Source organism: Trichechus manatus, unplaced genomic scaffold, assembly GCF_000243295.1.
Source record: "Trichechus manatus latirostris isolate Lorelei unplaced genomic scaffold, TriManLat1.0 scaffold00054, whole genome shotgun sequence".
NCBI lineage: Eukaryota > Metazoa > Chordata > Mammalia > Sirenia > Trichechidae > Trichechus > Trichechus manatus.
This window is the reverse complement of record NW_004443990.1, coordinates 120,747-226,777: the sequence shown is the minus strand read 5'-3', so window position 1 is coordinate 226,777 and position 106,031 is coordinate 120,747. Positions and strand designations below refer to the sequence as shown.

The window sequence follows — 106,031 nt, the reverse complement described above, 5'->3', positions numbered from 1 at the left end:
TAATTAATAAATTAAATTTCTCTTTAATATAGTAAATTTATCCTTTACAGTATTATACTTTATAGGTCTTACCTAGGAAATCATGTCTTATCCCAAAGGCACAAAAATGTTCTCCAGTATTTTCTCCTACAAGCTTTAAAATTTTGCTTTTCACACTAAGGCCTTTAACCTATCTGGAATTGTTTTTGTGTATAGTGTGAAGTAATCTAACTTTATTTCACTTTCCCATATAGATAATCAATTGTTCTAGCACCATTTATTGAATTGTCCACCCTTCTCCCAGTGTTCTATGTTGTCATCTCTGTAATATACCAAGTTCTCACATTCATGGGTCTGTTTCTGAGTTCTCTACTCCATTCCATTGGGGTATTTATATTTGTGTTAATACCACACTGTTTTTAATTACAATAGCTTTATTGTAAGTTTTCACATCTGGCTAGGCAAATGCCTCCTCCTTATTCTTCTTCAAAATTGTCTTAGCTATTCTTGGCTCTTTACTATTTTATATTTTAATATTAGCTTGTACATTTCCTATACACAGATACAACCAAGTTGGGGTTTTTATTGGAATTGCATTGAGTTTATAGATTAATTTGGAGAGGATTAGCTGTTTTATAATATTGGGTCTTTCCATCCATAAACATAGTATATTGCTCCATGTATTTAGGTCTTCTTTTATGTCTTCTAGGGGCCCTGGTGGTGCAGTCGTTAAAGCACTCAGTTGCTAACCAGAAGGTCAGCAGTTTGAACCCACCAGCCACTCTGAGGGAGAAAAATGTGGCAGTCTGCTTCTGTAAAGATTTATACCCTTGGAAACACTAGAGCGGTTCTACTCTGTCTGATAGGGTCACTTTGAGTTGGAATTGACTCAATGGCAGTGGGTTTGGTTTGGTTTTGATTATGTCTTTCAATAGTTTTACAATTTTCTCCATTTGGGTTGTATACTTGTTTTATTAGATTCATTGCTAATATTTTTTAGTTTTTGTGGATACGGTGATAGGGATTTGTAAAGATTACATTTTCTAATTAGGAATGATTTCAATTTTTTTGTATGTTGATACTACATTCAGCAACCTTGCATACTTCTTTTAATAGTTCTGATAGTCTATAAATTCTCTTGGATTCTCTATATAGACAATCATATTGTCAGTAAGTAGCAACAACTTTGTTATTTCCTTTTCAATCTTTATACCTTTTATTTATTTTCTTGCTTTATTGCATTGGCTGATATAGCCAGTAAAATGCTGAATGAAAGCAATAATAGCCGATAGCTGTTAGTTAAAAGAACTCCTGCCTTACCTGTATCACCAGAACTATTTTCTATGGAGCTATGCTGTGCCTGTTAAGTCTGTAACAGCAAAACGTATATGTCTTTGGTGTTTAAGAACAGATTTTTTGGTTTCATATAATAGTTTAAGAAACAGAAACTCAAAAGAGGTAACTTGCTCAAGATAACACAGTTAATACGTGGGAGATTCAACCCAAAATCTTCTGATTCCCAGTCTAATGCTATTTCCATGATTCCACACTTCCCTCCAGCTAGTTACCTGATAAATCTATCTGTACTAATGTGTTACCCTTCCCAGATAACATATTTGCATTTTAAAAGAGGTACTTGGGAACAAACAATACCTTTACCTAATTAAATGACTCTAATAATGGGAATTTTAGACAGGTGTCCTCTTTGGCCTAAACAGAAGGCTCTGTCTATTTATATTTTATCGATTCAGAGACTCTTAGAGTTGGATGAGTTCTTATCTTATCTAACCCCTATTTAATGTAGGTGTCCCCTGTACTGAATCCCTGAGAGATCATCGTCAAGCCTTTACCAGCTGCCAGGAATGGGTTCACCCCACTATCAAGCAGTTGAATAATTCTCATGTGGATCCACAACCTGCCCACTGGGCCAGACACCAGGGTGTTTTCTCCTCCACATAGCATCTCTTCACATATTTGTCCTTCTTATATCTTCCCTCCTGAGACTACCCCTGAACAATATTAAGCTATCGTTTTCAGACTTTTCACTCTTCTGGTCATTCTCCTCTCAATGCTTTCTAGTTAGTCAATGTCCCTCTTGAAAAAGTGATGCCCAGACTTTAAGGTGTGCATTGATAATAAACAAAATGGGACTCCTGTGTCACACAACATCTGGGCACAATTATGATGTAGTCTAGATTTTTAGCAGCTTTTGCACATTGCTCACTTGTGTTTAGGGTTAACTAAGCCCTCCATAGAGTGCTGGTGGTGTAGTGGTTAAGAGCTACAGCTACTAACCAAAAAGTCAGCAGTGCAAATCCACTAGCCACTCCTTGGAAGCCCTATGGGACAGTTCTACTCTGTCCTATAGGGTTACTATGAATCGGAACTGACTCGATGGCACCTAACAACAATAACAACAACAAGCCCTCCATATATTTTTTGCTTGAACCATATTGCTGAAAATGTAATACTTGTATGTTAAAAAGAGAAGAAAACCCTGAAGGCTGGACTAAATTTAATCATTTGTGTTCCCAGCTTGTAATCTGCCTTCTATGATAAAGCATGCCTCTGCGTAGTATCTCCTCGGGGAATGCAAGGAGAGGTTGCCCGGCCTTGCCTAATCATTCAGGCCAGAAGCCATGTTGGCATATTTAACTTTTTCTTCTCTTCCATCCCCTATACCTTTCCCTGCAGCACTTTGGAGCTCTCCAGATCAGAACAAGGTCTGTGGGGAGGCAACCAGGACAGAAATCTACTGTTCTGGAGACAAACCACGCAGCATTTGCAGTTTGGCAGCTGCTGTCAGGAAACACCTTCTGGGGTCAGAGGTAGGTGAAGTCATGAGGACTGCTGTCCCAGGACAGAATAAAACTTTCCTCAAATTTCACAGCATTGATATTTGGAGATATTTACTGTAGAGTTAAAGTAAAATTTCTTACATGAAACCAGAAATCTCATGATTTTTTAAAAAATCTCTGAAGAGATGATGGAAGAACTACAGGAGTCTGATATCCTGGAGGGAGGGAGATAGTAGGAATCAGAATGCTCGGCTCAGTGTTACACCCCCTGTTTAGCAGAGTTATCATCCACACTTCTATTCAGCTAGCACAATTTCAGGGTATGTCTTTAAGACTAAAACTCTAGTTACCATTTCTCCCCTGGCCCTGCCCTGCTCATAAATCCATACTTGCAAATTAATAAGACATTGCCCAACCCCAACACACGTTCTTCATCTTTACCAAATACTTGTAATTCTGCCTGGGCAGTATTTACAAGGATAGTGTTGTGTGTACCTAGTATTGATCATGGAATAATAAAAATTGCAAACATTTATATAGCACTTACTGTGTGCCACCCATTGTTCTAAGCCCTTTATATATGTTAACTCATTTCATCCTCACAATAGTCTTATGTGGTAGATATGATTATTATCTTTATTTTATGGATGGGGAAACTGAGGCACAGAGATAAGTACTTGCCCAAGGTCACACAGCTACTAAGTGGTAGGGTGGGATTAGATCCCAGGCACTCCAGCTCCAAAGTCTGGACTCTTAACCACTCTGCTATGTTACCTCTCACCATGAAAGGAGCTGCAGTGGCTATCATACATGTGGGGTCTACAGCCCCAGACCTGAGTTTCACCCATAAGCTACTCTTTGCCAAATGATGTCATCTTATTACAATCACCAAGAATATTACTTAGTGTAGAATCTTCCAGTAGGTTTTAGCCCCTTTACAGTTGAAAGAAATGAGGCTCGGAGTGTTATAAGTAATGTGCTTGGCATCACGCAGGGAGTAAGTCACAGAGTCAGGATGCGAACCCAGCTCTGGGTGACTTTGGTGTCCACACACTTCCCCCTACACTACATGACCCCTGTCATGGTCCCGTATCTTCAAAAAGAGCCTGGACACTCTCACTACTCTTTTGCATTGGATAGAAAATGTACAGGGCTGTTCTTCAGGGAAAAACCATTAGCATGACCATTACCAAAAAAACCTTACCTGGGTGCTGGATGCTATGATCTGGGATTGCTCTTCAAGCTTCAAAGTGAGGGGCCCTGAAAGTATGAGTGCTTCATCATCAGCTTGGCAGAAGTAAGCTGAAGGCTATACAAGGTTCCTGCCCTATCACAGAATTCTTCATCTCCTGAGCTGACTGGCTGAATGAAGTCACTGCTTCTATACTCCATTCTTGAGCCCTTGCTTTTAGATCAAACACAGAAATTTATTTGTTTTCAGGATGTGAGTCAAAGTCATAGTTCCTAGAGAGTTGTGTGATGCTATCTGGAATCCCTGGGATGTACACATATACCTTGCACAGACCAGCACACACTACCACATTCATGATGAGAAGTCTCTGGAAATAAGGGCAGCCTCAGGACATCAGCAAGTGCATCTTGGTGTCATCTCTATTCCCAGGTGTATTGAAGTGGCCAATCATGCCCTGCTGGGTAGGGTGGATTCTGCCTTCTCTGCCCTGGTCCCACCGGGGGCATCCTTTCCAGGAGTATATCCAGCAGCCTGGGGACACAGTTCCCATCAGGCCTGCCCAACACATTTCCCTGGTCTTAACCAGCAGGTTGAGCTGGCAAGAATGCCCACCTCACAGCCCCTGATCAGGGTTCCGTGCTCTTGGTCAGCCCTCTGGCCAGCAGCCCTCCAGCAGTGATGCCAGGGATGCTTTCTTAGGTCAAAAGGGAAAGCATTGTTGCTGCCCTGTGGTCAAGCAAACAAACTGCTGGCTTTGAAGTTCTAGACAGGATTTGCTCAGGCTGGAGTTAGAAGACTGAAGGAGAGGCCTGCAAGCCTCCCCCAAACCTATGTTTGTTAACTCCACCCGCCAGCCAGAGGCCTGGCATGTTTGATGTCTGGGCAGAAGCAGGAGGAGGGAGGTGCACTCCAGGGGTCCTCCACAGGACATCTTTCCATTCCTGCTGAGCCTGCAGTCCACCTACGAGCAGAGTGCAGGGCAGGCCCAAGGCTAGAAGAGCCCCTGACAGCCTGTGAAGGAAGGAAATGCCCAGTTCTCTCAACTTCAAGATGCTGTTGAGGTGTAGTCCAAGGCAAATTGCAGAAAGTACCACTGCCCTTGGGTACTGTTTTTATTCAGGTGGTGTCGGGTAAAAATAAACAGAAAGGGAAGCCTTGAAGGGGGAACATTGGTACGTGTCAGAGGCCACAGGCAGGTATATTCACTTTGCCTGGAGGTTTGACCCCACTCACAGAGTTTCTTCCTTCCCTTCTCAACCTCTAATGGATTGCTCCCATGAGTCTCCCCGCACTGTGCTTCACCCCTTCTCCCCTCCACCACCAAAGCAGCTTCTGGGGGCAATTTGTCTGTCCCCAGGGACAGCTGTGCTTACTGTAGTCCTGACTCAGAAGCTATGGGTATGACCAGAGCTACTCATTCCCCTTCTGCCAGTAAATAAAATGTACCGGAGGTAGGGGAGACACTTTGAGAGAGTAGAAGCCTGGGCAAGACACTGCACTCACAGAGCTGGCTCTCTAGGCTTGCCTAGGATTTCACTGTGCTCCAAGGCATGATCAATACCTTTCAGGCGGGGACCACAGGGAGTGGGATGAATAATAAAGCATTATTATTAACCAGTTCAATATTCCCATACAATAGTGGCCATGAACAGTCCTGCTTCTATCTCTTTCTCCCTTCCTCCTTCCTTCTTTCTCTCTCTCTCTCCCCTAAGCTCCCCATCTGCCTCCTCCATTGCACATTGCTACTAGATTCTCACCCCTACCCCCAACACCACTCTCCACTCCATCCCTCCCTGCTGACTCCCCCAACTCCTGACATGTTGCGATTGAGAAAGAGCTTGTTTACGATAAGACCTTGAAATCTGGAGTTATAAATCCTGCCCAGAATGGGCTGCCCTATCTCTGTGCTAATGCTTGTGGTGCCGAAAGGAGGCTCACCTGGTTGTGACCCATCCCCTAGAGTTCCCTGCTCCTCCTCTGCAAACATGGGACAATGGGCAAATGGGAGTTACCTGTCTCAACAGGTGTTAGCTGGGCCTCACTTTCCTACAGGGTAATGAGGAGGTCACCCTCCAGCCCACCCACTCTGGACATTCCTGTGATTGTGAAAGCCCACCTTCAAATGTAACCCTCTCCTTGCCCCTCGATGACTTCAGCTACAGAAGGCCGAGCCCACCTCAGTGGCCTTAGAAGTCCTCACTTTAGCTACTGAGTCAACTGGCAGGAATCAGGCAGTACCACTATGGGAGTGCCCTGATACCGGCTCTTTATTTTGTACATGCCTCTGTCATGGTACTTAGACTGTATTGCAATGGGTATTTTCTGTGTCAGCCTTCCCTTCTAAGCTGTGAGCTCCTTGAGGGAAGAGACTGTTTGTTATTCATCATTGAACCCTACTGCCCAGTGGACTGTACAGCACAGAAATATTTGTTAAGTGACTAGGCGAATGCTGTCATACTCATTCCCAGCAAGTATTTATTGAGGGTATCTTATGTACAGTGACTCCGGTGGGCAGCAGGGGTATAACAATTAGACACCATTCTCACTTTCAGGGGCTTAACCTGGTGTCAGGAAGACCAACTGAAGCCTCACTTGCTAGGTCAGAGGAGGGAGCTGGAGCTGGGGCCCCCAGGAAATCTGCATTGGCAACTGAAGGCCTGGAGTCTTGGGAAAGTTGGCCCTACAGACCCAGACACCTATTCACCTTCAATTTCAGTCTATTCTAGAGTGGAGCCGTTAACTCACCAACTATCTCTATGTCTAGCTTTTCCCTATGTGATTTCAGTGTCCTCCTTTAAAAAATGTTAATAGAATTTTCAATGTCTCTACTTGGAAAGAATTTCTCAGCTCTTTAACCCTGAGAACAAAGGAAGCAAAACTTGCTCCCACTGGGCCCAACTGGAGCCACACTTGTTAGCTGTTCCCCCGTGGTGTTTGGTTTAGGTTCCCAATGGATTTGAGGCCAGAGCTGCCTCTGCCCTAAGGAGGAAGGAAGGAGGAGATGGAGAGTTCAGTTCATTCTAACACACATTTATGGAATGCCTCATTTGTGCTGAGTGCTGTGCTGGCCACTAGGAATAGAGAAAATAATAGCATAGGGGATGCCTCCTCTCAGACAGGGGCTTATATGTCTTAGAATTTTCAAGAAGAAGGACAACAAGTTGATCTCTTGGGGACAAAGGGCCAGCCCATATGATGTGAGGGGACTCTCAGGCCAATGCCATTGTCGCATTGAGGGGAGCTTCAAAGTATGGGGCGGGGGCCTAGCCGTATGTGTGGACTGTGTGAGGCACTGCCCGTGGGTGCTATTTTCTGTGTGGTTCTTTCAAGCCAGTGCTTCTTAAACTTTTCTATTGAAATACCATTAATGGAAGAGAAGAGTGAATTCATACTTCTCAAAGGGCTTGGGCTTTTAGATCACCCAGGCCATTTTAAGCCCTAAGTTTTATCTTAAAAATGTATTTTTGCCTAATCTACCAATTTGCTTTTATATGAAAATACAATTAAAATTACTTATCTCTGAATAAAATTGATGCTCCAGGAAGATGAGCTGTTTTTCTTGTGGCTTCTTGTACCCTCTGGCTCACTGCCCTATACCCGAGTTTGAGAAATATGACTTTTAAGATATCAAGCGCATGTGCATGTACCACATTCAGGGGCACCACCCCAAAGTGGGCCTCTAACACCCTTGCATGGCTCACGCCCTCGATCCTGAAATACTCATCTGGATGTGTTCTCATCTAGCATTCTGTGCTGCCCCAGCTACACACTCCTCCCAGCCTGATCCCACCCCAACCCCAGGATCCTCTCTCCTTCTCTGGGCTTACCCCTGTCCCTCTAGCAGGACTAGAAGATCAGGTGGCCAGTAATACTATTCCCTAAATGTCTAGGGGCTGTGACTGTAAACCTTTTTACAGTCTCCTTCACGGAGAATGAGCAGGGCAGGGGCAGCAGTAAGCATAGGATCCTGAGGGAGCTTGAAAACAACTTAATGTGGATACTTAATGAACTAATTAACTAAAGGGTCCTGGGCTAGGGACTGTCCTTGCAACTGCCTTGGTAGGCTTTATCACCATACCCCACCTCACTTTCCCTGACACAGCTGCTCCATCTGTACAGTAAAACTAGGGGTCAAGACTCCTGCTTATCTGATGATATAGAGATTAGGTGATTCAAGGTCTATAGTGGGTTTGTTAGGGATTCACTATACAGTTAGCAATGGTTTTCACATTTTCAAAGAAGTACAACCGCCTTATGTATTCACTCAGGCATTAAGGCATTCATGCATTTGTTTATTCATTCAACAAGTCTCTATAGAGAATACTATGTACCAGGCACCGTATGAGGTACTGGAGAAATAGTAATGAGCAAGACTAACATGACCTCGGCCTCCTTAGAGCTTGCAATCTAGTGTGGGAGACAAAATTAAACAAATAGTCTCCAGGGAAACAAATGAAACAAGTTCAGAGGGGGCAAATCCAGGGCCTTCTGCTACTGACTGCTCCTGGCCCTGGATGTGTGGTGACCACTCTACCCAATAGCATAAGTAAACACACAGTAGGTCTTGGACTAAGTGGATTGTCAGTGGTAATGGTGAGTTGTCTATAATTCCTTGTATGAAAATTAAAGAAAATATAGAATGAAATTTTTCTCTAAAGTACCCTACCTTCCCAACTGCCGCAGAGACAAAGCACCAAACTGTAAATGTGGAAACATGCTTGAGAATGACAAAATTCATTATTTCATTTAATCCTCACATTAGATTTGCACAGTTAAGTGGAATGGTTCTCTCCCATTTCAGACATAGAACCTGAGACCTTAGGAAGGTGAAGCAGCCTGTTGAAGCTCACCTGGCCGGGACAGGACCAAGATGGGGCTTACCAACGAGGTGGGGAGAAGCAGGGCCCAGGGTGTGACTCTTGATTCTGCTGAACAGTACTGGGACTGGAGGCCTCCAATAACTCACCTGACAGACTCCTGCAGGTCTGGAGACTCTGGCCACTTGCCCCTTATCTTCCCTCCCAGGGCTCCCAATGGCCTGTGCAGTTTCTATGGCTCTAGGTGTAAAAAACCCTGGACTCTAGAACTCAGCCAAGAAATAGCAGACCTGGTAAAACAATGGAAACGTGGGCTTTGGAACTTATCCATACAACCCACAGCACTGTCCCCTCCTCCCCAAAGATTGACCAATGACCCCTAAACCAGGGGATGGAATTGTTCCTATGAAATCTGGCAGGGCTTTGGCAACTGCCTAACAAAAGACTGTCCCTGTTTCCCACTCTTCACCTTTGGAGTATCTTAATCTAACCTAGTAGTGCCATTTAAAGGAAAATACAACCAAATTTGGAGTGAGTTAGGTTGTACAGCTAATAATGTTTAGTCACCTTCCTATGACATTAAGGCCTCCAGGAGAGTCACTGAAAAGTTTGTGAGGTCTGCTAATTCCATTGCGAGTGAGGAATGTGTTTATTCTTCCAAGGGGCAAAGATTCCCCACTCAAAGTGACGCTGCCACATTGTGTAACCAGGAACACAGGCTGTTGCTGATGTAAACAAATGCCAAGGGCAGACCTGCCAGGAGCCTGGGTCTCCTTTTCCCAAAGGTGTTTCTTATGAATGGTTGTACCCAGTGAAGCAATTTCCTGCTTTGTAAACTTCTGCCCACCAAACCACATCTCCTATCTACCGCTGCCTGGCTCTGGGTCATAAAACAATTCCGCAGAAACCAATCAGAGCCTGATCAGGAGTCCTTGAGTAACAAGAAAATTACCCTCCACCTGCAGACGTAATGACACTTAGCAAGCTAGAGGCTTTGCAGTTTCTGAACGTAAACATCACATGCCCTGCCCCATGCCTCAGCTCTGCTCATCTGGGATGTGGGGCCCACATATTTGATTCTCAGGCCCTGGTTCATTTTGCTGAGATACCAGCTGGCTAGTGACCCACTGCCTTGACCTAAGGACGCTGCAGCTTGGAGAACACATTTCGCTGTGTCAGATCATGATTTACACAGCCAGGGCAAGAGAATTTCGGGCAAGTGTCCCAGGCGTGCAGAGGATGGGTTGGGGGCATTTACAAGGACAGAAGAAGACTTGGGTTGAAAACAACACCGGGAACTCATTGATTTAGACACTCACTTTGCATTTTGTGGTCCTTCAGACTGGAATGTCTCCTATAACTCCCATCCACTCAGTGAACTGTCACTCTTTCTTCATGATACAGTTCAAGTGTCTTCCAAGGAACCTTCTCTGATTTAAACCCAAGCAGAATTTCCTCTGTTGTCCTACCACTATACCTTCTAACACCTACACACTGGATTACAATCACTTATTAATTTGTCTGTCTCCCCAGCCAGGCTGTGAACTCCTTTAGGGCATCTTGGCATCCCCAGTGCCCACCACAATGCCTGGCCCAAAGTCAGTGTTCAAAAGAAGTTTGTTGGGTGAACGAGTAATTGAGCACCTACTGTGTGTCTCTCCACCACACTTAGAATATGGTCAAAGGAATGCAAATCCTGAGTTAGCCCCGTAGTAGGTAATGGGAGGAATAAGGTAAGGTCTCTTTCCTTAAGAAGTTTGCAATCTGGTCATCTTTCTGTGAATAGTAGGAATGTTTGCAGTGGGCAGTAAGATCAGACCAGTGGGTAGGTGGAAGTTTTTCTTCCCCCTCTTTGAGTGCCAGTTCAGAAGCTAGAATGGGTTTGAGAGGTAGCCTGCTTTTTCTTTAACTCCCAAATTTTTTAACTTTCACTTTTAGAATTGCACTACACTAGCCACGATTCTAACTAGTCATGGTACTAGACTAGCCATAAGGCATACTCAGGACTGCCATTTTTCTCTCTTTCCTTTCTCTTTATCCCTATCTATAAAAGTAATACCAATGACTTCCTCCTTCCTTTGAATCTTGGGAGGCATTAGAGAGTGGTAGTTATGGTGGTGGTGGTAGGTGTACATTTGGGTCATTTTCCAGACATCACACTAGTTAACTTTATGACATACATACACATAATCAATCATTCCTTCATTCAAAAAATACTAAATGCCTGATACATGCCAGCTACCAGATGCTGGGGAAAAAACAGTGAAAAAAACACAAAGTCCCTGCCCTCGTAAAGCTTAAATTTGAAGGGGAAGGGGAGATAGTCTCGTGATGGGACCTATCATGTTCTTCCATATTGCATTCCCAGCAGGGCTGGATGCTAGTAACTAACATTTATTGAGCACTTTCTTATGTGCCAGAGCCCTGGTGTTACAGCGGTTAAAAGCTACTGCTGCTAACCAAAAGTTCGGCAGTTCAAATCCACCAGCCTTGGAAACCCTGTGAGGCAATTCTACTCCATCCTATAGGGTCACTATGAGTCAGAATTGACTCGATGGCAGCGGGTTTCTTATGTGCCAGGCAAAGGGTTTTATGTACTTTGTGTCTTGTTTAATCCTTATGAGAACCCTATTTTCAGGTAAGGAAACAGACTCAGAGAGGTTAAATAATCCACCTGGGATCACATGGTTAGTAAGTTGTAGAGCCAGGATTAGAACCCAGATTTGTTTAACTCCCCAGCCGGAGCTCATAACCACAACTGTGTATGCCGATAGTAAATATTTACTAGATGAATAAATGGGTGGATGAACGGTTAACCCTACCTACAGTGCAACCTTTTGTTTTGCCTCCATGATACAAACATGAGTAACATGTTTAAGTTTTTCATTTACTTATTGATTCAAACTTCCCCAAAGTGTGGCCTCTGTCAAAAGTAGATTTTATGAAGATTAAGAAACAAGTATTTTTCTTGTTACCATCCATGTTTCCTTGGAAAGGAAATTCCTTGGAATGTATTTCATAAAAAATAATGATGAATTATAATTGAAAAAGTTGATTTAGGTTTTGTACAAAAGAAACTATAACCTTAAGTTCTCTTCTCTGGATTTGTGATAAAGTCTCTTAACGGCCCTGAAGGCATCAGGTCCTAATCTTTGGAACCTATAATTGTCACCTTTAAAGGAAACAGGTCTTTGCAGATATGATAACTAAGGAAGATTATCCTAGATAATCCTAGTCAATCATATGTATCCTTATAAGAGGGAAGAAAAGGAGATTTGACACTGACACACAGAAGGGGAGTAGGCAACGTAGGAAATTGGAGTGATACAGCCACAAGCCAAGGAATGCCGCAGCCACCAAAAGGTGAAAGGGGCAAGGAATCAATTCTCCTCTAGAGCCTCCTGAAGAATTACATCCTACTGACACCTTGATTTGGGACCAACAATACTGATTTTGGACTTCTAGCCTCAGAACTGTGAGAGAATAAATATCTGCTGTTTTAAGCCCCAAATTTGTGGTAATTTGTTACAGCAGCCACAAGAAACAAATAGTCTCCTAGAGGAGGAGGCAGCTAGGGGAATAAGTCCTGAAGTCTTCAGCCACTAACACAGGTGATTCGGAAATACATACTCATGTATCTTTTTGGTCAGGATGCCCAAAAGCAGTCCTGACTTGGAAAACAAGGATAAAGAGATCCCCCTGCAAAAATGAATTGGCCTCCTTCCTCCCATCCCACCTCCCTCTCCCCCTTTCTGCTTTGTACATATCAACACCTGGCATGGGGTATATTTAGTTAGTTAGTTATTGTTGGCTCCCTCCCAGTTGAACGTAAACTCCATGAGAGAAGTGACGGTTTTAAAAATGCTTTTCTCCCCATGCCTAGAAGAGTATGTGGCACATAGTAAGCACTCAAATTTGTTAAATGAGTGAGTGAAAGTCATGTTACTACCACCTAAACAGCCTTGGGATATGATAATATCAGCCATCATAGCATGACATACTACCAAGATGCTTCCTGAAATAGCACTTTAAAAAATAACTGAGATAGATTTTAAGCTCAGATAAAACTTTTTTCTCTCACTTCTTACAATACCAATTTCTATATTCTACTTTGTTTAGGCCCTAAACCTTGGAATCATCTTTGATGTCTCTCTTTGTCACGCCCCACTACTAAACCATCAGCAAATCCCGGTGCTCAAACTTCAAGAATCTCTACCACCACCCCCTGGTCTAAGCCACCATCATCTCTTGCCTGGATTATGGCAATAGCCTTCTGCTGTCACTGTTGGTCCCTTACATCTCAGCAGCCAGAGGGATTCTTTTAAATCATAAATCAGATCTTGTTCCTGCTCTTCTCAAAACTCTTTGATGGCTCCCAGCTTGCACTCAGAGTAAAAGCCATACGAAGTCCTTATAGCACCTGGTGACGAGGCCCTACGTCATTTGTCATTTTGGCTGGGTATTCCACTTACTCTCTGACCCACCACTTTCCTCTTATTCAGCTCTGCTTTTCTGTTCCCGCCTCAGGTCTTTGCACTCACTATTCCCTCTGCCTGGAATGTTCTCCTCCCAGTTGTCCACAAGGCTTCCTCCCTGAGCAACCTCGGGGGTCTCAAATATCACTGTCTCAGTGAGGCCTTCTCTGCTACCCTATTTAAAATTGCTACCCTCATCTGACACACAGGTGCTTGCACACACACACACACACACACACTCACATATTTGTTTACTGTCTATCTCTGTGCATTAAAATATAAGCTCCATGAGGGGAGGGAATTTTGTCTGTTTTGTCCACTGATGTATCCCCAGTGGCTAGAACAAAAGTACCTGGCACACAGTCTAAAACCAAACCCGTTGCCATCGAGTCAATTCCAACTCATAGTGAACCTACAGGACAGAGTAGAACTGCCCCATAAGATTTCCAAGGAGTGGCTGGTGGATTCCAACTGCTGACTTTTTGTTAGCAGCTGAGCTTTTAACCACTGTGCCACCAGGGCACACAGTAGGTGACAGTAAATATTTCTGGAATAAATGAATAGGAAAAATTAGTTTGGACTAGATGATGTTTCCAAAAGCAGAGAAGTACACAGAAGGTCTTATAATGACTTAGAAAATTAGGCATACTTCTCTTATACTGGAATTTTTTTGGTCCATTAAAAAAATTGCCTTTCTTGTTTTATGTCTTTCATAATTGATTGAGAATAATGTAATAGAATCAGTTTTTAAGGCTGTCTGGAAAATAGGGCACAGGAAAGAAACCTGCCTTTTGGAATACAACACAGTATAGTATCAGGTGAGGAAATTAAATAATATGTGGAAATTGCAAATAGCTTGGGTTTGTGTTGTGAGGATCTGTTAGCATAAATGTACATATCCATACCACATGAAATCTGCTTTAATGATTCCTGCTTTTGAGGTTGTCCTCCTCATGTTTGTTTTGTTCTCTCTCCCTTAGAAAGTGTATATACATGCACGTATCACCTTACATACACCCGGGAAAAATAAATGTTCATCCAGGCGTGTGCAAAGTCTGCACATCCCAAAGAGTCATTTATAAAATACAGTCATGTTATAAATCTTGGCTGACAATCCAGTATTTGCTTAGCAGAAATGACCTCTGCATCTTTGAGAGAGAGAGAGAGAGGCCTTACAGGCATTTGGTTCAGCTGATTGTAATTTCTCATAAATAGTCAGCCTTTTTGATGTCGTTGGGATGTGTTCAAAGTATTAAAACATGAACGTGTCATACTCCACAGCACAGTCCAATATTGATAGTCTTATTTTCCTGGGCAGATTCTGATGGCATTTGTTTGAATTAATTCCTAATTCAAAGGGGAGACTTCAGCCTTGATTTTCCCTGGGCAGTTCTGGTTTCTTCTGGACGCACACCTTTCTTGGCTCCTGGACTTCTCCATGAGCCTCACCCCCTTTGCAAGCAAGCACAAAGCCAGTTTTAGTCCCAGCCTCTCAGCTCTCTGTGGCCCTTCTACTCACCGCAAGCTCATCACATTTTACCTTCTTTGTCTAAGGAAGGCAAAGTCTCTCCCCAGCCAAGCCTTTCCCCTCTCCTCAGACCTTCCCTTCCTGACTCATCCTTAGTTCACCTCTTGATCTGCCACATACATAGCAATGAACAAAATCATTTTACCAATTATTGGCAGTTTTCTTTACTAAGCAACAGATTTGTGATTAGGTTATCAGGAAATATCAAGCAAGCCTAAAGACTATATGAGAAGGGACCCTGGGATGACCTAATATCAATACTTACTAACACTTACATAGTGCTCACTAGGTACAAAGCACAGTTCTAAGCAGTTAAGACAGATTAACTCATTTATGCCTCAAATGACCTTGTAAAGTAGTATAAAGTAGTATCCCAATTTTGTAGGAGGACGCGGGGAACCAGAGGTGAAGTGGTGTAGCTGGAAAGTCTACATAATCAAGGCATTCTGGCTCCAGAAAGAATATCAAAGACCTGCCCCCAGCTGTGACCCAAGAGGTTAGATTCTTTGGCTGTCCTCATTGTATTCTTATCCACTTGAATTCAGTAGCTAACACTAGATTATCTATGCCTTCAGAGGGAATACTTCACAACTGTTTGGCATGGAAAAGTTCAACAGTTTTAAAGATGGGTTTTCATCCCTAGTTTCGATTCCGGGATGTTAAAATGAATCTGCCTTCCCCAGAGCTCAACCTTGACAATGACAGCAGATCATGGTAAAAAACAAAACCATCTGTTAGCCTGGGCTCAGGGTGTAAAAAGAGACCCCGGAAAATGTTGGTCCATAATGTGCTGGCAAGAAGATATCTAGGGGGTTTTAGTTGCAAATGAATCTTCAAAGTGGATGTTTTGCATCTGGGCCCACACATAGTGGGGCCCCTTGTCCCTCTTACAGCCAGTGGAGGTAGGTCCCTGTTTGATTTAAAAGAAGGGAGGTGCTAACCCCTCTGGGGCTGTCAGTTGCCAGGGTCAGGAAATGTTCCTAGAGACTGATGCTGGTTGTTCCCCAGCCCACCCACCTTCCCTCCTTTTCACCTGCATCTCTGCCCAGATAACCTCTTTTATCAATATGACCTTCCAGTTTCTCAGGGTTGTTGCAACAATACGAGATCTAAAATCTACCAAACGCAGATACTTGCTGTTCCAGAGACAACATAGGTCCAGATATAGGGCTCCAATTGAGGCTGGAGTTTAAGGCCTCTATTTCCTTCCTCTTCCTGGAACTCATAGGTCCCATGAGCATCTGGAGACATCCATCAGGACATCCTGACTAGTGAAAGGGGATCTTGGCTTCTCTAACACTGTGGTGATTCGCCTTGTCCCCAGCCCTTCTCAACCATGAGCTTTGACCACTTCAGCCTAAATTACATTGTCCTGGGGATCCAGGAACAAATGGAAGTCAGCATTTCCATATCCATCCATCCCTGCCCTGGGCACTTAGTAGATACTCAGCAAATCTGCCCAGCTCACGGAGACTCACATCTTCTCCCACAGACAGCATACTGACAAAGCCTGTTGCTCAGGCCTGGTCAGCAGGGTTCCCTTGATTACACTTTCCCTGGGAAGTTCTCTGTCCAAAAGTGAAAAACCATAGACCTGAGGGTCTTTGTTATGCAAAAGAGGAGACAGCAAAGAAGACAGGTCCATCCTCTTTACTCCTGGAGTCAACACTGAATTATCTGTGGCTAAATCCCTGCTGAGGGATTCTCCAGGCCTTTGGCTTTTCACCTTGAGGATTATTTGTATTCATTAGCAACCCCACCAGAGAGGCAACACCCACAAGAGTCCCTTCTATTGACCAATAGCCCTACAGAAGGAAGGGAGGGTGGGACGAAAAGCTAGAATTAATGTTTAAAATGAGGTTGAAAAGTTATCCACAGGGTTTCCATTCTTCCTGCTTTTTATTTGTTCCTGTGACCACAAGTCACCAAGAATTGGCTCCATCACTTTACTCCTGTGAGTTGTAGCGAAGAAAAGGGTGTTGGCTCCTGCTCTGACCTGTGGAGTCTGACTGGGGAATAAACTCTTCCTTACCTTGATTAGCAGTAAGGCCACCATAAGACCTTGAACATGACAGCAAGTGAAAGTCATCCACCTCTCTACATTCCCAGACTTCGTGATCTTAGCAGAGCAAATGGAAAATTCCAAAGAGATGTGGGGCCAAGGGTTCTTGGTGGAACTGTGGCAGGGGAAGTATCAGAGACAGAAATATGAGACTCTGGGCAGTGATAAAATAAATTGTTTTAATGGGAGGCTTTCTGAAAGGGCAACTTTTTCTTTTGCTACCAGTTTTCCTACCCTGGGGTTTCTTGGGGGTGCCCTGGCTGGACCCCTAACCCCACAGGAAGCTAGGATGGTACTCTGACCCTATGTTCAGCCCCTCCACGCATCTGGAGGTGTGTCTTAACATCAGGAGATTGGAGTTAGCTGGCAGTCAGTCTGTGTGTCCAGGCCTGAGGGAGGGGGTAAAGGACCTCACTTCCAACTTAGGTTATTTCTCCATAGGGGAAGAGAGAGGGAGAAAATCACTTTTGAAAGTTCATCTCTGACCTTTACAAAGAAAACTAATAAACACTTTAGTATTATATACAGGGCAGAAGAGAGAGAAAGTAGAGGGGAAATTGCACTTAATTACAGTAGTTTATAATTTACACCCATTGGACAAATTTACTTCTTTAAAAGAAATCTCAAGATCATTTGGGGATGGGGCTGAGGGGAAGGAGTTTGCTGATATTTACAGTGTATTTGGCTCAGTTCAATAGCACATGTCCTCCTCTCCTCATTTCAGTAACAGATTCAAGTTTTCTCATGAGTTTGTTCGATGAAGGAGCAAAACGTAGACACTGCAGCTTTCTCTCTTACTCTTCCACGTTTTCTTGTCTCCCATGTCTACAACAGACAGGATTTTGGGAGAGGCATTGTGACAATACTGCATAGAAGGGAAGCTGGGCTTCAGGCTGGGCCTCCTAAGAGTGGATTGTGCAAGACGCCAGCAGGATGTCAGGTAAACTGGGACCTCTCGCAGATGTTTGTCAGGTCACTAGGCTTTTCCATGACAGCTTCCCAGAGGGTGATGGTGTGGAAAATAGGATCCTTGTTGCTACGCACAAAGTAAGTGATGTGTGGGCATCACCAGGCTTGGAGAGGACACTGCAGAGAGAGAAGGAGAGAGAGCTCAGTTGTGTGCATTTAGCAGGGACACGGGCCATTAGTTTGGCTTCTCCAAGGGAGCCAACACCCAAATCAACCAGCGAAGGGCTGAGGGTGGAGGACTGGGGACCTACTGCGTGCTTTGTTCTGCAATGTTAGTCCAAAAGCAGACTCCCTTTAGGAAAATGTGGGAGTCAGCTTTCTTGACCACTTCAGAAGGGAGAAGTGAATTGCTAGGGACCTTGAGATAGTTATAGCTTGCTGCCCTTTATACTGAAGTTGGGCTCCTCTTTCTGTGAGAGTGCTCAGTATGGTTCAAAAGACAGGTGCATGCGGAGCTCTTGCCTCTCATGGAAGTGTGGGTCTCTTCCTAAGACCTTTAAGAACAGGGATTCCCTAAACCACTGCTTCCCAAACTTTAATGCGCATACAAGTACCAGGGACCCTATTAAAATGTAGATTTTGATTTAGTAGGCCTGGAGTGGGGGCTCAGATTCTGTGTGTCTAGTAAGGTCCAGGTTGTGCTGGTGCTGCCGATCCATGGTCCATACTTTGAGCAGCAAGGCCATAAACAACATGAGGAAATTATCACTTATTCAAACTACCTATCAGGGAAGTAGGTTTGAGAGTGCAAAGTGCTTTCTGCAGGTTTGTTATTATTAGGAAGGGAGGACCTGGGGAAGGACCCAAGGACTGAAGGCCTCTGGTGCCGGTGCCATACTTCTCAAAGGCCAGGGCAGGAGACCCCAGAAAGTATAGAGAAGCCCCCTGAGAGGTGCCACATGACCCAGCCCAGGGAAGCCACCCCTTCCAGGGCTCTGGGCCTCATTCATTTTCTGCCATGCAACATCATTACTCTCCTTCTTTCTTCCAGCAAGTTCCTTTTTGCTTCCCTCTGCCTCCTCCTTTCCTTTTGCTTTCGTTGTCATCTCAAGGGAAGGTTCTGCCTTTTGTCTTTTGGCCTAGTGGCTTATTTTTTCAAGGCTTCCTCTCAAACACACACACACACACACACACACACACACACACACACACACCCTACTACTAAAGGCCTATTATTTCATTATTACCTCATTCCGTAAGGCTATATGAGGTTACCATTACCTCCATTTTATAGATTAGGAAAATAAGACTCAAAGAGAGTCAGTGAATTGTCCAAGAAGTAGGAGAGTGTGGAGCCAGAGATTCAAACCCAGTTCTGGGTGACCTCCAAACATGTTCTTACTACAGTGCTCTGAGGTTAAGAGCCCTCTACTAGCTTTGTGGTCTTGGTCAAGTTACTCCTTCCAAGCCTCAGTTTCTTGACCTGTAAAATGAGATAATAAGAGACCCTACCTCAGGGAGGTTGTTGTGAAGATTAAAGGAGTTTATACATGTGAAGTACTCAGAATGGTGCTTGGCATAATCGTTATTCTTAATACTGTATTGCACAGGGTTCCTCAGACCAAGATGCTCTTCTGAGTCCTCTTAAGAGTGAGATTGAGCTGCACATTCATTTGAGGAGACAGTTTTCTGACCCTTTTAAATTCTTAAGGCCTTGGCCAGGGTCCTCTGATACCCTTTGCCTCTTCTTCCTCCCTCTACCCACCCCCACTCTCAAGTCTCTTTACTTCCCACTATCAGCCTTTTTCCAATTTTCAGATTTCAGGTGGAGGAGAGAGAAAATGGCTTGTGACCTTGCAGGTTTCAATAGAAGAGCAAACAAGAAGGACAGATAAGGAGACGCCAGCAAGATTCTATGACCTGTCATTAGGGATGGGCTTCCCAGCTATCAAATGTTTGCTCACATAATAAAATGGTGGCAGAGCCCTAAATGTTGTCAGAGGAACTAGAGTTATTTGCCCCCTTCAGAGTCTAAACACAAACATCTGATAAGGGGTGCACTGTAGTCCCTCAGAAATGGAGGCCCAGCACACCCAGCACCATGGGGCCTTGACCAGAGGATCTCTGAATGACTATGAAGTCCTCCATATGAAAGGTGTGGTAGCTGTGGGGATTGTTAAGGACACCCTAATTCTATGAAGATTCCTTAGATAATGGTAATAGCTAACATACTGTGTGCCAGGTACCACACTAAGGACTTTCCACGCATCATAGCAATTAATTCTTACATCAGTCTTTGAGGTAGGTAGTTACTCATTCATTTAACATATTTTGGAGTGCTTACTATGCACTTAGCAGTTTTTTTAGACACTGGGGATACAAATGTGAAAAAGACACTGTCCGTGTCCTCATGGGGCTTATGTTCTAGCAGAGGCTTTGGAAAATGAACAAGTAAAGATATATACACACATACACACACACTATTATAATTTTAGGTGGAGATGAGTACTCTTGTAGAAAAATAAGCATGGTAAAAGGTTGGATGAGTTGAGGGAAAAGGGAATAATTTAGGGAGTGGGACCAGGAGAGGCCTCTTTGAGATGGTGACATCTGAGCTAAATGAAATGAAGGAGCAAGCATGTAAAGATACAAGTTTAGAGTGTTCTAGGCAGAAGATACCCTAAATGCAAAAGTCCTCAGGTGGGTATTAGCTTTGGTATGGCTGAAACAATGAGCCAGAGAGGAGAGGAAGGAGGTGAGAATGGGGACGTTGGCAACTGTCCAATCACATAAGGCCTTGTAAGCCTCTGAATTTTATTTTTGTTGTAATGGGAAGCTATTGGAAGGTTTTGAGCAAGGGAGTGATATGATTGATTTTTCTTTTTAACAAATCATTCTGGTGGCTGTATAGCAAACAGACCGTAGTGGGGCAAGAGTAGAAGCAGGAGACAGGGGACCACTTTAGGAGACCAGTAAGAGATAAGGTGACCTGGACTAGGACAGTACTGATGGAGGTGGTGAGACGTGGTCAGATTTGGGATGTATTTTGAAGGTAGCCTAGCAGAACTTATTGATGTACTGGATGTGGGATGTAGAGAGAAAAATCAAGGGTACTCTTAGGTTTTTCACCTGAGGACTGGTACTATTTGCTGAAATGGAGAAGCCCATGGAGGAAGCAGTTAGGGTAGACAGAAATTGGCGCAAAATGAAGAGTTCCTATTTTAGGCATGTTCTATTTGAGATGCTTATCACCTGTATAAGGAGCCCCGGTGGTGCAATGGTTAAATACTCAGTTGCTAACCAAAAGGTTGGCAGTTTGAACCCACCAGTGGCTCCGTAGGAGAAAGATCTGGCAATCTGCTTCCATAAAGATTACAACCTAGGAAACCCTATGGGTCAGTTGTACCCTGTTACATGGGGTCACTATGAGTCAAAATCGACTTGATAGTACCTAACAACAGCATCAGCTATATTAGGCACGCACATGCCCATGTCTGTGAATTTGTGAATAAGCACTCGGGAGAGAACTGTACTGGAGACAGAGTTTTAGGAGTCCTTACTGTGTATACGTGATCCAAAGCCATGGGATTAGAGGAGATCACCGATGAGAGTGTAGAAGAGGAGAGCCAAAGAATGAGCCCTGGGGCCCTCCAACACATATAGGTTGGGAAGATGAGGTGTCACCTAAGGAGACTGAGAAGGAGTGGCCAGTGCGGTAGGAGAACCAGGAATGCGTAGTGTCCTAAAATCCAAGTGAAAAAAGGAGGGAGTGATCGGCTGTGCCAAAGACAAAGACTAAAAAGCAGTCATTGGATTTGACAACATGGAGGTGTTAGGGAGCTGGACAAGAGAGGTTTCAGGGGAGTGGTGAGGACAAAAGCCAGTCTAGAGTGGTCTCAAGAGAGAATTGAGGGTGAAGAAGTGAAGATAGCGAATATAAATAACTCACTTCTATTTTTATTAACTTATGTTAGAGTGATTTTAGCTCTATTAATGAAAAATAACTATTATAATTACAATTTTACGGATAAGGAAACTGAGGCCTAGAAAGAGTATAAGTAACTTGCCCAGGGTCTCACAACTGCAAAATGTGTGCTCTGATCCACTTCACTTGTAAGATTGCTTCCTTCAGTCTTCTGAACGTGGCAACAGGGGGGAAATAAATGTCCTTTGTCATTTAAAAACCTCCTTTCAAAGCTCTAGAGACACTCATTGTTGCCAGGAGAGAAAGTCAAGTGTGCCCCAGCTTCCATGTACTAGATATTTCCTTTGGGCCAAGCACTGAGTTAAGGGTTTTACAATTCTTACTGCATTTGGTCCTTTCGACAATCCCATTATCCTCATTTTACAGGTAAGGAAACTGAGGCTCGGAGAGGCTAAGCCAGTTCCATGTGGTCATGCAGGTAGAAAGTGGTAGAATCTTGAGTCTGGGTCTGCCTAACTCTAAAGTCTGAGTTCCTACCCATCAGGCAATATTGCCTCACCATGCAGTGAAAAGGGTTGGCAGGGAGAGGAATTTATGACGAGGCTGCCCATCTCCTTCTTGTCGGCATCCTTGATTAGCGACTGCTCTAGGGGCCCTCTCTTGACCTCTTTATAAACTAGGAAGTGAAGCAGCAGCAGGTAGAGAAGTTGTGGAAACAGAAGTCGGCTCACAGCCTGCCCACACTTGTTCTAACCCAGGTCAGTGCTTGCTGCGGTCTGTGTTTCCAGACTGCAGGACATTGTTTTTCAGGAGCTTAGCACGGCCCACTCAGACAGTAACTCACTGGCGCCCAAGGGTTGAGAAGGAGGAGGTATATGCTCTGGAAAGGACAGATAGGAGTAGCTGCAGGAGGATTCTGGACAAGAAGGTCCCAGCGTGAGCTTCCTGAAAAGTGAGGAATGACTGCCTTGGGGCACATCTGTCTTGATAATAGGAAGTATTGAGATCAGGCAGATACAATTTCAAATCCTGACTTTAGCCTTATACCTGCATAACCTTGGGTCATTATTATGGGTGCTTAAAAATAGATAGGAAGAATTGTAAATGTGGAAGTTGTTGTGTTGGCACATATTTTAGTATATATATTTTCACCACCATTTAAAAAAAATGAATAGAAAGGCAAGTACTGTTAAAGGAATGAGCTTAGGATTTGGAGTCAGAAGACCCAAGTCTGGAGGCCCAGCTCCAGAACTTACCATCCATGTGACCTTGGCCAGATTCCTCCCTGTCTCTGAACCTCAGTTTCCTGCTCTGTAAATCAGGCATAAAAATATCTACCTTACAGGATGTATGGGAGGGTTGGCCAGGAAAGGTAAATTGGAAAAGCACCCAGAGCTTGGCAAATGGGAAGAATTTAAAATATGCTAGTTTTGAATGCATTCATTTATTCATATTTACTGCAATCTACTATAGCCTAGGCGTTTGGCTAAGCACAAATGTCTTGGTTACCTTGAGAGGCCCTTGAACTGTTTTTTTCCTTGGGGTGGGTGAGAGGGCACCCTTGTGTCAGCAGGAGAATGGGAAACAGTGATCTGGAGCCCAGGCCCAACAGGTGGAATGAGCTTGAGAGATGGTTCTAATCCTAAGATTTTAATGTCAGAACTTCCTTTAACCACATGTAGGTTGAGGATTAAGTTAAATGTTGAAGGAGTCGGTAGAAGGTAGAGGAGACAACCATCTTCTAAAAGATCACCAGAAAGGAGAAGGCACAGGGAGCTACCATTTTGAATACTTGACTCTGTACCAGATACTCTGTTAGGCACTTTGAATATTCTGTGAGGTCGGGGTAAAAACCAGTTGCTCTCTGAATGACTCTGACTCACGGCAACCCCATGTATGTCAGAGTAGAACTGTGCTTCATAGAGTTTTCAGTAGCTGATTTTTTGGAAGTAGATTGCCAGGCCATTCTTCTGAGGTGCCCCTGGGTAGACTTGAACCTCCAACCTTTTGGTTAGCAGCCAAGTATGTTTAACTGTTTGTACCACCCAGAGACTCTGAGATGGGGGTGGGAAGGGGGTGGTGGTGGTGGTCGAATTTTCTGAGTTTATGGATGAGGAAACTGCATCTCACAGTGGTTAATTAACTGCCCAAGGTCATGTACAGAGGCTCAATAGAGCTGGGATTAGCTCAGGTCTGTCTGTTTTTCCTACCACACTGGGGTGCCTCTAAAATAGCATTTCCATGGGTGCACCACATGGCCCTGTTCAATGCTCACATTACCACATGAAAGATTCTGAAAAGCCCTGCTAGGTGGTCCTTAACTTGTTTAATCTAGCAGTTTGCCCAACATATTTGACCAAGGAATCCTCTCCTCCCACCCCATATGCCCCTGATATCTAACAATGGTCTTGAAACCCCTTTTAGAAAATAACACTTTAAAACAAAGAGAAAAAGCAAAATTGCCACTTGGTCTCTTCAGGAGCTCACTTCTGACCCTCTGCCTTAGGACCAGTTTGTAAACTTCTCTGTCCTTGGATTCCTTTGCTGTCAGGAGGCAGTACCCTTACCCACATTTTACTTCATTCTGCCTTTCCCATTTCCTCCCTCTGCTTCAGTTTGTAGGAAGAGTTTCCCGATAAGAATACCGTATGTGGACTTAACTTTTACTCTTGTTCCTGATCATTAGTGGCCATAAAAAAACCTGTTGCCAGCTAGTTGATTCCAACTCATAGCGATCCTATAGGACAGAGTAGAACTGCCCCATAGGGTTTCCAAGGAGCGGCTGGTGGATTTGAACTGCCCACCTTTTGGTTAGCAGCTGAGCTCTTAACCACTGCACCACCGGAGCTCCTTAGTGACCATAAGAAAGGCAATTACCACGGGTATTTTAAAGATGAATATTGGAAGGCAAGTATTGTTTAGTGGGAAGAGTTCAAGCTCCTGAATTTATTATCTCTGTGACTCGGGCAGGTCACATTCCGCATCTCTGAGCCTCAGTTTAATTCTTTGTACTTCTTAGGAGGTTGTAATAAAGAGAAAATGATAAAATAATGTTCATGAGAAGTATAAATGGTAAAAGTGCTACACGAATACTTTTTATTCTTATTGAGTATAATCATCATCATCCCAGACATTCCTGTCATCAGACTCCTGAAAAGCATGGGGACATGCAGAAAGCTTCACGGTGGTTCTAGAGGGTTGCTCACGCAGCTTCAAGGTCAGCTGGCTACTCTGTCCAGTGGAGGTGGGAAGCCACTCAGGCGCTGGTGCAGCGTCTCAGGGAGCATCTTAAAGTATTTTGATTAAGACACCATTTCTTGAATTCAGAAGACTTGTTTCAACAAGCAACCATCAAAGTCAACTTGGGAAAGACGGGAATAATTAATCACAGGCCCGTCTAGGGCTGACCAAGCGGCAGATGGATTGATAAACCTTTCAAAGGGGAAGGTATTCCCAAGGAGGGCTGCTGCGCCTGGCTGCCCCCTTGATTGAGATTTGTGAGCACAGATAAATGTTTTCCCTGCTCACTACAAAGAGTGGGAAATCACACAGGAGTAGAAGGGCAGGGCAACGGGGTGTTGTTCTTTCATCTTCCATTGGGTGAGAGAAGAGTAGCAAGGCAGGTCCCACACACCTCTCCTTCTACCCCCAATTCCAGAGCCCAGCTGCCCAGGCTGTGTGCATGTTTCAGCACCCGAGATAGGCCAGACACTTAATCTACGTGGTCTCACTGAATCCTCAAAACAAGTAGATGTCACAACTCTCATTTTACAGTTTATAAAAGAGAGGCTCAGGGAAGTCAAGGCAACCAACAAGTGGCACAACCAGGAATAGAGCCACCTGCTCTGCTACACCACAAGGCTGGAGAAGCTCTGCACTGGCTGGAAGGAGATGGGGGTAAAGGAAAGAATAGAGATTCCCAGACCCGTGGAAGGACCTGCTCTGAAGCTCACAGCAGTGGATGAGGTGTGATTTGCAGTGCTCAGATGAAAAAAAGACCATCAGGAAGGTCAGACTCTATGGAGAGCCTCTGACATGAAGTTCAAGGTTGTTGCCTATTTATCTAGTAATCAATAAAGCCAAACAGTTCCCACACTGCACAGACCCCAGCTACTGAAAGGCTGTATTGTGTTATTCTGGAATTGTCATCAGTGTTCCGACATGTTGTCCTGTTTTCTAACTCTCTGTGTCCCATTGCAGTCCAGCTGTCCAGGCTGCAGCAGTGAGGTTGACTGTTGACTACCCCATCACTTCTATGTGGAGGTGGGAATTAGTCATCAACTGAAAGAGTGACTAAACCTCTGGATTCCCCACTCTCTGTGCAACAGGAAGTTGGTTCTAAGTTTCTTAATGAAATGAATGCAGCCCCCTAGAAAGCCCAGGTTGTCTACTGGGGGATCCCCATAGGTTGTAAGAATTGGATCATCCCTGAGTCCAACATGGGTCCTTGACTGGGGTAAACAGCCTCAAGATCCCTGCCTCACTTTCTCCATTGACTAACTGGGGTCAACTTGTGGAAAATCCTCAGGAATCCCTCTTGCAAAGCATGAAAGTCAGTAAGAAGGATCTGATTCCTGAACCCTCCTTGGAAATACCTTTTTCCATGGATCATCAAGCAATCCATCAGGGAACACTCAACTGAAATGCATAAAGGTTCTGTGTAATCCAGTCTCCGGTGACCTATCAAACTCGTCTTTATTTAGTGCTCTTGTTGGGGGAGCAGGGAGAGTAATAAGCCCCTTTAGCCTGGCATGTGGCCCATCTTCTTTGACCTGTTACCCCAGGGATTCCTTTAGCAAATAACAGAGCATCTCAGAAGGATCAAACTTAAAGCCACGTCCATGCTTGCCACACCCTCTGCACATCAGCAGCCTTAGTTACGGCCCCAGTCACCACCCTCCATCCTGCTGACATTACCTGTTTACTGGAAGACATATTGGTGAGTGTACTGATGCTGCTGGTATCTGTTACCACCATCGCAGATGGAAACCGGGAGGTGTGGGAATACTGGGGGGGTTCCTGCTTGTGTGCATACACTGGAGAGAGTGAAGACAAAATCAAATGGAGATGGCACAGGTACATAACACAGTTACAGATCCCCCATTCCACACCATAGCTCGCATTTCCCTGGGCAGATAAAAGGGGGTTGTGGTGGTGGTTATGTTTAGGAAGGCAGTGTGATGTGGTAAAAAGAATGGGCATGTGTTTCCATCCTGGATCCACAGCCAAGTTACTTAACCTCAGTTTCCTCATCGGTAAAATAGGAATGATATCTATTGCAGGATTAGAAGAGATCACATGTAAAGTACTTTTTACTAAATAAATAAACAGCCTTATACAGTGCCTAGCATGTAGTGGTATTTGGGGATCCTCCAGTTCCCCTCACTTTCAATAAAAATATTAGATGCCCGGATAGCAAACAAGTGATCCTTTGGCAAATGTGGCTTATCTGGGGTTTCAAGCCCAAGAAGCTCTAAGTGCTAGCAAACATGAAGGAGCTGGCCAGTGTATGCTTACCGTTTCTGCTGTGACTCGAACACGAGGTCTCATGCTAGCAGTTGTAGATTGATTAGTAATTGTAATTAGATACAGATGTAATTAATTGTATAATTCTGGGCTGTTTCAGTTTGCACTAAAATGGTATCATAGCCTTATGGAGACAAAAGGAGACTTTTGTTGTTGTTGTTAGGTGCTGTAGAGTTGATTCCGACTCATAGTGACCCAGGAACTGCCCTATTGGGTTTCCAAGGCTGTAATCTTTACGGGAGCAGATCACCAGGTCTTTCTCCCACAAAACTGCTGGGTGAGTTTGAACTGCTGGTTCGGTTAGCAGCCGAGCGCTTAACCATTGCACCACCAGGGCCCCTTGAAAGGACACTGGATTCAAATAAAACCTCCAGGAACATGTGACTTCCCCCCCACCCCCCGCCCCGGCATACTTGTTCACCAAGTCTGGAACCTTTTGACTCATGCTAGTTATCCATAAAATTCATGTAAATTCCAGGTCACATGACCAACTAATGAAAGCATGTGGGTGCTTGGTCATGAAGGAGGGACCGGCCTGCTTTCAGAACACAGAGCCTTCCAAGGAGTCCCCCAAGTAGGGAAAGGGAGTGAAGGTCACTGCCTGCCGCCTTGGCTTGCCCATCCTGTGCTGGGAGGCTGGTTATTTCCCGGCCAAGGGCCCTGTAGGGCACCCCTTTGTAACCAGCCAGGCCTGCTGGGCCTTGGTAGTTCACAGGCTGCTGGTGACCACTCTCTCCCTGTCCCACCCAGGCCTGATCACCAGGAAGCCTGGTCAGGTGAGGGGGTGGGTAGAAGTGGGGGAATATTTGGCCACGCTCTGAGGGGAAGAGAAGTGGGGCACACATGGTCCCAGACTCTGCTACAGGCTGTGGCAGATTTTTAGAAGCACAAAAATGTGATTGGAATGTGAGATGGTGCTCAGAAACCAGCTCCACAGGCCTGAGAAGGGTTTGAGCCCTGAGGACAGAAGAGGACTGAACTTGGCTGTTCTCCCTCAGACCCGCAGCTCTGCCTGAGGCAACCAGGGGAGACACCCAAATCCTCTTCCTCATCCCTGCCTTCTAGAAGTCCCTTAGTAAAAAGATCACTTGTGTTTCTATAACTTTATTCTGGCAAAATACGGTTTACATCTATTTTCATTTCATCATCATAATGGCCCTGAATGGATGTTTTATTTTATCTTTGTATGATTCTGTATGCACATTTTTTCCATTTTATGGATGAAGAAACAGGCTCAGAGCAGCAAACTAACTTGCCAATGACTACACAGCTGGTAAAGGAGCCCTGGAGGCACAGTGGTTAAGCACTAGGCTGCTAACTGAAAGGTCGGTAGTTGGAACCCAGCAGCAGCTCCACGGGAGAAAAGACCTGGTAATCCGTTTCCTAAAGAAACCCTATGGGGCAGTTCTACTCTGTCCTGTAGGGTCACTATGAGTAGGAATTGACTTGATGGCATACAACAACACATAGCTGGTAAGTGTCAGAGCCAGGATTTAAATTCAGGTCTGTCTGACTCTAGGACTAGCATTCTGTTCCAGAGACTTCTCTAGTGTTCTTCTGGTACTATGCCTGAGGCCGGGAAGCTATCCTTTCCACAGTGCCTCCCAAAACTCAGAGGCCAGGGCATATAGCCAGATCTAGCTAGAGGACTGGGCTCTGGGGACAGAGATACAGGGACTAGGGGTGGGTGGGGAAAATAATGGGTTGAAAGGTAGATTGAAGGCAGGGGTAGAAATTGGATATGGGAAACAGCCTAGGGGGTGGGGGACAGAAACTCTAATACTCCTTGTCCAGGATGACTCATGGGTGGTACTTTCCACCTATGTTCATGAGTTCTTGATTAAAGATGTTTAGGGTGTATAAGTTAGAGGGCATGGGGACGTTGGAAGATTCTTCTATTTCAGGCAAGGCAAACAGGTTTCAAATGACATGCCAACTCTGATCATTAGGTAATGGCTGCTTGGAATTTTGGATTGAAAGTCCACTCTACAGCACCTAACAACAACAACAAGCTGGGAAGGGTGCTGTGGTTGATTGGTGATGTCCTCCGAGGGTGCTGGAATGGGAAATTAGGGCAGAAAATCCACATACATGCTATCTCTGCTCTTTATCTCCAACTCCCCTTTACATATAGGCCTAAGGTGTCCCGTTCAACATTTCTCCTTGGGAATCTTGGTAATAAAGAATGAAACAAGAAACGGCACAGCAATACACAAGGATTATGCTTGAGAAATTGACTCGGTTGGTACTAGTTAAGGAAAAGTGACCAAACCAATAAGCTTCCAAGACAGTTCAGACCAAGAGAGGGAAGCAGGGTTGCAGAGGGCCCTTCGTGCTCCCCTCCCCTAACATGCCCGTGTTCTTACTGTGTGAGTTCTGCAGCTGAGTCACGGCGGCCATGAAGGGCTGCTGGGCCATGTGGCTGCCCGGACTCTGCTGCATGAGGGGCTGCTGGTGAGGGCTGTGCAGCTGCTGGGAGAACTGGACAGGCTGCAGGGCTGCCAGGCTGCCGGCCACACTGTTGATGACAGGGACACTCTGTGCTTGGGAGGTGTTGAGGCCTGTGGGAGCAAGAGGGAAAGATCAGAGATGGCTTCTTGAATAAGGAGAGGTGAAAGGATGGGAACAGTCATCAACTGAGCCCCTGCTATGTGCCAGGCTCTGGACTGAGCTTGTTATATAGGAGATTGCACAGGAATCAATTTTATAGACCCATCATACAGACAAAGAAACTGAGGCTTGGAGAGATTTAAGTGACTTGCTCAAATCCCACAGTGAATTGTGGATGGAAATAGATTTTAAACAGGTCTGAGACCTGACAGTCTCCCAAGTCATCCTGTAACCTACCAAACTTGGCTCCCTTGCAGTTACCAGAACCCTGGGAAAGCTGATTTTACTTGCCCAGTCCATGCCTGACTCTCTGAGAGTGGCTTGCCCACGTGCCCTCGGGGCAGAGTTAAAGGTGTCCACTCTACGAGATTTGTGGCCCAGATCTGTCTGTCCAGCAGAGGGCAGGAGTGTGCAGGGACGCACATTCTGATGAAAATCAGAGCAACCTTCAAAAAGTCCTAAAGCCTGTAGGAAGCCTGAAGACCCTCACTTAGTGGACTGCGCAAAAACCCTGAATTCAGATGCCTACTCAGTTCACTGTAGCAGAAAGAGGAAAAAAAAAAAAAAAATCACTGTACTCAGCCAATCTTTCTACTGATGAAGTGAGTATACTCTTATCTGGCAGCACAGGGCATGTAGCATCAGAAGCACCAGGTGTTGAAAGGAGGGAGCAGTGAGTTAAAGGTTAGCCCTTGTCAGTTATAGCAGGTCTAACCATCTTTCTTTTCTGAGGGAATCAAGGCCTATGTGGCTACTGTGTCTATATTCCGAGGCCTCTTCAGAACTGGGCCCAGCACTGTAAGGATTGGGTCCCTTGCTACCCATTCTCCATTTGCTCCCTGGGCAGGACGCTGGGGAAGAGAGATGAGGCAGAGTGTGAGTGGGGACAAGAGGATTAGGAGGGAAGATACCCCAACCTCTGTCCTGGAGTCAATGTTTCTTTGATCTTGCTTTCTGGGAGGCGAGGGGAAGAAAGGGGCGAAGAAGGAACTCGAGAAAAAGGTCTATTTTAGGTAAATGCAGCAGAGATACCTAGAGAGCTTTCCCGAACAGGAGAAGGTTTCAAAGTAGGTTTGTGGGAAATCCTTAATGGAGATAGCACAAAGCCCTCAACAATTGTCTACTCAGAACTTTAGCTGATATGGTTATCAGAAACCTAAAAGGCAAGACCCCTGAGTAGAAGTGAAGGGGAAATAATCCCCCTCCTGGCTCTCCTGGGTGGGGTGGGGGCCAGTATCCTCTAATCACCACGAGAATAACACTATCACCAACTCTCCAGGGAGCTCAGCTTCTCCCAAGCCAGGGTCTCACCTGATACCCTGATCTCTGCTTCCCCCATGGGTTTGTTCTTTTCCCAGGAGCCCATTGCCACTGCTCTTTTTGAGAACTCTCTGCTCAGGAAAGCAAGTTATCCTGGTTTAGAGTGGATGACATTCAAGGACACCAGTCTGAAACCTGCCTGTGCCTCAGAATCATCTGGGAGAGTTCTTTAAGAAATATACATTCCTGGTCCCCGCCCAAGACTTAATGAGTCCGAACCTTTAGAAGACATGCCCAGGACTTTTACTTTCAACATTCTGTGATCCCAGTGTTCCTCAGTTCCAGGATTGAGAACTACTGATGTCATTCTAGCTTCCACCGTGTATGACACTTGGTCTTTTTATCTGTTTTCTGGGCACTGTTGTTGTTGTTGTTAGTTGTCATCAAGTCAGCTCCGACTCTTAACAACCCCACGTACAACAGAACAAAATGTTGCCCAGTCCTGTGCCATCTTCACGATTGTTGGTATGCTCGAGTTCATTGTTGCAGCCACTGTGTATATTGAGTGCCTTCTAACCTAGGGGACTTATTTTCCAGCACTATATTGGACAGTATTCTGTTGTGATCCATAGGGTTTTCTTTGGTTAATTTTCAGACGTAGATCGCCAGGCCTTTCTTCCTAGTGTTAGCATGGAAACGCCAGTGAAACCTGCCCACCATGGGTGACCCTGCTGGTATTTGAAATACTGGTGGCATAGCTTCACGCATCATAGCAACACATAAACCACCACAGTACAACAAACTGACAGGGATGGGTGGTCTGGCACTGGTTCCTGCTTAATAAGTGTGCCATGAAGAAGCATGCTATCCATCCAGTAGATGAGTGGAGAATGGGGAACTGGTACTGTTAAGAAATGTGTTATATTTGCCAAGGACCTCTGAAGTCCTGAGGCAGAGACCATGTACCCCAACAGGTCCTGAGTCAGCTAACTGAGAATGTTTGCAACCAGAGCTTCATCCTGCCATTCCACAAGCTGGGATCACAGTGTCCTGGCAAAGTTTTCTGGTGATCTTCCCCATTCTTCATGCCCGCCCCATCCCAGATACACACGCGCGCACACACACACACACACACACACACCACATACACATTGTTCTAAGGTCAATGTACACTCTGGTATTGCCCATCTGCAGTAGGAGCTTAAGATCATTGAGAAGGTAGAGAAGTATGGGTGGAGAAAATTAAGATGAACAAAATTGAAAAAAAAGAAATAGCCCAGGGAAAATTTTAGTTCAGATAGTACCTTAAAACACATATAATTGCGTCTGCCAAGGCCTGAAGTGAGAATAAACAAGGTAGGTGGGATGGTTTATGTCTGATTTGGGTTGTAGAAATAAGGGGGTGGGATATGTTATCTATTAGTCTTTCAATCACATCTTCTAGAAGGCAAGCAAGCTGGTATCCTATCTAATTGTCAATCCAAACTCTGGTATTAGTATGATTATTATATTCCTGGAGAGGATCCAATGAAAAAGCAGTACTTTTTATGTTGTGAGTCCTCTAAGTATTTCTCCATTTCCATTTTCCCTCCGTAAAAATAAATTCAGAGTGTGTCAGTTTCCGAGCAGCTAAGGACAGAGTGAGAGCCATACATGCTCACTGAATAAATTTGTATTGTGTACCTTCTATGGGCCAAGCCCTGTTCAGAAGTGATCAGAGTTCCTAACCAGGCTAGAGCTGATTTAGAGAAAGAAGAGGGAAGGAAAGAAAAAGGCAGGAACAAAATAAAGAGGCAGTCAACATGGGCACTAGATACAAGGGAGGCCAATAGGACAACGAGACAATACAAGGTTGAAAGAAAGAGATGACCAGAGTGCCACACTTATATCTCCCTGACATGTCTCAGAAATACTTTCAAGGGTCACAACGATCATTCTGAGAAACAATGACTTGGCCTGAGCTGTCATGATGAAGCTGAAAATATGCTGAGTACTCATCAACATTAAAATTCTCCAAGAGATGCACAATCACAGCCTGCTTCACCGTTCCCACGCCCTGAAATGGCCCATCTGTGACAGGGCACAGGCTCGCTGCAGGATATGAGCTCCTGGAGCTGGAAGGACCCCATCCATTTCCCTGTCTTTAGGCATGTGTGCAAACAATCTATTTCTCCTTAAAGCTCTCAAGGCTCAGAGATGGTATGACAGAGTTCCCTCTCAATGTGCTTTCACCACTGGCCAAGGAGGTCTCCCTTATGACCATGCAGAATTCTCCATTTAGAAGGAAGCCCTCATGTCTTACTCCATCTTTAGCAACACAGACCTCCTGGAAAACCTGCAATATACTTGGGGATAGGAATGAACACTAGTCAGAAGTATAAGATGCAATATCATACATGCTTTATAGTTTTAGAAGCATGTCTATATATGCGGTCATTTTATTACCTCAATAACCCATGTTACAGAACCTCATAAAGTTAAATGATCTGATCAAGGATGCATAGCTGGTAAGCTGTGACCAGTGTTCAAATCCATTTCACAGTTCTCTTATTTTAGGCTAAACAATCCAAATATTGTTGAGAGAGACAAGACACTAAAGAAATTAAATCAAATCTACCAGTTGTGGGTGAGTTTGAAGGGAATCTTCTATAATCCTTTTTTTAAGCACGTTGACCTACTTCCCATTCCTCTTCTTCTTGCCCCTAAGGTTTCTGAACAAGAACAGAGCTTACTTTGTGCAATGGCCATGACTCCAGAGAGGGGGGTCATAATGAGGTTTTGAGATTGTTGGGTGTTGTGGTGGGACAGGCTGTGGATATTCGTCAAGGTGCTGACAGGGGGCAAACCTCCTCCTGAGACTGAGATCTGCTGGAGAGAAAAACAAGAGTAGCATGAGCAGAATTGAAACTGCAAAGGATAGTTTCCAAAATGACATGACTTCACAATTCCTTGGCACAGCTACTCAGAGAGCATTCACTGATTCATTCATTCGTTCATTCAGTCACTCAGTAACAATTATTAAACACCTACTGTGGAACAGGCACTGTTCTAGGTGCTGAGGTTATAGCAGTAAGTAAAATAGACACTAATCCCTGCCTTCATGGTACTTGTATTTGTTGACTATCATTGAGTTACTGGCTTGCTTCAGAAATTTTTCTACCCATGTATATCGTATGGTTATCACTTGCTCAAGTTGGATGTATCCTCTGTTCTGCTCTCTGCCTTTATATTATTAGTGCTAAAGATACATGATTGCTAAAGTAATAATTGAAGAAATGCCCTGGGAGTTTCCAAGTGATAGAAGATTAGGGACCAGGCATAGAAGCTCTCACTGAGTACCAGGTTCTACTATATACTACTTATATATTAATTCACAAACCTCACCACAATCCTACACCTCATAGGGGGATACTTCAGTCACCCCCATTTTACAGATGAGAAAATTGAGGCTCAAAGTAGATATGTGTCTTGTGTAAGACTCCAGAACTAGTAAATGGTACAACTGTAATTCAAACCCAGGTCTATCTGACTCCAGAACCCAAGTTCTTACCTGTTATAGGGAATTCTCCTTGCAATTATCCAGCTATTATTGGGTTTCTTTACTTGTTCCAAATCTTCACTATATATAAAAGAAATTTTTTTTTAAAGAGCTTACATTGCAATAATAAGCCTACTGAACATACCTTGGGCTCCAGTCACTCCCATTCTGTTTTACACTTGTGTTTTAATGACAGATTAGTATAGGAAAGCTACTGATTTTTGTAAATTTACTTCACACATGGCCACTTCATTGAATTCTTTTATTTATTCATAATAGTGTCTTCCTCATTGATTCTCTTCGTTTTTGTGAGTATATAATTGCATCATAAGCATATAATGCTAATAGGGTCTCTTCCTTGCTAGTACTAATATGTCTACATATCCTATTGCATTGATTAGAACTTTCTGAATAGTATTAAACAAAACAGCTATAATAGACATGCTTGTTTTGAGTCTAATGTTATCAAAAATGTTTTCAATGTTTCTCCATTAATCATAAGGGAGCTATAAATTCTACACACACACACAAAACACATACTTTTTTCATGATAAAGTAGTCTACTTTTCATAGCTTTTAGGTAATTAAAAACCATCATTAAAAAAGGACTGTCCCCCTCATTCTGAACTGACCTAGACACTCCTGATGGCATTAGGAACCCTAGGAGGTGCTTTAGGATTAGGATACATCAGATGTCTAAGACATTCAGCATCCCTTCTTCAATATTTATTACCCACAGCTCTGAAAATTAGAGATCTTCCACCAGCACCCAAGGAAGACACTATCTCCCACTGTGCCCTTCTGACCAACCCCAGAACTTTCAAGGTTAATTTGAAAAAGAAAGAAAGAAAAGCCAAACTGATTTGTTTGTGTTTTTAAAATTGAACATCAAGAAATGAGCTAGAGGTCACATGATGAAAAAGGAATTCCAACCACATCAAACAAGAGAGAACCAGCCTGTTTGCTGGACTTGTTTTTCAAAATGTCAGAGTCATAAAAAATAAAAAATAAAAAACAGTCAGTAACCTGCCCTCGGACTGAATCTCTTGGATAATGTGGTCCTGTGGAGAAAGTCCGGGAAGTGGCAGTAATCGCTCTGCCATTTCAATGTTTGGTTTTAATGGCAAAAGGTGAACGTGGATGCCAATGATAAAAACAACTGAAATGTGTAAGGCTTTAGAGTCTATAAGGTGCTTTCACTGACTGTGCTCCGCAGATAATGGCACAAATAGAGTGGGCATTACCATTGCCCCATGTTACAGATTAAGAAACTGATTCTCCCCTGAAACTGTGGACCCCAGATGCTCTGTTAACCCAGAACTGAAACCATTCCCGAAGACCACTTTTCAGACAAAGATTAGACAGGCCTATAAAACAAAAAATAATACACATGAGGAACGTGCTTCTTAGTTCAATCAAATATATGAGACCAAAGGGCAGCCCCTGTCCAAAGGCAGGATCAGACGGCAGGAAGGGACAGGAACTGGACAAACGGACACAGGGAACCTGGGGTGGAAAGGGGGAGTGTACTGTCACATTGTGGGAATTGCAACCAATGTCACAAAACAATATGTATATAAATTTTTGAATGAGAGATTAACTTGAGCTATAAACTTTCACCTAAGCACAATAAAAAAAAAAAGAAAAGAAACTGATACTCAGAAAAATTATGAGACTAACTCTTACTCGATTAGTGAGGAAGCCAGAATTCAAACCCAGGTCTGCTATGTTTGGGAGCCAAGTAACCTTGGTCAAGTTACTTCCCACTCTAAAATGCAGCCATTATTTTCTCTTCTCCTCAAGGACTGATGGAAGCCAGGGACTTGGAAAGGATAGCCATGATGATCCTCATGTGATAACTCAGAGAGCTTTACTGGTATTAATAGCTGCCAATTATAATAGGTCTTTTTACCATGCCAAGTGCTTTGGGTTCCTACAATCTATGAGGTTGGTATTAGTATCCTTATTTTGAAGACAAGAAAACTGAAATTTAGGGAAGATAAGAAATGTGCCCAAGTGGTAGAGGTGGCATCAAAAGTAAGCTCTCTCTCTTAAGGCCTAAGCTTTTCACCACTACGCTATACTATTTTGATACTGTAAAAGTATCCACTATGTACTTTTTATATTAAAAAAATTTTTTAGCAAGGTTCAACCAGCACAGACTACAATCCTAAACCTGACCAGCTTTTTGTCAATGCATACCATTTGAGCATGGGGATGGGGATCACACGGTATAACACAGAGTTCAAGTGAATCAGCATTATTTCCAAAACCAGTCCCTGGGGTAAGATTTCAAAAGCCTGTCCTACTGAAAGTCTGCACACAGAGATCATCATTCCTATTACAGTGCCTACCTAAAGAACAGCAGAACTACAGTCAGTCTTCACACCAGCTCTATGATGTAGGCATTGTTGTTGTTGCTAGGTGCCGTTGAGTCGGTTCCGACTCATAGTGACCCTATGTACAATAGAACAGAGCGCTGTCCGGTTCTGCGCCATCCTCACAAATAATGATAATAATGATAATGATATAGGCATTATTATCGCCCATTTTACAGATGGGGAAACTGAGGTTAAGCAATTTGTCCATCCTATCGCTGATAAATGACAGAGCCAAGACTTGAACACAGGACGGTGTCTGCAGTCTTTTTTTAACTATACCCTACTCTTGTCTTGGTGAACCAAGATCTGTGACGTACTTGTTATACAGTAATAGAATGGACTCTTGAATGTGAGCATCCAGTGATGGTGACACAACATAAGAACCAAGATGTTGGAGACAAGTGAAAATCTAGCCCTTGCAGATAAACTTTCAAGTGTTTGCTAATGTTGTGGTACGCTGTCTTGGTCAATTATCAGTCCAGTAATTTACTGCTCTGTTAGGGCACTGCTGAGCAGAACAGGAAGGAAAAAGCATGTCTCTGTGTTGAGTTTGGAACAGCGCTGGCCTGGGTGAGGCAGCTTGCCTATTAGAAGGAAGGGCGGGAGAACTCAAAGGGAAACCCCAAGGACCGTCAAAAAGAAGAGCGGAGACTTGGAGGATTTTATCCACTGAGAAACAAGACTTCTTCCACAAGGCCCCCTTCTCCAGGGAAGCCTGGGTAATCCTTAGCCCTAACTTATTTGGGTCTCAAAGTGACTGGAGAAATTGTAAGAACTTGTCTGTGACTCTCGCACGGTAACTGACACAATTGTTCTTCATAAAGAATAGCCTTCCTTAAGTGATGAGGGGAGAGCAATGGAGCTGCACAATGCCTCCTGTGGGAGGTCCTTTCACTTTTGTCTGCAGGGACCACTGCCAGGGAGATCAGCTCAGGTCCCCTGAAAACTAGAGTTGGCTGGGCCAGCTCTCTCCTCAGAAACTACACTTTGTTTTTCCTCTAGAGAGCCAGGGACTCGATCACCTGTGACTCACCATTCCTGTGTTGCCTACACAGCACACACGTCAAGGTCTAAAATGGTATCTGCTTCCCTGCCGCCCTCCCCCCACTCCAGCCCCCACCTGGCTCTGGGGCAGACACCTTGAGGGAATGTGTACAGCTCTACCTGCTGCATGGAAGCCAGGAAGCTGTGGCTCCTCCCACCCCTGAAACACAGAGCATGACCCAAAGGATAAAGTTTTCCATTTCCTACCCTGACAAGTGTTGTAATGCTTCTGTTCTCCCATTTGCTGCCCTCCCCTGTACGTACATGTGTTGTTTGAGGACTAGGACCTTGAAAACTGAAGATTCAAACTGTCTATTTCTCATCAAGTGTGCTAAACTTACATCTGGGTGTTGGGCTGTGGTTATAGATATAGAACACTTGATTTAAAGGGAATAACATTGACATTCACACAACAGCAAGACTGCCATTTATGGAATATTTACTGTACCAAACACTGTGCTGAGTATTGTTATCACATTTATTCCACCAACAACCCTATTGTTATTACCCCGTTTTATAGATGAAGAAAAGAGACCTCGGGTAGTTCAGTAACATGCCCAAGGCTACACAGCTATTAAGCGCTGGAGCTGGGATTTGAACTCAGGTCATTTAAACTTCAAAGGCGGTATTTCTCGCTCACTCTGTAAGCATTGCCCCACCCCATCTGCCATTTTGTGCTGTGATCTTCCCAGACATGGTATACAGTGTCCTTCAAAATCCCAGTTCAAGAAGCCTCTCCCTACCTCCTGCCATCCACTAAATCCTGACTTGTTATGACTCTCCTTGCCAGCACTGAGGGGGTGGTGAAGAGGGGGCTTGTTTCAAAGTGAGGCACTCTCTGGGTTAAAAAACTGGCTTTGGAGGCCTTGGGGTGGGGGGATGAATGAACATTTTATCAACACAAATGTCATTGGCAGCCCCAAAACAAATAGTGTCCCACCCGGCTTGCTCCTTTATGAGGCATTCAATCAATAAAATGAGAGCAGGGCTCTGTCAGATTTATTGGCTGGGTTCAAACCGAACACCTCTTCTACCCGCCAAAGGCTGGGTCACCAGCTCTACCTTTCCGTTCCAACTCTGGACAGCCCCCATTTTTCCCTGTGGGGCTACAATGGTTCATTGTTTGAGGCAGGCCTTGTGAGAAGTTGTGTTTGTTTTGCCTCTTATCTTATCAGCTCCAGAGCTACAATGGCCCAGGTGTACTCACCATTTTACCATCAGGTGAGAGGAGATTGTGGCCCGGGTCCAGGCTACCTGGGGAAACTTGCTGTAAAACTGACTGGCTGGTCACCATAGCGCTGTTGGCATGGTGACTGATTGTTGAGGAGGAAGTGACTTCATTGTTTCCCTGCTGGCTGTAGCGCACTCCTGCAAAACAACACAAACCCAATTGGCAACATTAATGCCACAACATTAATGGAACACTGACTTGGCCCCCCCTTGTATTCAAGGGTGGTTGACAAGAAAACAAAATTGTCTTCTCCTCCCCTGTCTGCCCACAAGATACATTGGCTATCTTTCTCTAGGGTAAAGGTGGCATGGTCTCTAAGTCTAGAATATAAGCTCCATGAGGATAGGACAATTTTTTATCTGTTTTGTTTTGTTCATTGCTATATTCCCAGTACCTTGGCACTTGGTAGTTACTCAATAAATATCTGTTGGATGAATGAATGAATGAATTGTGCTCGTTGTTGCTTCAGCATAGTTCTTTAAGGTTAGGGGCCGAGACTGGCCTTCTCTTTCTGGTTGGAGTAGTTCTTTTATTCTTCAAAGTGCCTCCTAGAAATTTTCCCCTGGCATCCCTTGGCTCTGTGGGGCTGCAAAGTATGAGTAGACCCACTTTTTCAAAGAATAGTAATTTGCCCAATGACTTCTGTAAAAGCCATAGCAATATGCATAAGTCTGTGTACCGCCTTTTTGGCAGAGCCCAAGAGGCCACGGGACACAAGTAGAGCAGGACAGGGATGGAGCTGCAGCTTGGAATCTTTGGCTCTGGAACTCACATTCCTTGATGGGGTCCCATTTGGCTGACTTCCAGGGCACAGGGGAAGGCTCGTCTGCTAGGAGGTGGGGCAGGCAGCACACACAGGCGGGATGTGGATGCTTAGTTAACCACTGCAATTTGGTCTGCAAGGGAGGGGAGAACCACAGTCTGTTTACAACCCCACTGCTCTGACCCTCCCTCTTGCTCAGGAACCAAAACGGAGGGCTGCTCTCAGGAAAGGGAAAGTGCTGGACAGAGACCAGACAAGTGAAGGAAGCTGAAGGAGGGCAAAGAACCCTAGGTCCAGTTTGCAGAAGCAAAGTCCTGCTTGATGTGCCCTTGAAATAGCCAAGGACAAGACTGGGAGAAGCTGGGGATGTCTCACCCTAAACTCAAAGCTAGAAAGACAATGTTCTCATTTCTTGCTCTGGATTTGACAAAAAGATTTTGGGGAACCTCGTCTCTACCTGCATAGGAGGGCACCCAGATGCTCTAGGTATGGAAGCATTTGGCGAAGTGGGCCAACCATTTGGTCTCACTTCTCTTTTTGCCCAATTTCCCAGGATGAACCATTACTATATACTGATTCTGTTGGTCTGTTTCCCCCTTGCCCTGCCTTCTGTCCTCACTAGAGCCCCACCTTCCAGAGGAGGCTACAAAGTCACCCGAGAGACCAGGTAAGCTGCCATAACCAGCGGCCTCCAATTCACTAAGATGAAGTTTGCCTAGAAGAGACTCAAACCAGTTTTTCTTGGATCCTCCTAAGCATATTACCCAAGGCTGATATGACCTAGAGCTTAAGAGGGCCGGGGGGAAAACAAACAAAACCTAAAGCAGGGTTCTAACTTTCAAGAGCAATTTGTTAGACTATGAAGTGGCTTGATGCTTGCTCTATGGGCTTTTTCTATTGGTTATTTTTCCCATCCTTTGATTCAAGGTGCTCCTGGTGAGAGTGTTGTTGGCCGTGGGAAAGTACTAGAATTCAATGGGTATTGGTTTTTCACATTTTTTTTTTTTTTTTTTGAGGGCTGGGGGGAGACAGGAGCCATGAAGTTAAAAGGAACAAAGGCTTCCACTTCTCCAAACCAATATCCCCTACCCAGTCCTATCTGCTTTCTTCTGCATGTCTGCAGCACTCTAGGTCTCCTATTTATCATCCTCTACAACATCCCATGAGTGATGGAACGGGTGGAATACACAGGAATAAAATTGACTACATCTGTGGAAAGAGATGATGGAGAAGCTTAATATCATCAGTCAAACAAGGCCAGGGACTGACGGCGGAATAGACAATCAATTGCTCATATGCAAGTTCAAGCTGAAGCTGATGAAAATTAAAACAAGTCCACAAGAGCCAAAGTACAACCTTGAGTATATCCCACCTGAATTTAGAGACCATCTCAAGAATAGATTTGATGCATTCAACACTAATGACTGAAGACCAGATGAATTGTGGAAGGACATCATCATGAAGAAAGCAAAGGTCATTAAAAAGAGGGAAAAGAAAGAAAAGACCAAAATGGATGTCAGAAGAGACTCTGAAACTTGCTCTTGAATGTAGAGTAGCTAAAGCAAATGGAAGAAATGATGAAGAGCTGAACAGAAGATTTCAAAGGGCGACTCGAGAAGACAAAGTAAAGTATTATAATGAAATGTGCAAAGACCTGGAGTTAGAAAGCCAAAAGAAACGCTCCACATTTCTCAAGCTGAAACAGGTGAAGAAAAAAAATTCAAGCCTCAAGTTGCAGTATTGAAGGATACTATGGGCAAAATACTGAACGATGCAGGAAGTATTAAAAGAAGATGGAAGGAATACACAGAGTCACTGTACCAAAAAGAACTGGTCAACGTTCACCCATTTCAGGAGGTAGCATATAATTGAACCAATGGTATTGAAGGAAGAAGTCTAAGCTGCACTGAAGGCATGGGGAAAAAACAATGTTCCAGGAATTGATGGAATACCAACTGAGATGTTTTCAACAAACAGATGCAATGCTGGAAGCGCTCACTCATTCATGCCAAGAAATTTGGAAGACAGCTACCTGGCCAACTGACTGGAAGAGATCCATGTCTGCGCCCATTCCAAAGACAAGTGATCCAAAAGAATGCAGAAATTATCAAACAATATCATTAATATCACACACAAGTAAATTTTGCTGAAGATCATTCCAAAACGGTTGCTGCAGTACATCAACAGGGAACTGCCAGAAATTCAAGCAAGATTCAGAAGACATGGAATGAGGGTTATCATTGGTGATGTCAGATGGATCTTGGCTGAAAGCAGAGAATACCAGAAAGATGTTTACCTGTGTTTTACTGACTACACAAAGGCATTCAACTGTGTGGATCATAACAAATTATAGATAATATTGCAAAGAATGGGAATTCCAGAACACTTAATTGTGCTCATGTGGAACCTGTATATAGACCAAGAGGCAGTTGTTTGAACATAACAAGGAGATACTGCGCGGTTTAAAATCAGGAAAGGTGTGCATCAGGGTTATAAACTTTCACCATACTTTTTCAATCTGTATGCTGAGCAAATAATCTGAGAAGCTGGACTATACGAAGAACACGGCATCACGATTGGAGGAAGACTCATTAACAACCTGCAACATGCAGATGACACAATCTTGCTTGCTCAAAGTGAAAAGAACTTGAAACACTTACTGATGAAGATCAAAGACTACAGCCTTTAGTATGGACTAACCAACCAAACAAACAAACCCATTGCTGTCGAGCTGATTCCGACTCATAGCGATCCTATAGGACAGAGTAGAACTGCCCCATAGGGTTTCCAAGGAGTGGCTGGTGGATTCGAACTGCCAACCTTTGGTTACCAGCTGAACTCTTAACCACTGCACCACCAGGGTTCTTTAGTATGGACCATACCTCAACATAAAGAAAAAAAAATCCTCACAACTGGACCAATAAGCAACATCACGATAAACAGAGAAAAGACTGAAGTCGTCAAGGATTTCATTCTACTTGGATCCACAGTCAACGCTCATGGAAGCAGCAGTCAAGAAATCAAATGACCTGCAGGAAGATTGGAACTCTTATGCACTGCTGTTGGGAATGCAAAATAATACAACCACTTCGGAAAATGATATGGTGCTTCCTTAAAAAGCTAGAAATGGAAATACCATACGATCCAGCAATCCCACTCCTAGGAATATATCCTAGCGAAATAAGAGCCATTACACAAATAGACATATGCACACCCATGTTCACTGCAGCATTGTTCACAATAGCAAAAAGGTGGAAACAACCTAAGTGCCCGTCAACAGATAAATGGATAAACAAATTATGGCACATACACACAATGGAATACTATGCAACGATAAAGAACAATGATGAATCTGCAAAACATCTCACAACATAGATGAATCTGGAGGGCATTATGCTGAGTGAAATAAGTCAATCACAAAAGGACAAAAATTGTATGAAACCACTACTGTAAAAACTCATGAAAAGGTTTACACACAAAAAGAAACAATCTTTGATGGCTATGAGGGAGGGAAGCGGTGGAGGGGGAAAAACACTAAATAGATAATAGATAAGTGGTAACTTTGGTGAAGGGTAAGACAGTACACAATACTGGGGAAGCTAGCACAGCTTGACCAAGGCAAGGTCATGGAAGCTTCATAGACACATCCAAACATCCCGAGGGACTGAATTACTGGGCTGAGGGCTGGAACCATGGTCTTAGGGGACATCTAGCTCTATCAGCATAACATAGTTTATAAAGAAAATGTTCTACATCCTACTTTGGTGAGTAGCATCTGGGGTCTTAAAAAGTCTTGTGAGCAACCATCTAAGATACTCCACTGGTCCCACCCTGTCTGAAGCAAGGGAGAATGAAGAAAACCAAAGACACAAGGGAAAGATTAGTTCAAAGGACTCATGGACCACAACTACCACAGCCTCCAGCAAACTGAGTCCAGTACAATTAGATGGTGTCCAGCTACCACCACCTACTGCTCTGACAGGGATCAAAATACAGAGTCCCAGACTGAGCTGGAGATAAAAGTAGAACAAAATTCTGACTCACAAGAAAAGACCAGACTGACTGTTCTGACAGAGACCGGAGAAACCCCGAGAGTATGGCCCCCAGACACCCTTTTAACTCAGTGCTGAAGTTACTCCTGAGGGTCACCCTTCAGCCAAAGATTAGACAGGCCCATAAAACAAAATCAGACTAAATGGGAACACCAGCCTAGGGGCAAGCATGAGAAGGCAGGAAGGGACAGGAAAGCTGGTAACCAGGAACCCCAAGTTCGAGAAGGGGAGAGTGTTGGCAAGTTGTGGGGTTGGCAACCAATGTCACAAAGCGATATGTGTATTAATTGTTTAATGAGAAACTAATTTGCTGTGTAAACCATCTAAAGCACAGTAAAAAAAAAAAGAAGGAAAAAACACAATAGATACATTAAAAAAAAAAAAGAATCAAATGACTCATTGCATTGGGCAAATCTGCTGCAAAAGACCTCTTTAAGGTGTTAAAAAGCAAAAACATCACTTTGAGGACTAAGGTATGCCTGACCAAAGCAGTGGTATTTTCAATCACCTCATATGCATTTGAAAGCTGGATAATGAATAAGGAAGAACAAAGAAAATTTGATGCCTTTGAATTATGGTGTTGGTGAAGAATATTAAATATACCATGGACTGTCAGAAGAACAAACATATCTGTCTTGGAAGAAGTACAGCCAGAATGCTCTTTAGAAACAAGGACGGCGAGTTTACTTCTCACATACTTTGGACATGTTATCAGGAGGGATCAGCCCTGGAGAAGGACATCATGCTTGGTAAAGTAGAGGGTCAGCAAAAAAGAGGGAGACCCTCAACGAGATGGACTGACACAGTGGCTGCAACAATGGGCTCAAACATAGCAACAAGTGTGAGGATGATGCAGGACCAGGCAGTGTTTCATTCTGTTGTACATAGGGTCACTATGAGTTAGAACCAACCAGACGGCACCTAACAAGAACAACAGCATCCCATTGAATTAAATTAGATCTTTTCTGCACTCACATTCACCACCAGGTTCCCAGCAGGCTGCTTCCAACAGCTCAAAGTGTTGTTATATAGAAGAAGAAAGAAATTTGAACCTTGTGAGCTCAGAAGGTGGAGCTAGGCCCAAAGGAAAAGAGGGAGGCTGATTTTGAGTCAATAAAAGGAGAAATTTTCTGATGATGATGGGCAGTGGGAAGATTGTGGGCTCTGGAGCTAGACAAACCCAGCTTCAAATCCTGACTTTGCACTTAATGGATGCATGCTCTTGGGAAAATTACTTTCACTTTCTGCACTTCAGTTTTGTCTTGTAAAATAAAGAGAATACTTCCCAAACAGGGCTATTTTTGGGTTAGACATAACATCTATAAAGCTCCTAGCATAACTATAGGTGGGGGTGCTGGGGGGAGGGAGCTGGGGTAGAGGTGAACTACAAGATATTTGCCCTAACATGCTAGAATTCTAGACAGCTTAGGGCACATTCAAAGTACTAAATGAAAATACCTTTCCATGAGAGAACAGTTCCAAAGGACCCTACTCTTGGCTGGGAGCAACTTGGGAGAGAGACCTGGCCACTGCCCTCTTGTTCTTTCTTTTTTGAGGACCTGGACTTCACCCTGTTTTTCTCCTGCTTTCTCTGACTCTCTGACCAGCTATTTACCTCCCCAAGATGCTCTGCTCCTGAGAGAGTGGTGATAACCTTGGGAGTCAGGAGTATTTTCACCTCCCAGCCTGTCCCCATCATCGATTCAGTCTCAAATCAAACAGTCTCTGGATTTAGCCTATTTAATTTGGCTGGAGGAAGAGGGCCAGCCCTCTGATGATCAAATATGGGTCACAGGGAAGCTTCTCCCCTACCACAGGCTACGTAATTATTTATTTAAAAATAATTAACCAAGGATATCCGCAGGAAACAAAAGCCTTCTTTACAAGTGAGCCTGGTAGGAGAGAGTCAAGAGCCATTTGTTAGAATCCAGGCAGCATAGCCTAAGGCTATGGTTTTCAAACTTTTTTTTTCTCCCCAAGCAGAACCTCATTATATAAGAAATGTAACGGTGGAGCTGCTCTGTTTCAAGACAGATGGGCCCCTCTGATAGGCCTAGACATTCCTGTAAAAATCTCTGGCTAAGGGGTAGAGTCCTATCTGGGAATCAGGGGATCCCTGTTTTGATCTCAGCTCTGCCATCAATTTACTAGGTGAGCTTCAGCTTCCTCATCTCTAAACCACAGGACTTCCATCAGCAGGGAGAGGGCTACCACCACCACGGGGCATGTGGGAGCTAGGCAAAGAGACTGCTCATCAGCTCCAGGTTCACCTGTAACCTTTTCCAGCGATGCTCCTCTCACTAGGAATTTGGCAATCGCCCTGGACCCTGAGAGAGTTGCTGTAATCCGCCAACACTCTTAAAGAGGAATGGGAAGGTGGAGGGTGCATCACAAGGTGTCTGCTGGCGATAGACCAGAAACAGATGTTCTTGCTAGAGGAAGGAGAGGCCCAGTCCTTGTGTATTTCACAAACTCAGAAGAGTGCTTGAAATGAGAATGAAAGTGGAGCGCAAAGTGGGTAGGCTCAGGTCAGGTGACCTGAGCTTAAATCCTGGCTCCACCATGTAATTGCTGTGTGACCTTGGGGAAGTTACTTAACCTCCCTGAACTTCAGTTTTCTTATCATTAATAATATCCACCCCTTAGGTCGTTATGCAGATTGAGTGAGTTTATGAATGTGAAAGCACCCAGCCCATGCTTGGCATATAACAGTTGCTCAAGACACATTAATTCCCCCTACTTTGTGACTGTCTTTGTCTAAAAGGTGTATTTAGGAAGGCTGAGTTCACAAAACTTTACTGAGCACCTACCATGTGCCAGACAATGTGCTAAGAAGCCTGTGTTAAGAAGTGGAATGGCATCTTCCCTTCTTCCTTCACCATTGCAAACTCTGGAAATGAATATACGACAAGGACTCTGGTTTAATAGTCACTGGGCAAAGGTGCCAGGTTGATAGCCACAGAGGACCCTGGGAGAAATGAAAATGCCAGAAGGTGGCCACACACCTTCTATCCACTTCCTGGCTTGAGCTACTAATTGGTCATATCCCCATCGCTGGCCCTATGAACCACAGTAAGTGTGTCCAGCAGCAGAAGACAGCCTAGCTGGAGTCTACAGGTCTTGGAGAGGAGCTCACCTACTTTCATCTGTTCCCAGGCCTCAGTAACATGGACCTAGGGTTACTTCTGAATTCCTGACAGCATATGGGACAGAGACAAATCATTTGCTTCTGATCCAATATAGACTGGTCAGAAGAGTCAAAAGCATGGAAGAAACTGAAGACTTACGGTTCCAAGAAACCAGCACCTCCATGCTTTGCCTTCCTGCACTCTTCACATTGCTGCCTAGATTTCTTTCTAATACAAAATCTCACAACATCACTGCCCTGCTTGGAAACCTCTGATGGCTTCCTGTGCCTTCTGGAAAAGCCCCAACACCTTATACTGGCAGAATAGGGCTTTCCTGACTCCAGCCTGCCTTATTTTCATCATTTCCCACCACATCCCACGCAGACATGCCAAAGCACCTGCCACTCCTCGAACAGGCTCTGCTGTCTCCTGCCTATGTGCCTTTGCTTATGCTGTTCCTTCTGCCTGGGAAGCTCTTCCTCTTCTTCTCTGTGTCACATTCTTTAAGAGAGCTAAATGTTACTTCTCTGAAGCTTCCCTTGATTCATCCTTGTAGTTAGCTGCTCCATCCTTTGTATTTTACACCTTGCATAAACTCTTACAGCAGGAGTCACCCTGCGCTATAATGCTCTGACGATATGTTTACTTCTTTCTTCCTCTCAAAGGAAGAGATGGCTTTTTATTCATTGCTGCATCCTCAGAGCCTAGCAGAGTGCCTGACACTGTCATTATTTATCAAATGAAGGCATGAGCCCTCAGCTGCTTTGAATACTCGTGCCCCAGAACAAGGAGTGTCAATTCTAGTAGAAAGAGAAAACACAGTCAGTTCTGCTGTAATGCTTGTTTTGAAAACATGAATCTGTTCTAATTATATTACTATACTAGGGAATGATTTGAGTATAATATGCAGATTTTGCATTTGCTTATGAGAGATTTCATCCTTGAGAAACATTAGGTGAATTCAGAAATCTGCTCCCAGCTGAGTGGAGCCACATAGGAATTCACTAAACTTGCATGTGTGTGCTTGTGCGTGCACACACACACACACACGTACACACACACACACACCTCAAACATCTACCAAACTCACTGCCATCAAGTTGACTCTGACTCATAGGGACCCTATAGGACAGAGTAGAACTGCCCCATAGGTTTTCAAAGCTGTAATTCTTTATGGAAGCAGACTGCCACATCTTTCTCCCGTGGAGCAGCCGGTGGGTTCGAATTGCTGACCTTTTGGTTAGCAGTCTAGCACTTTAACCACTGAGCCACCAGGGCTTCCCTCCAAGCATCTACCAGCTACCTCAATTTGCTGTGTGTGTTATAAGCTATATCCATCCACACCTGGAGTTAAAATGTTCCTTCTGATTTCAGATAACCCTCTGTCTGCCTCTTTACAATAACTCACAAGCTGTGACTCTTCTGATGCCCATTTCACAGGCAAACTTCAGGACGTTGTCAAGGTAAAGTGCCACATTTATTGTTGTACAACATTTGTGTATTTCCTAACCACTTAACAGGTGTAAAACTGTGCTGCTGTTTTTATTAGATTCTTCTTTTTAATGTGTTACTGAGGAAGTTTTTGAGTGTTGTGCCCTTAACCCCATTTTCCCCGTAAGGTTTTTATTGCATGATGTTGCATAGTGTGGTGATTTTTAAGATGTGCATGTTGGATTGTGGAAGAGCCCTGGTGGCACAGTGGTTAAAGTGCTTGGCTGCTAACTGAAAGGTCCATAGCTCGAACCCACCAGCCACTCCATGGGAGAAAAATGTGGCAGTCTGCTTCCATAAAGAATTACAGCTTTGAAAACCTATGGGGCAGCTCTGCTCTGTTCTGCAGGGTTGCTATGAGTTGGAACTGATTCAACAGCAATGGTTTTTGTTGTTGTTGGATTATAGCTGAACTGACTGTACACCTGTGTTCAAATCCAGGCACAACTGCCTTACAGGAGGACTCCAGAGAGGAGCTGTTCAAGGTGTAGTTAACTACAGAGACTTTTCAGAAACCCATGCTTCCGGGGCTTAGAGCTGTAGTGCATAGAGCCCTGGATAGCTAATCCCTCTCTAAAAGCTTCAAAAAATAGCCGAGACCTCAATCCCCCAAGTCCAGAGGTCAACAGGGTACCAGCCTCTATACATTTTAAACCCTCTCTCTCTTTGCTTTAACTCTACTGATTCTGGGCCAGTCAACTTCTGGGCCTTGGCATTTCTGTATATAAAATGGGCCTATAGATCTCCCTCAGAAGCCAGAATGTTGAATGAATAAAACAATGTTAGAGAAGCACTGAGTTCTCCTGGGAGACAAAATACTGGGTAAACATCAGGGCCATGTCAGCCAGGAAAGCATGACCAGAACTGCTCTTTTAGTAAGAAGGGGAGGTAGAAGTGGGGACTCTTGGGGCTGGGTGAGGTGACGCTCAGCTTGTCCCCATGTGACCTTTGACACTGAAGCCTTAGGGTCCGTTTCACTGGGGTCTGCAAGCTGCACCCAGAATCTGGTGGGATGCCTTTCACCCTTGACATTTCAAAGCCAATCTCCCATCCCTGATAATGCAGGAATGTTCCTCCAGCTGGTGGACCTTTGCCAGCGTGAGTGAGCGTCCCAGCCACGAACAGAGTAAACATTACTTAACTGGCCAGGGCTCTGTCACACACATTCTTCCCCTGTGTTCCTAACCTCATGCAGAGCACAGCCCAACCCTACTGGGTCTGAAAACTGGGAATTTAAACTCAGGCAGGAGGGAGCATTCGAAGGAGAAAGCTCTTCCCAAAGGAAACAACCACGCCTGTAAATTATGGTAGACAGAGCTGCTTTCCTATGAAGCCAAAACACAGTGCTGGGGAGGGGAATGAGAGAAATTAGGCCAGTCTCGATGAACCCAGTCCTGCATCCTTGTAACTCCACCCCCACATAAGAGGAGTCACTTTTCTTGAGAACAGAGGCAGAGAGACAAATGATTCAGTCTGGTGAACTTCTGAGAAACTCATTTGGGATAAAAGAATGTGAAAAATTCCCGGGCTTGAAACTGGGAACTCCAGAAATGAAAGCTTTCACATAAGCTAGTGTTGCTGCCTCGGTTTCCTCATTTGTAACACAGGACTACTGCCGGTTCTTGTTAATATTTCCTCCTCTCCGGGGATAAAGATTAATGTTTGCAGAGAGTTTAGGAGATTAAAAATCTGAAAGCCTGGGAGGAAAAAGCTGATGCAAGATGAAAGCAATTTACACACTGGGCTGGTTTTAATTCCAGATCCCTTTCTACCTAAGGTGGCATAGTTAGGAGTCTAATTCATAAGAGGAGAAACACAGACAGGCCTGCAGGGATGGTAAACATTCTTGACTCAAGGAGTAAAAGTTGAGTGATACTTAGGGAAGCCCACAAACTGGTTTTCTTATAAAAATCAAAGTAAATGTAACCAAGAAAAGAAAAGAAAAAAAAAAAAAAAAGGAAAGTCTTCCATCAAAAGCATCTCGGCTAAGAACAGAAGCTAATATGCAAAGCACACCTGGAGAAATTGCGTGTTGGGCAGGTAGAAGAGCAAGAGAAACACTCGCCCAGCCTGTCGCCACCTGACAAGGTCTCCCCTAGTCACCACACCACACTGCATCCTTACCAGAAAGCTGTCTCTGCATGAAAACATTAGATGGTTTGCAATGAACACTTTAGCCTGGAGACTGCTGCTGCAGGTTCAAGAAACCAGCCCAGCCTGAAGAACGTGTGAAGTCCTCACATGTGTGAGCATTTTACACAGTCCGCCTCTTAGTGTCACAGACGCCCATTTGACAGAGTAGAAGGCTGAGGCTCTGAGAGGATCTTCACTACCTGTTGCTAGGAATCTCCTATCCTAGGAATCTCCTAGCAAGTCAGTGGTATTTCTAAACTGGCCTTTTCCGCTACGCACCCCTCCCACCACATAGGCCCAAAATCAACTCCAGATTTGTTAAGCCTCTCACCATGACCCACTAATAGTTAGAAATGATTCTGTTTGTTTGTTTACTTGCTTCTTGGCTGGATCCCTCACTAGAACATAAGTTCAATGAGGGCAGGACCATGTCTGTCTTCTCCACTGTATCCTCAGCACCTGTACAGAGCCTAGCCCATGCTAGGCACTCAAAAAATATTTGTTGAATGAGTAAATGATGAATGCATGACCTGCACTTCAGCTCTGACCCAGGGCTCCAAACCCTCTTTGCCTTTAGTCTATTGGACCGAGTATCCGAAAAGTGACAGCAATACACCGTCATCCTCTAAATCTCCCAGTTTTTCTGTGCTTATGGGGAGGCAAGCATATTTTGAAGGAGGAGGAAGCGGGAGTAAGAGACAGGAAGAGAGGAGAAGAAAGAAAGGTTAAAATATAATCAAAATAGAAGAAATAGTATTGACAGATTTGAGCAATTTCATGTTGGAAGGCATGAAACTGGTTAACATGAGCGGCATGAGGTGGACACACTGAAGAATAAGTACATCTAAGATCGCAGGTCGCCAGACAACGCCTTGTCTTGTACAAAACAGCCAATGGTATGCCTGCCAGGTACCTACCTATTCTCTACTTCTTGAGGCCTAAGCACAACACCCATTACCTGGGCACTTTAACAGGGGTGGAGGGTGAAAGATGGGGCTTCCTTAAGCACAGGCTGACCATTTCCAAAGGTTTTGGGCTGCATATGGGAACCCCAAATTGAAGCTCACCAAGTTAGAACCCAGGGTTGAGGCCATTTGGGTTTAACAGGATAAGGATAAGGATAAATTAATGCAGATTTGCTGTGGCAACATGAGTAACTCAAATGTCTTTTTTTTTTCAAAGAAACTAGGATAAGACTAAGAAGGGTTAATGGTGGACATCGTTAGGTCTAAAGGCTGTGGGGACAGACAGCGCCCTGCTGCAGACTGGCTCCTGGGGCCTGGTCTTTTCTGAGAGGGTGCCTTTGCTGCTGGAGTAATGTGGCTGCAACAAAGGCCTCTGGGCTTGGCTGACGGGAATGATGATGCCCCTAGTGGGACTGGGCAATGGGGGAAAGGCTATAAAGCTATCAGCAGGCTGAGCCGCTGGGTGTCCACACAAAAGTCAAGTCCTATAAACAGACATCTCTATTGTGACTGAAGGGCTAATAAAATTGCCTTAGAAAAGAAAGGTTTTCCACTGGGACCTATTCATAAACAGGACCCTACTGGGAGGTGATACCCAGGGAGAAGATCCTTTGAGGCTGGGCTAGTTTCAGAACTGCCTCATTATAGGGGTTTGCCTGGCCAAACCCCAGCCTCTTCGTCACCATCACTGAGGGCAGCTTCATGAGCATGAGCATCATCATCATCATCATCATCATCATCATCATCATCACCATCATCATGACAGATAGCCACTCATCACCCCAAAGGCTCATGGATGAAGCACTGGGTGTTGGACTCTGAGACCTTGGGAAGAGGATGATTATTGGCCTCCATTCTGCTGGGAGAACGGGAACACCAGTCAAGTGCTCAGGGAACACCACCAGGGAACTAGTGGCTGCCTAGAGCTGGGCAGTTTCATTTCTGTCTCTCCAGATGACTCTGATTTGCAGTCCAATCCCTTTTCTAGACCTCAGTTCACTCAATGGAAATGCAGGGGGAGGAGGTCTTGTTCTTTTCTTGCCCAAGGGATGCTGGTAACGGATTATATGATAAACTAAAAAACTAAACTAGTAGAACATTAGGGAGAAAGAGTAATAATATGTTCTTTGAAAACTTTTTAGTAGCATTTAATGTTGACATTGAACTGTGATACTTTATATTTCAGTTAAGCAGTATTAGTAGCTATGGGGCTGGATGACATTGTTTCTAGAAAAGGGAAAATATGCTTTAAAAAACATATACATATGTTATGTACAATAAAACTAATTTTACCTGCAATTTAAAACTGAAAAACAAGAATATAAAACATGGGGAAATGCATTAAGTTTGAAGGCCCTCTATAATAGATATTTTCATTCCCTAAATATATGGTGTCTACCATGTGTCAGGCACAGGGCTACGTGTTGGAGACACCATGGTGAATAAAACCAACTCAAGCTTAGTTGCTGGCTGTTGTTGTTGTTGGGTGCTGTTGAGTTGATTCCAACTCATAGTGACCCTAGTTGACAGAGTAGAACTGCACCATAGGGTTTCCTAGGCTATAATCTTTACACACAAGCTGACTGCCAGGTCTTTTCTCCTGTGGAGCCACTGGGTGAGTTCAAACTGCCAGCCTTTTGGTGGAGCCCACCATTCTACCATTTAGAATACAGCATACAGTGAGCTAGGTCTTTAGAGACTTTAGGGACCTTCTTTATGGTGAGAATAAGGCTTAGTTGGTTTGTTTCTTTTTCTTTGACTGGTAGGGATGTAAACTCTATGCTTCCCCTCTGAATCCTGGTAGTGGAATTCTAGAGAAAGATGAGGAGGGGTTACTCATTTCTGTTTCCATTTGTAAAACATCTTAGGATGAACTAAGCATTTACTTTGTACCCACCAAGCGAATCAATGCTACACAAATGGGAGATGTTATTCAGAGGCTTTCTACCCTTGTTGAATAAGAACTCACATGGGCTTCACTGAGAACCCAGTCCAAAAGGTGCTGACTCTGGAGAGGCACCCCACAGTGGCAGGGCCAGAAGGCATGTGCATTCCGGCTGCCACTCAAAGGCCCTGAAAGTGTTAACCTCCAGCAGTAATAGGTGTCTCGTTTATACCCATTATAAATCTGTTTATTGTGACTGGCCCCACCCAATCTGCTGGTGCTGTAAAGCTCTAATGGTCCCTAATAAAGGTGGAAGGCTTCTAACAGCACACAGTTCCTGAAATGGGGAAGGAGCGAGGGAGTGAGAGAAAGGAAAGAGACAGAGGATTAGCTTAACAGTAAAATATCACAATGGCAAATCTCCCGCTGCCACTTTGAGCACTTCTGGGCCCCAAGACTTGATACTACACAAATCTCCAAATAATAACAGGTCAGAGCTGAAAGGTCCCTGGTCTAACACCCTTATTTGCCAGAATTCCTGAGAAGTTAAATGATTCTCCGAAGGTCACCCCATTCATTGTGGCTCAGGTCTCCTGAATTCTAGTCCAGGGTTCTTCACCCTAGCTACCTCACTTCTTTCAGTTCAGCAAAGGGCAAATCAGGATTGTCTTTAACCCCTTCAGAACTCTCCTGCTCCATCTAGCCTAGTGATAATGTCCAGTCCTGGCTGTGCATCTAAATCTCTTAGGGAGTTTGTCGAAACTTCCCATGGCTGACCCTTCCCCGCAACCCAATTCTGACGTGAATGGGTGGATGAGCCATATATATTTTTTAATAAGCTCCTTAAATGACTTTTATGTGGCCTTGGAAGGAGATTTGAGAACCATGGTCTTGCTAATACTTGGGTTTCATTGTTTCTGTTGTCCCACATGAGAAGCAGAGCTCATAGAAAGGAAAATGCTTCCAGGGTGAAACTGTAAAGCCACACCTTTATCAAGGACCCAGGCAGATCCAAAGCACTGCCTCTCCCTTAATGCTCCAACAGTTCCTGAGTCAACCCAACAACACTGCGTTGGAAGTTAACCTTCCTTCTCAGGCATTGTGCTTGGCACTGGATGTATTTTACCGTATTTAAGCCTCACAACAGCCCTAAGGAGACAGATATTATGACCTCAATTTTACGGATGAAGAAACTGAGGCTCAAAAAGGCTAAGTAACTTGTTTGAGGCCACACCACCAGATAATCACAGAGCCACAATTCAAGCCCAAGCCCGTTGTGGGCACTGCACTTTGCAACCCAGACATACCCATCTGAGTCTGGTCCTGTAACCAGCTCGCCTAGGGTGTTGTTGACTTCCCTTAGGAAAGCCATTAAATGCTAAAGATTGTGTGCTTTGTGTTCCTTTAACTTGGGAAAAGCATGCCAGAGTGCCCATCTTGAGGAAGTTGGCCCTTAACTTCCAGAAAGCATTAGAGAGATTGAGTCCTCACTGGTTGACTCCTCCGTGGCTGAACTCACACAGTGTGCTTTTGTAAAAGCTGCTTAAGTCAAAGCAGAGAAAAATGGGAAGATTTCCTAAGCAGACTCATGCTCATAGATTGAGGGAAGTAGCTTTCAGAGAATCAGCCCTTTGCCTGAAGTTTAGGGGAGCGTCCCTTCTAAGAACAAAGGCCATTGAGCCTCTTAGACACCACCTCTGCAGAAGTACCACACCCCCTCTAATTGGCAGGTTCCCAGGGCTAATTACTAACAAGCAATACACACAAGCGGGTATTCACACCTCCTTTAATTGAAGAAGAAAAATGCCCTGTTAGGTACAGGAAATGCAGGGTCATTTTATGAACCTGACCTCCTTCTACACGATCATGAACCCCCACCTCCCAACCCTCCATCCCTGCGGCTTCCCAGCCTCCTCTCACTGTTTAGCATATTTTGCATGGCTTCTGAAAATACCTTATGAATATCATACAGCATTCCTTCTAGGAAGAACGGGAAACTTCCCTGTACCCAATGTGCGGCAAGAAGCCAGCCTGAGTCTACTGCAAACACCAAGACAAGTATCTAGTTGGAAATAGTCAAATTCTCTAAAAACCACAATTGAAAGAAAACTCCCAGAAGGACAGAGGGAAGAAGGGAGAGAAAATAAGGCTCTGCAAGCCAGGGTAATAGCTACCATTCATGAGAGCCTGCTACCTCAGGAGTGCTTTACATATATCATTTAATCCTTCTAGCATCTACATGAGTAGATGTCTTCATTTTACTCATGGAGAAACTGAGGCTCAGAAATCCCAGACACATGCTCATAGATTGAGGAAAATGCCTTGCCTGGGGTCACACAGACACTCGCCCGGGGTCACACAGCTAATAATTTGGATATAATATAATAATTTGAAATAATAATTTCCAGTTGAGGTTGGAATTCAGATGTGACTCCACAGCCCATGATTTTGTTGCTACACCCACTGGATTTATAAGAGCATTTTCCAGAGCATCTTCAGTGCCCCATTTAATAAGCCCCAAAACAGAACCACAAAAATACCCATCGCTGTCGTATTGATTCCGACTCATAGCAACCGTATAGGACAGAGTAAAACTGCCCCATAGGGTTTCCAAGGAGTGGCTGGTGGATTCAAACTGCTGACCTTTCGGTTAGCAGCCAAGCTCTTAACCGCTGTGCCACCAGGGCTCCATTTTAATAAGCCCCAATGCATATTAAATGATGGGGTTGGGAGACAAAAGGAAATTAGTTCCTAATTTATCCCCTTTAAGATTTTCACTATTCAGACTGTGGTCCTTGGACCATCATCGTCAGCAGCACCTGGGGGAACTTGTTAAACATGCAGAAACTCAGGCCTTGCCCCAGACAGACTGAGCCAGGGTCTGCATTTTATCCACGCCCTAGGTAATTAGCACGTACATTTACATTTGAGAAGCACTTTCTTGAAGCACTGATTCTCAAATTTGGTTGCATATTGGGATCACCTAGAGAGTTCTAACTACAGATGCCTGGTCCCACCCCCAGAGATTCTAATTTAATAGGCCTGTGGTTCAGCCTGGTCACTGGGATTCTTTAAGTGTACAATTCAGTCATTTTTTTAGCATATTTGCAAGATTGTGCAACCATCACCACTATCTAATTCCAGAACATTCTTATCACCCCAGAAAGAAAGCCTGTTCCCATTAGCAACCGCTCCCCATTTCCCCTTTCCCCTAGCCTCTGGAAACCACTAATCTACTTTCTGTAGATTATAATATGGATTTGCCTATTCTAGTCTTTTCATATAAATGGAGTCATATAATATATGGCCTTTTGTGTCTGGCTTCTTTCACTTAGCATAATGTTTTCAAGGTTCGTCCACGTGGTAATGTGTCAATACCTCATTCCTTTTTATGGCTGAATACTATTCCACGGTATGGATATACCACCTTTTGTTTATTCTTCAGTAGATGGACATTTGGGTTATTTCCATGTTTTGACTCTTATGAATAATGTTGCAATAAGCATCCATGCACATATGCATTAACATATGTTTTCAATTCTCATGGGTATATATCTAGGAGTGAAATTGCTGGAGCCCTGGTGGAGTCTGGTGGCTAACCAAATGGTCAGCAGTTTGAATCCACCAGCTACTCCTTGGAAACCCTATGGGGCAGTTCTACTCTGTTCTATAGAGTGGCTATGAGTTGGAATCGACAGCAATGGGCTTGGTTTTGGTTTTGATGGTAACTCTAGCACTGGGATTTTTAAAAGTTCCCCAGTTGATTCTAAAGTGTCCTAGAGCAGAGGTCAGCAAACTGTGGCCCACAAGCTAAGAATGGTTTTCACATTTTTAAATGGTTGAAGAAATTTCAAAGGAAGAATATTTCATGATATGTGGAAATGATATGAAATTCTAATTTCAGAGCCCATAAATAAAATTTTCTTGGAACATAGTCATGGTCATTTGTTTACACCTTGACTAGGAATGCTTTTGCACTACAAAATCAGAGTTGAGTAATTGTGACTGAGACTCTGTGGCCTGAAAAACCTAAAATATTTACTATCTGGTCCTTTACAGAAAAATTTTGTTAACCCTGTTCTAGAGTGCTTGTGAACAGCTAGGATGATAACCATGATTAAATGCTTCGTTTGACTTTATTTCTGGGCTATGTTCCATATATATATATATATATATTTCCCTTCCCCGTTTGTGTTTGTATTTCCCCTAGAAAAGTGGGTAGAGGCGTAAGGCCAGATCTTGTGCCTTCCCATTAAGCAGGTAGCTTCAAAGGCCATTGTAAAGATCTCTGCCTCTCTCTGCACTTCTGGTGCTCAGTTCTCTCCAAGTTCCTGTCACTTCCCATCAAACCTTTACAACAAACAGATTCCAAGGGTACTTCTTGCAAAACCCACAGGTCGGGCTCTGTGCTTGCCAGCAGCTTCCTTCCTCCCCAGAGCTGACTGGAGGGAAGCAAGGAGTCCTTGACTCCTCTAAGGATCCTTCAAGGGGATTAGGCATGGCCAGTAGGGCTCCTGACAGTGATAGGACCCCAGTATCTCCACAGCCCCTTTGTGCGGGATGGGAGCCCCACCAGCCCAGCAGTCAGGTTTCTTTGTATGCAGACCAGGGTCCAACCGCTATCAAGGGGAGGCTGACAGCAGAATGCTCTGAAGGTGGAGCCTGTTAATCTCATTAATATCCTGACTGTCTTCTCCAATCTGTCGGCAGCTGAGGGGGTGGTACCCACAAGATAAAATGATCTTCAAATTCAACAGATAAAATGGCAGCCAGATAAAACATCTAAGAAGGAGGACATGGAGCCATGTCTACCACGGAACCCCAAGTCAGTGTAAAAGTGTTTACCTTCTTTAAACACTTTAAAGATGGTTCCTAAAATATTTTGCATACATTTCAAGGCATGATTAGTTTCCCTTCTAAACTGAAGTAATCTGCTACTTAGGGACAGTTGAGTTTATTTACTGTGGAGACCTTTGCTGCTAAGATGAATATTTTACAACTGCCCTCATAAACCCTCTCCCCTTGTCTGCTGCCCAGGGAGGGGCTGAAGCTCCCAGAGGTGAGCCGAGGTGCCTGCTCTGTCTCAGAAGCCCCATTAAGTTGTTAAGGCATTTAGTGCCCCAGACAGTGCAGATTGCAAGGACAGTTCAAATCCCCGCACAGATGGGGATGGGGTCCTGAAAGAGAGGGCTTTGAATCCATCTTGGGCAGGGGCAACAGTTGGGGAGGAAGCAGTAAACTAGCTAGAGTGGGAGGCCCCCACCCTTACCCCCCCTCCTTAGCCATGTTCTCCCAAAGCCTCTTTGTCCTTTACAAGGGAACAGTGGGAATGTGGGAGCAGAAGGGACTGTGGGAGGATTGGGATGTGTGTGTGCATGTGTGTATGCATGCATGCGTGTGTGTGTTGGTTTCTTGCCTAAAAAGTTCTTGTTGTTGTTAGGTGCCGTTGAGTTGATTTCGACTTAAAGCAACCCCCATGTGACAGAGTAGAACCGTCCCATAAGGTTTTCTAGGCTGTAATCTTTATGGAAGCAGATCACCAGGTCTTTTTCCTACAGAGCCTTCTGGTTAGCAGCCAAACACTTAGCATCATGCATATAGCAAAGAGAGATGGACAGTGGAACAAGTCAAAACCTGGCTTGCCACTTACTAATTATATGAACTTGGCAAAGTATTTACATTCTAAATATCCCCTTTTCCTCGACAGCAAAATAGGAATAACAATACAGATAGTTTCTACCTTCTGAGGTTGTTGTGAGGATTAAATAAGATGATGCATACAGGTGCTCAGCCCAGGGCTTGGTACCTGTAAATCCTCAACCAACACTAGCTATTATAATCATTCACACTTAGTCATAACCTTGCCACTGGGCACTGTTGAGGTTTCCTTGGGTTCTGAAGATTTTAGCATCAGGGAAAACAGCACCATGCACACAGGTAACCTGGTCCAGAGTTTGGTTTTCCTTAGACTCAGGGTTAGATTCCTTCAGGGAACTTGGGAGGGGGTGTAGGGGGTGGCCGGGAAGCAGGAGGCAGGATTCTCTGTTTTTCAGACTCTGATCTGACCAGCAGTGGAGACAAGTCCACTGAACTTGGAGAGAGAGGGATGGCGTTCAAAGGGAGAGAGGAGTAGCAGCCACATAAATAAGTGTCTCCTCTTAGGTAAAGAGGCTGTGGTCCAGGATATCCAAAAGTTCCCCTGGAAAGGCCTCTTCTCTGGTCTGGGCCTCAGTCTCTTTCCAGGAGAATGAGTCCCCACCTTCTTCTCTGAAGGTGACAAGGGCACTACGTGTGGGAGAGTGAAGGCAGATGAAGAGCTTTTGTCCTTCCCCTCCCTCCTTGAGGCAGCCAGCTGAGTTTGCTGCAGACTGGAGCAAAGGGTACGGTGAGCAAGGCTACCAGAGATCATGCGGCCAGATCTCCTGGCTTGTGCCAAGACTAGCCGAACTTCCATCCCACGCCAACTTCCTCCTCCTCCTTGAACCGATCAATTCGAGCACCAGTTTCCAACCAGCCCTCTTCCTTGCATCAGCCCTGCCCTCTGACCTTTTTGGGGCCTTTCTCTTGATTCAGCTCCAGAATGGAGGTAGAGGCCATCACCCCGGGTCTGCTCAAAGGCCTCAGAATGGGCTGTCATGGGGCCTATAACCAGGGACAGCTCCTGCTGGCGAGAGCTGGAATGGGGAGGGGCAGATAAAGGCCTTCCAGGCTGAAGATGAATGGCTGCCTGCAGCCCGCTACAGTAACTGCAGGCCCCCAAGAAGAGCAAACAAAGGGTGCCCCTGTGACACTCACTGGAAAGATGAAGGCCCATCAGCGGCAGCCAGGCTGGTTCAAAGCCTCAACTTAATTGTCAATTAAGCATGCATAAGGGAGACAATGCCATGACAACCCCTGGCTGCATGCTGGTGTGTGATTGTAAAGCCAAGGAGGGGAAACGCTGAAAACAGCTGATTCTGCTGACAGTGTGTTTGTAGGGCACCTTGTAACCAATCAGCCGCTGACAGAGGCAAAGTGCTCCTCCTGCCACCCCTATTGTGCCGGACATTCCAGGACCAGGGTCACACTGTGGTCACTGTGGGCAAGTGGGCCACAAGGAGCTAAGTGTGGCTGGGGAGAGAAGGGGCTCAGTTACAGAAAGGATGCCCTGCCTCTCAAGGAAGAGGGTCCCAGGGAAAACATTGTCTCTGAGGTGCTGCCAGCCCTCCTGGCTTCAGTGCTGATGTTTGGGGAGAGAGGGGATTGGGAATGGAAGTGAGGGGATTGGGGCCTTGTTCTGACCCAGCTCATCCTTACAGGTTGCTACGGCTGACTTTGGATGTTAGTTTCGCCTCAGCGACCACGGAGCTTCTTTTTTTTTAGTCTGTATTCAGTTAAGTTTTGGGCTTGGCTGGAGACCGTATCTTGGCCACAGGGACCATTATGGGAAGCACACTGCTAAGGCATTGCAGACAAAAGCCTTCCCTGAACATTGGCTCCAGCCTGCTTGCCTGCCTAGCCTGGGGTGCACTTCCCAGAAGCCCGTCACAGCCCATGGGGCCTCCCTGGCAGCACAAGGCAGTGGTCCCAGCATCTGGGCACTCTGGGCACCAGCACAGTGGCCACCTCTGCTTCCAGACCCTGGGCCAGGACACATCTCACTGCCCCTCAGGAATAATGCCCCAGTGTATGAAATTAAAAAGAAAATGTTTCTGCTGCCTGCCGTTCTCTCCACCGCTGCTTGTGTAGCCCTCTGTAATAAGAGTAATGATGACAGTAGTTATGGTTTATCGGGAAAGGTGGTTTTGCACGTTCTTTCATTTGATCCTCATAGGTACCCTGTGAGGTAGGCACTCTTGCTCTGTTTTACAGATGGGAAACTCAGACTCAGAGCAGTTATATGAGTTACAACCTAGCTGGTTAGAACCATGATTCAAAACTAAGTCCAGAGAATCCGGCCCCTGGGCTTGCGACAAGGAGTACCTTGATTAGCCCTGAGTGAAGACTGAAGCAGAGAGTAAGGTAGCCACTGAAAATATACACCAAAAACCTGTTGCTGTGGAGTCAATGCCAACTCATAGTGACCCTATAGTACAGGGAGAGTAGAACTGCTCCGAAGGGTTTCCAAGGCTGTAAATTGTTACGGAAGCAGATTGCCACATCTTTCTCCTGAGGAGCCACTGGTGGGTTCAAACCACTGACCTTTCAGTTAGCAGCTAAGTGCTTTAACCACTGTGCCACCAGAGCTTCTTGCAAATACATAGTGTCCCATAATTGTTGCTCCCTTCCCTAGAAAGACCTATGAAGCCCCCAAAGATTACCTTGACCCTCAGCTGGTTCTGGGGACTCCATGTCAGCATGATGTCTTCCCTACTAGACTGTAAACTCCAAGAGGGCAGGCATGTGTGTCTTATTTATGGCTAGTATGGTGCTTGGCACTTGGTAAGCACTGAATGCACACTTGTGCTGTGGGAAAGCATGGAGAAATCAGCAGAACTGAGTTCTAGTCCTTGTTCTGCTACTATTTCTCTGTAACTTTGACACGTCATTGCCTCTTTCTGGACCTCAGTTTCCTTCTTAGAAGTCCCTCCCAGTTCTAACATTCCCTTGATTTTTTAAAAAGGTCCAGACTTCTCAGGTACCCCTGGAAGGGCCATCAGAGGGGTATCCAGGCTGCATCTCACACCCACCCTGCTCAGTTTCCAATACCTGCTCCCCATCCCTCCAGCCCTAGCTCTCTATGTCTCCTGTTGGAATACAGAATGCTTAAGCTAACGGCCCTGTGGTGACCTCCACACAACCCCAGCTTGTCAGAAAGCTGCTGGGCCTTTGTTGGGCTTGAAGGCTCCCTGACTTTGGTGTGGAGATCACAGGTTCCTGCACAATGGCCATTGTCTTCACAATAATGCCCCTTGCCCCAGCCACGCCCCCTGCAGCGCCCAGATTCAGCTCTGTGGATCACTGGCAGCAAGTGCTCTGAGTCCTGCCCCATGCCAGCCACATGCCTTTTGCCACTGTTCTCTGAATCCTGCTTCAGACTTCCATAGAGGGGTTAAGTTATTCTGCAATCAGACCAGTATTTGCCTGGGGATATTTCTGCCTTTCAAAAGTAACCCAAACTTTCTTTCCCTCCAGCTAAGCTCTTCCCTCCTGTGAAAATGTGACCCAGAGAAGCTTCCAGCCCTGGCCCAGGCTACATGTTGAGTAGTATCAGGCTTCCAGAGACCCTTGAAGATAGGAGACTTCAAGGTAGTCTCCTTTAGGAAATTTTCATACTATGGGAGGGCATGACTGTGGAACAAATGTTTAAATATTGCCTGGCTGGTGGCTCTAAGCCTGTCCTAGTGACAGTAGTCACCCCAACACTTGGGTTAACTCTCAGATCTGAGACCTCTCCTCTCAGACGGTCAACCAGCAGGTGAAAGAAAGAACAGGTTTCAAAATCACCTCGGAGTCAAAAGTGGTGCTTGGCTTTTCTTTTGTAAGCCCTTCCCCAGAGCAGGAAGGAGACTGTGCCATACTTTGTCCACACAGGCACCATAGAGACCCCAATAAACACACCAATTCTGGGAAGCCAGCTTTCCTGAAAGAACAAAGCCCCAGTAGACGTGCTCAAGCCCAGCCTGTGCCTGATACAGCGGTCAGCATATAAGGATACTTTCCCACAATAAGGATGCAGGATTCCATCATGACAAACCCAACCTCACAGAAGAGGCATCACTAATCCAGGCCAGGGCCTAGCACATAGTAGCACACAGTAGGTGCTCAATGGGTTTTGGCCAACTCATCACTGAAAAGATTTCAAGTGACTGAAACCACCCTAACCCTGATGGAGAACAGAAGCCAACAAGCAAAAGCTGCCAATAGAGTGGCCCTTCCCTAAGGGCCACTGAGCTTCTGCTGCAGCTGGACAGAGCGCCAGGGGTGGGACATGGACAGGAATGGAGGAGAACAGCATTGTTCTCCATCACCGATGATGCACCATCACCCCCCTGCCTGCAGCTTGCACCTGGCATACCACTAAGGCAGCTTTCTCTGTACGTAATGTGATGGCTGCACTGAGTCAGCAGCCACACAGGGAGAAAAACAGAGAATAGAGAAGAACAGCTCCCTGGAGGCCAGACTATCTCTTACACTGCGATGTTGACCAGGAGTTGGAAGAAACCTGAAAAAAGCCATGTTATTTTTTCACAAGAATAATCTTGCAATGGGAGAAGACCAGCCCTGGTACCATCCCAAAGCATTTACTCCTGTGAAAATTCTTGGGCTAGGTGAGACCTGCAGGAAAAATCAGGATGGTCTACTTGCCAAGGCAGTGAAGCCCAGATCCTGCTTACCTGACAGCTTGTTTGGAGGAGAGGCACTGGACTGGTGGTGGGGGGAGCTGTGGGAGAGCAGAGGGTTCAGGCTGTGTGTCTGGTTGGAACTATAGGCATCCATGGCCAGCTTCTGCCGGAACGCCTCTTCCTTCCTGCGGTTCGCAAACCAGTTGTAGACACGGACCTCAGTGACCAGGTTGGAGCCCAAACCATGAGCTTTGGATGGGGAAACGCCTCGCTGCAAGCATTCTGCCCTGGGAATGGATAGAAGGGAGACAGTGAGTGAGGGCGGCCGGGAGAGCTGGCTAGTGCTTGGCCCCAAACACAAAATCATAGTGGTCTTGGTTAGGAGTGTGAGGAGCCTAAGGATGGAGTGGGAGGTTGGGAAAAATCCTGTCCTCAGAAGAAGCCAATCCAGCTAATTATCTTATGAAGATAGCTTGAATGGGCCCTGAACACAGGTACAAGGCAAGCGATGCTGCTCTGGAAGTCAGGGGCGTAGGCCTCTGGTGTGGCTCCTGATGAGAAGAGAGCAAGCTGGGGCCAGGCAATTAGGGGAAAGAACAGGGCCAGATTAAGGCATGTGAGGGCCCTAAACACTGATAATTTGTGGTGCCCCCTCCTCGGCTTACTCACATATTGGAATGGGATATATGAGTTAGATATATGCGTATATATGTGTGTGTCTTAGCTATCCGTGATGTAACTTCTTTTTAAATGTGGCTATAATATTAGTTATTGAAGGCAAAGGTGGTGTATACCATTTTAGTGGAATGAAATTAACTGGATTATAAAATTTTTAGTGGATGCAGGGTACTAAGATTTTTACTATATACTGTATTTTTATGAAAATAACATGCACCTTCTGCATTTGTTTGCCGGCTGCACCCTCTCTCCGTGAGGCACCCTCACAAGCACTGCCATGCCAGTCCTCTTCCACATGTTGCTGTAAAAAAAAGCTTCACATAATGTGTTTATGAAAATACCTCGAGGGAGGAGGGCACGGCAGGCAAACAAACACAGAAGGTACACACTATTTGTGTAAAAATATGGTACCACATTTTCTACAAAAAGAATATTCCACATATTCTACAACAAAGAAAATTAGTCAGTGAACTTAGTTGTTTCAACAATGTAAAATTCTGTTGATCTCCCACAATGAAAAATTAACTTTCACCAGTTTTGCTTTAAATGGCTCATACTTCAGTTTTGATGCACAAGAGCATATCCTCCTGTTTGTATCATGGCAAAGAGCATTTCTGGCCCTCCTGGCTGGAGTTGCTGGATCAGCAAATGTGGATGTACACGATGGTTCTCTCAGAATGGATTAGAGACCTGTTATCTATTAATATAATCTGTCTTTGCCCAGTGGACACTCATGTTGGATTTAGCTGCATATTGGGTGAGTGTAGCGAGAGTTAGACTCAACAGCCCACCCCCACCTCATGTTTGTTAGAAAGAAACAGTATACTCCCAAGAGGCCCACCGAGATAAGGACTTTCAATTACACAGGAGGGTACCATAGGAGACAGATGTCAAAGAAGGTATTGAAGTGGTAGGGGCCTCATAGCTTAAACAAACTTGACTGCAGGTGCCCTTGTGACCCTGCGTGAACTTTCTTTCTAGCTGACACGTTCTCAAGCACTGGAGCTGGTACCAATTTCATTTAGTGCCCTGCCAGTTCCCTTCCACTGTCCTGTCTGCTTGGCATCTATGGGTCTTTGCCTTGGACAACTTGTGCCCCTGTTTTGTTGATGCCCTAAGCACGTGCTTACCTTGCTTATTGGGTAATTTGTCCCTGGGAAAGGTCCAGACTGGGCCTCCTGACACCTCCTCGTTTTGCCATTCTTCCCACCTCATCAAAGGCAAAATCCTTTGCTGGCTCTGCCTAAGTCCCTTCAAAGCACTCTGAAAGGCTTGGACACAGATGTGTGAGGGAAGTCAGATTTCTTAGTCACACTCCAGGAGTCCCCTCTAAAGGGCTGGCTGGGTGGAATTTTATCATTGCTGACAAAACCCCAGATCCAGGTGAAAGAGATTTCTTAGACACCACTGGATGCTGAGGGGCTTCTCATTAGCAGGGGGAACAGAAACACAGACTAAGGACTCTGTAGCCCACTGAGACTGATTCTTCTGCCTCTCCACTCCTGGCCTGACTTGCCTGGTCGCGTCCTTCCACTTCTGAAGCAGACGAAGCCCAGAGAGAGAGAGACAGCCCGCAGGTCTTGGCCAAAGCAAAGAGTAGATTTTAGAGTCAATATCAGAGTCAGGGAGGAGAGGGCAGAAATGAAACGAAAAGATATCCCAAGAGTTTCCAATCATTTTCTTTAGAATTACATGTAGTTAAGATACAAAAAGAACTCTGTTAAGCCAGGGTGGGCAGGGTGGACTGAATAGATCTGACCCATTCTTAACAATCCTACCAAGTTTCCTTTTGGACCAATGGGTGCAAGACAGGTGGTGGAGGCCAGAGCCAGAGTCTATGGCTAAGGCATTGTTTTGCCCTGGCATGTAAGGGGTCATATAATTCTCACTTCATTTGCATCATATTTTAGACCAGCATTCTCCAGAGTTATCTTCTTTAGAATAATAATTCCATAAGGATTCCATGGTTAACAACCAAGTCGACAAAGTTATGCAGGATTCTTTAATGCAGGACTTCTCAGAGCCTTTAATATATGTTATGATATCCTAAGAGGAAGTGTGCATATGGTGTTTCCCAAACTTATTTAATATATTAAAACTAGGGTCCTGTGATATGCACTTCAGGAAACCCTGATTTAGCCACATGGTGGTGCAAACAGTTAACGTGCTTGGCTGCTAACTGAAAGGTTGGAGGTTTGAGTCCACCCACAGGTGCCTTAGAAGAAAGTTCTGGCAATCTACTTCTGAAAAATCAGCCATTGAAAACCTTATGGAGCACAGTTCCACATGGAGTTGCCATGAATCAAAATCTACTTGATGGCAACTGGTTACTGGTTATTTGGACGATCAGTATCTCAATATCCCAGGACTAGGGGTGGATCTTGGGTCCATGTGCTCGCCTGACTGCTCAAAATGAGCTTCTGGTGGTGTTACCTGTTGCACTCCTCCACTAAGGCCTCCCTCTCTTCCTTGCTGGGGTTCTTTTGCCGGTCGTAGGCCTGGTACAAGATTTGCTGGGACGCGGGCCCCCATTTGAACCGGTTGCGACGCATCTTCTTGTTGGTAGGCTCAGAGCAGGCGTCATCGGACTGCCCAGGCCCCTGGCTCTGTTGACTGAACTCTGGAAAGAGAAACAGCAGCTGATCCTGACTGCTTTTGTCTGTCATATTTCCAGAACTCTGGACTGTCTGGTTGAATTCTGAAAAGAGAAAGGAGTAGATTTGATAGGGTCTGTAGCCTTCAAGCAGCAGATAGACAGACGGACAAAGACACCTTTATTCCTCTCTCCTAAACTTTGTAATCTGGCATTATTGTGGGGGGGGGGGGCTACAGAGGTGAGTCCCTATGACAGGCCATTCACTGCCCACCTCAGTTTACTCCACCAAAGCCACCCGTCTCCTTTCTTTAAAGGAGTTCGAACACAGACAACCATTGTTCTAAGAGCAATTTATTTTTTGTTGACTCACTGGCCCTCAGCCATGAAGCAACACTCTGAATCCTGAACTTTTGTATTTTGATGTCAAGAGGATGAGCTCAATCAAGTTTCAGATCTATCTGTACTTAGGTAAAATATTAGAGACTTTAAAAAAATTCTTCCTACCCCTCCCCACCCCATATATCCTGGCTATTCACATTATGTAGGAGCCCTGGTGGCACAGTGGTTACAGCACTCAGCTGCTAACTGAAAGGTCGGTGTTTTGAACCCACCAGCCGCTCTGAGGGAGAAAGATGTGGAGGTCTGCTTACGTAAAGATTATAGCCTTGGAAACCCTGTGGGGCAGTTTTACTCTATCCTATAGAGTCACTATGAGTTGGAATCGACTCTACAGCAGTGGGTTTGGTTTGGTTTTATCCAATTATAATGCTGGGTTCTTTAAGAAAACCCTAAATCCAAAACCATTTGAATACTGCTCTGAAATAAATATAGCTTGAGATTGGATTAGAAAGAGAAGATGCTCTTTAGATCTGAAATAATTCCAAAGGCGGAGGAATGTGTGTGTGTCCAGGGATCAATTTATGAAGGTGGCAGCACAAGAGAAAAAGGTCTTACACATCTGTCCACAGATTTGAAATATGGCAAGTATGGAAGACTGTAGCCATGGGGCCTTTTTAAAAATGGTACTTAATGAGTTAGAGAAAGACAAATGTAGATGGAATGATGCTCCCTGTCTGTCTAATTCCCAGGGCCCAGGCATACTGTGGCCTTCAATACATTTTTGTTGAATGAATAAAAGAAAAACAGCAGCTCAGGCTAGTGGTGATACCTTAGCCTATATGGTTTAAATGAGATTCAATATTTACTCATTGAAGAAGAGAGCTTTGTTGTCCTGTCCCTCACAACTGCATGAAGCAGGGCTCATCAGGGCTGATTAACTCAGTTTTACAGATGAATAAACATAGAGGCCAAGCACCTGCTGAGCAAAGACACCTAATAGATCTATTTCCTATATTCTAGACCTATATTCTTTTTTGGTTCCTGGAGTCACTTCTGCAGGTCTCAGAGCCTTGAAGGCCACAACTTCCAGTCCCAATGAGCCCTGGGGTAATGAGTCTGGACATGCCATTTTTTTACAGATGCTGCCTTTCCTGTTTCTTTGGAGAGCTGGAATCCAAAATCCTTGAGATTCAAAAGTCAGGCCACTACTCAATGCTTGAATCCCCTCTGCAACACCCCACCAAGTCTACACAACTCAGCGATGGGGAACTTACTACCCATCCAAGGTTCTATTTCCATTTTGATCCATCACTAGGAAGCAGTGGGCTCCTAATCAGCCTGGACTTAGGATCCCAGCTGCAGGCGGTATTAGGCTTTGTTTAATTAACCAGTTGCTGATTGGCCAAGTTAATGAGTAGTCTCCCAGGTGGATGGACTGAGCTTGTGATTGGGGCCTTTGATTTGGTACCCACCCACTTTGTATGATTCTTAGGCTACCTTAGGACTCTACTTTCATCGGTGCCCAACAACTCCTTTAGATACCTGAGTTGCTGCCAAATATACTAACAGGAAGTCACCAACTCAATGGGATCGTATAGGGACCCCAGCCAAGTTGCCTAATTGCTGGGTCACTCAGCTTCCCCACCTGTGCATATTACTGGCTAAAAACCTAAGGAGCACGAAATAGTCTTTTAGAACATCTAACTGTAGTCAGGATGATGATGATGATGACCCAAATTCCTACAGAGTTTATACTTTTTGAATTGCTTTCACATCTCTTAGTTATTCTTCAGCTCTATGAAGTGCAGTTACTTTAGGGACAATCAAATGGGGATAAAGAAGTTCCCTGCTCAGTGGGGGATCTGTCTTAGTGTCTTCTCCCTCTGGCCTCGTGTGGCCCTGTGGAATTACTATGAGTAATATTCAAAGCCAGTATTGATAATCCCAAGGACTTGAGATCAATTTTTGATTTTCATTTGATGTGAACAGGTGTAATAACAGTTAACATTTATTGAACCACTTCTATGGTTAGGTCTTGTGCAAAGTCCTTGAAATGTATCCCTTCATCTCCGATTCTCACAACCTCTTCATGTGAGAAGTATTATTATCTTCATTTTACAGATGAAGAAACTGAGGTTCTGACTGGTAAGTGACTTGCCCCAAGTTGCGTGGACTTGAGGCAGGAGCCAGGATGTAAACCCAGCCTGTAGACTCTAAAGCTCCTAACCACCAGCTAATGTATCACCTCTTACTAAAAACAAAAACCAAATAATACAGCCACAAAACCCTCAGATCTGACTTATGTGGAAATAACAAAACCAACTCCTGAAGCTTTGTGGTGGATTAAGACACACTCACAGCCGTCCCACAGCGTGGGGGCTGCCTTTGTCTCTCAGTTGCCCATTGGGGAAGCAGCAGCCTGAAACCCAGAGTATGCCAGGATCAGCCAGAATGACTTGCCTTCAGGTTCTACCCACCTCAAGGGCTTGGCCCCAGCCTTTCATTTTTTGAAGAATTATACATCCGCATGCCCTGCAACCACCACCAACTCCCCTCCACTTCCTTTCAGAGTATTCAGGGGAAGAGAAAATGTTCATTGCCCATAAAAATTAAATCGGAGAAGTTGGCTTCATTTGCCTCCTAATAGGCTTGGGAGCAAGCTTGGACAAGGAGATCCTGTGTTTGTAGAAGGGTCCATGAATATTACCATTTATTTTTAATTTTTCAAGAAAATGTGCAATTCTATATCATGTTTTTTTCCTTCTATCCTCTCTCTTCTTATGCTCACCCCGTTCACTTACATTCCTCTTTTATTTCTCCCACTTCCTAAGTTTTTATCCCATGCATGTTTGTCTTGCATTCGTCCTTCAAAGGCTTCGTTCAGATGTCACCTTCTCTAGGAAACCCTGTCATTTCTCCAGACAATTCAACGATTCCTCTGCTGCCCCTTGTGTATGCCTGTATAACAGCTCTTAGCAAGCAGCTGTCATTATTAAGCATCTCATCTCCCTCATTAGGTTGTAAGGTTGTAAGTCCCTAGACTTATGTATCCCAACGCCTAGCACAAAATCTTTCTTTTTTTTTTTTTAATTTCCTAGCACAATTCTTGGCACGTAATAGGCATTCATATATTTACAGAATGAAGTTTCTTAAACCTTATGTCTCATGTGACTTTAAAACAATAACAAAAAATCTTGCAGGGACTGCCATAAATTTTTGTAGACTGTCTCATCTCCAGCATCTTGAGAAAATTTCTGGGACTTTTGAATTTTTAGAAGCTTCCAGATGGGCTTTCCTGCCTCCCTCTCCTTTCTGAGGGAAGTCTCATTGAACATAGAGACGGAGCTCAGACTGGAGATGCCCCAATAAGACTTGGATTGGGTTGAGGGCAGGTCCCAAGGATTCTCTGGCTTTTGGGGACCGTGGCTCCTGAGAATTTTCTTGGACTTCCCAGGAACTACAGAGAATTGCTTCATGTCAGGAACACAAAACAGCCAGTCACGATGGGTAGTGGGTCAACCCATACTTTAAAAGGTGCCTCCCCCACCAGGCAGCAAACAGCTCTCACTTTGCTTCTTACTTCTAATCTAGCCATTTAATGCTTCCAGCAAACAACCACAGTATGAGAGGACCACCTAAAACCTTTCCTTCCACAACGAAGGCCTTCCTAGCCCGCAGACATTGAGACATCTGAATACCGAAACCATCACTTCAGAGCAACGTGAGACAGCGAACAAGAGAGAATAAAAAAACTGACCAACCAGCGAGAGGGAAAAAACTCAATCCAGAAAGTGGTGAAGATGAACATCTTAACAAAGACAGAGAAACGCACGCCTAGAGGATAGTGTGTTGAGAGTGAAAACTGATATAAAAATTTCCAAGGAAAAGGGCCAGATGGAAATAACTGAAGTGTCAAGTAAAAGTCTACTTTGCTAAAATAAAAACAATACGTCATTCAAGCTCTTGTCATTCAAATGCACTTCGAACTTCCCCACACTTTCAAACAAAAATCTCTCAGTGCAATTGGGTGGAAGAAATCTTGAGACAGAAAGGAAATTTTGGGATGGGAATGGGAATGACAGGAATCGGTTGGCTAGAGTTCCAAATGCAGACATCTTTATTGTGCCCTGCCTTAGCTAGAAGCAGCTTCTTCATTAGACAGGGACACCAGCAGAGGTCCCAAAACTACTGATTTTGGTAAATGTGAATAAGCCCCTTAAATTATTTCGGGACTCAGTACCCGCCCCCCCAGCCCAAAACAACAACAACAACAACACAGGTCAGGTGCTGAATATATCTATACGGACACCCTATATTTTTTATACTTCCTCGAGGGGAAGAAAATAACAGTAATAGTGATCTGCTATGAAATGTATTCTTTGAAATCTCTGACCTGTAGTCTTGTATCAAGGGTATACCCTTAGCCTACTTTGGGGAAGATATCCCACTGTCTTACCTACTTGGTTTCAAAGAGAAGCAGGGACCAAAAAATTCAAGGTAGATTCTACACACTGAGGGCTTGTCAAAGCAACTGGCTGGGTAGCAAAGGATAGTCAGAGAGGAAATGATATGAGCCAGTCCATTGTACAGCAACCACGAAGACCAAATCCACCTGCCGGCTTTCTTGTATTCACGAAGTGCTCATGCAGGAGGACTTCTTGATGAAGGGGAAACCGAGGCAGCCCACAGGGATCAGAATTAGGGCAAAGGTCACTCCAGGTTGAGGCAGAGGCAGGATTAAAACACTTACGTCGGAGGATCTCCCGCTGCTTTCTGACGTACCAGGTGTACAGTGCAGCGCGCTTCTGGGTCTTCATAGGGGTGCCCTTATTGAGATGCTGGGAGAGGTGCGACTGGTTCAGGCCCGTGACATCAACCACCTCCCTCTGGGGGATGTTGTGTTGCTGCATGTAGCCCTTGATCATTTTGGCAGCCCTCCAAGGGTCCTCTCTAGACAGACAAGCATATGGTTAGGATGCTGGTGGGCAATGTCCAGAGAGAAATATTTTCTTTCTCTGAGTTTTACCTGAAGTCTATGCAAAACTCTAATCTTCACCCATTTCTCCACCTGTCCTAGCTTGGGAGGGGTATGAGGCCAAAATGGAATCTAAATAGAATAGGAGATAAAGGCCCCTGTACTCTATCCCTTTCTTCTGAGGTGAGGAGGGAAAAGATAAAGACGACTTCCCATCTTCAGGAATGGAAGGGCACTCTGCCAGTACCTGCTCTCTCATACAGCAGAAAGAAAAGCTCTTGTTTTATTTTTCTTTCCTTCATTTTCCCGGAATGTGAGAAACTTAAAAGGAAAGAGGCCCACTGGAAAGGGGGGATGCCATTAGCTTGGGGCTGGGCTGATCATGCAGTGATGGCGGGGAGAGGGGGTAGCATCAGTTTTTAATTTCACCTAATTTCAGACTAGACCTCTATCGCCTTGTTTTCCTTCTGAATGGGTGCCTCAGTTTCTTATCTATAAAATGGGGGTAAAACCTGTGTCTACCTCCTGAGAAGCAAGGAGGACTTCTTAGCCAAATATTAAATAGCTTTCAGAATTGTAGAAAAGTTCTAAGAAATACAAGACCTTCCTCTCTGGAACGGAGGAATAATTCACACTGTGCAGGTAAGGCAAGTGAAGTTTGTTTTGTTTTTTAAATATTATTCACAGCCCTACCTCCCACATAAAACCCAATGGGGAAAGTAATTTTAATTTCTAAATAGATATTAACAATCTCAAATGCCTCGCTCTCCTATATTCTTATATTTCTATTCTGTCTATTCTGATAGAGGGTAAGGGTATCTGGAAACAGTGTTTCTCATAAATTTCAAGCTTGGGACAGGAACATGGTTACACTTTTCATCTCATAAACCCAGGTATGCAAAAAGTTTTTTAAGAGCAAGGTATTGGTGCCTCAATTGGAAAAACGTTTGAATTGTATTTATTTAAACTGTTTTTCAACTTTGCCAATATCTTTTTTTTTCCTGCTTATTGAATGGGAGACTTAAAAATGGGAGATTATTTAAAACAAGAAATTAGGACAATAATGCACAGTACAAACAAAATATTAAAGAAGCAATACATCCACATACACTATTTAATGCAGCTACATATTGAACTCAAAAAACCCAACATCCCTCTAGTGTATGCTGATGTGTATATTAGCCTGATAGAACATGGAAAAAAGAAGGGAAGCATTAGTTTCAGGTGAAACAATAAAAAATGGTGTAAGGCAGATGCCAAAACAAATACAGTGTTGCAGTGTAATAATCAGTTTATTTCTACATGCCATCTATACTTCGTCAAATAAAATGAACTTTGCTTGATGAATAAAAAAGCCCATTAATTAGACTGAGATATTTTATAAGCATTTGAGTAGTTGTGATTATTGAAGCAAGGCTTTGATATGAAATTCAGGAGAACATGAGTTACGATTAAGAGTTTTTGAAGAATGCAAACTTTTAGTATTAATTATATATACATTAATAACGAATTTCTTAAGTAGTCACAAAGGTAGTTACAAATAATATATAATAACGAAGTAACAACAAAAACAACAAAATGAGAAAATGTGTTATGGTTTCAAACTTGGAAAGTGACCTTGAATAAGAGAAAAATTATGTAATAAGCATTTTGGGCATATCGATATAAACATCAGAGATCATTTGAAAGCTAACTGCTGGAGAATTTTTCCACAGATATTTCTAGGGTGGAAAAACACTTTGAACAAATTCGACCAGTACCTTCAAAAGTTAGAAAAAGTATTTGGATTTTAAAAGTTAATATTGCTGTAACAGATTTCTTGGCTATCTTTGTTTTGTTTTAAATTTCTTTACCTGTGTTAATTTTGTGTGTTTAAGAAACGCAATGAAATAGCGTAATGTTTTAAGTGCGAAAAGTTTTGTGAAAAGAGTGATAAATTAGCTCAATAATCGGGAAGGTTAAAAACAAAACAAAACCAAAAAAAAAAAAAAAAGCTCACGAAAATCCTATTAACTATAGCACAGCCTTTAAGCCCGCATTAAAGGACTAGAGTTGTGAGTGAGATGGCGTAGTTACACCTTTATAGCTATCTGGCCCCAGAATTCACGTGTATTCATGGAGAAGAGCCCGGAGAACTGGCTTCATTTTTGTTTTTTTGTTTTTAATTTGAAAATACAGCATTTTTTCATGGGTTCCCAGCCCGGACAAATACACCGATCTCCAGAGGCGCGCGCTGCCATTGTGCTCAGAGCGCAGGTGTCAATCGCCCGAGCTCGGCGCCCGCATTGTCCGCCCAGCAAGGTCCTTTTCAAACAATGACTTTGCTGCCCACGAGCAGAAAAGCCCTCGACCCCACCACAATTCGCCGTGCGTTCGTTAAGAAGCCTCAACTCCAGCTTCTGGGGAAGCAGCTAACCTTCCAAACGCCACCGCGCCCCAGCCCTAGAAGTCGGCGAGCGAGGCCGGGAGTTGGGGACCGGGAAGCGTGCACTCCCCAGCTTTCTTTTCTTTCCTTTCTCTTCTAGGAGGTAAAAAGACTGTTCAGGCGCTCCAAAAAGTGGCTTTCCCTTTTCTTTTCTTTTCGCCTTAGGGGAACAAGGTGGACAAAAAGAGAGTGCGTGTGCCGGCGCTTGGGAGCCGACTGTTCAGTGACCTGGGAACCGCTAACACTTTCTTGAAAAATTACTTTAATAAAGTCCAACCACTCCCGGGGTTGGGGGAGGGGAGGCAGCACCCGTCTGGAAAAGGGAGAAAAGCCTCGGAGTCGGTCCCTTGTCCCCACCCTAGGGAGGGTCTCAGTCCCCCTGACACGTCCCCCTCCGCCCTGCTGGAGCTGGGGGGCTTTGCACAGGGAAGAGGGTTGAGGTCCGAGGTCCCCCGTGCCGGGTCTAGCTCTCCCAGGCGGCCCTCGGACTCCGCGTGCGGCTCGGGCGCTCGGACAGCCCGGGTCAGGCGGCGGGGCGGCGCTGGGGCCTGGCTGGCGCGCACGGCGCGCCGTGCGTGTGCGCTGGGAGCGGCGAGCAGCCCCGCGCCCGAGTTTGGATTTCCTTCCTTCTCTAAGCCGCGTTTACAACTTCACCAATGAATAACCCGCCTCTCTTTTCAACCTAATCACGGCTCTTTGTGTATCTTTCTGTTGATGATTTATAGAAATAAATTAATAACACCCCAACTCCACGTGCTGTAGTTTATGTTACATCTCTGCTGCTACCAGCCTGGCGCGGGGCTGGGTGCGGAGGGGCGCCCTAGGTCCACTCGGGCTTCCTGGATCCTCCGAGAGCACTGCCAGAAAGCAGGCGCCTGCCGCCAGCGGAAGGGCCTAGGCCCCGCTGTCTCCCGATGGAAGGCAACAGGAGCTCGGGTAGTCGGTCAGGCCGGGGTCAGCCTTTAGGCTGCGCTGATGCCCCAGCCACTCCGAGGGACTGGTCTTCCAACCCCTCTCAACCTCTGGGACTCACACTTTCCTGCGCCCTAATGCCCGCCGGGGAGAAATCGCCGCCATGCCGGGGAACGGCGAAGAAAAAAATCTCAAAACGAATTGCAGCAAAATACTTTCGGGAAAAAAAAAAATTAAAAGCCACCCCCTATTGCCCCGACTGAAGGGCAAGCCGCCGGGCTGCCGGAGCGCAAATTCAAATGCAAGGTCATATTCCACCCCAAATTGCCGTTGTGGCCGTGCGGCCGAGGCTGCCAGCAACCCGGGAGCGACTTGGGTCTTGGCCGTTGCCTCGAGACCAAGGCGCTGGAGCGTCCGAGGCCACGCGAGCGGCTCAGTCCTAAAGCCGAGTGACCAGGAGCTACGTGTGGTCTAAGGGAACCTCTCGGCTCCTTGGATAATTAGTAACTAGCTGTCAAAGCCCTAGGCCGGCTGGGGAGGTCCGGCAAACGATCCTGGAACGGGGATAGATGGCCAGCCTGCCTGAATTCCCCGGGGGACGCCAGAGTGTCGGCGGTGAGATCCTGAAGCGCCTTCCTTTCTCAGATTGCGACCAAACTCGCTGAGACAGAGCCGCAATTGCCCCCCGCTGACTTAAATGCAAGGTTTCTTTTGCAACGCGCGGGCCCAATGATCCTACATCAAACATTCCCCTTTGCAAATGTAAACCGGCTTTGGGAACAATCCTGGGGCCTTGCACCCGCGCGGCTAGCGCGAGTGCCCACCAGAGAACCGCCTCTGGGATCCCAGCCCTGGGTGCCTCCTGTCCCTCAGCAAGAAACGAAAGGACGCTGCGCCCGCGGCTGGCCTGAGTCTTCCCCGACCCAAGAAGAGGCAACCGGGAAAAATGAGAGGCCTGGGGCTAGTGCGGGCCCGAGCCTCTGCGCCTCGGGAAATCGCCTGTTTCTTGGCACCCACTCGCACTTTCAGTCGCGTGGGCAAACCTCCAGGCAGAAGGCTTCTCTGCGGCCAGTTCTCCCCCGCAAACCCCAGCCCCGCCTGGAGGGCCCCTCGGGTCCCCGGCGCTGGGCCTAGGCTCGGGGAGGGGAAGCCTTGGGGTCCCGGAGGCGTTTGGTTGAGAAACTGGGAGGGGTGCAGGTGCTGGGAGAGAAGCGGAGCGCCCCCCGGGGGACTTCTCTGGTGGGAAACAGGCTGGCGAAAGTGATTGAGCGCTGTGTCGCTCAGGCACGGGGCCCCGGGTGCAGGGGTCTCGGGCGCACACCTCTAGCCTCGCTCGGCGCCTACCTGAGCATCCGGTCCACCTCCTCCCGCTGCTCCGCCGCCTCCTCGGTGTTGAGCGCCTGCAGCTCCTTGAGGATGGGAGGGGTGTCATAGTCGTCCCCGTCCTCGGAGCCCTCGTCCCCGGACAGGCGGCCCTTGGCGTGGCCGTTGGTGAGAGTATGGAAGACTGGCTTGGTGTCGGGCTCGGCCCCGCTCCCGGGGGACAGGGGCAGCGTCTCCAGCTTCACCCCGAAACTCGGGGATGGCAGCAACTCTTCCAAGGCCTGGACCAGCACCTCTTTGGTGACCCCGGAGCTCAGCAGGGCGCTCAGGAGTTCTTGCTGGAGCGACGTGAGCTTGGACACCATTTTCCAAGGACGGGAAAAGAAGGGGGTAAGGGGGTGGGTGGGTGCGAGAGAGGAGGGTGGAGGGGGAGTTTCACCAGCGAACCCCGAGTCCAGGAGCCCCCCCACCCTTCAGCCTCCAGACACCTGTTACTCCCCGGGGCCCGGAGTCTCCTCCAGAGGAGTCAGAAAACTTCTACCTTGCCATGATCGCCACCATTAGGCCATATAAGATATGCAAATTAGTGGGAAGGGCCCGGCTTTCGGCAAGATGCAAATGGTGGTGGGGAGGGGGGAAAACCGGGAGAGAAGGAGAGCTAGAGGGGCAGACGTGGAGAGCCGAGGCCCAGGCCGGAGCGGGGATTGCCAGGATCCATTGTACTCACTCTGGGGGGCTAAAGACCTTTTTTTCCGCGATTCTGTTTATCAGCCAAACTTTAGCTGACCTTTGGACTTGTTAAGCAAGTAGCTTGCAGCCCAATGTGGAAGGCGCGAAGGCTTTTCCACCGGCTGCAGGTCCGGCCTTAGTCCCGAGAGATGAAGAAACTGCGCTTCCGGGGTTCAGGTGAGAACTAGAGGAAGTTGGGGTGCTCTTGAAAGAAAGGGGTGAGGGAAAAGGTGAAGAGTAGAGGCCCTCCAAGGCGTTCCAGCCGACGCAGGTGGTGGGCTAGGAGAATCAGCGAGGCAGAGAAGGAACTGATCGCTTGAGGATGGGCGCAGGGAGCTGGAGGAAGTGGGGTGATGTTAGGCGGGGTGAATAAATGGGAGATTGGAGGGACCCCATTAATTCCTACCTCTGTTACCGCTAACCAGGCCCGAGGCCCTCACCTGCCGGGTTGGGCGGTTTGGATTTGCAGAACTTCCAGCACCAAGTGCGTAGGTGAGGGGAAAGGGTCGGGAGGACCTTGAAGGAGGCGCCGACTAATTTATGGCCAGAGGGAGTAGCCAAGGCTGAGCTCCCCAGCAGCGGGGCTGCACCAGCGCCCAGCCTGGCCGAGCCGCGGGGGAGATGGACGCCAGGGCAGCGCTCTCCAGTCTAAACCGGGGATATCAAAGCACCTCCGCGTTGGGGGCAAAACTGAGAGTATAGAGCCTCCTTCCTAGCAGCGAAAGCACAGCTCGGCCCGCCGCTGGATGGACAGTTGGAGCTGCATTTCCCCGAGCCCACTGATTTCTGGTTTGTTTGCAGCTCCCGGACACACGCGGTTCCGGGGCCGAGAACACGCTTTGCAGCTGCGAGGTCACCGCGGCGGTGGCGGGAGTCGCAAACGCCCAAGTTGAGAAGACACAGACGAAATCGCTGAGCGAAAGTTTTTCTTCCACCCCGGCCGAGGCCCAGAAGGAAGTTGTGGGTTTTTCAGCACCGGCGGAGTTTCGCCCGCATCTCCCCGTGGCCGAAGGGAAATGAAGGCTGTGTGAGGCGCATCCAGACCTACAGGCTGGAACCTGACCTGCAGAAGAACAGGGTCTTATTGGGATCTATCTCTCGCAGCCCCCTACCTCCTAGGACAGAGGACTCCTCCTTTGCCTGTCTGAGCCTCAGTTTCCTCAAATGTGAAATAGGGATGCTTACTGATAACCTGCAGCGCAGGGAGGTTGTATATATGTTCGATGAGACCACGCGTGAAACCTGTGGTCTACGGATAGTGTTCACATTTCCAGGCTGGGAAGGCAGAAATTGCAGTAGTAAAATCTAGCCGTCCTCCCACTCCCCTACCCCCCACCAAGCTTAGGGTTCTCAGAGTCAAGGAGACCCAGCCTTAAAAAGCTGGTAGTAGTACTGGGGTTGAAGGAACTGGGAGATGAGGGACACAAACTCAGAACCAGCTGGGAATTTGCAAAGCAGTTTCTAAGCAAGTTCTCCTACCGCTGCCATCTTCAAAAGATAATTAGGAGGAAGCTGAGGTTGGATTAGCGATAGAACGGAATTTCTGAATAGAGGAGGAAGAGTCTACACTCTCATCTTCTGGGTTTAGGAAAAAATCTTCCAGGCGTATGAGGGCTGAAACCCCAGATGTGATTGGTCCAAGCCTCGATGCTGAGGAGCTAGGCTGCCTCTTTTAAATACAGGGGCTGCTACAGGTGCCTGGGCCACCTGCCAGCTGAGAGCCTCAAAGAATTGGGTTGGTTGTACACCGTATGGAGACCTAGGGCAGGTTAACACCTCCTTAGTCTTTCTTCCCCTGAGAAAGAGATAATAAGTTCATAGAAATGAGGGCCCTTCATTTCACTTTATTGTTTTCTAGTTTGTTGTGACATATGGCAGGTTCTTGCCCTTCACAGTTCCGCCCAGTGGGAAAAATTCTCTGGCTACCCAGCTCCCCTCAACCAGGATGATGAAGTGTTCAGAGTATATGTCCCTGGAGAACAATCTCTCTTTCTCTGTCTCTCATCTGCTATCACGATAGAAGCAGTCAAGTGTAATGAAGACCAGTTTCTGTGTTTAGCTGGGAAAGCCCATTAAAAAACCAGCAATCACTTCCCTTTTAACAACAAAGCTTTGATTTGTAGTTCCAACTGCTGTGTGGCCTAGTCTGACTCCTAAGCCTCTTTATCTTTCAAAATTCAGGTGTCAGCAAACCCATTTCTCCCCCAACCCCAGACAACTATGTGAACTTACAGGAAGTTTCACAGAACACATAGCGAAAACTTCCTAGGAGTAAAGTTTCCAGATAATCTGGTCATTCAAATCTGGCAACTTCTCACAACCCTCCTGCCAGAATCTAGTTTGTATATGCCAGCTGGTGCACTGTGAGTGCTCACCAAGTACCCACAACTATGGACCTGTGAACAGATTCAATACCCACCCCTTCATATGGAAATTTAAGAAGAAAAGGAGGCCAGCTGATAGTTCTGGTCATGTGTCATAAAGCAGATTAAGGTGTGTGTCATAAATGCTAAATAAATGAGTTATCTCATAAACCCCTCTGTTAAACTTCCCTGAAATAGAGGAAGAAAGAGTACAGTTGAAATAATCTTCATTTATCCTTCACATAGGATAAATTGGTGATGAACTAATACATTTAGCCCCATTTTAAAGATGGGGAAAATAAGACATAGGCCTGTTTAAGGAGGTTGTTTGGAGCCACTGGGATAAATTAATGGAAGGGCTGGGATTGGAGCTCAGAACTTTCGAGCAGGGCTTTAGGATGAAAAAGAATTTGGGCTGTCTTTTCAACTCTAAGAAAGGCCTCCGGCTTTTGCTGCTTTAGGAGATGGGAAATAGAAAGGGGGATTCTATGAGGGCAAGGTAGAGAATACAGAGCAGAGAATAGAGGGCAGACTTGGGAGTAAAACAGACCTGAATTTCAGTCTGAGATCTGCTTAACCACCTTTGTGAACTTGGGCATGTTATGTAATCTTTCTGAGCCTTAGTTTCCTAATGTGGAAAATGATAATAATGCTCTACTATATTTTTGTGAAGATTAAATGTGTTATTAACTGCAGATTTCTGGAGTATGGCAGGCTAGCATGTATTTAGAAAGAAAGGGGCACATCATGAAAGGGATACAAGGAAGTACAGACACTGGACCCTGCAGGCTCTTAGATTTCTGGCTTGTTTTTAAGAGGAATTGAATTTGAAAAGACCATAGTAAATTCTTCTACTCAAATGGCAAATCTGCAGTTCAAATCCAAGCTTTTCTATGAGAAATGCAGTCCCTGGAGTAAAATAACTTAAAATCCCAGTTGGCTCATCATTCTGTAAAGGTGTTCCGAGAACCATCTTGGTAATTTCACAGAATGGCAAATATGGCTCCTGTGGACTCATCTTCCCCTGTAACTTCACAGCATAACTGAGATCTTTTTCCTGCTCTTACGCACACAGCCTTTCCCTCACTTTCCATGGCTATTCTTCTGTGGTTACACCAGGGAGAGACTAGTATTCCCTGTCCTCTCCAAGGCTTTTCCATTGATTGGACAGAGTCTAGAAGGCCTGAAAATGAAATTATCTCTAAAATAAAACATAAATACTGCCCTACCCTGGCGTGAAGGAGGTCGGGGTGGGTCTTATTGTTAGAAAGCAGTGTTGTAGCCTGGAAAACATTCGAAGGGTCAACGGCCTAAGGTTCTAGTTCTGGATACAACACTCCTTTCTGGGTGACTCTTCAGCTTCCCAAAGTCTTTGATAAGTGCCTTTTTTGGGCCTCTGATTCCACCTTTGAAAAATGGTCAGTTCTGGACGACCGTTTAAGTTCCCTAACATTTCTGTGATTTGAAATTCCTAAGATATCTTAAATTACTGGGGTGCCCACTATCAAGCCTTTGGGTAGATGGTCCAAGAGCTCAGGCCAGGCCTCTGTGGTGATGGATGTAGGACTTTTGACTAGCCCACAAAGAAATACATCATAGACAGTAAGCTCCGTGGGGTCAGGGACCTTCTCATGTCTTACTCTTCAGATCCTGGAGTGGTGCCTAATACACAGTAGATGTTCAATAAAATATTTGTTGAGTGAATGAGCAAGTGATTATTTCTGGATAATGCCTTTAAGAATACTTTTTGTTTCTGTATTTGTACTTCTCAGTTTTTACAAGTTGTCAGCAATGAGGTTGTATTTTAAAAATAAACACCTTTTCCAGACACACTGCATGATTCCATTTATATGAAGTTAAAAAGCAGGGAAAACTAATTCATGATGATAGAGGTCAGTACTGAGGTTATCTTTTGGGATATATTTGGAGAGGGCATGAAGGAGCTTTCTGGGGTGTTGTAAATGTTTTATATCTTGATCAGGATAGTGGGTGCATCATCAGGCCATACACTTAGGATTTGTGCATGTTGCTATATGTAAGTTATAACTTAGTATAAAGTAAATTAAGTCAATAAACAATTCCAGAGTAGAAGTCACTCCTTACTCTGCCCTGACTGTTTCCAGTGTGTGACCCTTCAGGTTCTCTCTTATCCACCATGTATAGGTTATCATCATTAAAATTTATAAAATAGTATATTCCAGAGTTCGGCAAAACTTTTTCTATAAAGGACCAAATAGTATTTTAGACTTGTGGGCCATACGTCTCTGTCACAACTACTCAACTCTGCTGTTACAAATAGTACATAAATGAATGTGTCTATGTTCCAGTAAGACGTTGTTTATAAAAACAATAGGCCAGCTGGATTTGGCCCATGGGCCATAATTTGTCAACTCCAGGATAATTTATCCAGGTAGAAATCCATAGATCTGAGAGGTACCATAGAGATCATCTCACTTAACTTCTTCCTCTTCTGGATGAGGAAAAAGACTAAGGGGGAAGTGACTTTCCCAAGATAAGGCACAGTGCAGTAGGAAACCCTAACTCTGAAGTCAGATCAGCTACTTGCTGGGGGCTACGGGGATGTATAGGTGTGAGTCTGGGCAAGTTATTTAATTTTTTTGATCCTCTATATTATCACCGTATGTAAAGGTGATAATAATGGAATTTATGCCTCATAGGATTGTTGGAATGATTAAATGAGGTAACACAGGAAAAATGCCTTGTATGGGGAGTGGCACAAGCAGGGCTTGGTTTCAAATCCAGGGCTTGCCTAATCATAGCACATGGCTCAGGGGTTCCTGCCTCCCTTCCTCCCTCCCTTCCTTCACTCCTCCCATTTAAATGCACAAGTTCTGTTTTAAGTTCACTAACACTACCAAGTGCCTACTATGTGCAAAGCCCTTTGGGGAGAGCTGTACAAGAAATGCATGGCTACAGGAAAATGTCAAATCCCACCAATCTTAACCATCATCTTCCTTTCTAGAAGTCCCAGCTCTGCGATTTCATTTCCAAATCATGCTACTACCATAAGATTCTGGCCAGGGAAACTGCTAAAGGGTAGAGGAGATTTCTTTAATTTTGATTCAACAACCCCTCCTGCTGGGTCATTTTGAGAAATAAGGTGTTCCCAGTAGCTTGTAAAAGATTAAATAAAACACCAGTGACCTAGTATGATATTAAACTAATAAATACTACACCTAGCATAGAGAGGCTTTACTCTGCAACAATAGTCTATTCCTCTTTCTTCTACTACAATACCCATCAAAATGAGATTGGCAGTGGGCCCAGCACACAGTAGTGCTCCATAAATGTTTATTGAATAAATGATATGGGCCAGGCTATGGTGGTTAGACAAAAGCAGTAACCTTTACTAAAATTTCTTCAAATATATTTTCAGGTTTTTATTCAAATAAGTGTTAGTGAGGTGCCCTCGCTACACTCTCCCCTTTTTTTCTCCCACAAATCTATGAGGTAGACAGTATCACTCCATTTTATTGATGAGGATGTTGAGGCTCTAAGAGGGTAAGGATTGGCCCAAGGCCCCCAAAATGGTTGCAGGGTGGAACCTTAGGCTTGAACTGCGGACCTCCTAATTCTGTGTTAAGTGCCTCACTTTTGGCTCTTCCACACCTTCTGAGCCCTCTGCCCACCCAAACAGAGCGGGGAGCACACAGAATTACCCTGAAGAGCCTCAGCGCAGACAGAAATCTTGTGATTGCCTTAGAGAGCGAGATCAAAGTCTTTCCCCTCTAAGGAGCTGCCTGGCACCTAAAGAACTATAGTATTTGTACAATATTCTCTGATGTGCAAACAGCTTTCTCACTTCATTTGATCCTTAAAATAACCCTGCAAAAAAGGCAAGGCAAGGATTATTATCCACATTTTACAGATGAGGAGACTGAGGATCAGACAGGAGAAATGACCCCCTGAAATTGCCATAAGCACTATCTTCTGATCTAAGTCTTCTGAATACAGACTTCAGTATTTTCTCCACTTCATCGTGTTTGTATAATGACAAGGTTAACACAAAGTGCTGCTCACAAACAGGCGCAAGGTCTAAGAATAAGGCACAATTTAATACCCCCATTTCCACTCCTGATGTCAAGCTCGAGTAATGAAAAGCTCATTTTTTCCCATTAAAGCATACCAAGAAAGTCTTTGGGTGCAGTCTATGAGTTAGGAACCTCTACCTAGTTGACATTGCCCTGTAAACCACCCCCCTCCACCCCCACACACAGAAGTCTCCTTTCCTCAGATCCTAGAGTTCCTGTTTGTACAGCAGGACCAGGCATCGCCCTGTGTCTGGCCAGGAGTACTACCCCATGACATATACCTTGGACATAAGAGTGACCACTTGGCTTAATGATAAGGGATGACTAAGGTATTTTGTCATGCCCTGCTGACTAGACACAGGGCCTGCTCCCAGACCTGGGGGTAAAGGCTGTGCAGGGCTGAGTCAATGCAGCAAAGATTTATTGAACACCGACTATGTCCTGGGCACTGCAGTAGGTGTCTGACACTGTTGGGATGAACAAGATTCCATTCCTGCTCTAAAGGGGTCTATTATATAGTGGGAGAGATAGACTTGTATATACTTACCTCTGTTGCCAGCCAGAGTGGAGTAGACTTCACAAAAAACACTATCTTACATAAAATATCACATTTAATCTTCATAGCAACCCTAAGATAATCTCTATTTTTAGTTTTCTCAACCGAGGCTCAGAGAGCTTGTGGTTGGTCACACTGAGCTGAGATTCAAACCCAGATCTGTCTGGCTTCAAATATCCTTCTATACCAGCAAAGAAGCAGGTGCTATAGGGGAATCAGCATGGGGCTTGGGGTCAGACTAATCTGGGTTTGAAACTTGTCTCTGCTGTTTCCTAGATGTGACTTTGATCAAGTTGCCACTAAGAACCTCAGTTTTCTCATCTGTAAAAGGGAGGACAATAATTCCTCCTATGGAGAAATTATCAGGAAAGATAATATATGTAAACCACCTGGCACACAATTAACAAAGAGAAGCAAATGTTAATAATAACAGTGGGGCCAGCAAAGTTCTGTGGGGCTGAGAGCCCTTGAAGTGTAAGTGGGATTTTTGACACCAAGGAAAAGTCAGAGAGCATTCTAGGCAGAAAGAAGAGCTGAGAAAAGTCTTGAAGACATCAAAGTAGATGATGAGTTGATGGGAGTGGAGGGCAGCCTGGGCTGTTTGGACATGAAAGGATGTTGCTAGTGATGAAGCCAGCGAGTAAAGATGGGACTGATTATAAAGCAAACATTGGATGCCAGCCCATGCCTGAAGTTCTCACCTTAGGCAAGGAGAAGTCTCTGAAAGTTTTCAAGAGGGGGTCTGCCATTATTTAACTTGTTTTTTTGGAACGCTCATAACATCATTAACAGTAGTAGTTACTATTAACAGAGTGCCTACATCACTGGGCTGAGTAATTTACACCATTTACACTGCCTGGATCAGGCAGTGTTTCTTTCTGTTGTACATAGGAAATGATTTGATGGCACCTAACAACAACCTCTCATTTCATCCTCACAATCAACCAAAGTTACTCTCATTATCTAGATTTTACAGATAAAGAAAGTGAGTGAAGTGGTTAAATATCAGAGCTCTGGAGCCAAAATGCAGGATTCAGATTTTGCATTGACAACTTACTGTGTACACACGTGCAAGTTACTAAATCTCTCTGTGCCTCAGTGTTCATCTTCAAAATGGTGATAGAAATAGTACCTACCTAACAGGGAGGTTGTAAGGAGTAAATGAGTCAAGTAAAGTGCTCGGAAAAGAGGTTGCCAGTAAGTTCTTTATTTTTTTATTGTGGTAAAATACCAATAAGATAAAATTTACCATTAGTGACACATTTAGTACATTCACAATGTTGTATAACCATTGCTACCATCTAGTTCCAGAACATTTTCATCACCCTAAAAGGCTTCCAACATCCTATAACCGTATAACAATTAAGCAGTCTCTCCCTATTCCTTCCTTCCCTCCCCCCAGCCTGGGGCAACCACTAATCTACTTTCTGTCTCTTGTTTTTGTTAGTTGCTGTCAAGTCAGTTCTGACTCATGGTGACCCCACGTGTGCGGAGTAGAACTTCTCCATAGGCGTTTCAAAGCTATGACCTTTCAGAAGCAGATTGCCAGGCCTGTCTTCCAAGGAGCCTGGGTGGGTAGGCTCGAACCACCAACCTTTTGGCTAGTAGGGGAGTTCTTAATCATTTGTGCCATTATCTTTTCTGGATATTGTATATAAAAGAAATTATACAATTACCTTTTGTGTCTGGCTTCTTTCACTTAGCATGATATTTCCAATGTTCATCTATATTGTGGCATATATCAGCACTTCATTCCTTCTTATGGCTAAATAATATTCCATTATATGGATATACCACAGTTTGTTTATCCGTCAATAATCAACTAGAGAGAAAGTGGCCTAGTGATATTCTGGTGGGACTCTTCAGTGAGCCTTTGCCCTTATCCCTGCAGGAGGTGAATGAAGGTCTGTAGTGGGGCAGGTGCAGAGGGGATGGAAACCAAGGCAGGTGAGGGTCGCTGTGGAAGGAGATTCTTCACAGGTGCTGATGGGCTTCCCTCCTCATCCATTCACCAGAGCCTCAGGAGGGGTGAGGCATAGTGCATCCACAGACCAGGGGGAGGCCAGAAGTTCAGCAACTCACCTGAGCCTCAGTGGAGCAATGGGAAGGTTCATAAATAATCTGCGTTAGGTTTCATGGTGCTGAGACCCACCCCCCTTCCACCCAACACTTTCACTGCAAGCCGTCTCTGTAGTGGCCCCTACAGTACCTTGCTAATTTCCACTTCTGCACCTTTGCACCTGCCATTTCCCCCACCTAGAAGGGCTCTTTCTAGTCAAACCAGATTCCACAACTTCCCTGGAAACTTGATTTAAAATTCATGAGCTGCAGGAAGCCTTCTTAATTAGCTAAGTCACTTCTAATCACCACCCCTCTGCCCTACCCCCCCATAAACTTTTAGGATCAGCTGAGGGCTCAGTTCCTTTGGGAAGCCCCAATCATGTTGGGTTATTAATCAGTGTTTCTCAACTGGGTGTTGTTTTGGCCCCCAGAGGAGATTTAGCAATGTCTAACGGGGCCAGCTTCATGGGTGTGCTTGGGGTTTAATGTTCTGTAGCCATTTTGAAATTCTTACTAGTTTTATCTTTGAATTTCTGTTCTGTAAGTGAAGTCTGATGGGACAATGGAGCATGTGCAAAGACTTGGAGCCTTATCTCATGCATGGCCCTACTCCCACCACTTCCCTGCCTTTCTGAAATGGATTTTTGGCACTCGGTCCTCCACCTCCTGGATCTGCCCAGCCTCCCCTTCCCTACTCCCATCCAGCAATTGCTGCTGTCCTCTGTCCCCTTAGGAGACCTGTGTACGGGCATGGGGAGGGGCAGGGAAGGGTGCTCATTGCCCTATGCCCGGGGTGGGACAAGGCAGTGGTCATCCCTGCCCCTGGCTGGCAGTGCCATGGAGCATTAGGCAGGTGACTAAACAGGGACAAGTCTCTTACCCACTCATAATTCAGGTACTAAGCATGTCCTTGTACAGAGGTTGCAATACCCTTGGGGGTTGTCCATCTGCCATGGGTTGAAACAGTGGGCTATGGGAAGGGGAGATGCATGGCTTGACTTTCATGCCCCCCGCTGGGGCACAATGTGTTGGTCTGGTGGCTGGCCAGAGGGGGAAGCTGGTAGGCTGCGTGCATGTATGCACTCCGAGTCACCAGTCACAGGGTGGAGTTCTGGGATACCTATGAGGGTTTGCACTCTCCCTGTTAGTATCCCTATGCCCTAGGGAATGCAACATTAAATAGCAAATAAAAAACAGGAGAGAGACAGAGAAGAGAGGGGCAAGGAACCACAGAAGAAAGGAAAAAGCTTTATAGTTTAGTATCTTTAATGTGCTTTTTTTTTTTGCTTGCTTTTTGAACAAGAGGCCCCACAGTTTCATTTTGCACTGGTGCCCGGAGTTATGTACCAAAAAAACCAAACCCCTTGCTGTCAAGTTGATTCTGACTCACAGCAACCCTGTGAGACAGAGTAGAACTGCCCCATAGTGTTTCCAAGGCTGTAAATCTTTACAGTAGCAGACTGCCACATCTTCCTCCCATGGAATGGCCGGTGGGTTCGAGTCGCTGACCTTTTGAATAGCAGCCAAGCGCTTAACCACTGCACCACTAGGGCTCCTTTGCAGTTATGTAGTTGGTCCTAGTGTGTAGAGACTTTTTTTTATTGTCATGGATGGGGGTGCTACTGGTCTCTAGGGGGTAGATGCCAGGGATGCTGCCAAAAGTTCTGCAATGCACAGGACAGCCCCCTTCCCGACCCCCACAACAAAAAATTATCAGGTACAAAGTGTCAGTAATGCTGAGGTTGCATAACCCTGGGTTATTTGCTCCTCCTTTCTGATTCCAGTGTCCTCTGTGCTTATACCTCTGTCTTGACTCTTTGCCCACGTTGTTGAAATGATCTTGTCACCTGTCTAGACTGGAAGCTTCTCAAGGACAGGGTTGCATTTTTATTAATTTTGTAGTGCCAGGACCTAAGGCAGTGATGACGTATAGTAGGTTCTCAATACTCATTGACTAGACTAGGGGGTAGGGTCTAGGAACTCACCTCATCACGTTTTAATTCATTGTTTTGTGCTTATTTTGAAAGCGCAGAACCACTTATAGCTATTATTAAGACATTTCATGATTGTATGTCTTATCTCCTTTAAGTGGATTTTGAATCCCTAAAGCACAGGAAATAAACTTTCCAAACCTTCTGTGTTGCTCAGTAGCAAAACAGTGCACTGTATGCAGTAGGTGCTCTGTAAGTGCTTACTTACTAACTTCTGTTTCTCTGCGTTGATTCCACCTTTCTGCATGTCCAAGACCCAGGGTACATTTGCTTATCCGTTCAGCAAACATTTATTAAGCATTTACTATATTTGAAATGCTGGGGATTTAAAGATGTTAAAGATAGAATTCCCACCTTCATGGAGTTCATTTTGGCCAGGGAGTTACAGCATGTTTTAACTCGGCATAATTAAGCATAGCAAACCAAAACCAAACCCATTGCTGTCAAGTTGATTCCAACTCATAGTGACCCTATTAGGACGGAGTGGAAATGCCCCATAGGGTTTCCAAGGAGCAGCTGGTGGATTCAAACTGCTGACCTTTTGGTTAGCAGCCATAGCTCTTAACCACTATGCCACCAGGGCTCTGTTCAGTTGCTGTGAAATTAGCCTTCTGAAGACTGTTAATAAAGAAGAGAAGAGAGAAGATTCAGTGTGGATTTCTAACCCAGTCCTCTGCAGCACTTAGTTTGTTCACTCAGCAAATACCTGTTCATGATAGCTACTGGTGATACAGCAGCGAATGAAACAGACAAAGCGTTTATCCTCACAGAGCTTGTGCTGTAGGGAGGGTGGGAGACAGGCAACACACAAAACAAAATGAGTAAATGTACGGTACGTCAGATGACGGTGTGCTCTGGGGAAAAACAAAAGGGCAGGGGAAAATGAAAAGGGAGTATGGGAGACACTATTGTAAATGAAGGGTAATCAGGGAAGCCTTTTCAAATAAATGACATTTAGCTCAAAGTCGGGGTAGAATTCAGTAGAAAGTTCAGTAACAGAATTCTCACCTTCCATGTGGGAGACTGGGGTTTGATTCCCGGCCAATCCAGCTCACGCACAGCTCCCACCCGTCTGTCAGTGGAGGCTTGCGTGTTGCTATGATGCTGAACAGATTTCAGTGGAGCTTCCAGACTAAGATGGACTAGGAAGAAAGCCTGGTGATCTGCTTTCAAAAATCAGTCAATGAAACCCTATGGATCACAACCGTCCTATCCACAACTGATCATGGGGATGGTGCAGGACAGGATAGCATTTTGTTACGTTGTGCATGGGGTAGCCATGAGTCAGGGGCCAACTTGACGGCAGCTAACAACAAGCTGAACATCAAATTTAGGCTAGTTTCTCCCCTTGTGACCGCTCTCATCAGGACGCCAAGTCTCTCAGCTCTCCCCGCAGCTCTGGCCCCAGGAGTGCTCAGAAATCCCCTTTGTGTGTAGTCAAAGGCACTGATGGTAAATAGGAATGAGTTGAATAAAGTGTGATTAGGCTTTTAAAGGAATTTTCTTTAAAGCAATTGTTGAAAAATATTTTTCCTGAGTTACTCCTCTCGAAAAAAAAAGTTTGAGCACCTCATTCTTATTTGTTGTACTTATTACATGCATGACTACACTAATATTTTATTCTCATTCTAAAGCAAGCACAAAAATAAAAAGGATGATGTTAAACATAAATATAAAAACTAAGATCTAATCTTTTCATCCTTTACTCTCAATGTACATCTTATGCAACCCACTTTGGGACCCCTGTTCTAATGCATGAAAGCACTAAATTTTATTTTATTTTTGGAGGAGTAGAAACCTGGCTATAAGTCTCAGGATTTTTTTCCCCTAAATTTTATTTATTTTGTTACTGTTGTTGAGAATATATACAGCAAAACACACACCAATTCAACAGTTGCTACATGTACAATTTAGTGACATTGATTACATTCTTCAAGTTGTGCAACCATTCCCACCCTCCTTTTCTGAATTGTTCCTTGCCCATTAATATAAACTCACTGCCCCCTAAGGTTCCGATCTCGTTTTTCAAGTTAATTTGATTCCATATAGATAGTTCTTAAAAGAGCATAATGCTTAAGGCAGACCTTTTTCACTAGTTAAGGTAAACTATTGTTCGGTTTTAAGATGATGTCAGGTGACACTTCTGGTTTAAAGTTTAAAGAATATCTTAGGGCAACAGTTTCAGGTGTTCATCTACCCTCCACGGCTTCAGAAAGGCTAGAGTCCATGAAGTCTCAGGATTTTTTTAAGAGTTGGAAAAAATAAGGGGAAATTGATTGGAGACATAGGATGAAAGAAAGGAAAAAAAGAAGAAAAGAAAAAGGGGATAATGAGAAGAAGAGAGAAAATAACATTTTAAAAAGAACGGAAGCATGATAAAAGCGCAAGAAAGAAGGAAGAAGAAAGAAATGAAAGTAGGAAAAGGAAGGAAGGGGGGAGCAAGAGAGGGAGGGAGAAAGGAGAGAAAGGATGGAAGGAAGAAAAGAAGGGAGGAAGGCAGGCAGGCAGGCAAAAAGTAATGGGAAAATCCCTCAATATGCCAATGGACAAAGGCTGTGAGTGTGCTCTTGGCTCGGCCTTAGCCCAGACCTCGCTGCGTTGTAAGAATGTTCTGTCACAGTCTGTAGGCCGGACCTTGGCCTCTTTCCACACATTCGGAATCACTAGCTAATTAAGTGGATATTGTTTTCTGGTCCATCTCTCTCACCCTATCGCCGGTTCCCCTCTGTGCCCCTCACTTAGCAGTGGTGTCAGGAGTGATGTAGAGGCCGACCTTTTCCCATCACTGTCCCGCACACCTCATTAACTTCTCCTTGCAGCTGGCGATGACCATTATGGTTGAGAAAAGCTGACAGGTTCTTCAGAGAGCAGAGAAATGGTCAGTTTCCCAGAAGTTTCTGACCCAGGAATTCCCTGCTGTAGGACACAGGGGAAAATCTTTGGGTTTACAGAGTCATCAGAAGAAAGTCTTATTAGAAGCTCTAGAGAACCCTGAGCACTTTTTTCTTTTCAGACCCTTGCTTGAAAAACAAAGGGGTGAGACAAGGAGCTTCAATGGAGAGCTAATCACAGACTATAAAAGGATTAAAAAATATAATACAAAATCATACAAAACAAAAACAAAAGCAATGTTTATTGAATGGAATTTTCTTATTTTGAATTTGATCTAGCCCTGGGCCAGGAGATATGCAATATTTGTTGGACGAATGAATAAATGAATTGAATGGTGAATTTTCACAATAATCCTGTGAGATACAAGGTGGGCAGTGTCTGAGGCCCAGAGAAATTAAGGGTAAACATGTGGCAAAGTCCTGCCATTGTCACCGGGCACTGTTTCCATGCATCATTTTGTTTTCTTTGTGAAGATTTGTCACTTGCCTTAGATGCTCTGGTTAAGTCATTCCTTTAGGGCAATGGGATTTAGTTCACATACGTTGAGCAGCTACGAGAAGACTAGCATGGTGGTGGTGGTGAGGTAATGAAGCTGTGAAGCCAGCGTGGCCTCGGCAAGGCCAGCCAGGCACTACTGGAGCTCTGTTACAACCTCAGTGATCCTCAAGCCCACTCTTTTCACTGTTTCTTCCTTCTCTTATTCTTAAATGTTTTGCTAATCTATGTGAGCATTCAAAGAATACTTTTTTTTAAAAATTTCAAAACTAATAGACCCTTGTTTAAAAACCTCAAACAATCAGAATTGTATAAAGAGAAGGGAGAAAGTCCATTGTCTTACCTATTTATTACCTGCTTCTCAACCCCCTCCCTTTCTCTAAGCACTTGCTATTCAGTTTACCTGTTTCCTCTAGACCGTTTTGTGTGCTCACACAGACATGTACATATACGTGTGCACATAAATACTTTAAAACCAAAGTAGGATCATTGGTTCCTTCTCTTCTGTGGTGTGGTAGGAACAGATTGCTGGGTCTGAATTTCCATTCCACTCCTTACTAACTGTGACTATGGGCTAATGACTTAACTTTTCTAAACCTTAATTCCGCATCTGAAAATAGGGATACTGTTGTTGTTAGGACTTAACAGCGAGAGGTGCTTGGCCCATCGGAAACATGCAGTAAGGGCTGACCGTGGTTATTCTTCTCTGGAAGTTTCTTCTATGGCCTGGTGGTGGGTTCTGTGAGTAGTCTGGGCTCAAGGAAGTCTGTAGGGAAGGGACAGGACCTTCCAGGAGGCATTATCCTTACTCTTATGATGTGGGTATCACATTTCTACAAAGGGCCTAGCTAAGAACAAGTTAAGAAGGTGTATCTTTATCTTCCCAGCCATCAGGTGCAACTGTTACAATACAAATATCCTTTTCAAAAGTATAGATCCCCAGAGTAAAAACTCATAATGTAAATTTTTAGCAAGCAGAGTCCAAAAAACATTTAGGATCTGGGGAGCATGGGTAGGTAACTACAGAAAGGTAATGAGATAACATCTCTTGCAGTCAGGAGACCTGAGTTCAAATTCTGCCTTAATATATAAGTCATGCACACTATAAACTCTTTAAGCTTATTTTCCCCTGTCCAGAAATTGAGCATCATATTGCCTACCTTATAGGATTATTATGACGGTTAAAGGGAAATGGGTATGCAAAAGTCCTTTGCAAACCATGAATCTCTAAGTAGGTGTAAACAATTAGTATTGACTTTTTGTACCAACAGGTTTGTGTCAATGTTCTGCCGCACAGGCCTGTGTAGTACTAGAAACTTTTTTTTTTTTTAAATGGAAATAACTTTTATCTTTTTTCCCCCTTGATAGAATACAGTTATTGTAAAAATAAATAAATAAATAAAGCAAAATGAGGAAGTGCAAGTTTCATTTGTCTCAATTCCTGTTGACAGGTGGGGTGTATCCTTTTTACACTTTTTAATTCTTACTTATTTATTTAAAGACATCTCAATATGTTCAGTGAGAAAAAAGTTTTCAAATATTTTTATAGTGTGATCCTATTTATGGCTTATGAATTACTGCCAATCAAATATTAAACCTGTTGCTGTCAAGTCAATTCTGTCTCATAGCGACCCTATAGGACAGAGTAGAACTGCCCCATAGGGTTTTCAAGGGAGCAGCTAGTGGCTTCAAACTGCTGACCTTTTGGTTAGCAGCTAAACTCTTAACCACTGCGCCACCAGGGCTCCAATTAAATATTAGCACAGAGAACTAACATGCAAGACACTACATGAAGATCATGTGATCTGTAGAGACTTTAATAATCCTGAGAGTCTACCAATTATTCCTGAAGAGCCTTCTCTAGACATGCATATAAGCTAGGTAGAACAGTGCACTTCAGGACCTAGGTGATATATTAGTAAAAATGGAGATGTTGTTGTTAGGTGCCATCAAGTCAATTTTTGACTCATAGCGACCCCATGTGACAGAGTAGAAATGCCTCATAGAGTTTTACAGGCTGGAATCTTTACTGGAGCAGACTGCCAGATCTTTCTCCTGCAAAGCCACTGGGTGGGTTTGAACTGCCAACCTTTTGGTGAGCAGCTGAGCGCTTAACTGTTACACCCCCAGGGCTCCTTACAAATGGAGATAATATAGTACAAATTCATAGTTTTAGTGAAGAGTAAAATTGACAATGTGGGTAAAGCATTTACAATAGTATGGTCATAAAGTGAGCCCTCAGTAAAAGTTAGTTGCTACTATTATGAATAATAATACATTAAGGTTAGTTCGTTACCTGCTTCCGCTAAAGGGCTTACTTACTGATTACCCCAGAATAGTTTATCTAATTAACCTTTGATTACTTGGGATAAAGAAACTAGAAGGTTTTGGGAAACAGGACTCTCTATTTATTAGGGTTAAAGGTAGAGCAAAAGTAACAAAGATTGTATAAAGACTCTGTGGAGGTTGGGAGGGGTGGATGGTGATGGTTAGATAGTCAGGCTAGGTGATAGTACTGGAATTTGTTATCTGTGGTTACCCACTGTTGCTTCTTTGGTCTAAGCTTTAACTACGGTTATTGAGATTTCATGTGCCTGCCTCCCCATTTCCCTGTCCAAAGCTTCTGTAGTGCTACTGCCAGATGTGCTAATATGTGAGAAAATAGTAATTTTTTTTCCTCTGCCAATGAGAAACTGACTATATGAGCCATCTTATAATTCTAGAAGAAAAAAATTTTTTTGCATTTAATCTAATTCTAAAATCTTTCCCCCTCCCGCTGAAGATAAAGACATAAAAATGTTGTATAAGCAACACTTGGAACAGAACAAGAAGCACATGAGTTTTTGAAGTTTAAAAGTTACTTTTTAAAACAGCATTTGCTATCACAGGGGATTTCTTCTGTATTCTGAAAAAGCTATCTCACACACACACACACACACACACACACACACACACCTCCCAGCTGTCAATGAATTATATAAATGACAATTGACGACTTCAACCACAACAGAAACGTGCTGCTTTTTTTGTCTTTGAGGTTTACCTTCTACAAAATGTTTCCAGCAGCCCAGTTTTGGTTTTGTTTTTTTCTCTCTGATCACTGCTGAGACTAAGGACTTCAGGCTGTTTACATGGGAGAGCTTTAGATATGGCTATTTGTCTGGTGTTATAGCGAGGCCTTCAAATATTTGCCAGGAGGTTTGGTGGAAAATGTCTAGACCAGTGCAAACACTGCAGGCCCCAGAGAAATCCAAGAAGCTGAAGTGATCATTCAAGAACCCCTGATCTCTCCTACTGTCACTACAAGGAAACCCTCTGCATCTCTGTCAGACAGGATGAATCCACCAAAGAGACTAATATGAAAGGATCCAGTCCTTTGAAAGGGCAGTCCTTTGAAAGGATCAGTCAATGAAAGGACCCTGATTTCATCACAACCAGTTTCACTAGTTTAACATCTGTGTGAAGTATAGTGGAAAGCCACTGGCCTAAGGAAGACTCAGGAGAGCTGAACGCCAGCACCAGATTTGTCACTCACCCGCTGCGTCACTCTGACAAGTCACTGGCCCTCTCTGGGCCCTGGTTTTCTTAGTTTTAAAAGAAAGTGGTTGAGCAAAAATATCTCTAAGTTCTCCTTCTTTGATCCTACCTGTCTATTAAGTACCTCTCAGGTGTAGGCATTGAACCAGGACTGCAGTGGAAGATACAAAGGAGAATAAGATGAATCTCTTTTCTCAAGAAAGTTTGATTGGATGTTTAAACCTCTTTTATTAATTGTCAGCTCCTAGGCAGTTTCCTGGAAGCCCATAATCTCACTAAGTATACATTGGGTTGTTGCTGGGTGCCATTGACTCACAGCGATCTCATGTGACAAAGTAGAACTGCCCCATAAGGTTTTCTAGGCTGTAATCTTTAAGGGAGTAGATTGCCAGGTCTTTCTTCCACAAAGCCACTATGTGGATTCAAACCACCAACCCTTCAGTTAATAGCCGAGTACTTAACCCTTACGCCACCAGGGCTCCTTATACACCAGGTAGCCACAGGCAAATACATAATAAATCATTTATTTATACTGTATTATAATACATGATGAAATAATATCTATGTTTACAGACTTTGTGGCCACCTTGAATTTTTGCACCAGTGACCCTCCATTTAGAAGGCCAACACACAGATAAACGCGTCTATAATAACAGTTACTTACGGGTGATAATAGCCCTAATATACTGAGCACCTGCAATGTGTCAAGCTCTCTGCTAACTGCTTTACAAACCTTGTGTCAGAAATCCTCATGACAGTCTTGTGAGGTATGCGTTTCCTCCGTTTTACAAATGAGGAAACCAAGACTCATGCATGTAACTTGCTCAACATCGTGTAGCTAGTCAGAGGCTCCAAACCTAGCTCTTCTTAGTTCCAGAGTCTGGACCCCTTCCACCATGCCTCTGCCTCTGGGTGCAGTGTTTTGCATTTCACAAAGCAGATTTTGAAGATGAGTAGATTGAAGCACAGAGACGTGCCCCAAATCCCTTGGCTAGAGTGGCAGACATGGGATTTGAAGCCAGCTGTTCTGACTCAGAAAAGCAGGGCTTTTTCCCCACTTCACTACATTGCTTATGTAACATGCTCTTGTTGACACAGTTTTGTAAGATTTTTGAACCCCTCTAGGTGGAGCAGAAGTGCCACAAGCCTCCCCCACTTCCTGTTGTTTAAACCTCGAGTCCATAAATGGCAATTCCATCCTTGTAGCTGCTCATGTCTGAAATCAAGGACTCACCCTTCAGCAACTCCTGTTGGATCTTCCTTTAAAGTAAACCGACCATCCAACCAACTCTTGGCACTTTCATCAACATCCCCGCTGTCACACCAGTCATCTTTCTTGTCCTCCTATCTCATCCCTGAGTGTCCCAGCTGGAACAGTGCTAAGAGGTCATTTAGTGCAACCCACCCCTACAGCTTAGTCTCCACACAGCAGCCAGAGGGATCTGGTTAAACTGAAAGTTAGATCACGTCCTTCTCTGCTGGGAAATTCTCCAATGGCTTCACATTTCACTCAGAGCAAAAGCCCTGACACTCTCAGCTCTAGCCACACTGGCCTCCTTGTTGTTACAGGAACATGACAGACACACATCTGCCTCAGGGCCTTTGCACTTTCTGTTTCTCTGCCCTGGGACACTTTTCCCCAGATATCTGCATGGCCCACTTCTCATCTCCCTCAAGTCTACTAATTTACATCTTCTCAGTGAGGCTTTCCTTGCCCACCCTTTTAAAAATTGCAAGTCATTCCTTTCTAGGTATTCTCTATCCCTATACCCCATTTTTTTTCTTCTCCTTCAAAGCATTTATTACCATCTGACAAACTATGTATCAAACCAATTTATTTTGTTTATTGTTTGTCTTTCCCAACTAGAATGAAAGCCCTGTGAAGGCAGGGATTTGGGGGAGGTCTGACTTGTTCACTACTGTAACCCCAGCATTTAGAACAATGTCAGACATCTAGTACCTCTCAATAAATGTTTGTCAAATGAATGAATGAATGAAACTTCCCTGGCCCCGGACAGGTATTTGAATTTCAGCCTCGGTGGGTCTCATCTCTTCCTGATCTGCAGAGCTGATCATTTTTATATCTTAATCACATGGCTGCTCTTCTAGGCACAGGATGGTCATTCACTTATCACTGCCCCTCATCCTGAGCCCAACTCCCATCTAAGCAGCCCTCCAAAGAGGTTTGGGCAATGGGCTACAGTTGTGGCAGCCTCTGACCTAATCCCACATTCTGTGAATTTAACAGGGACATTTACTCAGATGTCATCCTAGACTGCACGATAAAATACTGCCGTCACACAGCACTCAGTTTTAGGAGGCACCCAGCTACTAAAGTTCAACCATTCAGCTTATTGAATATTAATTATTCAAATGCCTCTGGTCATTTGGGAAATGTTCAGCCAGTGATGAAATGAGATTTCAAGGCCCCCGAGGTTGAATCAGAGCCACTCTTTTCTCCCCTTTCTGAAGGAGTAACTGCCCTCTAAAGAGCCCCTGAGTTTCTGGGTTGAAGAGAAGGCAGCAGCAGCAGGAGGAGAGATGTAGCTATTCATTTTGTAATTTGCAAAAAAAAAAAGAGTCATTTCTAAAAGTTTCTGCTTGAGATTTTTAATAATAGAATTGCCCTTCAAAATTTCCTTAGGAGTACCAAGAGTAAAAAGAGAACCTACAGACTGGGAGAAAATTTTTGGCTATGACGTATCTGACAAGGGTCTCACCTCTAAAATCTATAGGAAAAGCCAATATCTCTTCAATAAAAAGACAAACAATCCAATTAAAAAATGGGCAAAGGACACGAACAGACACTTCACCAAAGAAGACATTCAGGTGGCTAACAGACACATGAGGAAATGCTCGCCTTCACTAGCCATTAGAGAAAAGCAAATCAAAACTAAAATGAGACACCATCTCAACCTGACATTACTGGCACGAATAAAAAAAAAATCAGCAAATAACAAATGTTGGAGAGGCTGCGGGGAGATTGGAACTCATATGCACTGCTGGTGGGAATGTAAAATGGTACAACCATTTTGGAAAACGATATGGCATTTCCTTAAAAGGCTAGAAATAGAAATACCACACGATCCAGCAATCCCACTCCTAGGAATATATCCTAAAGAAATAAGAGCTGTCACACAAATAGACATATGCACACCCATGTTCACTGCAGCATTATTCACAATAGTGAAAAGATGGAAACAAACTAAGTGCCCATCAACAGATGAATGGATAAACAAACTATGGTACATACACACAATGAAATACTACACAACCATAAAGAACAATGATGAATCTGCAAAACATCTCAAAACATGGAGGAATCTGGAGGGCATTATGCTGAGTGAAATAAGTCAATCACAAAAGGACAAATACTGTATGAGACCACTATTATAAAAAGTCGTGAAAAGGTTTACACACAGAAAGAATTGATCTTTGATAGTTATGAGGGAGGGGAGGGATGGGGAGAGAAAAACACTAAATAGACAATAGATAAGTGGTAACTTTGGTGAAGAGTAAGACAGTACATAATACTGGGGAAGTCAGTAAAACTTGATCAAGGCAAGGTCACAGAAGCTTCATAGACACATCCAAACTCCCTGAGGGACCAAGTTATTGGATTGAGGGCTGGGGACCATGGTCTTGGGGGACATCTAGCTCAACTGCATAGCATAGTTTATAAAGAAAATGTTCTACATCCTACTTCGATGAGTATTGTCTGAGGTCTTAAAAGCTTGTGAGCAGCCATCTAAGATATGTCTGCTGCTCCCACCCCATCTGGAGCAAGGGAGAATAAAGAAATCCAAAGACACAGGAAAAGAATAGTCCAAAGGACTAATGGACCACAACTACCACAGCCTCCACCAGACTGATTCCAGCATAACTAGATGGTGCCCGGCTACCACCACCAACTGCTCTGACAGGGATCACGATAGAGGGTCCTGGACAGAGCTGGAGAAAAATGTAGAACAAAATTCTAACTCACAATAAAAGACCAGACTTACTGGTCTGACAGAGACTGGAAAAACCCTGAGAGCATGGCCCCCAGACACCCTTTTAACTCAGTACTGAAGTGACTCCTGAGGTTCACCCTTCAGCCAAAGATTGGACAGGCCTATAAAACAAACATTGACACATGAGTTCAACCATGTATACATGACTAAATGGGCACACCAGCCCAGGGGCAAGGACAAGAAGGCAGGAGGGGACAGGAAAGCTGGACAAACGAAAATGGGGAACCCAAGGTTGAGAAGACTGTTAACATGTCACAGTGTTGGCAACCAATGTCACAAAACAATATGTGTATTAATTGTTTAATGAGAAATCAATTTGCTCCGTAAACCTTCATCTAAAGCACAATAAAAAAATAAATTAATTAAGCACAATTTAAAAAAATTCCTTAGGAGTGATGTTGCTGGTAAAAACAAAGCATGCTCTCCCATTTTGCAGATGAGAAAGCAACCACATGGAGAAGGGTAATGATTTTCCAAGGACGACAGCAACCCAAGCAATTCTACCCCTTGTATCAAGGGATAGTCATGTTTGCATCTATCTACTTGAAGCGTCCCAGACTGTCTCTGGAGGGATTACATCAGCCTGAAAGTCACCCCCACACTGACAGAAAAAAAAAGAAGTGAAATTCACACATCACTGAACCCCCAAAGGGTATTGTGTCAGGGGTGAGAGCAGAGCAGGCAGAGGTGGGAAGAACTTTAGAGGTGGCATCAGTGTCCCAGCAGGAACAGTCGTTAGAAGTCATCCAGAGCAACCTGTGCCGGGGGAAGTTGAGGTCCAGAGAGGACAAGTGACTCTGGAATCCTGGCCACATGGGGACTTAGTGATTAGAAAGGAGCCATAATTCTCCTGCCTTGAGTCTCCACATGGAGCTCTATCCACTACACTAGGGCCCCCAAGTTACCTTGGAGACTTGTCGGTCTCGCATTCTCATTTTTCAGATGAGGAAACAGAGACCCATAAGGCAGAAAGAACAATGAGGCCAAGGAAGTCTTAGGAGGCCAGGGGAGATACTTAAAATGAAACTTCACCCCCTTTGGCCACCACTCGTCTATCAGTTTGTTGTACTGTGATGGCTTGAGTGTTGCTGTGATGCTGGAAGCTCTGCCACCGGTATTTCAAATACCAGCAGGGTCACCCATGGTGGACAGGTTTCAGCAGAGCTTCCAGACTAAGACAGACTAGGAAGAAGGACCTAGTGATCTACTTCTAAAAAAACTGGCTGATGAAAACCTTATGAATAGCAGTAGAACATTTTCTGATTTAATCCTGGAAGGTGAGCCCCTCAGGTTGGAAGGCACTCAAAAAGAGGCTGGGGAAGAGCTGCCTCCTCAAAGTAGAATCCACCTTACTGATGTGAATGGAATCAAGCCTTCGTGACCTTCATTTGTTGATGTGGCTTGACTCAAAATGAGAAGAAACAACTGCAAACATCCATTAATAATCAGAAAGTGGAATGTGTGAAGTATGAATCTAGGAAAATTGGAAGTCGTCAAAAATGAAATGGAACACATAAAGATTGATATCCTAAGTATTTCTGAGCTGAAATGGACTGGTGTTAACCATTTTGAATCTGACAATTATATGTCTACTATGCCGGGAATGACAAATTGAAGAGGAAAGGCTTCGCACTCATTGTCAAAAGGAACATTTCAAGATCTGCCCTGAAGTACAACGCTGTCAGTGATAGGATAATACCCATACGCCTACAAGGAAGACCAGTTAATATGACTATTATTCAAATTTATGTACCAGCCACTAATGCCAAAGATGAAGACATAGAAAATTTCTACCAACATCTGCAATCTGAAATTGATCAAACATACCGTCAAGATGCATTGATAATTACTGCTGATTGGAATGTGAAAGTTGGAAACAAAGAAGGATCAGTAGTTGGAAAACATGGCCTTGGTGATAGAAACAACTCCAGAGATCGCATGATAGAATTTTGCAAGACCAATAACTTATTCATTGCAAATACCTTTTTTCAACAACATAAAAGGTGACTATACAGGTGGACCTCACCTAACAGAATACACAAGAATCAAATCAACTATATCTGTGGAAAGAGACGATAAAGAAGCTCAATATCATCAATCAGAACAAAGCCAGGGGGCGACTGCAGAACAGACCATTAGTTGCTCATATGCAAGTTCAAGTTGAAGCTGAAGAAAATTAACACAAGTCTGTGAGAGCCAAAACATGACCTTGAGTATATCCCACTTGAATTTAAAGACCATTTCAAGAATAGATTTGACGCATCGAACACTAATGACCGAAGACCAGGCGAGTTGTGGAATGACATTAAGGACACCATACATGAAGAAAGCAAAAGGTCATTAAAAAGACAACAAAGAAAAATAAGACGAAAATGGATGTCAGAAGAGACTGTGAAACTTGCTCTTGAGTGTAGAGCAGCTAAAGCAAATGGGAGAAATGAAATAAAAGAGCTGAACAGAAGATTTCAAAGGGCAACTCGAGAAGAAAAAGTAAAGCATTATAATAAAATGTGCAAAGACCTGGAGTTACAGCCTTCAATATGGATTGCACCTCAACATAAAGAAGAAAAAAAAATCTTTACAACTGGACCAATAAGCAACATCATGATAAAGGAGAAAATATTGAAGTTGTCAAGGATTTCATTTTAACGTGTATCCATAATCAATGCCTGTGGAAGCAGCAGTCAAGAAATCAAATAGACGTATTGTATTGGGCAAATCTGCTGCAAAGACCTCTTTAAAGTGTTAAAAAGCAAAGATGTCAGTTTAAAGACTAAGGTGAGCTGACCCAAGCCATAGTATTTTCAATTGCCTCATCTGCATGCGAAAGCTGGGCAATGAATAAGGAAAATTGAAGAAAATTTGATGCCTTTGAATTATAGGCAAAGAATATTGAATATACCATGGACTGTCAGACGAATGAACAAATGTGCCTTGGAAAAAATAAAGCCAGAAAGCTCCTTAGAAGCGAGCACAGGAAGACTTCGTCTCAGGTACTTTGGACATGTTATCAGGAGGGACCAGTCCCTGGAGAAGGACATCATGCTTGGTAAAGTAGAGGGTCAGCAAAAAAGAGGAACGTCCTCAAGGAGATGAATTGAGACCCTGGCTGTAACAATGGGCTCAAACATATCAATGATTGTGAGGATGGCACAGAACCGGGCAGTGTTTCATTCTGTTGTACATAGGGTCACTATGAGTTGGAACAGACTTGACAGCACCTAACAACAACAACCCCCTTTGTATTCTCTTGAGTTTATTTAACTGGACTTTCAATTCTTTCTCTCTTCCTTTTGGTGTTAGAGTAATTTATACATCAACTTTGTCTAGTAGCTTAGGAAATGGTCTCGTGAGCTTGAAAAACAAATGCCTAAGTCACTGAACCAATCTAGTTTCTTGTACTGTCCCTTCTGTTCCATGCCAATGTTTCTGTCTAAAGTGGGTTCAGGTTGGTCACAGTGGGTGGAAGATGTACAGTGGACTCCCCTAGAGCCATAGCTTAGCAATGAGAGAATAGGGACACCTAGGACAGCCTCCCCAAAGCAGACTACCCCTGTATTCCTTGCATACAGCAGGTGCTTAGCAAATGATTGTTGGATTGCCTTATTGGGTACCATGCCAGAAAACTTGTAAGTCATCAGGTTCACAATTAACCGATGGATGAGTGTATTGATCACCCACTTACTCTATGTCCATAATTATACTTGGAATTCTGCAATAGTCAAGAGACCAAAACCAGTTTCCATCAAGTCAGTTCCAACTCAGGGTGACCCCATGTGTGTCAGAGTAGAACTGTGCTCTATAGGGTTTACAATGGCTGATTTGTCGGAAGTAGATCACCAGGCTTTTCTTCGGAGGTGCCTCTGGGTGGACTTGAACCTCCAACGTTTCAGTTAGCAGCCAAGCATATTAACCATTTGCACACCCAAGGATACCAGTCAAGTGATATATGTGTGTATTTTAGTCTTACCCTTGGAAAGAAAAGAAACAAAAAACAAACCCGAACTCATTGCCGTCGAGTTGATTCCTACTCATAGCAACCCTATATAACAGAGTAGAACTGCCCCATAGGGTTTTCTAGGATCGACTGGTGGATTTGAACTGCCAACCTTTCAGTTAGCAGCCAAGCTCTTAACCACTGCACCACCAGGGCTCCTTCTTACCCTTAAAAAAAAAAAAAGTTGCCATTGAGTCAATTCCAACTCATAGTGACCCTATAGGACAGAATAGAGCTGCCACATAGGGTTTCCAAGGAGCAGCTGGTGGATTCAAACCACCAACCCTTTGGTTTAGCAGCCGTAGCTCTTAACCACTGCGCCAACCTTAGGGCCTTGAAATCTCATTGGGAAGTTCGTTTTATCACATATGACACAGATGAAACAAAATACAAGACAGTTTCCAGAAGATTACAGGGAAGGGGTTTAAAAGCAATCTCTTTTCATCATGCCAACATAATAGTAATGATAGTAATAATAATGACTGCCTTTCTTTGAGCAATTACTACTAGGCATATGCTAAGTACTTTACAAATATTATCTCATTTAATCTGTATGACAACCTTACAGAGTTGGTACTAATATTATCCCCTTGCCCAAGGTCACATGGCTACAAATTTAGAGCCAGAATTTCTAACCAGGTCCATCTTAGTCCAAAGCTATGTTCTTAGTGCTGACACCTACAGCCCATGCTCAGCCCTCTGCCCTACTCTACTACTCTGTATGTATGTGCTTTGTTTAAATATGACTCCTCCTTTTGAACTCTTTCTACTCATCCTCTGACCACCATGCTCTGGTCCACATCAGCCGTTTTCAGATTCTGTGATACCCACCACATAATAAAGGGTCTAGATGGGTGGGAGAGACAGGAGTACTGCTTATACCCTGTGGCCTATTTGCTTCTTTCCCAGCTGAGAGTGAGGGGGCACAAGTGAACTTTGAATACTATCTCTCAGGTGGAAACAAGTTAGGAACCATTTTCCCAGTTACTTTCTGTTGCTCTGTTCCCATTTTGTACAAAACCTCCTTGCCTTCCTGTGGCTAACCTTGCTCGCTTGAAGTCTGTCTTAAATGCTAGGAGTAAAGTCATCTTCCTCTAATGCTCAAGTATCCAACTCTCCTTGATTTACCAAGAGTCTTCTGGGTTCCTCAGGGTACTACCAGTTCCTAACTGTCTTAGTTATCTAGTGCTGCTATAACAGAAATACCACAAGTGGAGGGCTTTAACAAAGAGAAATGTATTCTATCACAGTCTAGGAGGCTAGAAGTCCAAATTCAGGGCGCCAGCTCTGGGGAAAGGTCCTTGTCATCAATCTTCCCCTGGACTAGCAGCTTCTCTGCACAGGGACCCTGGCTCCAAAGGATGTGCTGTGCTCCCAGCGCTGCTCTCTTGGTGGTATGAGGTCCCCCTGTCTCTCTGCTCGCTTCTCTCTTTTATATCTCAGAAAAGACTGGTTTAAAACACAGTCTAATCTTGTAGATTTTGAGTCCTGCCTCATTAATGTAACGGCCCATAATCCTACCTCATTAGCATTATAGAGGCAGGATTTACAGCACACAGGAAAATTACATCAGATGACAAAATGGTGGACAATCACACAATACTGGGAATCGTGGACTAGCCAAGTTGACACAAAGTTTTTTGTTTTTTGTTTTTTTGTTAATAAGTATATTTTGGGAGATAAGTTGAGACAATAAATATGTCCTGTTTCTCAAGGTAATTTCACTTGCTCATTTTTTTTTTTTTATTGTACTTCAGGTGAAGGCTTACAGAAAAAACTAGTTTCTCATGAAACAGTAGTACACATGTTGTTTTTATGACATTGGTTAACAACCCCACAACATGTCAACCCTCTAACTTCTCAACCTTTTTTTTTGGTGAAAATACACATAGCCAAAGACACACCATTTCAAAACTTTCTACATGCACAGATCAGTGACACTGACTATGCTCTTCCAATTGTGCTGTTATTCTCACTTAAGATGAAGGTTTACAGCACAAAATAGTTTCTCATTTAACAGTACAAATGTTGCCCTATGACAATGGTGAACAATCTCACAACACATCAACAATATCCTTACTCAACCTTGGGTTCCCTATCACCAGCTTCCTTGTCCCCTTCTGCCTTCTGGCCCTTGTCA

At 44.5% G+C, this 106,031-nt stretch overlaps 1 protein-coding gene across 3 annotated transcripts; it reads right to left on the bottom strand.

Moving 5' to 3' along the window:
- Positions 1-17,011: 17,011 nt before the first annotated feature.
- HNF1B (HNF1 homeobox B) lies at positions 17,012-77,763 on the bottom strand. 3 transcript variants are annotated; one of them, XM_004377826.2, is made up of 9 exons: positions 77,227-77,763; positions 72,321-72,520; positions 67,069-67,333; positions 64,009-64,244; positions 39,252-39,412; positions 33,814-33,946; positions 29,578-29,772; positions 26,603-26,721; positions 17,012-17,937 (listed from the first exon to the last, which is right to left on the bottom strand). In XM_004377826.2, exons 1-9 carry the CDS (start codon positions 77,568-77,570, stop codon positions 17,917-17,919), a joined length of 1,674 nt encoding a protein of 557 aa, XP_004377883.1. In that variant the 5' UTR covers positions 77,571-77,763; the 3' UTR covers positions 17,012-17,916. The 3 variants fall into 3 exon arrangements, with proteins under 3 accessions (XP_004377883.1, XP_004377884.1, XP_012411427.1); XM_004377827.2 differs by having other exon boundaries at positions 67,069-67,255; XM_012555973.1 differs by lacking the exons at positions 26,603-26,721; positions 29,578-29,772 and having other exon boundaries at positions 17,888-17,937; positions 67,069-67,255; positions 77,227-77,570.
- Between the last annotated feature and the right edge of the window lie 28,268 nt (positions 77,764-106,031).

What these genes read in the sequence shown, in the direction of transcription:
- HNF1B (XM_004377826.2), bottom strand. Translation starts at nt 77,570, where the DNA reads ATGGTGTCCAAGCTCACGTCGCTCCAGCAAGAACTCCTGAGCGCCCTG. An exon ending in TCCTCCAAACAAGCTGTCAG is followed by an intron (nt 39,413 to 64,008) that starts GTAAGCAGGATC and finishes GTTGTTTTGCAG; the next exon opens with GAGTGCGCTACAGCCAGCAG. An exon ending in AGTCATGGCCATTGCACAAA is followed by an intron (nt 29,773 to 33,813) that starts GTAAGCTCTGTT and finishes TTGCTCCCACAG; the next exon opens with GCCTCAACACCTCCCAAGCA.